This window comes from Aphelocoma coerulescens, chromosome 2, assembly GCF_041296385.1.
Source record: "Aphelocoma coerulescens isolate FSJ_1873_10779 chromosome 2, UR_Acoe_1.0, whole genome shotgun sequence".
Taxonomy (NCBI): Eukaryota; Metazoa; Chordata; class Aves; order Passeriformes; family Corvidae; genus Aphelocoma; species Aphelocoma coerulescens.
Window position 1 is genome coordinate 47,335,172 of NC_091015.1, and position 112,955 is coordinate 47,448,126.

Consider the following 112,955-nt stretch of genomic DNA (forward strand, 5'->3'; position numbering starts at 1 on the left):
ACTCAAACCTCCGCCCTTGCTAAGGGGCAGGCTCCTCCCGGGGACCAACTTCACAACACCGGTGCCACCGGCGGGCAGGGCGCCGGGTCCCTCAGGAGCCCGAAGGCAGCACCTGGGCACGGCCGCTCGCCGCGGGCAGCGGGGAAGGCTTCCCCGGCCGGACCCGCACCCGCCGCTGGGGCCATGTTGGCAGCCCGGGGACGGGCAGCGCCTGGCAGCGTCAGACGGGAAGCCCGGGCTCCAGGAGGAGCCAGCCTCGGCTGCCCCCGCTCCCCCCCGCGGTCGCTGCGGAGCGGAGATGTCCAGCCTCGGGATGTCCCCCCGCCCCCGTCCCCCGCCGCTCCTGCGGCTTCGGTTTTGTAATTGACCCCTCGGGACTCCCAAGGCGTCATGTCGTAACAGCGCCCTGTCGAGCCAGCAGTCCTGTGTGCCTGCGGATCACCTCGAGGTCCTCCCGTGGGAGGAAGGGTGACATACAAACTCCGATCCATTATCGCGGTGCGTGGTGGTGACAGTCCAGTGTATTTTCGGCCGCTGAAGATACCAAGTAACTGGATAGGCGATCCCTCGATAGGCTGTGGAAACTGGCGGCACCGAGCCAAATGTGCCCCGGGTGAGGTCGGTGGGAATGCTGGTCCCCATTGTCCCTTCACGAGTGGGTCCGGCACCTCCAGGAAGAGCCGTGGCTGCCCACCGGGGCTGCTCCCCGCGCCTGAGCCGGGGGTGGTGGGTCGCTCCAGCCAAATCCCTTTTCTCCGTTGGGTGGACAAGGGAGCGAGAGATGGACAGCAGAGGTTTTGGAGAAATGAGTAAATCGCCTCGCAATTATAACACGCTAGCAAATACAACACGCCTTTTCCCGCAGACGGGCTCCCCATCAGGGGACTGGGGGGGAAAAAAAAATCCCCAATACTTTTACCTTTGGAAAATTGAAGGGTCTGTGTGTGTGTGTGTGTGTGTGTGTGTGTGTGTGTGTGTGTGTGTGTGTGTGTGTGTTAGTGCTGTCGCTGCCAAGCCCAGAATTTTGTTTTCTCTCCCAGCATGCGTTGATGACATCACGAAGTGCCCCTTCTTTGTGTGTCAGTGATGTCACCAAATGCAGTGTGGGGGACAATGGAATCCTGAACTCCGGGCGAGGGCGAGTGGGAAGCGGCTGCTCCTGCTGCTGGTTCAGGGCTGAGCCGGGGGAGGGAAGGCAGGACACAGCTGCTGCTTTAGGGCTGAAACAGGTGAGAGACGGGAAAGCTGCCGAGGATTCCTTTTGCCTGGATTGGTGGGGGCGAGTGGGCTTTGGGCTAGGCTCTTTTTTCTTTTTTTCTTTTTTTTTCCCTTATTGCTTTCAAACTGAGACAGGTGAGAAGTTGCTGCTGCTGCCGGAGGGACAAAGCAGGTGAGGCAGGGGAGAAGCTTTGGGGTTGAAACAGTTGTGAGAATAGGAGGAAAGCAAGCAGCCCCAGCGCCGAGCCTAATACCCCCCTCTGAGCCTTAAAAAAGCAGCCCCGGGAGCTGCCCCTCTCCCAGCCACCTGCTTCCACCGTGTCCCCGCGGGGCTCTCGCACGGAAGCAGCAGCGAAGCCGGGGAGGGAGCCTGTCCCTCTCCCCCGCGACACCCCTGCAGGTTACTTTTCAGAGGGTCTCCATTAAAAACTCACGTCCCCCTCCGTATGCCCCTTTCTTCCCTCCCCGGAGACGAGGGAAAGTCGGGGGGGGGGGGGGGGGCCGTGGCTGCCGGGATCCCCCTCCATCCCCGGAGCGGGGGCTCCGCCGCCCGCCCCCGCCACCCCCCGCTCCGCGCCGGGTGGCGCCCCGGCCCCGCCGCCCCCCAGCCCCGCTCGGCGGTGGGGGAGGCAGCCAGGGAAGCCATTGCCTGTTTAATAGTTGCTGTTGCAGCACTTCCGCTTCTCTCCCAGCGAGAGAGACACGAGTGGCCAGGCCCAGCCGCACCGAGGAGGAGCAGCCAGACACAAAGGGAGAGGTAGGGGGACGGGGCACCCCCCGCCGCCCTCCCCGGGGGCAGGGGCGAGGGGCAGGGCCGGCCGCGGCCCGGCGATGGGGCGGCAGCCGGCGGGGCAGGGGGGTCGCGCCCGGGGCTGTCAAGTACCGCTGTCCCCCGGCCCTGCGGGCCCGCGGCCGGGGCAGCTCGGCCGGGCCCCCTCCGGCTGCCGCCCGGCGGGGGCAGGGGAGCTCCCTGGGGGCCCGTGGCCCTGGGAGGGAGGCGGCCGTGTGCCGCCCCCCCCGGGCCCGCGGCTGCCCCCCTCGCCCTTCCCCCGAACTCTCCCGGGGTGCTCTGCCAGCCCCCCCATCCCTCCCGACGGCTTCTCGCCCCTCTCGGGTGCGGACCTGCCCTCGGTAGCCCGCCGTGCTCGCCCTCCTCCCCCGTGCCCCCGGGGTGCTCGCATGGACCCGGGCTGCCTCCCTCTGGCCCCCGCTGCCCCCCTCCCTGACACCGGCCTCCCCGGGCCCTCCGCTCTCGACCCTCGTAGGCCCTGGCCCTCCTTTCCTCCACGCCCCCCCCCCCCCCCCCCCGGCACAGACCCTCTGCTCCCTTCCCCCTCGGCTGGCATATGCCCCTCGGTGCAGTGGGCCTCGCTCGGTCCCACCAGTGCACCCCACTCCCTCCGTAGCCCTTCCCCTTGGTTTGCTCCCTTCCTGCCCGTGTGCCCTCACGGCTTCCAACACCCGATCCCACAGACAGGGGTTATCCAGCAGGCAGGGGTTTCCCACCACAGGTCGCACATCTGCCAGGGTCTTCCTTGTGTTACCAGTGATGCCCCACTTCCATTTTAGAACTGGCGACGGTCACCCCCCCAGCCCCATCCCTTCCTGCCTCCCCCACGTGCCTCCCGGGAACCCAAGGGACCGGAGCTGTTCCATTTTTATCTCCTACACCCCTAGGCTCGATAGTGGTGGGTGGTGATGGCTCTTCTTGTGTGTGCAGTTTGGGGGAGATTAGAAAGAATTGCTTTGAGCTTCCCTGATCCTCGCAGTCGTCCTCGTTCCAGTCTCCTCTCATTTTGCACTTGCTTTCTGAGAGGAAGCTTTTAAAGTCCCTTTCCCCCTGCTCCTCGGTGTTACTAGTGCAGGGGAAGCTACTGCTCCTCCTGCTATGGCTGTAGGGCCTAGAGAGGAGAGGGAGACACGAGGATTCTTTAAAAGGAGCATGACCCAAACACAGAGCGAGATTGTCAGCAGCCTTTCTCTGTGTGTGTTTGTGTTCACTGTTTGTTCCCCACGCCCCATGGTGTCTCCTCTCCAGGTTGGGGTGTGTGGTGGGGGGGTCGCTATGTCGGATGACGATTCGAGGGCCAGCACCAGCTCCTCCTCATCTTCATCCTCCAACCAACAGACAGAGAAAGAGGCAAGCACGCCTAAGAAGAAGGAAAGCAAAGTCAGCATGAGTAAAAACTCTAAACTGCTATCTACCAGTGCCAAGAGGTGAGGCTGCAGTCAGTTTTCTCACTGATTTGTTGCATCTTCCCTTCTTCCTCTTTTTATTTTGCTCTGTTCCCTTGCTTCTCTCATTCCTCATCTCTAGCCCTTGTGCTCGACCTTTCCACATGAAACTGCTATTGTCTCACTTTTTTCAGTGTCTCGCTGCAGTGAGTGTCTGCCCAACTTCTCTGCTCTCTGGTCCCTCTTCCTGCTTATCCCAAATTTTTTCCTGGGTTTTCTTCTTCTGGGCTGTTATTCTGACTCTCAGTTATTTCTGCCATCTTTTCCTTTTTCCTTACTAGCATTTGTTATGGGAATGGTCTAGGATTGGCATTTAGACCTTATTTTTTTTCTCTCCTACTGGAAGCTATATGGTCCCAAGTAAGGCATTGAATTTCAACACCCATTTCCATCTCTTGTGGGTTGGAGTCTAGAGTGTCTTTTTTTCTTTCCAGGGCTAATTTGGAGATTAATTAATGTTTGTGAAGTTTTGAGTTTGCTTGCTCTGGGGGAGTGCACTCCAGTGCGAGGGGTGTAATATAGCCCCAGATCTTTACCAACAAATACATTACTGTTATTTTTGTCTGTTCATCACCTATATTGAATTTTCTAAGTATGGTTGGATGCTGGTTGGAATAAACAATCCAGAGCAGGTCCACATGTGGACATTCTGCTCTGAAATAGTCTTTGCTCACAGCACAGAGTGGGTTTGGGCTTTTTTTGAGAATAAAGTACTTTTTATTGCAGAATAATGTGTAGGGAGAGACACCTGCATAGAATAGTAATTCCAGAACAGCTATGTCAGTCAGTTTTCTTTACTTGGACAGACTCTTGGAGATACTCATTTAAAAAAAACAAAAATTGTTACCCTTTCTTACTTATTCTGTGTGTCACTTGAATTCAGCACCATCCTGCTCCAGGGAGCTAAGCTGACAAATGGAAGTTTTCAAGCAAACTTGCAATCCTTCAGTAAGAATAATAAACCATCTCACTGAACAGCTTTGCCAAGCAGCAGAGAGGTTGTTTCAGTAGGTGTCAAAAGTGACTGGGGTTTTATGCAAATACCCTGTTGAAGCAACTAAGTTCTCTGTGGCTTTGTAGCATTTAGGCAGTTTGGTTATTTCAGATCTCCACTCAGCAGGTTTCCATGGTAAATGGACATAGATAGTGGCAAGCAGTGTTTACGTGTTGTGCCCTTCACTCTTTTAAGGAGAAGATTTTTAAACTGCCTCCTGTGGAAAGGCTGTGGTTCTTGTGTGTGACAAGTGGCAGGAGAATGCTGGCTGCGTTTAAAGCAGAAGAGAGGCAGGCTGGGTGGGGAAATCTGGAAGGGAAGCCTGAGTGACAGTAATGGGACTCCAGGGAAGAGGATGATAGCTGTTTGGGCGTTTTGTGGCAAAAGCAGTGTAAGCCCAGAATAGTCTGGGCCGGGAGGACAGGGTGTTGGCTTAGCACAGTGGAGAGAGGGAGCGTCTGGAGCCCTAGGGAGGGGACATGGGGATGTTGTATGGCTCTCAAGGGTGAAGAGAAGGAAGAATTGAAGGTAGTAGGAATGTGCAGGAGCCTTGGAAATAGATATTCACCTTCCTTAAAGTGTCCTTGAGAATGGCGCAGTTATCGACTCCCTCAGGGCTGTGTTTTTTTTTTTTCTCAGGATGGTGATGAGAAGCTGGGGGAGAGAGGAGGGAGCCAATTTGGCAATGACTGTTTCTCCCAATCCCCTAAGACAAAATTCCTTTTCAGACTGCAGTTTCCTCTTGGTGCATCACATTTGCAGAGGTTTCCCCTCATTTACAGGCTGGTTGGCAGAGCAAAGCGGACAGTCTTTTTCACTGTGTGGTTGGCATCTTTGTAGGAGCATTGAGCAGTGCACCTGTCTGGGTTCAGTGCATGATGCCTGTCTGCTTTTCTGCCTGTCTCTGTAACAGGACAGGGTGCCTGTCCTGCTTAGGGGTTTGGACTGGTGGGAGGCTGCAGCTGAGAGTGCCTCTCTCTTACGTACTGTGGCAGGCTCACAGTGGCAGTATGTCTCCAAGGTGAATGTGTTAACTGCTATCCCACACAGTGACTTACCTTTGTTCCTTCTTGCTTTATTGCCACAGGATTCAGAAGGAATTGGCTGACATCACCTTAGATCCACCTCCCAACTGCAGGTTGGTGTCGATTCCTTACCTGAGGAGGGTGGGGGAAGGTGAGGGGCTGAAGTGTGCCTGTGTGTTGTAACTCTGTTCAGAGGCTCTGGATGGAGCAGAGGAACGGCTGTTTAGGTGGCCAACTACTTTCATGAATGCTTGCACGACTTTAAATAGTTTCCAGGTGGGATACCTCCAGAGATTGTATGTCTTTTGACCAGTTTTCTATTTGTTTTGGGGGTTGTTTTGTTTTTTTAACAATTGCCTTTCAATATGTTGTACTGTTTTGTGTGTGTACATTTCAGAAACTGGTCTATAAAGAAGAGTGTGAAAACTTTCTCCTTGTTTGTTTTGGTTTTGGTTTATAACTAATGCCTGACTGCACTAATCTTATATAAATAAGAGTCCTGCCAAGGGAGCAGAGAATAGTAGAATGCTATGAGGTTTTTAGCTCAGAGTTCTGTTGTGAACAGCTGCTGACAGTGGAAGAGAAGGCGAATTTGTCACTCAGTGGGTGCCCCACTGGAACATACATCTTAGCTGATGAAACAGAAAGCAGGGATACTCTGTTGCCCTTTATAAGCAGCTTGTTTTTAAGTATGTTTTAGGAACTTGTACTGTTTTTTTAAAACATTACCAGGTTGATTTGTTTCATTGCATGGTGTCCCTGAGCCTCTTTTGCATGTGGAGAGGAGACAGTAGTAGTGTAATATCTTTGGTTATACTTGCTCATCCAAGAGGAAAGAGGCTTTTGGTCTGGTCTGTTTGCCACAGCCTAACTCTGTTCCCATCTTATTGCTGTAGCTGAGGTTTGATGTCTTTTGATGTTGGTAATAGCAGAAATCAGAGAAAATTATGTTTATAAATAACTGTTTAAATTGGTCTTTCTAGTATTGAGTTTCCACCCACAAGTGTACATGAACCTTTTTATTGAAGCTTTTTGCCACTGTTAGTCTGTGGGGAGGCATTAGCACAAGAGTTAGCCTGACAGGTCCAGAACCACCCTTTCAGTACCAGTCCCGAGGATCAAAATTAATTAAAGGAGGGATTGAGTGTGATGTGTGACATCTAGTCTGATACTAAGAAGATTTTTGTGCTGTTGGCATGGTAGCCAATAAGCTCTGAAATCTTTAACTGGGACAATGTTGGTTTAGGGACAGTAATGGCTTACCTGAATATTACAAAATTTCCAGTTCTTGGGCTGGAGATGTCTGTCCTGTGTGCATCCCAGCTCTGTGTCAGGATGAAGTACACATGCTTTTCCCTCCTCCTTCCACATTCACCTGATTTTCATGAGAAGGAAACACAGAAGCACATCTCAGGCACTGTTACTTGCTCTCTAGATAACTGAGTCTGGATGGTCAGGGTGCTGGGACTTCAGTCTGAACTTTGCAAATCTATCCAAAAGTTGTGATAGTGTATGAGTGTGTTAGATTGCATGTTTGTTCTGAAGGTTTGTGAATATAATATTAGAACCCTAATTTGTCCTTGTTTCAATTGGATTCATCCACAGGTAAAGATGAACTAGCAGACTACTATTCAAAATACAGTATAGTTTTGGTTTTTCTTTTTGAAATACATAGACCATTGAGGATAATGCACTTCAAGGCCCACATAGTAAGCTTGTGTTATTTCAGCCCTCAAAAATATTTCTAATGGTAAAAATTAGTTTGTAGTACAAGTAGTGATGATTAATCTTAGTCCACAGTGGAGTTACAAGTATTCTGCATTCCTTTTGACTTTCAAATGAGTGACAGTGAAGGCTGGCAACTCTTGCAAGTAATGCATGTAACTGGTGTAGTTGTTACTGCCTTTTAATATGTTGAGGTACGAAAACGTGAGTGGAAGGGTTTGTTGTGTGTGTATGTGACCAAAGGAGTTTTGGTATTGCTCATCTTGGGATGAAGTCATCCTACTTCTGTAAAGACAGTGCTGAGACTGAAGGAGAGCAGCTCTGCTTATGGCTAGCAAGGCTCCAGTTGTGCAGTCAAGCACTGAGAGTTTGCCTCTGTAGCAGCAGATTTGTAGAAAGGTAGGCAGGTGCCTGTCGCCACAACAGTGAGATGAGTTTCAGCTATTGCAGTTATGGGGAAAGTTCACCTCTTGTGAAAAAAAGAAATAGAAATAGTCAGTTTATGACTGTGGGGAGATTAAGCACATGAGAGGCTCTGGTTGCTGCATGATGTTTAAGGTTGCCAAAATTTGTTCTTGGGAAGCCTGCTAACAGTGTCACTGCTTTCCTTTATTTTTTTTCCTTTCATATGAACATTAGTGGCATGCTGTGAAGGAGATACTAAATACATAGTTCAAGAACTTAGTTTCAATTTCCTGCCTTTATGGCTTTGCTTGTTCTAACCTTTCCTCTGACCTCCTGCCCCTCACATCTCTGCTGCCTTTATGTCTCTACAGATTTTTTTCAGGTGTCACTGGAGGAGAGGCCAGTCCTCTCCTTTTAGGCATCTCACTATTTTAGTTTAATCTTAAAACTTACATATTCAGGGCATTATGTATGATGCCACGTACTACCTGTTGTGCTGTCAATTTTATGGGTTGCCAAAGCCTCAAGTCACATTTGAAAATGTTCATCCAAAACTGTATCCTGTGTTATGTTGGAAACATCATAATCTTCTTTTTTTCTTTTTCCTGGACATCTGTTCTTACACCCCTCACCACCATGTTTGTATTTTCCCGTTTTATACTCAGTGTTTGATAGAAGTTCGTGGTTGGCTGTGCTTTAATTTTTGGCCTCACTGCAAAATACTGTTCTTCTTTCAGTCTTACTGCAGTAATGGGAGTTCAAGATATTTAACACATCCCAGAGCAGCTCTGTATATTGAAAGACAAAGGTTCAGGTTGTGAATGATTTTTAGTAAGAACTTAGTTTTACCACATCTTATATGAGGTATTTTTGTTCTTATAAAATACGACATACAAGATGCAATTACAAATAGTGACAACCATTTGACATTTCAAACAAAATAGCTTAAAATGAAATGTTTCATTTTTATTTTTGTAGCTTGCAGTGACTGTGTTTTCATGTGTGTAACCCACAGATCATCTGTTTAAAAAACAAAAACCAAAAAACCCAAACCCCAAGCACACTCAACACCCTGTGATTGAGCAGCTGTGTGGTTTTTACACATATGTGGGTAATATGAGGGGAATTTTATTCCAGAACTTCCTCTCTCCTCAGTACTTTCCTTGCTTCTGGTTTTTCCATAGCTTGCGTGTGTCCCCCAAAAGCTTACCTGGGCTTATCTCTCACTGACTGCTTCATTTCTCGTAGTCCCTTTGCCCTTCTGTCTCCTTCCTCAGGCTGTGATTTTGATTTTCACAGGCTAGTACAGTTAGTTGTGCAGAGGTGCAGAATATGTGCATGGAAACAGTCTCTGTTTGGCCTGCATTCAAAAAGTAGATTTTTGGACTTGGAAACATTTTCTAAAAAGATATATTTAATATGTACCGCAAATTCGTGGGTTCCTGATGGGAGCAATGCTGTCCTCATAAGTGTCCTAGTGTAGTGTATGTTTGGCATCTACTTCTGGATGGATTTTAGTTCTCTTCATCATTTTCAGAAGAACAGTGCTCTGAAGGTCTTTAATTTCTGAAAGATGATTGGACTCCCAATATTAATACTGAGTTATGAAAGTTAAATGTGGCTTTCAAGTTCAAAAGGTGGTTAGTGGTTAATATGAATTGGAGAATAACTGTTCAGAACCTAAAGTGTTTTAAATCTTTCGGAGTGTATCTGGTGATCTCTCCTCCTACTTTGTATTATATCAGAGTTTAACTCTTGTTTTAGAACTCAAAGAAGGTTACTAGGAACTTCTTATTTTTGGTCTTTTGTATATGTTGGTGACAGAGGAGGTGTCATGCCTTTGCTTTGGGTCTGCAGATGTCAAAATATGGTTCCATCTTGCAATGTAGGTAGTCCTGACTTTTGTTTGCTGGTAACACTTGTGAGCGTTGTGCAAAAGCTTTCCTTGTGTCTCTATGGTGGAGTCTCCAAAGCTTTAAGAGAAGTTAATTAAAGCTTTAAGTACTTTTTATTTGCTGTGTGTCATTTATTCAACCTCTATATCTAAGCATCTCCTGATGGTAAATCTGCTTATTGATGTGAAGTTATGGAACAAGTGGTTTTCCCCGTTTTTAGGAATGGGGAGTTACAGCACAAAAAACAAGGTACTTGCCCAAGGTCATGCAGAAAGTCTCTGGCAGAGTAGAGTAATGAATGTAAATCTCCTTTGTTTCAAGCTAACTTGCAGCTGAGCTGTTCTGTTGAAACTGTGTGCATCAGTTACATTATGAGAAGGGCTTTGAATTTGTGCTTTATTGGGTGTCTGGTATTGACTGTATGTAAGCATGGTAATTTAATGTTATTTTTCCCATCTGTGTAGAGGGGCCAAAATGGATATTAACTAGAATTAATGTTTTTTAGTCTGTCTTAACCAAACTGGAACAAGTTTGTCTCCACATGCCTCATTTAAGTCCATATAGGCAAGACCAGCTGTTATTTAAACAAAAATAATTTTCAAACCTTTGCTGAAGGAGGCATTTACCTGCAGGGCTTACCATTGCTTCAGAGCAAAATGCTATCACAAATTCATTTTTAAAATAATAATAAAATACAGTTGTGATTCTTGGCGCCCTCAGCCAAGTTTTTGTAAATTTGCAAAATAAGGACCAGATCTCCTTGAGAGTCTTGTGAAAGTTAACTGTCAGCACTTAATAAATATGTGTCTCGGTAAAGATGGTGGGGAGAAGTGCTCTCCGTTATAATGTATGGAATATTAATAGTTTTCAAAACTTTGCAGTGTGGAATTAAAGTTTCTTGGCTTGAGAGAAGTCTGCATAAAATGTGTGGCTCAAAGGCAGTTTTGAACTCAACAGCTTCATATTATAATTACTATATTTCATCTACATACCATGGAAGTCTGGCATTTGTCTTGCTTACATTTGTTTTTTATGGTGCTTGTAATTTTTTGCAAATGTATTTTTTTCAATACTTTCAACTCCAATAATGCTTTAAGTGCTTTTGCTTTTAAATCTTGTATAATATCTAAGGATGCATTGTCAGTGTTAAACTCTAATATCAGTGTTGTTTTTGTTATTATCATGTGTAAAATAGCCCTTCCTGAACACAACCATATTCTAGCATAAACTTCTGGTCTTATGTTTTCTAAGTAACAATGTCTAATATTTCTGATATTTTTCTTAGTATGCACAGTCAAATTATTAGATCAGGAAGGACACAAATGCCAGCTTTTGCTCCCTTGCATAAATAAAAAATTAATATCACCTTTAATGAAGGTGAATTATCAGCTTACAAAAGTGGTTTTAGAACTCTTTTTTTCTATTTCCTCTTGTGTTGCATTGAAAATGTGTTTTCTGTGAGAAGTTTCCAGATGTAGGATAGGAAGGACCTTCATAATTAGTGCTGTGTGTAGTTGAAAAATATCTTTTGTCATATAAACTACCAGTGGTTCAGCATTCCCTCCTCGCTTTGTTTGGCATGTGATCCCTGGAGAAATAACTTCTTCCTTTTGAAATGGTGTATTAACTAATTTAGAGATCCTCTGCAGCTGTGTATGTCTAGCTTGCAAACCATAAAAATAATACATTTCTACACAGGGTGAATTTAAGTATGTGGAGGTAGCAGCTCCTGCAGGCAAAGTCCTCAGCCCAATGTACTCAGACAAAGACTGCACAGAAGCAGTTTCTTTGCTGAGGCTCAATTAGTTAATATTACAGGAATTAACTTTCCTGAATCTGCTTCTGTTTTTATTTTTACTGTCAGAAATGTTTTGATGGCCAGGCTGTTTGGACGCTGTGGCAGAAGCTTGCTGATGCTGTGGTAGATTTTGTTTGGCACATCCTGGCTCGGTAATTCCCAAATGAACTGCATTCTGTGCTCTTGCATGCCAAACATGGAAACGATGAATCTTGAGAGCGGCTGTGAAATTGTATCATGGCTAAGAACAAAGAGGATTGAAATCCCTTCTGTGCACACTCCCTTGTATACCACTTAATTTTATTATTTGACTTTCAGTTTTGCTGCCCTTGGAGGGCACTGTACAACTGTGTTTATGCTGCTGCATATATGTTTTATCTGACAAATTCTTATATTTCCTCTCAGTTACTCAGTCTTGTTTGGTTTTTCAGTTGTATTCCAGCACTGCTTGTCTAGATTTTTATACTGGATATGTGTATAGCAGCAGGTTATATATGTGGTTTTGTTTGAAGAAATATACATCATATGTGTATGATACTCCATAGACATAAATGGGAAACACCATAAGTGCGCTGTTCATATTTTAGGGGCTGAATCCATCTTGCCTTTTTATATGAAGACAAAATTACCCATGGATAACTGGCTTGTCTGGGAGATTGAGGAGGATGGGTTCGTGTTTGAGGATTTCAACAAGAGCAGGTTGCCAGTGACTGAGAGCCTTGTGGTTTCTGAAGAATGGGTTGGTTTTGGGAGCCAGTAACGTTGCGTCTGGCAGATGTTTGCTTTGGCCCCACTGTTGGAAGGCGTTATGCTGGGGATGGAAATGGAGTTCACCTGCACTGGTTCATCAGTGGATTCATGTCATCAGTGAGTTTGTGTGTAGTGAAACTTGCAGCCTCTGCCTGCACTCTTCTGTAGTTGTACATGACAGACCAGCCTTCCATGCAGCACCTTTTCAGAAGCATTTAATGTACTAAAAAAAGGATACCATTTTATGGGAATGGGTTAAGAGACTACTGCACACCTGTGCAGACTCACACCACGTTCAAAGTTAAGGACTATGCTTTCTCCACAAAACAAAGTGTTTCAAACTAAGTTAAGTTAATGATGCAATTTAGTCATTATAGGTACAATCTTGCCAATCTGTACATTTATTTGAAGGAAATAAATTTATACTTATTTTTCCCTCTGAGGCTTAACAGTGGAGGTCTAAATACTCACTTCATTATATTACAAAACCAAGGAGAGAACATGTATTGTCAAGTTCTATAAATAAACTACAACTGTCAAAATAAGCACTGTGCACTCAGGAATTCAGAGGGGTTTTCTTGTTTCTCTTGCCAATTTGCAAATTTCAGCAACATGCAGTTGAAATTCCGAGGCATTTGGGGAAAGTGTAATGGTTGCAACCATGCATTTAATACATATTTTCTGTGTGTAAGGGGCTAATTGACATTACAAGGAGATGTTGCAGAGCTGTATGCTTAACTTCAATATCCAATTTGCAGTGTTCTTTATTCGCCTGGACTCTGGGGAAAGGAAGCTGGGGGAGAAAAGGAGCGTGGGGCATGCAGACTGTAGCTCGGGGCAGATGTGGTGTTTGAATCTCCCCACTCACTTCAGTCTCTTCCATGATTTCACAACTGATAATATGGGTCAGATAAGATGAAATTGAGCTGTTTTGAGAACGGGGTTCAGGCCAAGTTTTGGCAGTTCATTTGTTTAAGAGAAAATACAAAGTAATTGGATTAAAGAGGCTGTACGATTAAAGATGTAGAGTCCTGTTAGATTTCTTTGCTTCTCTGTTTCTGTGAAACAGTTTAGAATTTAGGTCTCAATTCCTCCAGGAGTTTCAACTTTTAGAGTCAAAAGTGAGTGTGAACCAAATCAGATCAGCATGTTAGTAGATGTGTTTTGTACTTTTTATCAGTCTAAATGACTGTTTAAAAAGATTGCTCATCTCTCCCTCTGGAGCTGCTGGGCTTGCTGGAAACAGAGAGAATCTTGAACTGGTACTGAGAATTGTAAAGACCAAATGGGGAGGAGCTTTCTGGAGCAGGTGGACTGCTAATATTTAATGTTTTTTCTGCTGTGGGTATCTGAGCAATACATGTTGGCCAGTGTGCTAATTCCAGTGTTTCGCTGGGAGAAATCAGGAGAGGGGTCTTGGTGTGTTTTCTTTTGATGCCTAACATTGTGCAGGGAGTTGCACACAGGAGTAAAAAGGCCCCCAAATATTAAAAATTAATTCTGAAATCAAAAGTGTCTTTTCACAATAAGTGAATTGATGAAAAAAAAATAACTACTTCTGGTATGGTCTGAGAGCTTTGTCAGATTTATTGGAGACAGTGATTGTTTTACAAGGAAACTGCCAGAGGAACTGTCTTAAAGGTTTTAGATGCAGTTGGAATATCTTCACTGACATTTTAAGGTGCTAATTTAGGTGTCGGCTGTTATGGATTGTCCTATGTTTGCAGTTTTCAAGTGGACAACTTCTAGAAAGTTTCAGTGTGTTATTTTGTATTCTGAACAAGTGTAGCTGCTCTGAGAAGTGGCCTATAAATGGTGGAGAAAGTGCAATTTATTTCATTGAAGCAGTGTTTAGCTGCTGCAGACGGTTTTGAAAGATTGCTAAAATGTACACAGTTGTAATAATACAGTTTTAAAGTAATTAGATCAATACGGTAGTATACTACAAAAGGTCATTTTATCAGAAGTTTCTGATCAGTCAGATTGTTGTAATACTGTATTTGCACAGTACTTTCTATATGTCTTAGTAACCTTTTTAATGGAGGTGAATGCATACAAGCCTTTATAGTTGGTGTCCTCCTTGTCTTCCTTGTAAGTTATTTATCAACAAGAATTGTCTAGCTTTCTTTTTGGTGGGGTAATTCTTAATATGAGATTCTCATCATATTTTGTAGTGCTTTGACTTCTGGTTAAAGTATTCATGCCTCCTTACACTTGGGTGACTGTGAGAGAGAGAAAAGACTGAAGGCTTTAAATAGCTATGCTATGTCTCAAAACACCATGAATCTCATTGAGTTCTCCGTTGCATTAAAATTGTGGTGATTCTGTCTTTCCTACCTTAAATTGAATTTCAACAGCACCCTTGTAATCTAGGAAATGAGGCAGGAAGATGTACAGTAGCAACAAGAGTGACCTAGGAGATGTAAGTTTTGGATGCAACTAGTGCCAGGCCTTCAGCTGCCCTGCTGCTTGTCTTTCAGCTGCATCCCAGGGTTGAAATCTCTAGTGAAATCTTAATGTTTTCTTTAGAATAGCATCTTTCCGATTTTTCCATCCCCTCACTCCCCTTGTGAAGTTAATAAGATTGCAGGTATTGGTAAGACTGAGAGATGAGTGAGTTGCAGATGAGGAACAGAAAAGGACATAAAACTACTCAAGGCAGCAAGATTGTACAAGGCATTAACGGAGGCTATAAGGGACAGCAGAGAGAGATGGCCCGTCAGGATGGCTGAGGAAGATTGCACTGGTTGCTGGAACAGTTGCAGCAAAGGTGGAAGTAGAGACAAGACTGATGTTTTTCTGCTCCAGCAATTTAGCTCCACTTTCTGCTCCTTGCACTGTAAGGAGCAGAAGACACAGGGCATCCCCCTCTTGATGGATCGGGAAGACCATCCATGGGCCACCTTCTTCTTGGGCATGAGTAGATTTTTGAAACAGTAAAGCATACAAGCTGCAACAATAGTTTTTCTGTAGTGGTAGTTTTACACCCTCACCTGGGAGATAAAATTTAATTTAGTAATAAAGTGAATTCACTTATATGATCTTATAGTAGGCACAACGTACTATACCTTGAAGAATATATGTAAGAGGTGCCCCACTGTATCTTTGCAGACCTGCTTGAAGTGGTACTTGAGTCACATGTGACTCTTGAGCTACATCCTCCTAGAAGCTCATCAGTGAGATGTGAGGAGGGGGGAAAAAAACTGGGGAAATGATAGAAAGACAAGGAACAGAGGGAGAGAAAGGCAGGCAAAGAAATGGAGAAAGAGGGCAGAAAATGGAGAGAGAAACAAGTAACTCAGTCAATCCCAATCAAACAGACTAGTATTAAAGATGGGAAGTTGCAAATTAATTTTGTTGAAGGCCCTGTGAATCTGAATCTCCCAAAGGAGCACACTTTACTTTTGCAGCAGCTGGAAGAGAAGCATGGCAAAAGCTGTTATTCAGTAAATTCCATAATACTGGAAATGCATACTCGCTGAAACTGTTAAAAGGTCATTTTAGAACAGATTAGGCCCTTCTACCCAGTAAGCAGTGAGGTTCTGGAAGCTCTTCAGCAGGAGGTTGTGGAGGCAGATAGTATGAGCATGTTCAAAGGGGGTTGAACAAATTCATGAGCAACAGGTCCATAAACAGATACAAAGAGAAAAGTCAGGCATGTACCCTTTGGCACCCCTAATCCACTGGCTGTGGATTCCGGGGGAGTACAAAGGGAATAGACTACAGATAGTGTCCACAGTCACCTATTCTGAGGAGTAGTCTCTTACCACTGCCAGGAGCAGGGTGCTGAGTTAAATGACCTCACATGGTCTTTTTACGTTCTATGTAGAATACCCACAAAATTACCTCCTTCCCCCACGCCATCGTCCCTCATTCTGGTCCACTAACTTCAGGCTCTTTTCTATTTCCTTTTCTAATTGACATGGCTCTTAGCCACAGAAGATGTTCAACTTCTGCCCTTCTTGCCTCTCTTCTTTCTATGATTTGCCATTTAAAGCAAGCTCTTGTTTCCTATCACTCAGCCACTTCTCCTTGTTTTTGTGAAGGATTAACCTTCATGCATTTGTGTTGCTGAATTTAAACTAAAGTTTTCAGAGTAAAGCACTTCTTTAGTTTTTGTCAGTGTTGGCAAAGTGATATGTAAATTTCCACCTATGTTTAAATGTTCTTTATTAATAAAGTAGGTTTAGTCTTTGGGCTTGTAGGTGTCACCCTATCCTCCCTTCCCCAAAAAAGTTCTGCTTATGTTGCAAAATTGCTTTTTTTTCCCCCTTATCTGATAGAGGTAAGGAAGTGAGTTGTTTTATTCAGCAGGTGTTATATTATCTTGAGTATGTGATTTAGTTATTTCCCGATTTTGTGCACACCAGGGTTATCACAGCTGTTACTTTGTGATACTACTACATTGTAATAGGATAATGTATTTTGAGATATAGTAGTGTTGGGGCTTTTTTCTTCCTGGATAGTGGCAGAGAAATAATGAAGTCGTCCAACAGCTAATCCCTTTCTTTGGTGTCTTTGTGCTCCTACTTCACCTTCCACCTCAATATCTAGGAGGACTATAACTATTGGTTAAGGAAATATGAGTTAAAATGCATAGCTATTACATGTGTTGAGACATTCCAGCTTCAAGTACTTAGTAGTCACTTTGTGTACTCTTAATGACTATAAATATTATGTTACATACAAGGTTTTGTAATGTATCAGGTATGTCTTGTACATTGCTTTTCCCCTAGAAAAAGCTAATTTTCTAACCCCACAGACTGTGCAATCTGTACTTTCTGCATTGCATTTTATTTCAAGGATTTTGCCTTGTATTTCATAGAAAAGTCTTATTTATGAGGAGATGTGAAGTCTAGACAAATAATTTGGCATTGGGATTGTTCAGGTGCACATTTCACTACATGCTAATTAGCATAGAACTAGCCATTTAGGATGTATTTATTAACTAGTACTGGATTTTGTCAGGAAAGACTGAAAAGTGGGGATTGGATAGCGGAGGCTTTGTGTGGTAACACTTTGCAGTGGGGGTACAACAAGGTGGCAGGGTCCAGCCATCAGTGGTAGCAGCACAGTAAAGGGCTGTGGGTAAGTGGGGATGTGCCGTGACCTCTCTCCTGGCTGGCTGAACAGCTCTGTGAGATTTGTTACTGATTCACAGCTTGACTTAAAGAGAGGTAAGGGTGGAGTGGTGATTTGGGTTTGGATCTGGAAAGGAGAGGTATCTTTTACCTACTGAAGTCTGTTCTGTTTGCAGCAGTCTACATTGATTCAGAACAAATGAAGAAAAAGGATGGAGCTAGAGTTGGTGGCTGAACTATGACATACTAGGAAAGAGTGAAAATACAGGGTGGGATTAGATTTAATCCCTTAAAATCAGGGAACAAGAGAGAAAAAAAAACGTATTTTGCCAGATCCCTTTCCAGTAGTAAATCTTATGGTCTCTTGCAGAGAGTCCGAGCAATCTCTATACTTCTCTTCTAGGTTTTCCTTTCCTTCATCATAATCCAATGTGTCCCAAGTCATCAGTGTGGTGTAAGTTCTGGAAGAAAGAGCTGGAGTGCCTGTTCTGGCTCATGGAGCTGGGCCTCTTTCTGCAAGCCATCTCAGGCATGTAAAGAACAGTGCTAGTGTCTCCTGCCTCCTTATCCTTCTGAGCTGAGCATTTTCTGGTCCCTTCTCTTTCCTGATGGCTGCACTGATCCTTCAGCAGTAAGCCATTACATCTGTCAAAGTCTGCAGCCCATGCCTACAGGGAACCAAAGAGGCAAGTTTGTCCTGTTGACAGAAAGAAAATGTATATTAGGAATTTAAAAATAAGCAGACATAACCATTCTTGTTTTATTAGTTTACTTGCAAATGAAGTAGCAGTGATCAGCTAAACTACTGAATGTGTATGTAGATTTTTTTTTTTTTTTAAATTGCTAAAGTATCTGGGTCATGAATCAGAGTAGCTTGATGAAAGGGAAAGAGGAAAGTGTTTTTAAAGTACTTAAATGAGCAAATGGGATAATCCTGAGTGCAAGGTGACATAGAAATTGAAATTTATGATCTTTCTTTATGTAGTACCCTTTGGTCATTGGAAAAGTATTTTTATTAGCTTGAAAGGTTTCTAGTCAAGAGGACACATCTAAACTTCACTTGGGAGTTATGAGGACATTTGACTGTGCAGAAGGTGAGCCTGTATGAGCATTTACACAGCAGACAGCTGTATGCCAGGCAAACGAAAGATTCTTTGGTCAGTATTTTTACTAATCCTCCTCTCATGTACACATTGAATGTCACAGCTGGAAAGTCATTGCTGTTTTAGCAAATGATTTTCTTTTCAGAGGGAGAATCTCATTTTTTTAGGTATTAAAATAACGGAACTATAATGTTTGCTTAGATTGGCTTTCCTGAAAGATAATGTGTCATATCTTAATGACACACTAGGTCCAGTGTTAAATTTCAGTCTTTGCTGGAGATAGTGAATTAACTGTGTCCAGAAAGTGGGTTTGCATGTCCCTGCTTATATTACTAAAGGTCAAGGTCACTAAAACAGTTCTGTACAGTTTAATGTACAATATGTATTATTTATCCATTTTTTTCTTTAAAGTGCCAGACTGTTTACTGAAGTGGGTGAGCTCTTCACTGTTTTATATATAGGCAATGATTTTCTCAGCTGATTATGCACAGAGGGTAAGCATTTTTATTGTCCTTTTTTATTTATTTATTAATTATGCTGAGACAACCAGATAGAAGAATGCATTCTCGCCTTTGGCTTCTCAAGGAAAGATCTCTATTTTTGTTTAGTGTGCTAAACAGGGTTATTTTCTAGTAAGAGTTATATAGTATGATTGTGCAGTTATCCTCTCTTCCAGAGGGTCATACATGTGATCTCTGGTCAGTATGGGGAAACTCACACTTTTGACCTTTCTGTCTCTTTGGACTCATTACTTGTTGGACATAATGGTCCTGAAATTGCTTAATTGTTCCGAAGAGATCATTTGTGCTTACTCCGTTATTGCCATTTGATGCTGCCTCTCTGTACACTGCCAAAAGTCCATGGTATATTACATTTTTATTGTTATGTAAAGCAGCTGTAAAACAAACTGTGGCTGTGTAAGTGTATTTGAAATCTTTCCTATTGGCTACTTCGTTTTCTCCCTTTATGTCTCTAACTTTTACATTTATAGTTTTGCCACCACAGGGAGCTAATGAAAAGCAAACATATAGACTGTTAAAAAAAAAAAGTAATGCTATGCACAGATTTACATTGCTTCCTCACTCATATTTATTATTCTGTTTCTCTGTATAAGAAAATATAGGAAGGACATGCTGTGCTGGGATGGTTTTTGGTGGGAGGATTGGGGATTTTGTCTTTCCTTTGCATTGCTTTGGCTATTAAAGTCCTCTGATTTTAGGAGACTTCAACAGTTGTAGACCTAGTGGCAGTACAGCAAACGAAGGAAGAAGATAAATGTATGTGCAGTAGGACATTGATCTGGATGAGGGGAGGTCTGTTAAACTGCTTTTTTTTAATACTTGCATTACTGCCTGTGGGTACTCGGGCCCGTGTGCATCCTTATCACTCTCACAGGATTATGAAAGGTGATTTCTTCTATGTGTTCAGGTTTCTCTTTACAAGTAGTACTGAAGAAAATAAGGGCTTAAATTATCCTATATTTTTGATTCTTTCTGTATGCCTCTGAGTATGTAGTAGAACACTATGTATCATAGGAATAAGGTTAAGACATGGATACATTTAAGGATCTGACTTTCCACAAAAGCTGTTTCCAGTAAGAGTACTCATTGAGATGATGAGTCTCTTGATGTTCTTTACCCTAGTGGGAAAAGTGTGTGAAACCAGCACAACAGCCACTGGGCAACCTCTCTTACCATTTCTCATCCATACTGGTCACAGCTGCTAAGATGTTTTTAATAGGTAGACTTTTTCTTAGTTTAAACTGGTTTTCCTGCTTTAATTGGAGCTTGCACAGCTTAGACCTTGCTTTACAGTCTTTTCAGAAATATACTTGAACTCAGTTGACACTGAACCAGAGCTGCCTTCCCTCTGGAACCTGTGCTGGGGAGACATACCTACTTGGTGAGGGTCTATTCTACATGGATTAAAGGAACATAAACTATAAAGATTAAAAGATGCTCAGGAGGGGAATATGTACTTGGATTTTGCCAGCAGTTAAAAGTAAATCCCTTACAGTAAGTAAGACTCTAAATGGTGCCTCTCAATATGTGTTTTGCAGTAGTTGAATTGTGCAGGAAGACTGAACCACTACCAGACTTCAACTTCGAAATAAATTAAGTAGATTTTAGCTTGATTTTTATTTTGCCTGCCATTTCATTTTGCAAATTATGAGATAATTCGTAGTAATTTGCAGGTTTTAAAACTGTTAGATACTATCTGTACAACAGCTCTAGGGGAACAGGGTTGAATCAGATCTGGTTTTTGTCAGCAGTGTGTTTAGACCGTGTATGTGTGTGCAAACACACATTTTGCATTCACTTACCAGAGTGCAGTTGAAGTTCTGAGAAAGTAGAGTTATTTTTTTCTTTACTTTTTCCCTCCTAAATGTGCAGAAGTAGCTGTGTGGAAAAGAATTACTGTCAGATCAAGTTTCCTTTTCTTCAGCAGTTAATTTGACTTGTAGAAGTCGACAGACTATGTGTTTTCATAAACTGCAAACATTGCATCACCCAGGAGAAGCACACGTAGGAAAGTCTCTTAGAGGTGTGCAAAAGACTCCAAGGATAATGCTGATTTGCCAGTTAATCCCAGTGGCATAAAGGGTAAAGTCAAACTTCTTTTCATGACTGAGAGGGGATCAGTGCTGCCATAATGTATGTGCTTGTTGTTACTTTGTAGCAAAAATGTTAATACAATTCTAGATCAGCTGTAATGGAATCCCATATAGGGGTGTGCATGTTCACATGTCCCTGAAGTGATTACAGCTATGGGGGTGTACAGGTTTTGTGTACTCAAACTTTATACATGAAATAGTGTCTGTATGATCAGAGCTAGATATAACAGTACCATTATCACACAAGTTTGTTAAAAGATGGATGACATTTTTTGAAAATTCAATCAGAATGTCATCACAATCAGGACACTTCATTTTGTATTTCACCCACCTGGATTTCCTTTTTGTATCTGATCCTGTCATCAGGTAAGAGCTAATTGTGCTCTTGTGCCCTTGGCTAATCATAGTCTTTGCAGAGTTTTGACTTGCAACAGTGAACTTCCTAACTGTGTGGTAACACTTCATTTATTTATAATCTGTTTCACTGTTGAAAATACACCTTTAAAAAAAAAGAATCTGATCCAAATGATATGTATTGTCAACAAGAGTTTCTCTGTTCCAGAAATTTGTTTTCAAGTCCTCAAAGCTGGGCAATATAACTGATGCCTTTTCATGTGTAGCAAATATATGCTAATGAATCTGGTGTAAAGATCAGGGATCCTATCATCCTGCAGAATGAAGCATTGAAGTGTGTATTTTTCCTCAACTGCAGTGTTTTTTCCATTAAAATAAGATGAGGGAAGTTGGAATTGGGTATAGTAAGATGCAGTGCAGGCTAGTAGTAGATCTGAGGGTAGGCAATCAGGATCAATATTTAGGGATCAGTCCTATAGCTGAAGTAATGTCAGTCCTATAGCTGAAGTAATATAAAAGCTCTGTTGTTGCTCTGAATTTCCTTTTCCTGTCCTGCAATAACTAAACCAAGCAAGGTTTTCGCTGAAATTGTAACACCAATGTCATCAGTCTGCAATCTGGTGAGTTCCCTCTGAAATCTACTTCTACTTGCTTTTACAAATTTAGTGCTTCTACATGGACCTCCCTATTTAATGAAATGTTTTGACTGAAGTTGTGCTTTTGTATGATGCAGTTTACACCCAGATAATGGTAGTTGCACACAAATACAGATGTGCACCCTGCAAGTGCCTAGAAATGTCGTTGCAAAACCGTGGCATCGATCCCTTTTTAAGCTGTTCATCCATGACCCTGATGATGGCACCTGAGAACTTGCTTATGCTCGCAAAAGAAGCTGCAACTGTTGACTGTAATTGCTTTCACAATGAGGATTAAAATAGCATGCTGAGTATGTGGGATATCAGAGGTTTGGGTGACATTACATATAAAGTTCTGTTCTTTTGCTTTTTTAATTGTCCCTCTTCCTCACTAGCATCTTCAGCCGCACACACTATTTCATTTGGTTAGTTTGTGGTTCATTGGAGTGGGTTTTTTGGTTTGGTTTGAGTGTTTTCCAAATATGGAGATACCAGCATTGAATAGGGGAGCATTTTTTAATGCTTTTGGTATTTGTTTTCTCATTTTCTGTCATAAGCCTTATGCTTTAAGTTCATAGGTTTGAATTTCTTTACTTCCTTGCTCATCTGTCTCTGATCCTCCTAGTAGGCAGGTAAGTTTACTCTGTCTGGAAGAACACAATCAGGATGAATTACGTCAGTCATTTAACTGCTAACTTCATGCTGCACTGAATTCTAGTGTAAGAGAAAATAAATTAGAAACATCTGTTTTCTTTTTCTCATAACAGAAGAACAGAGATGTTCTACTGAAATCAGAGATGGCAAATAGAAGAGCAATAAAAGGAAGGTATTATACGTGTACTTCACACAAATAATTAGTCTCTGGAACTTACTGTCATAGGAAATTATTGAGGCCAAGAACTTAACAGAATTTGAAATGGAATTGGGTAGGCATGTGGCTACCATCAATGTTCAAAGTCAGTGTAATTAATTATGGTGATTGGGAGCAATATTAAACTCATGCTCCTAGGTTTAAACAAGATACCTTGAGATGTTGTATCAGAAGAGCATGGTGGAGGGATTTGTTTGGGGTGGGGGGAGTTTGTTTCTTCCAATTAAGTTGCCTATAGACTAAAATCTCCTTTTGCTCTGAGCATTACATTGAAATCTTTGTCCAATCCCAGCTTGCAAAAAAGTGATTTTCTCCCTCCTTCCATATACACATGTGCACACCTGTCTTGTATCTCTTTGGGACCAGAAATCCTCCTCCCTTACTGATTTTATCCCTTTTCATGCTCCTTTTCCACATCCCTTTTCATAACATGTCATCCCAGAAGTGACTTTTTTGCATCATGTCTGATCAGGTTACAAGGGAATGCCTACGGAAATGACCTACAAAGTGAGCAATAGAATCCAAAGACTTATAAATGATTAATACCTACACAGAGCAGAAGCCACAGCGTTGATTAAACTTGAGTGTGCTGTAATGAGTGAAATCACTATATTTCTGTAAAGGAAGTGATGATGGTAGCAAGCTCTTTACCATGTCTTGCCTTTTTAATAAGTGGCACTTCAGGTTATGGAATTAATTCCACAGAGTGGAAAAATATCAGGAGTGAAGAAAGAAATATGTTAAAAGGCTAGACTATTATAGTTGACATTTATGCCTGCAGATCTCAGCAGGACTTTAAACTACACAGTTTCTACATGTTGGGGCTAGGGAGGAGAAATATCTTTATACACTAAAGATAGAAAACAAAACAAAACCAAACCACTCCAAAAAAACCCGAACCTAAAACCACATAACAGAAAAGCTCAAAACAATTCCCCATCTGTAGATTCAGAAAGAAAAGGAAAAGGTAGTTGAGCAAAAGCTTAATAGAAACAGCAATTAGAAATACCTAGGCTTTAGTCAAAATATTCCTGACCTCCAAATTCTCATATTGGGAGTCTAGGAAAGGTAACTTGAATAAATCATGTGGCTTTAAACAGAAGAACCTTAAAATGTCTCCTGTAGAGGAGTTCAGCTCTCTGCAGAGCTCTGTGCTTTCCGTATAAGGTTCTGCTCTTCTGTAATTACCTAAAAACTACTGTCAGTTTAATGACAGAAGCAAAGCTCGGTGCTTGTTTTGAAGATGCTCAGCAGCAGCACTGATTGATAACAAACCTTTAGACTTTACTCTTCCATAAAAAAATACAATATTTTGTCTTTTCATGGGATGCAGATGCAACAAGGATGCTTTCAAAAGTGTTCTTTGCTGTCAGTGGGAATGAGGAATGCCATAACTACTGACTGGGCTAAGTGTGATGAAGCAACCCCCCAATCCAAGTGCTCTGCAGTGATCTGGCTTTTGCAATTGCTGCTGGGTTTGTTGGGGTGGGGGTTGCCAGGTTCCCAAGAGGTTTCTCTGCCCCGCATTGCATGGGAATTAGTTCTGTTGAACTTGATGGAATTTTTGTCGTTGAGTTCAACTAGCCCAGACTGATACAGAAACACTGGCTTTTAGAAAGAGACTTGACAAATGTATGCTTACAGGATAGGTCTTTAACAAAGAGTGGTTTGCTGCAAACTTGGAAGTAGGGAAAGAAACTTACTCTTTACTGGCCTTGTGCTCACTAGGGGCATTATCACCTATGGTGATAAGTCTTCCCATTTTGAAAAAAGGGTCATGTGAATGAGAAAAAGGCTTAATTCAAGCACATACAAAGTAATGGCTCATCTGTCAGCTTCTGTGGAATGCTGTCCACTTTATCTAAAGAGTGTATTGGAGAAGTAGGTGGATTTTGGAGAGGAGAGATGGAATTTATTAAAAAAGAAACTGGAGGACTTTTCATGTAAAGATACAGGGATTGTTTCCTTTAAAAAAATCCAAAAAGATGAAACCAATAAATGTGTCATTTACAAAATCACAGAAAATGCTGAGTTGGAAGGAACCCACAAGGATCATTGAGTCCAACTCCTGGCCCTGCAAAGCGCCATCCTCAAGGATCACACCATGTGCAAGAGTGTTGTCCAAACACTTCTTGAACTCTATCATGCTTGATGCTGTGACCCCTTCTCTGGGGAGCCTGAGCCTTTTTCTTGTTTTTTTAACCTGTAGAAAAAATAGACAGGAAGGTATTTTTTCCTCTTCTAAGACAAGAACAAAGGCATATAGAATGAGATTAAAATATAATGAAATTAAATTTTTTTACTTTTTGCAGAATGAAATGGGGCACAGGGGTTCCATGCTGTATTACATTACTGGAACCAGGAATTAAGCAAGCCTTAGGCTTCTGTGGAGGGCAAAATCAGACAGAATTACTGCAGCTTATTCATAATACTGATTTCAGAAGGAAAACATGGATGCCTGGTGTTGAGGCTCAAGCAGTTACCACTGAGGGTGTTGCTATGGTAGGGGAAAACAGAAGACCTGGCAGAACCCTTCTGATGCCCATCTCTTTCCCATTTGACACTGGAAGCCAGTGAGATACAAGGTGTTAATTTAGGTGGACTTCAGATCAGATCCAGCCTGATGGATCTATATTTCTTTTGATAAGCTAGTAGGTAAAATTTGCACTTGCCCCGTGATCAAAATCTTTGCAGTAATACTATCTCTAGTACACTTACATGTGAACTGAAGTTTATTTTAACATTGTTTTATAGGGGGAAAATTGTGTTTAGAAAAAAATGTCTTTGTAAGTCATGTTGTAAAAAGTTTGTGCTCTGTGAAACACACATTCATATGTGTGTGTATATATATATATATATATAACAAAAGCACTTTTAAGAGTGATTTTTTAAAGTATTTTCTGTTATATTTTTGTCAAATTAATATGTCTCTCAGAGAATCGAGTCTTAAAGCACAAAACAAATACTCACTTTGGTGTCTTACTCCAGTACTTAAGATTAAGGTTGACTTTTCCTGATTGGATTTCAAGTTTGTAGTGTCATTAACTCATGGCTGAAAGTTGCATGAGTTTTCTGTATATTTATATAGAGTGAATTTAAAAATCATATTAGTATTGGTTAGTTTGCTAACCTGTTAATGATACTGTCATTGGGATGATTTTTTGGTGAGTGATGTGTTCTATTCTTCTGACAGGTACAAGCTCAGCAGAGGAGAGTTATTTTCAGCTATTTTACCTTAATTGGAAAAAGAATTGGCTCATCCTAACCTGTAACTACATTTGATTAAAAACCCAATATAAATGAAAAAATAAAAAAAAAAGATAAGTCACTTTTAATGATGGGAGTGTCAGCTAATTTGTTGAGAAGGCTATTTGTGTGTACTCTGAGAGTTTTATTTACTGGCCTTCCTGAACTGAGGTCTTGACATAGAAGCTTAAATGAAGAAATACCTGTTTATAATTTTATTTTGAAAGTTCAGGTAGGATTGTCTAGACTGGATGAGAAATTTTCCAACATAGTGTAAATATATTTACATTGTAAACCTACTGCTGTTTGAACATCTTTATTTCACTTAGAGAAATACTTGAAATGCCTTTTAGTAAGAAAAATCAAAGTGAATGAATTTGGAGTGACTGGAAACACATCACCTTTCTTTGTTCTTAGAGAGCTTTTCCCTGCCTTCATACTCAAAAACCCTGTGATTTGTAGTTAGTGATAGATTTATTTCTCTTGTGTTGTTACATATGTAAAATTGCATCAAACATGGATATTAAGGCTGGCAGTTCTTCCAGGTGTTTTGCCATACCACTGTGTGCTATTATGCTGTTTTCATATTTGTGCCTAATTAGAAGCGACGTGTTCAGTTCGTGTTCAAAAAATTAATGGTGTAATATTAGGTGCAAACTGCTCCTCTGTCTCTGTGTCAGTTTTGCAGTTTCCTAGGCATTTATTTCTGTTGCTGCCTGTATGGTTACAGCATAACAAAAGCAAGGTGCAACTCTCAAAACATAGTTATAATCTTGTCACTCTTGCTTGTAACAATGCTGAGGTTAAAAGGTTAGAAAATGTATGCTGCTCTCTGTCTCTAAGATGCTTGTTTCTGTGAGGTGTGGTCTCCTCCTTCTGCTCTATTTATGAAATACAATAGAAAACCTTGTGCTGGAACTACTACCAATTAGAATGTTACCACCATCCAATGAAGAAATGTATATTTTAGACTTCTTCTTGTGAATTTCTTGGATTGCACCTGAAGTTTGTGAGGAAAATGTCTTTCTTTTCTAATGACTAGAACAGCCTCCATGGCAACATACATGAAGTATTATTTAATATCAGTGGTTTCAGGTACTTAAAGTGTGAATTTAGAGTGGTTTGGTTTTGTGGGTTTGTTGGGTTTGGTTTTTTTTTCATGGCAGCAAAAGTTTAAATTTAATTTAAACTAAGAATGTCAGTGATCAGCTGAAGGAGCAAGTTTCTAAGCCATGTGGGACCAGGAGTGATGTTGAGGAAGATGCCTGGATTTCTTGTGCTCCCTGGCAATTCCCTGTTCCCTGCATGCTGTGGTCCTCTGTCAGCAGAGCTTAACTGCCACACGTGGGAGTTGTCTTTCAGCTTATTAAGTTGTTGCTAAGTCATCTCTCTTTGGTGGAAATTAGGGAGGAGAAGACACCAAGTGTTGGCTTGTGTGAATGTAACGTGTTTTTCATAAAAGGTGTAAGTGATGTAATGCCCTAACTTGAAACTATTATTGCTTGTCACTTCATTGTTTCATTGTCATTAATGTTTCCTTACATTTGGGACATGCTTCCAAGTAAAAGGGTCACGAAGTAAAGGCATTGGGAAGTTCAAAATTCATCCATGTGAGTTCTTTTGCTTTGCACGGGGAAGTTGCTTAATATCAATTGCCAAATAGATTCTGGAGAAAAAAACCAATAATTTGTTAAGGACTATCTGTTCTTCAAGTTAAGGCATGCAAATTGACCACAAAACTATATACTTTAATTAAGAGCACTGCTTAGTCCTCTTGTGGCTCCTAATGTAGATTAAATTTAATGTTCCTAATACTTTGAAAACAAATTAACAAACTTTGGACATTGCAAATGCTTGTTTAGGCTAACCTTATGCATGTGAATCTGCTGTAGAAAAATCAAAGTTCTATTTTTCTTCTTAAATCTCTTGATAGATTTTTGGGGTTTTTTAAAAGTTTTTCCCTCTTATCACCTTCAAAATATTTGTATCTACTACAGTAAATGTTGGCTAGCTACTGTGAGTGGCTCATGTTCTTAATGAGAACAACTTGCAGTGGTATATAAGCCATTTTTAGTGGCTGCTATGTAGTGGGCTGGCAGCTATGCTCTATTACAGTGTAGGTAATCTTGTTTTACTTAAAGCAAACTCTCATCTTAGATTTCTGTTTCTAGTCTGTGCATGCCAGAGTTTCAAAACTCAAAGGCAGTGCTTTCAAGTTACTTTACTTTTCTGCCAGGTAATTTTGATAGTTTAGAACTGTGAAAATCAGGAAAGAGTTGCTGTGGGTAGTACAGCATAACTGAGAATATTTTATTGTTGTTTTGAGTAACCAAATTTTGAGCTGTTAATGGCTAGTTTGTGTAGTTTTGCTGTTAGCACACACAGTGAAATAGGTTAATTCAAATGCAATGATCTTGATTTATTTAGTGAATGGCAAGGAAAGGAGGTTTAATGTAGGTAAAGAAGGGGAAGACATCAAGATCAGACTTTTTTTTCTTTCTACCTTTTATATATCTTTAAGATATGTCCTTCAAGACATACTGTATTTTGTTTAGCAGCATGATGTTATCGGTATCAGCATTGGTATGCTGATAGGAAGCAATATAAAGATGTGAAGCCAAGATACTGGGATGGCCTGTTTCTCTGGTTAAGTGATGTTGACTCTACCTATCTAATGGGGAGGGGACTCTCTTTGTTGGTTGGCTGATGGATTGTTCTAATTTGTAGTGTGTCTTTAGGGGGAGTTGGTTGGCTGGTAGGTAGGTGATGGGACAGGTACATCAGTTTAGGAGCATGTGGTACAGGAGCAGATGTTTTTTTCCCTTAGGTTATGTTATCTTGAAAACTTAAAAGTTGCATATAAACTAGTAATCTTAAAATATTACTTCATCTGTTCTGAGTGCAGACTTTTCACTGAATTCCTACCATTCAGTGCAAGAGAGATGGTAGTGCATCTCAAGTCTGGCAATGTATTGTCTCCTGTCTTTCAAGTAGCCCTTTTCCTCCCCATGGAAGTAAGAAAGTTAGCTCAAGGAGGCAGTTGGGTGAAGCCTCAAGAACCTTGTCCTTATTAGTTTGGGGAAGCTCAAGAGTCTTGATTGCTTTCAATTTTCAGCATAGCAGGGGCATCTTGCCAAGTGTTACACATCATCTTTAACTTTCTGGGGCTGGTTTTTTCAAGCTGGTTTGTAGCTGCTGTTGCCCTTTAATCTAACTTATTTAGGGTGTGCATTTCTTGATCTATAGAATTACAATGAAATCGGTATGGCAAATGGATGATAAAGTCCAAAATAAACAGTCCACTGTGTTAGCTCAGTGCTGGAGAGGTAGACTTATGAAATAGGTGGGATCCTCTATTTTTTTTTTTTCCTTGACAGGGCAAGTGACTTGTGAAGAGACAGAAGCATCCAGATCATGTGGGTTCAAATTTATTACTTCTACAATTGATGTACTACAGGGCTCCTAAATATTTATGATGTACTGGGTGTTTGTATCTGCATAGTGAGATTGGCTTCTGTATTCTCACACTGATGAGAACGAGACAGGAGATGGGCATGATAGACACAAACACAGATGTAGGTCCCAGCTTGATTCTCGAATGGCAGGTTAATTGTAGTAGATTTCCATTTCTTTAATGGATAAAGCACAGTATTTAGGAAAGAGCCCTGTTATCATTCAGTGTAGCACCTCTAGGGCTTATGGAAGGAAAGGGGGTATTATTGAACTGTTTAGTTGTCAGAGGGGGTAGTTTCCTTTCCATGTATGAGGAACCTACTGTATCCCAGTAAGTGCCAGGAGGAAATAGATTTGTTTTCTTTTGAGGAGTATACCACATTTGAGATTGGTGACACAAGAACTTTCATATTTGTAGGTAGTATTGATTGTCTTTTATTTGTCTTTAATTATAGATCTGTCAATTTGATGCTAGGCAACCAGTTTAGTTTGTTTAAAATTACAGAAATAAATATGTTCACTAGTTATATTTCTATACCAATTTCCAATAACCTGTTGGAATATGAAGAGATCGCCAAAAAATGGTGTAGTTGCAGAAATAGTGGATTTGTGAAACTGCCTGGTTTTGCTTACCAATTGTACATTATACATCTGTGCTATAAATACATAAATAATTTGGAAATGAGGTCTGATGATGAGCAGGAATTTCTGTCCCCATGTTGGTAGTTGTTAGTCAGTAGACAAATGGCAGGAAGGAAACCGATTTAAAAATAACATAAGGTTGTGTTGGCAGACCACAGATTCTACCATCACATCTTCTTGTCATTTCAAATAAGACATTGCTAATTGTTAGGTGGGTCAGATTCTCTGTTACTCTTTCCCAATTTGTTTCATTGTTTCTTATGCAGGGTATTATTTAATGGGACATGTAAGGTCACATATAAGCTGTGACGTTTTAATTCATTTAATTTTTGGTCACGGCCTCAAACTAAAACTATGAGGAGAAAAGAAAAAGATTTGCATACAATGAAAATAATTTTATTGATTACTTAGTTTGGCATTTTCTGTATTTCCATACTGTACATACTAAAGTCTCAGACTTACAGAAGCAGCCTCTCTGCAGTCATGCATCTCTGCATCATTTCTGCAGACAGAAATACTGAAAGTATGTAGTGGGACAAACTTCCTGTACCTTGCAGTAGAGAAGGCTAGGAAGAAGCCACTGCAAAGAAAAACTGAAACCCTTGAGACCTGAGCAGGCTGGATTTATTTTCAATTTTGGAACCAATGCTAAATGGATTAATTTCTCTTGACCCTTTTTATAAGGACTTGCTCCTAAATTGAAGTGATTATTGTTGAACTAAATAGAGCTGTAGCACGCTCCTGAGAATGTCATAAATCTCCTCCTGACCTCCCTGAGGTCAAAGCTGAGATTTTATTTTAAATCTTTGAAGCCTGGTTTAAAAATCAAACTCTGCAGTGAAATTGTTTAAGAGGGTTGGCCTTTTCACCAAGTAATTTAGTAGTAACTTCACAGTAATATTTTGCAGAGACTGAAATACTTCAGGTAAAAGTCCTAAATTTGCAAGTACCCCACGGCATTTCTGTTCCTCTTGTAATAGAAAAAGAATGAGATCTTGGCTGTGGTAACTCTTGGTTGTTGTGTGAACTTATTGCCAAGTATTTTTTTTTATAAATTGGAAAACATAGTCTTTTTTTTTTTTTTTCTTCTCACGAAGAAATCCCCCTTATCAGTCTTCCTTGAGGTCCCATAAATCCCTGCATTACACCTTATCAGCTCCATTATCAGAGCTATTTAGTTATTTAGTTCCTTTTTTAACCTAGTAGGAAAGTAATTCACTGCACCGTTTATCCTCCAGTTTAAGCTTTGTGCAATTGTTCAAACCTTCCTAATTTTACCTTAGGCTGATACTTAAGGGAAAAGCTTTCCCAGATGCTAAAACAGAAATTTTGTGTATGAAAATGCAGAGAAGAATGATATTATTTCTAACTCTGTTAGAAATGTGGTGGGATTTGTAAGGGACTTACACTTGTGCAGTAATATTGTGACTACCATTTTAAATTGAAGACAGAAAACACAATACTTTCAATGACTTACAAGAAAAATAATATTTAGAGTTTTGTACTTGAAAACCATATCCCTGAACATGAACTAGAAGGAGAATCAAGTTCTATTTTTGCAATTTTACCTCTACCTCCTTTGCTCCCTTCCTGTCTTTTAACTAAAGATGGCTGCAACTTTTTCTCTTGCTGTCTTTTCCCTTTGTCTCTCATTGAGCCTGCAGGAATTTCACCTGATATCAATCCATCATTTTTGTGTTAACACAGACGAGCAGCTTGGTTGTGTGTAATGAAAGTGGACAAAAATTGCCACTGATACACATAGGCACATAGTAATTCAGTATGTTACCTTTAATTTTCCATGGTTGCCCAGGAGTAGTTGTCTTGTGTTGTGGCTTTTTTTTTTTTTTCCTTTCTTTTGCTTTAATTTCCATTCTTTGACTTAAAAATGGGAGGCATCTCACTTTTAAACTACTTTGCCAAAAAAATAGCAATGAAATGGATGGCCCCAGTATCCTTTTAACTACTTCTGTTTTGTCTATTTGGATTTCTTCCTAATAACTGTGTAATGTTTTAATGCTTATTTTATAATTGAAAAACCTTTGTAAATTGTGTACACAGGTCTTTGGATTGTATTGTAGCAGGCTTGGCATAGTGGGGTCCTGCCTATGAATGGGATGTCTCAGTGATGTAGTAATAATAATAATAATAATAGATTTTGGTAGCTAAAGCATGTACAGAAGGTGACAGTTTATTTCTAAAATTAGAACTGTGCATTAATATGAAGGTTTGGAAGTGATGTTTAGACCAAGGATTAGCTGCATTTTCTTTTGTTGGTTTTCAATCTGTTTGTCAGCACTCCTGTTTTAAGACAGCTTGCTTACAGATCTGTAGAGCAAAATTTCTTTGGGTGGGGGATTTTGGAGGTGTTTGTTTTCAATGGCTAAGATAGATGAGCTGTCCTGCTTCTTTGTAAAGGCGGCACCTGCCTTCCCCAGTGATCCAGTATTTCTGGGGTGCTTTTCCAATCTCTCCACCAGATTCAGCCTAACAATATAAGTGAACAAATTCAGTGTGGACCCACCCGGTGGGCTACAAGAAAAGAAAGTGTATTTACCCTGAGGTCAGGAGTGGGGTGGGTTAGAAGGGAAAATCAAGGTGCAGCAGAACTTCATGTGAGAATGATATGCTGCCTGCCTGGCAGCCAAAACTTCTAATGTGTTTTGGGCTTGCATCTTTGGAGAAAAAGAAAAATGGGGCGGGGGGGGAAGAAGCAAAGGGACCTTCTGACATTTAGCTATTTCCTAAAGCTGCCTAGTAAGTCCATAACTAAGATGCACTTCTATGTTCAGCCATTAAGTGTTTCTTACTAGAAAACAAAGCAACAGCAAAAAATTGATATTGCTGTCAGTTTGTACTGGTGCAGTTTTACTTTAGAGATCATTAGATTCTCTGCCACCCTGAAATTCCCATGTACCGTTAGTATGTTGTTTGTTTTCTGATCTGAGCTATGTCCCTTGGAAAAAGTCATGTCTGCGGTGTTTTTAGAATTTATATTTATTTTCCCCAAGTGTGCAGCTTTGAATCAGCTTAACTACTTTCATCAGACTCTTTGTGTTTAGGGTGAAATAACCTCAAAAATAGCAATAGGGATATGGAGTAGTTGGTGTATGAGTTTGTGGGTTTGTTACTTGCAATTTTAACTGAAACATACTGTAGGTTTTCATTAGGTGTTATTTCCTTCATCATTCCATGGAATCACCTTTCTTCTCGTCACCCTGATGAATAGCAGTCTCTGGCACTTCTAAACTACTCTGCTAAATTAGTTAGCTTTTAAAAGGAATATGTGCTGCTTTGGTACATCAGGGTATTAACCTAGAGTTTGTAGCATCAACTATTTTGATTTATCACTGCAGTGATCTGCTATTGTGTGTCTTCTGTATCTCAAAGAAGAGGAATTAAACTATTTGCCAGTCTGAATTTTCACTGAAGGGAGCACTTACATTATCATTTGGTTCAAATGATAATGGTTCATCAAACTCCTAGAAAGGACCGGGTAGTTTCCAAATGAACTAGCATGTTTACATAAACAATGGACTCTGAGTCATTCTTCTGGAAAGTACCATTGCTGTGTTCCCAGGGATTTTCATACATTAGCAGTATGTGGTGAACACCAAAAAGTCGTCCTGCCTTCCCTCCGTGGCATAGGCATATTTTGAGTGATTTGCCCAGGGTGCCATGGCAGAGGAGGAAGATGAGTTTGTGTGTGCAAAATACTGGGATGGTGTCATGTACTGCAGACCTGTGATGGAGGTTGTCTCCAGCTGGCTTAATACAAAAAAGTCACATGCTGGGTGTTCTTGCAGACTGTCATTTCAGCTTTTTCCATATGTGAAAGTGCATGTGTGTGTGTGTCTTCTCCATGAACACTGAATCTCTGAGATGGAGTTCTGTGTTTACAGTTGCTCAGTACTGCAAGGCATCTGCAGCTAATTTACCTAGGCATCATTCTGCTCCCCAGCCTCTGCTCTAGGTGTTTCTAATTTACCTGTTGGATTTTTAAACTGAGAAAGAATATGACGCCTGCCAGCAAAGAGAGGCAGGGCAAGATCAGGTTTTTCCAAAGCAGCACAAGGCTGGTTGGGACTTGGCCCATGCAGGACTTTGAGCTTGATCTCGCTTGTGCTGAGACTTTATCCCTGCCTTGCGTCTACCAGGAGGTAATGCCTTGCATTTTCCTGCTTCTAGACTTGGAAAATTAGATATTCCTTGAACAATACCTTGCCACTGGGAGGTTTCCCAAGGAGTGTTTCTGTCATAACATCTGTCTGGGGGATAAGCCAGCATCACTGGGAATGATCAGGATAAGTTGTTACAGTGGGTGCAGTGTGTCTTCACTGAGCATATCACTGTTTTTCCAAGAGAGATCTCAGTTGCACTGCAGTATAACACAGGCTGCTTGATAGGATAATAATGGGTTGGGATCTTTTCAGTTTTCTTTTGGATGTCATTTTTCACTCTGAATTGCTGGTCTTTTACTCATTTCTTTCTTTGGAAGTGAAGAGGTTGTGGGCTGCTGAGTTAATACAGAAAGTTGTTGCTCACATACTCTAGTCTTGCAGTGGAAACTATTTCTATGTAATTGGTTAAAATTGCCTTCCCAGTGGTCATATGTTGGACAGCTTCAAAATGCAGTATTAGTAGATCTAGGCACTTAATTTGAGCACTGGTGACACATATCAGGCAAGGTGACAGCTGTGCCAGTGAGCCTTGTGTCCATGCATCAGTGAATTTCTTTTCAAAGCAGATAATTGCAAGGATTTTAAACAAAGAATGTAATCTTTAACCTGTGACAGTTTCCGTATCTCCACCAAAAGTTAATGCCACTGTTCTTACACTGTGGTCAAGTATTGTCACTTTTCTATTATACACTAGGTCTTCATGAGCTGTTTGATATTACTAATCCTAAGCTAAATCTAAGCAGTATCATACTTGAAGCTGACTTGCATCTTCCTCTTTCAGTCTTTCTTTTATAAGAAATCAATGTTAATGTGTAAAAGTTGGACATGCACAGCTATTTTACTCTGTTAATTGAATTATGAAAAGCTTAAAAGGAAAGCTTAGTACATCATTGTTAAAGCCTACTGATGTCTTACAAAGATGTTGCACTCTTAATATGGCAGTATATTACTTGTGTGCAGTGATAGCTCTAATTGGAAACCTAATAGGATACAAGAGATTTCTAAGACTATTACTAATGATAATATATTTTTTAAGTCTGTGGGATTTTTTTATTGACAGTCCTTTGGGCTGAAGCTGGAAATAAAATGAGAAATGTTGAAATATTTCTTGTTGGTTCAGAGGGCTGTATTCAGTGCTAATCGCACATCACATTTCTTGAGTGCTGAAGTGCTCCCCGTTGGCAGTTCTGGTGATATAAATTCCAACACTAAATCGGTGCTAACAAAGCTCAAGTACCTGTTCCCGTTCAGTAGCTCCATCTTTAGGGGAGGGAGGGGAGGATGATTGCCGGTGCAACTTGCAGTAATGACAGTGTGTCAGGAGGTTGCTAATGGGTACATAAAGAGGTGATTCCTTGGAGCAGTGGCTAAGGGTGCCCCAGAGAGTCCTTTTCAGTAAGTTTGCACAGTTAAGTTGGTGTCTTTCCAGAGGTAGAGCTTCCTGTCGAAATACAACACTTTTCCAGTCTAATGCACAAGTGGTAGCTGGAGAGTACTGACTGCCCAAATATATAGACCTACACAGGACAGGGACAAGTCATTAAGGTGGAGTGGGATGCCAGGAGTGTTCAGAACGGAATGGCTTTTACTTTAATTTAATACTGATCTTGAGCTGTGCTGAGTTTTGTGTTCTGTAGAGAAAAATCTTTCCCTTGTGGCTGGTGCATCATTTGCAGAGAATCTGTCTTCCTTTACTGCTTTCTTACGTGCTTTCCTTTCCCTGGAAGCATGCTTTTAGTCATAACTTCATGATTGTTGAATTACCTAGCACCAGCATATTTGTGAAATTTTATTACTAGGTTAATCTGAAAAAAACCCAAAAAATTAGGTTTGATAACAGAATTAATTCCCTTTCTCTCTCTGGATTCCCCTGCTGTCGAGAACATGTTCACCAGTATTGGGAAGAGCAGGGAAAAAAAATGTGTCTCTGATCACTGTTATTATGACAGTTTATGTTCTTGCAATTGTATTTCTATTTGTTACATTGTTATTAACACTTAGTGATTACTATGGTTCCTTGCACATTAATCAAATACATATTGTCACGTGTATATTGAATTTATTGTATTGCCTTCCCTCTCAAGTAATGCTGCTCTGTGATTGTTGTAATATGAAAAGAGCCTGGTTTTTTCCTTCTGTCTTAGAGGAGCCTTGTTAAAAGAAGGGGGAAAGAAGAGCAAGGCTAGTTTTCATTGTATTAGGAATATTAAGATCCATCCCCTTCAGAACAAGGGGAGAAGAGATTTCTGAAACCATGGTACGTCCATGGTGGAAAAAGCTGTGTCAGCACCTCCTGTTATGCAAAGGGTTTTTCCAGCTCTGGCATCTTACAAATAAGGTACTGCCATAGCAGTACAGAAGGGAAGAGGCAGCAATGCAGTCCTACACCATTAATGGCTTTACAGGTTGAGCTGTACTTAGAAATACTCAGTGACGTATGGCACGCTGCAGAGTGCAAGTGTCTAAAGATATAAGTAAAACTAATTTTAACAAGCAGACATTTGATCTTTGCAACACCTTTAGTTTGTACTGCTTGTAGTGAGCTGCTGGCAGGTTAGGCAGAGCCTCAAATTAGGCAGAGCTAATTTGAGAAAGTACTGTTTTAATTTGACACAGTGATTTTAATTTCCCCTAAAAAAGGTATTCCACAATGCAAGCAATATCAACGAGGTAAGATCATGTGGCCTCATCTGTGCAGCAAAATTATAAAAACGTAGAAAATTTTGACATTTAAGAGTCTCATCATTAATTTGGCTTCCTTCAATTATACTATGAGCCTTTGTTTAACAATAGTGCAGGATATATTTTAATTTTAAAGAACAAACAAGATTTTAAAAATGAACAAAAATCCTTAATTTGATTAGTACAGTCTTTGATGTGATACAGTTTTATTAAGACTGAGGTGGAAGAGCCATTTCTGAAATACAGTAGGAAATTGTTCTTTGAAACTTAGCTCTTGTGTTGTATTGATAGTATAGTATGTTTAGGAGTAGTTCTGGGCGATGCTGCTCTTGTAACTGTCGAGAGAGAAGATGGAAACCATACCCCACCTCTAGTTTCTCAGCTTTGCTAAACAGGCTGGAACGCTGATAACTTCAGGTAAGATCTCTGAGTGTTTGAGAGCATTCAATCTTCTTTTAATCCTGGTCTCTACTTCAGGTGGTGTATGAAGAGTAAGACTGAAATATTTCTTCTATATCATACTTGAAGAATGTAAGAAGTCCTGTTTATTTGAGCTGTCGTAGTATTTCTAAATGATTTTGTTTTTTATCTCTTAGCGCTGGCCCCAAAGGTGATAACATCTACGAATGGAGATCGACCATTCTAGGACCTCCAGGTTCAGTCTATGAGGGAGGTGTTTTCTTCCTTGACATCACGTTTACACCAGAATATCCCTTCAAGCCTCCAAAGGTAAGAGATCTGTAGCTACCATCTTAAGTCATGAGTGCTAAACATGAATAGCATGGAGTGTTAATGGAATACAGCCCATTTGAAATCCACTCTTCTTAAGAACAAACTTAAGCTCATTTTAGACATTAAATTAGTTTCTATTAGCTAATGTTAACAGCTTTTCCAGTCCTCTTGATAATTGTTTTAGAGCTTGTTTTCTTTTTTCCTGCTTCTGTTCATAAGAAGTCCTAAGCATTTAGTGCAAGCATTGGGACAGGACTGAGAAACTGAGAAGTAAATAAACTTGAGGAGAAATACTACAAATAATTGTTTCTCAAACCACCTAGGTACTGTAAGCATAAGTTACATGTGTTTTGGCCACTAAAATAGTATTTAATTTTTCAGTTTTGTTGGACACTTGTGTTTTTCACCTATTTGTACAGTAACAAACTTTCTGTAGGTGTGTTATATTTGTGAAGCTCTTACATTCCAGTGTTGTTGTGTTCCAGTGCTCTAAGGCAAATACCAGTGTGAGTAAATGTTATCCCGTGGTTCCAATATGTGACCACAGGAAGAGTTTTGGGTTACAAGAGGTGCTTGTGTATACACTTGGTGTTTGTCTTGTATCTGAAAGCATTTATGTGCATGTTGAACTTTCTACTTAAAAGTTGTTTGATTGATGAGATACATGCCAATGACTGCACCATCTTTCAGGCTTTGGTCTAGTCTGCAGCAGAAAGGACTTCTTCAGGTCATCAGTCCATCTCAGCAGAGCAATGCTAATTGCTTACACAAGACAAATTAATACAAGCTTGCCAAATTAAGGAAACTGTTTGTTCTTGCTCACATAACTTCAGGGTTTCTGGTAATACCAACAGGTCCTTCAATTCTACCCCTAAGATAGGGTTCCAGTTCACAGTGTGGTCTACCTTGGGACATCTCTAGTGCTTTCCTGCTGACATCTGTCCATCTCTTTTTGGAGATTCTCTGGCAACACAGATGGTTCTCTCATGTTAGAATTCAATTCACTTTAGAGTAGGGTTGTTGTTGTTTAATTTGCTGAATAATTTGTTGTCCAACCAACTGTACACAATTTTTTATGTTGTGAGCCCAGTAAGCATTTAAAGAGAGATCTTTTGCTTTCCCATGTATGCTTTGTTACACCTTTGCTTTTTGTGCTACAGGTCAGGCTTGTTCAGACTTATCATAGAATCATGGAATGGTTTGGGTTGGAAGGGGCCTTAAAGATCATCTGTTCCAAACTAGCTGTGGGAAAGTATGCCTTCCACTAGACCATGTTGTTCAAAGCTCTATCCAGCATGGCCTTGAACATTTCCAGGGATGGAGCATCCACAACTTTTCTGGGCAGCCTGTTCCAGTGCCTCACCACCCTTACAATAAAGGATTTACTCCTCATATCTCCTCTAAATTAACCCTTTGTCATTTTAAGGCTATGATTCCTTGTCCATGCCCTTGTAAAAAGTCTCTCTCCAGCTCTCCTGTAGTCCCCATTCGGTACTGGAAGGCTGCTCTAAGGTCTCTCTAGAACCTTCTCTTTTCCAGGCTGAGCAAGCCCAACTCTCTCAACCTCTCTTCATGCGAGAGGTGCTCCAGCCCTTTGATTGTCTTGGTGGCCCTCCTCTGGACTCACTCCAACAGGTCCACATCCTTCTCATGTTGGGGGCCCCAGAGCTGGATGCAGTGCTCCAGGTGGGGTCTCACAAGTGATTTTGATTGCCCAGATACAGGTGCAAGGACCTTACACGTGGCCTTGCTGAACTTCATGAGTTCACAGGCCCACCTCTCTCTGTTCCTCCTAGGCTACCTGTCCTTGCTTCCACTTTCTGTACAGTTCCTTTGTGTGTTTGAGTTTGTCCAGGAGCTCCTTGTTCATCCATGCAGGCCCCCTCCCCTCCTCTGACAGATGGATCCCATCAGTGCCCAGCAGACCAGGTTTCCCAAAGCAAGTCCCATGGTCTAAGTAGCCAAACCCCCAGCTTTGGCACCAGTCCCATAACCATTTGTCGGTTTGCTAGATTTGACTAGCCCTTTTGAACCCTTTCCCTTTGACCAGGAGGATTGATGAAAAAAATACCCATGCTCCAGAGTCCTTTCCTTAACTCTCAGGACTGCCTTATTTAGCTTCAGTGTCTTTTCTGTTATTGTGGGTCTTTCCAATCTCAGAGCAGCAAAGTGGTTCTGCAGGGACACCTCAGGCTTTGGGGGCAAGTCTCTTCCTGCAGGTCCTTGCTGTGGCAAGCTTCCATTCTTTTGCATTTTTGGCCCCCATCCCTTCCGTGTGTTCCAGCGGGAGTTTCTGGCTGTTTGGCCATGGGCTGTGGGTCCAGTGCAGCTGTGCTTGGGACCACTGTCTGACTCTTCCTCAGCAGCCCTGATGCCACGCAGGCTTCTCACTGCATCCTATAGCTCAGCCAGCTGCTGCAGGAGGTCCTCTACCTCGGCAACACCTTTTGCAGGCAGGTCTGCTGCCTGTCCTGCCTAGGAGAAAGGTCTTGGCACTGCCTGCAGTCTGAGGTCCACTCTGCAGCCTCTCCCTTCAGCAGCTCCATCTGAGTAGAAGTATCTACCACTGGCAGGGTAGATGGTACAAACTCCCCAGCCAGAGTTGCAGCCCTTGCTCTCAGATGTGTTCCCACCATGCTGCTTCAACAGTCAAGTAGGATGCCTTGCAAGGCCATACTGTAACTACCAGTGCTACTGAGACAGCCAAGTTTCCCAATGCAGAACCAAATAAAACAGTTGTGTCATTCCAGCTCAGTCCTGCTTTCTGCTCAGTGCTTCTGACTAGGATACCTTTGTCTTTATCTTCAGATCTAAACCCTCACCCAGATGAAAAGAAGGGTGGGATTAAAAAACCAAACAAATAGGCAACACTTATTGAGGCCTTAAAAGATGAGTTTAATGGTGATTCACTGTATTGTAGCAGTTTCATTTAAATGGAGTCTTTCATCTAGTGAAGTCCGAGTTGGTTTACAAACCACAGTCTGTGTACAGAAGTAAAATACATACAGCTTCAATCTCATTGAGATGGGATTTAGGAGAAAGCATGGTGGTGCTATAATAGAACATACTTGTTCTACTTAAGCACTTGAGGTTGAAATGAAGAACCTTCCTTCAAGAACCAAAGCTGCTCATGTATTAAAATTTACACTAGTGTTAATGGTAATGTGGAAAATATGATTATCATATTGCTCCTGCTTTATTCCTGCTATTTTGTTGATTTCAGATTGTCTAACTGCTTGCAGTAGTGAGTAAATACTGTCTGTGGATCGTGTTTAAGTGGTAGGCTAATGTAATTACAGTAGCCTTCCTGTAAGTGCCTTTTAGGGCAAGAAATAAAGAAACAGCTAGTTGAAACAAAACCCAGTGTATATCACTTTGATGATAAGGACTCACAGAACAGTAGTCATTTTAGAATAGAGTAGAATGTCATTTTAAAAGCCTTGATCTCTGAAAATATTAAGCTCTGTAAGGAAAAAGGACTTGAATCTTCCTTGGTAAGATCAGTAGAAGAAAACCTCTATGGCCTCTTTAAGTCTTTGGTAACTCCTGTGGGGGCAGTTGCTGCTGTGGTGGCCTGCCTGATGGTGAAGGGCCTGTAGCTGAACACATTTCATAACCTGAAAATGAAATGTCATTAAAGGATTTACTTTCTTAAATAAAATGAGGTGAAAATGGTCATCCTGGCAAGCTTCCAAGCCCTTAGGAATATGTATGAGAGAAGGTGTTGAGGCATAAACACTGACAAATACTGTGTGGTTGATGAACATCCTAGAGGCGTGTGATGAAGGATATACAGGTGCAGCCTTTGAGGACTGGGTCTGGCTCTAGCTGAGGGTTCAATTCAGTATGTTGGAGCAAATGTTTTTGGAGAGGATGTTGCTGTAGGAGAGCCAGAAGACTGTGCTAGAAGTGATACTTAGATTCCTGTGAGGATATTAAGAGGGACTGCACTACTGTGCTTGAGGTTGGAGAAATGAAGGATCTTAAAATTTGACTTGGAAATGCATTGCATGGTACAAGGAACTTCAGTGGGAGAAATCTGATACAGGGACAGTACTCTCTTTCATGTCCTAAATACGTATAATGAAGTTCTTTTGCATTTAACCAAGCATTCTATACAACACCTTGAAAATGTTAATCTGTTCTCTGCTTTTTATGTTTTCTCATTTTGTGTTGTATTCTGGTTTTGCATGTGTTTCAGATAGCAAATGAATCAGGCACGTGCTGGGTGAGCCTGGATTTAGGAGAATCTGATAAACACGTATAATTAGAATTTAAGAATTCAGTATTTGTACTATTACAATGGGCATTTTCCCAAGAGTTACATTATAGTTGGGTTATATTTCATTTACTGAGGTGAAAACAGTAACTTGTGTTGATCTGGTGTGTGTGCTGTGATCATTTGTATTAATAACCTCTAACCACTTCCTTCCACCCACTCCTATTCTGCTGCTTGTGTAAATTAACCTCTACTATCACTTCAGGGTAAGGTCGAGATTAGCTTCTTTTATGTCTTTTCAAAAGCTGTGCTTAACTCTGTATAGTTACTGCATTAATGTAATCTCAGGTGGGACATTTCCAAAGGATTGTTCAGTTACACTATATTTTTCTGTTATTCCACATGCTGTTCGCTTCACTGCCTTCTAAGTAACTCAGTTTCTTTTGATTTTGGTCTGAATGTACTAGGTTTATGTGAGAATTTTTTTTTCGTCTTTAGGGTGTAATGAACATTTACTTTAAATATTTTTGCTTGTTTTCAAGTGGGCCTCCAATTTCTCCCTATTCCAGTTCCATTTGGGTTCCCTGCACTGCTGGCTTTTGTGCTGTCAGCAAAAATTGTGAATGGCAAACAGATGGACTACATGTGTCTAACACCATCCCAGTTCTGAGCTGCTGCTAAAGTGAAAACAAATTTAGATTTTTTCCCACAGTGCTTGGTCTAATTCCTCTAACTGGAGAAAACTGCTTTTAGTTCCATAAGGATTATATCTTAAGGTGTGTTAAGGAACCAGGATGTTCTGCAAGTATAAGGCAGTCTTCTTTCATTTTCGCTTTCCCCTCATTCATGAAAAATAATTAAAAACTCTTACTCTTAAAGGCAAACAGCATTCATGCTTTGTTATCAGTTATTAGTCAACTGGACTGAGAGACTGTCTACACAGTATTTAGCTTTTGTGCTGAGAATCAGGATTAACAACTTTGTCTTTACAAATTAGACCTGTTGACCTCTGTTTATTTGGTCCTTATTGTATTAACTTGGAAATACTCCACGCTTCCCCTTCTGGAAGTGTTTAATCTGTCAAAATTGTTACCTTGCTTACAGTTAGAAACCTTCTTGGAAGGAGACCAAAGGTGCAGGTCAAACACAGAAACACTGAGCAAGCAGCAGGGCTGGGCTGAGGGCTGCTCAGGAACCCAAGGCAGAGCCATTGCCAGCAACCGCAAATGCCACGAACGTGCCCTGAACAGTGTGGGTTGGGGCAGGTGCGGCAGAGGCAGATCCGCCCGCTGCTCAGGCTGCTGCACGTGGACTTCCATGTGACTGCAGGGAGTAATTGCTGCCTTTCCTCTGAAGATTAGATGACCTGGGAAACAAAGGTCATTTAGGTTTCTTGTCTGCTATACCTCTGAGGCTCCCTAGGTAGAAAGCATCAGGAGTTCTTGGTTTTGGAGTGATAGCTTGTTGCAGAAGGTGTGGGAGGGTGACACATCTCTGCTCTCTTGCAGTCATTTTGCTGTTTTCCCCATAATGTGCAAACATGCAGGGATTTGGGGTTTCCTTTGTTTGCTTCCTGTTTTAACCCAAAATCCAAGCAGCTCACAAGAAACAAAGCACAAAATCTCCTCAAGCGTGCAGTGTGGGTGTCTCCTGTGTGACAAGTAACCGCTTTTGCAAGTTCAAAAATAGCCCGTGTGCCCTGTGCATTGGGAGCGTTCTTGGAAACACTGCATGGATTCAGTGCACAGGGACATGCCAGTCACCAGGGTTCTGTAGCTGTGTCACCCCACACTTGGGTGTCACTTGGGCCTGCTGCCCAAGCCTGTGAGAGCGAGAGTTGCAGGCAAATTCTTTGCATCAGAAAGGCAGTAGAAAAAATGAGGATTGACTGGCAAGTTCTATGTGTAGGCTGGTCCCACCTTGAGAGAAAGAACTAGTTTTCTTCTTGTCATACTGTATGCTTACCGAGTGTGTTCTGCAAATACTCCTGTGACCTATGAACAGACAATAAAATTTCTAGGTATGGATAGTTGACAAATTATGAGGATTTAGCATGTGAACCCCCCAGCCTTTATTCATGTGCATAATCTTAACACATGCAAACTGCACCAAATTTGTTGTCACTGTTCACTGAGTGAGTCAGGGTAAGGCTTCTCTGCAGGTCACGTTGTGTTCTGAGAATGGCTCCTGGTGCTTGTGTTTCCCTTTCGGATAACTTCTGTGGCAAGCTGCCTAGCCCAGTCACATCACGAAAATAAGTAAATCTAACTAACATTCCCCTTGATCGCTGAGCCTCTTAGAAGTGATGGAAGCTGTCATTCCAAGTGCCTTGGCCTGTCTGGAGGATTTTAGAAATCCGTGGAAGCCCAGAAAGAGAAAAATGCAGGTGTTAAGGCCCCGGTCCCTTTTTTCACTGGGAACAAAAAGGCAAAAATTAATTTAAGAAAAAAAAAATAAGTGGGGGAAAAAAAATTAAACCCACCAGAGCCTGGGTTTTGCATTGACCGTGGAAGTTGGCTCCTGAGACTGTTACTCGTTTTTGTTCTGAATCCGGCTCTTTCTTATTTCCGCCGCGAGAGGGCGGCGGCGGCCCGGGGAGCCCGGCGTGGGTCAGCGCGGGACCCGGCTCGGCCGGCGCGCCCGGGCGCTGCTTCACTCCCTGGCTTGGTGCTCCTGTCCTGTCCCTCCCCACAGCCTGTGGCACGCCGGCACCCCTGCTCACACCCCTCTCTTGCAGGTAACGTTCCGGACAAGGATCTACCACTGTAACATTAACAGCCAAGGCGTCATCTGCCTGGACATTTTAAAAGACAACTGGAGTCCAGCATTAACCATTTCTAAAGTACTCCTCTCCATCTGCTCCCTCCTCACAGACTGTAACCCCGGTAAGTCCACCTGCCGCCTTGCACTCCTCCCAGCACCTAAAAAACGTGGCCCTCCTCATCCCATTGGTATGGCCAGCTTGGCTCCAGCCTCCAGCACATTTCCCTCTCCCGGGCAGTCAGAGAGGGGCTGGAGGGGGATATACACTACCAGCCTGCTGTTTGCTGCTTCTCAGGCCATGGGGAAACAAGCACATGAAAACTCCTTCCCCTTCCAAACCCAGTCTCCACTGGTCTGTAGGGCTACAGTAATTCAGTAAGGGAGCTTGAAGACCCATGACCACAGTTCCAAAAACAGGGGGGTTGGCCTTTTACTTTCCATCATCCATATAAAACCAGTGACCAACTATGCCACAAGTGGTCATCACTGCTGCTCTAACCCACCTGCTGTCCACACTGGTTAAGAGGAATATGTCTTAATTTCCAAAGTCATTTTACAGGTTGCATTTTTATATGTGTAAAGATGAGAGAAAGGCCAGATTTCACACTGTAGTAAACTTGTTGGGAAAATTAAACCCCTTCTTGAGATGTGATCTTTCCTTGAAGGCAGCTTTATATTGTTACAAGTACACTTAGCATGAGTATCTCAGGCACTCTTAGAAGGAATAAAACAAACCTGAAATGCATGAACTGGTGAAAACCCTCAGTGCTGTGTCTTAAACATCTTAAAACTTTATTGGCATTTCACTCTATTAAGTTACAGATTAGTACATCACCATAAAAACACAAAAGTAGAGAAGATACAGATTATTAATTCAGTATGTTTAGATTGTTACAGTGTACCTTACCTGTGTGTTTGCCACGTATTAAATTCACAGTTTATTTAAAAGGTTTTATTCGGTAACTTGTCTGAATAAGCGGTGTGTTTCCTTTTCAGCTGACCCCCTGGTTGGAAGCATTGCCACTCAATATATGACTAACAGAGCAGAGCATGACAGAATGGCCAGACAATGGACCAAAAGATACGCTACATAAATTGGATTTTTGTCAAACTCTTACATTATTTGTCTGTGATGGAAAGAGCTGCTTATGATTTTGAAGGGGTGGGGGGAGGGAGGGTGCTGGTAAAGAGTAGGGTATTTCTATAACAGATTTTATTCAGTCTTTTATTTCCTAAGATTTTGTTGTTGTAACTTAAGGTATCTTGCTACAGTAGACAGCTAGGATTTGGAATAGCATACTTTAAGACTGTAATTAGTTCAGCAATATTAGCTCACATATAGTACCGAGAAGAATGTAAACTTCTTAGACTTCTTTGGTTTTCCGTTTGCTTGCAATATGTAAAAGATTAAAACAGCTTAATTTTGTACAGGTACATAGGTTGACGTTTATGTAAAAGTCCTTTCAAGACTCTACACACTGTTTTTGCTTTTTGTTTGGGTTTGAGGGATTTATTTTGTTCTGGGTTGAGTTTCTTTTTTTTGTTGGTTTTTTTTTTTGGGGGGGGTTTGTTGTTTTTTTTTTTTTGTAAAAAGATGTTTGGATTGTTTTTCCCTATGGAGGGCACATTGGTATTTAACAAATCCTTTTTAAAGATTGTCATCTCATGATCTGTGATATGGAGAGGTGGATATATGGCCTCATATATGAAATGAGAAGTAGTTAATGTATTATTTTATAAGCCAATCTATCTTTGTGAAAAGAATAAAGGGTTTAATCAGGACTTACGGTAACCTGTAGTGAAATACCTTAAGCTGTTTAACTGTAAGGTGTGGAATAGGAGTCACTCAGTGGATTGGTTGTATGTTGTGGGCTACTTAAGTCTGCATTTGTTACTGTGCTAATAAAAAGATGTTTAAAAAAAAAAAAAAGGAAGAAGAAAAGATTTCTGCTTAGTCCCTTGCTTTGTCATTGTCCCTTGCCAGAACCGTGTCTATGTACGCTTTGGAGAATTTCTGCTATGGTTAAGGACAAGGGAGACCTGCAAGTGAGTGCTCTGACTGCTGCTATTTTAGGAAGACAGTTCTAGACAACCGTACAATGAATGACAGCGTAAGACCTTCACAACTGTTCACTAAGTGTTGTGCAGGGACCTGGCCATGAGGAGGTAACTTGCCACAGAGTCCATGATAGTTACTTTATAGCTTAAGTTTTCACAGCATTGCCTCTGCAGGACTGGCATGTTGTTTGAAAGTACAACCAGAAAAGTGTAAGCCATCTGGAAGGGAAAGAAGCGGAAGAAAAGAATGTCTTGGTGCTTTTCTGATGGAGTGGTCTATTCACACTTGGAAGAGAAGGAATCGTGTCCTGGTAAGCAAACAGACACCACCATAAAAGAGTATAAAGGAGACTTAAATCTGTAGATCCTTTAACTACCTATAAAGATTATCTCCTAGAGACATAGTGTTTACATTGAGGTATGTAGCAACAGGGCAGTTAGTTGTGGATATGGCATTTCTGACCACTCCCCTAAGGTAAAGGCCGGAAGCACAGATTCATTTTCACATGGCAAGTGCTTCACCTTGCAACATTCTTGTGAGTGCTGTGTGGTCATCTACGCTCTTGGATTTGGTTTGGTACTTTAAAATAAATTCTGTATGTATTTCATTTACATACTTCTCCTCCTTTCTAGATACAGAGCAAATCTAACTTGGTCCAAAGTAATCTGTTAATTAGAGGTGTCCTTTCCTTTGCTGGGTGGCTGTGGGTAGTAGCACCTTACCCTGATCATCTGAACTGCTGGCTTTCGACACAGCACATGTTTTGGTGTATGAGCTCCCTCAGCTGTTTGCCCATTTGGTGTATAGCTACATCACACCAGGAGTATCTCTGGTAGTCTTTACTCTACTGAGTAAAAAGGTAAATGGCTTAATCTCGTAGGTTTTTGCCAGCTTCTCGCTTTGTGCCACCAGGACATGTCAAATTAACTGTTGTACCTGGTGGGGGTGACTGATTTGTACAGTGTTGATTCAGCAGGGTAATGGCTTAAGAGGAACAGAGAAAGATGGTTTAGTTTAGTAATTTGTTTTTCTTCTTTATAATAATTTTTCTCCATTATCTTGTGAAGGGACTCCAGTTTTGCAGAAGGTAAGTGATCCCAGTGACCTAGAACAGCATTTGAGTCAGTGGAGCAGTAAGAACAAAATAGGTGTTCTGCCCGTTAGCTACTACATTATACTCTGTACTTTGCTTATTAACCCTATGTAAAACTACTACAGCCAGTTTCATTTTTACTCAGTACCAGCCATTGTGTGCACATTGTTGGCAGAGGAGACACTACATTTTCCATCACTTGTCAGTAAAACACTACGGTATTTAGAAAAACATCAGAATAAGTTTATGAAAGAGAACAGTGGGTGGTGATTTTTTTAATCTGAATGCCTCAAATTATCTAAACTCTAAATTTAGCCAAATCAAAGAAAATGTGTTTGCCTTTATGTAACCTATTTGGAAAAATGGCTGTAGTCATTTAGAAGATCCTTTTTCTCTTGTCTGTCTTAAAACACTGCTGAGTCCTGGGAGGCCAGGGGAGTGAGCAAGCTACACTTGCTCTGCACAGCTCTGGCAGCCTAGAGGTGATATCAGTCTTGGCAGTAGAATGGGCACCGAGTCTACAGCATGCAGAGCTGGACAGGAACCAGTCATCCCCATTTGTTCCATCTCCAGGCATTTTAAGTTCATTCTGACTTGTCAACCTGCACTCCCTTGGCTCAAGGGTCAGCTTTAGTAATGTGCTGTTAGTAAACGTTTTCACTTATTTTTATTGATCCAAGGCTGATTCAAGTCCCTTCCAGAAGCAGGGTTCTGCAGAGCTGAAGAAGAGGAACATGACCCATTCCTTGGTAAGGGGTTGCAGCAAGGAGGTGAACCACTGCTGCTCTGAAGTCACCTCCACTTCCCAAGCATACAGATACGGAGTCTTCTGGGTAGGGAGAAGCCTGGAGTACACGTGTGTTCGTAGGAAATGAGTGAGGAGGGAGTGTCATCCTGCAGCATCCCCGAGGACAGTGACTATTACTGGCCAGGTGGGGGGAGGTCGTGCTATAGTGCTTACTCAGCTGCAGTGTTGCAATGGAAACAATTGTTATGTTCCTAGCAGGGCAGTACAAGAGCTTGCTCATTCATAATTGCTCTCTTATCTTACTCCTTGGCCACAGCAATTCAAACTATATTGAGCAAAGCACATAAACAGTTTCGTCTACCTTCATTGTAATGGTAGGGATTCCTGCTTAATTTTTAGTGAAGTGTACTGCTGCTCTGACATTAATAATGCTGACAGACTTCAGTAATGCTGACAGACTTTATTAATCAGTATTCAGGAAGAGCAATACTATAAGCTTAATTGTGATCATTAAGCACATTATTTAGCAGTTATGGTATGACAGTGCAAATAGTGCTTGTGGTTTTGCTGATTCACAGTGAAATTCCCAGTATTTGTTCAAAACAGCATTAATTTAGTGGAAAACACAGAAACTGCGTACTTCACTCTCTCTCTCCCTGCTCTTGCCTTCAAATATAAAGAAAAGCTAGTATCAATTAGTACAGGAGGTTGTTAGGTGCCAAAACCTGGCCGCTGTCTCTGGGAAAAGTTGTTAATTCTGTCAGTATATATCGCCTTTTGTTCAGTTTACTGACAAGCTGACCTGGGACAGCAGATTCCTGCAGCACAGGTTGGCCAGTGTTGGGTCAAATAGAGCACGTACAGTTGGGCTCCTGCAGCTGGACCATGTGCAGCACATTAAGACCGGGGCCATTTGTCCAGGTATTTCTGGATATTTGCCACAGGGATGTCTGCGAAAAAGGCAGCCTCCTACCCTCCTTAGCCCCCACGTGCAGAGTAGTACAGCACTTTGTACCAGTTGTTATCTGGCCTAGGGAGGGTGGATTGCTGCAGTTTGGCTGAGCAGCCAGGTAAGTGTGCCCTAAGCAGAGCCCAGCAAGACCCCCTGCATACAAAATCGATCCATATAATTCTCAGTAAAATTACCACCTATGGGTATGTGACTGATTGGTAGTGGACATGCTGGAACAAACCCACAGCTGGGTTGTCCTTAGGTTGTTGTTCAATCAATGAGTGCTCTGAGGGCATTTCTGGTTTCTACACATGAATTCCAGACCTGAAAGCACTGCTTACTAGACTTTGTTGACAAGGTCTGTGTTGGGGTAGATCTCTTCTAGTATTTCCCAGAATATGTGGCGGGCGGTTTTGTATAATTTTGTTGGGGTCTTTTTCTTCCAGACACTAGCAGAACATCAGAGGCTAAATCTGGTAATTGTTCCTCCTGCCCCATACCCTTCTATGGGAAACATTGATCTCAGCCTCTTGAGGCATCAAAAAGCCCTGCATCCCTGTTTTAGGTCAAGGTAAAAGAACTGTTGCCATTTCAAACGTATCACCTTTCCAAATTGAATGCTTTATTGCAGCTAATACTTTTTGTGACTACAGGCCATAGATCTGCAGGGGGATTATATACTGGTAAGCTTGTTGATTTGTCCCTCAACATAGCTATACCCAGGCATACTAAAAGCCCCTGCTAGAGAGGTATCCATCTATCCCTTCCTCCTCCATAGCCCTGGATGCAAAATAACTGCTCTCATAAAGCACTTTTTGACACTTTTACCACCAGCGGCTTTTTCAAGCCAAGTCTATGAGAAGGAAGGATACCTCTTAGCTATAAGCTTGCTGATTTTATTGCTGAATGATATTATTGCTTTAAGTGAAACTGCAAGAAGCAAATGGCACAAAAAGGACTTAGACTGTGACCTGGCAGCAGGAGACAATGCTAAGCTAGTCTAGTTATCACAGTTATTCCCTTTGTTCTTCCTTCCAGGCAAGGGAAATGTTGATTTGTTCTGGGACTGGGACAGTTTGCTAGCTAAGAAGGTGAAGGGTTCAAGCAGTGTTTTCCGATCTGTCACAGTCACTTCCCACAGTCTCACTTTCTCAGCCCTTGCCCATTGCTGTGCTGCTTCTGTTTCCACTTGCCTTTGGTCCAGGAGGTCAGTTTTGTTTCCCAAGACAATAAGTGTAACCTACAAACCAAACAAGAGGGTGAGCTTTATACCAAAACCATCCACCACTCACAATCCTTTTAAACAGCAGGCAAGTAGCAACACAGTTCAGACTTGTTCTGTAACTTAGCACTGGCACAAGGTAAGTTGCATGTAGTTTGGAAGATCAGGGTCTAGGATATGAATTAGCCTCATCTACTTATGGGTTGAAAGCTTGTTTTCATCATAGGATATTCAGGACTTCCCCTTCTCACCTCCCCACTCCCACTCCCCGATGATTGCTTGAAGGGAAACAATACCCAAGAGATCCAAAGTTAAACAGCCCTATTCTCCACTTACTTGGCAATTGAGCTGCCCTAGACAAATGATAAGAGCATGACATCCGAGTAGGTCAGAGCAGTGGATGCTTGAGAGATGACAAAATGCACAGCAGCAGAGAGCCTGGACCCCACAGTGGTGGATTTTGCCGTTTGTTTCTTTCCCAAGCCCCATCCCGCAACATAAATAAAGCCAACCGTGCCAGCAGCCCAGGCAGGCTGGGCTGTGGGGCCCCTCTCCCAGCCCAGCCCCACTGGCTTCCCAGCCCCAGGCAGCAAGAGCCACCCGAAGGACTGAAGGGGACTGTCTGCTGAAAGGGGCAGATAAGCACCAGGAGCGTCCTCTGGGGAGCAGTTTCAAGAGCAGCTGGTTAGCTAAGGAGAGCAGCACAGCGGTATCAACTCAGATCTGCAGTTGTAAGGATCCATCAAGTGACTTGTATATTACCCAGACAGCCCAGGGTGGCTGAACTCAGTAAGTACATGAAGCCTTCCCAGTACTTCAGCTCTTAGAAGTGCCAAAGGCAGTGCTGGCTATGTGAAGCTACTGCTCCTCCCTATTTTAAGTTCACTGTTTTCTAAAAATGTTTTACCAGCACCAGCTCTTAGGGGAAACCATGCCTACATTTTTAGTTCAAGGTCCTTAGTCAAACTGTTTTCATCTCTACACTAGTGGTTTGACAAAGATCAAGTGATAAAAGTCCTCTCTTGCTGATCTGTGGGGTTTGCTGTGGCCACACCTGCTTGCTCTTTCCTGTTCATCAGGCTAACTCCAGGATGCCTTCTACTTCTTTCCAGCTAGAGATGTTTGTCCTGTTCCTGTGAGGTCTGAGGCTTCCTTTCTTTTCTACAGCAGTCCAGGGTGTTTGGAAAAATGCTGTTTAGGGGTTTTTTTTTCCTCTCTGTGAGGGCTTTGAAAGAAGCTATAATCTTCATGTGTATTTACTGCATGCTCCAGCTGAATTTTAGCTGTGGCAAAGCTCTGTCAGTATAACAGAACAAAACCTCTATTTAGTGTAAAATTTGGCCAGGCTTTAAGGTGCGTGCTGGAGAGCCCCCACAGCCAGCAGAGGCAAGGAACCAGCCATCAGTGCTTTCTGTCATCTGCCACACAACAGGGGACTGTGCCACTCAACAAGTTGAAGTTCTGCCAGCTCAGAAGCACCCTGTGTGGAGGCACATCCCCAGTTCAGTAAAGAATTCATTCTAGTAGAGCCCAGGCTTTAAGTCATAGAATCATTAATCTGCTGATTAAGTTACCTTAGGGTAGGACTCCCAGTCTCACCTCGTATACCTCAAAGCCTATTTTTCATGGAAATCACAGGAATGAAAACTATTTTATCCATCTTATTGTGGCCACCACTTTAACTATGTTAGCCTCAGTCGAAATCACAATTTTAAGCTCCCCAAAAGGATGAGCAAACTGGCTCTTTTCTAAAGCACCTTCATGCAATGAGAGAGGAGAGTTCTGCTGGGTAACACAGAAGAGCGGGACACAGATCCTGCTGGGGCTGTGACTCCCTCTCTGCATTACAACATGCTGTATAGTAACAAATCAGGGCCCTTGCAAAACACAGCGCCTGGGAAAAATTCCCTGCGTGTCCACCTTTCCTTGCCCTGCAGGGCAGTTATGCTTGACTCCTGTATCCCTGATATACGTGACAGTCTGCAGCTCACACCAGCCCTACCACCTAACATACCTCTCCTGTGACTGCACATTCATCTGCCGTCACTCTCGAGCCTGCCTTCCTCCACCCTTGTGCTGTCAGTACAAAACAAGTTACATTTTTGCAAAGTCTCTCCCTACCATTATCCAATTAATTCTTCATGCTTTTTTTTTTTCTTTTAAACAGCATAAAACAGGCATTTGGAAAGCTGTAGGCTGAAGACATTTAACAGGGAAAACGACTCGAGAATATAAAGATACTGTAGGAAAAGCCATAATGCTAATGCTACATGCAAGTTATATTTGTTTAGCTAAGCTGGAACACTGTCAGCTGAAAACACTAGCTGCTTTCTAAGGGAAAATAGAGCCGTCATTTCACACAATTGAATTGATTCAATATGGTTGTTAAAATACATTAAAGCTGCTTTGCCAATTGACTAATGTCTGGGAGACCCATTGTCAATTACACTAGTTTGTAAGCCATCAAGTACATGAATACAAAACAAACAAAGATAATGCCCTTCGTTATATTATTCTATGCACTTGACTTCCCCTGTACAATATCTAAAAAAACATATGAGCTGCACTGCTGTAGACCATATGTTTTATTAGTCATAAGTGTCCTGGCTGGTGCATTCAGCTGACTGAATTTTAGCTGTAGTAGAGGAAATAAGGACAAGGAAAAAAAAAAGCATTCTTTTGCATGACCTGCATGGCATGTGAATTAGGCTTCCCTGGCATGAGAAGGCCTCCTTTTTGTTGGGTTGCCCAAGGCTCTGGGTGCATCCATTTTCCTTTGTACACAACGTTTACAGAAACAAAAGCTGGGCTTTGTGACCTTAACTTCCTATCACTGACACAGCATTTAGCCAACCATGCATTTACCTCCTTTTTGTCTCTGAAGACATCGATCTCCTTTTTGAGCAGTTCAACTCTTTGGAAGGCTTCGAGGCTGGTCACGGCATATACCAGAACGAAGCCATCAGCCACAGAGAAATAGTGCTTGGGCAACTCCACACCCTCCTGCAGACCCCTGGTGTCATAAAGCCGCAGCTGTTCCTTCACACCTCGGTCTGTCTCCACCGATGCCAAATACACATCTTCCATTGTGGCACCTTCTTCTAAGCCTGTTTGAAAACAAGCAGGAACGTTCCACTGCTGTAAGAACAGCCCCACTATAGGAATTCTTTGCAGTGCAGCAGAATTGTGCCCCACAGTAGCTTTCAGTGAGTGTTTTACAGAGTGATTTGACCAGGCCTTGACCTTGCCTGGCATCTCCATGGAGGGCTATATTCATAGATGACTGCACTAGCTCTTTCCAATAGGGACGCTGTAAATACACTAACATGTAAGCACATGATTATGCCTGTAAAATTAATCTATACAACATGTACATTCAGAATAGGATAAGATATATGCTCTCCTCCCAAGTTTCCCAAACTCCAACCACCCAGTTGTACCAGTTCTGTGCCAAACATGCTGCAAAACAAGCCTGCCCAAACATACCCTTTTGGAACAACAGCCAGGTAACACCAGACAGTCAAGTACTAACATCTTAAGCCTACTTCTTTGCCTCATAATGAGCTGGATCATACTGCAGAAGCAGGAGCCAAAGGAACAATTCTGTAAACAAATGTGTATTGGTGGTACAGCTAACCAATAAGTGAAAATAAGCCAGAAAAGGAAGGGATGCTTGCAGGCAAACAAAGTTGCATACTCTATTTACTCAAATACACAGTGAGCTTTTTCAATCCCCTAGGGATCTAAAATGACTCAGATTTGCTAATAGGAGCAAGATCATTTACTGCAAGGCAAGAGCATGCACAAGGTAACAAGCTTTCATATATGTATCACCTGTTCCACCTTATCTGCATACTGGCCCTCCTTCCCTCCACTTCTCCCCAAGGTAAATGTGAGGTAATTCAAGGCAGCTTGCTTTGAACTGATTAAAATTATGTTTTCTAAGCCAAACCTGAGAACACATAAATCACATTAGCTTTGTGTTCCTCCTGGATGCAGGTGCATAAGGTTACAGGTCGAAATAACCTATGTATAGTGTAGCTGGGCCACTTCCGGAGCTGGTTTTAAGTATTCATATAAACTTTCTGCAACCCACGTTTTTGCCTCCACTGCACTCCTATATACAATTGTTTGCTGTTGCAGGACTACAATAATCAGTCCTGCTTTATTCTCTTTGTCTGCCAAAAAGGGACCATTTTAGTGCATTGTTTAAGAAAACACGAGGGATTATCTGGCCTATGAAAATAAGGATTTTGCTATATTCAATGACACTATTCAAAACACTTCACATTGACAAACAAGCTAAAGCATTCCACCCACGCTGATGGTTTCCCATGATGTATGCAGCATTCCTGTGCAGGAAAGTGGCACAAGCTGTTCTTTTTGCCCCTCTCTGTGCAGTCTTCATTGATCAAACTCTTACTAGGTTTCCAATGATTTAATTTATCTTGCCTCCAAATATAGCCACAGTAATGTGTGGGAGCAAAACTAAGAACAGAAGGACAAAGCAAAGGTTAATAAAAAGAGGAAGAACAAATGCATTCTGTGTGATTGTAGAATGTGTTAAAGGGGCATTTTTAAAGACTGAGGTAGTAACAGAGCCGTTTCTGGATACAGCACTGTTGTTTAAACACAGCACTGTCTTCTTGCTCTGCCTTGTTGCATTGTACAAACAGGTCAAGGAAATATCTAGCATCAGTAAGTACAGCTTTGGCAAGAAGGAAGGAACCATAAGTACTTAAGTTTTCTTTTTAAAAAGCAGCACATAATATTATACAGTTTTTCATCCTCTAAATGCTACACTATAATTCAACAGCCTCTAATATATCCACATTATCCTGAGACAATCTCTTCCTAATGGCATTAAAAGCAGCAGTGAAAAGTATGTCTTTTAACATGCTATTTAAAAATGAAGAGGAAAATTTAAGACCTGGGACTTAACTTAGCAGAATAGAGCAACAAATTTTGATGTCAAATAGGAGGGGCACTTAGGAGGGAGTTGAAATTTATCCACCAGTATCAGATTCCAGAGGTGAAATTTCACCTGCGTGCACTGGGGGAGGGAGTATATGCAAGTAGTTTCCCAAGTAAACACAGATCATTTTTAAAAATACCTGTCTCACCTTATTCTAGGCCCTGCTCCTAAAGCACAGACCATGAACCAGCCACATCTTGCCGACAATGACGTTTGCACTTCTTGTTAGTACCATCCCATTCAAACACTTCCTAGGTCTCCATTCAAACATGGGTCAGGCAAGTTGCTGTAAGAGTAGCAACACTAGTCAGTGTCCTAGAAAGGTGCTGGCACCATCCCATCCTCCCTGCCACAAAGATCCTGGTTCTCCTTTCCTACACTGGCATCCCCAGGCATCCTTCCACCTTCTCTACCTGGGTGGGCAAGGGCAGCTTGTGCTGGGAAGTCACTTACCTGCAGACTGCTGCCAACTTGAGTAGGTTTTCTGTGGAGCAGAGCACTACAGTGGGCCAGCTTTCAGGTTCAGAAGTTACAGGGGTGAAGGGGAACTAACAGGATTGTGCACAATGTCATGCTTCCCTTGAAAACTAAAGAGTAAAAAAGTTGGAGAGGGAAAGGAGGAATAGACAGAAGTGATGCCACTCTAGCACCTACTTAGTTGGTGCAAATCTTAGGAGAGGCAGGAAGGTCTTTGTTTGTTACCAACTGCTGCCACAGAGGAACTGCAACGGGAAGCCTCAGTCATAAATTGGGTTTTGTTCCAACCCCTTGTGGCTTCCCAGTGAGGTAAAGAAAAGTCTCAATATACTAATGAATACTGCATACTCAGGCTAGGCAGAGCAGATAGATTGCAAATACCCAAGTAAATCAAAATTTCAAGAGGGATGGAATTTCAAAAGTTCCCAGTTGGATCTTAAACATTAATGCAGTACAAATTTGATGTCTTCTTGAGTACTTTTGATAATCTCCTGTGTTATCTCTTTTTGTCTTTTTCCAGAGGAATTCAGCAAAGAGCTCCTAAAGCCTGCTATTCCTTATGTTTGTGAAGTGCAGAATAACAGGCTTTGCTTACTTATATCTCAAATGACAGTGTATCAGAGGATCCCTGACTTGGGAAAGAGCTGGACAGACCTCAAAAGGAGCTGATCTGTTTAGATTTAGCTGCTAGGGATGTACTGGTCCCACCAACAAATAGCCAAGTTGTGACCCTCAGTTACAAATATTCAGTTCCATTTACATCTGTTTCTAAAATGCAAGGCTGACTGCACCTCTATCACGAGGTAGTTTTAATTTAAAAGGCGAAGATGTAAAAGGTGTCTCTGCCCATGGCAAGGGGGTTGGAAGGAGATGATCTTTAAGGTCCCTTCCAACACAAACCATTCTATGATTCTATGAACGCATAATTAGGTTAATTAGCCTGCACGTCCAAAGTGTGTAAGCCAAAATCCCAAATCCCTCCAGCTGGACCAAGTGAGGCAAATTCTCTCATTATGGCTTCTGCCACACTAATATACGGTGTTTTCATTCCTAGCTAGTAAGAGGATCTGAAGTAGCTGCTTATGAATAACCTGACCATACTAGCTATTTACACAGCCAGGAGGCAGAGGTAAGTTTTCTGCAACGGAGAGTTCTCATCTCTTCCTGTTGATTTGATAAGCTTTAGCATAGGCTGAGAGGCCAGAAATATTTTAAAGGCAGAAGGAAGACTCCTGTCTGCACCATCACTGAACAGGAACACTGTTTAAGGAAAAATACCCATCCTCTTTACAGATGTCCTGTGCCAAAGCTAAGCCAGTAAGTCTCCTACTAGCCTGGTCAAGAGAGGTTGGGCCAAGCAGTGCCAGGTACCACAGGTATGTAGTGGGACAATCTTCTGCTGCCAGTCAAGGACCCTTTTCATGACTGAGGAGATAAGACTGGCTCCTCTTTCTTCAGGACAGCAAGAGAAGGTGAGGATTTGTACAAACACAACACTTAAGTCACAAAAAGAGAGATCATCCCACGTACGAGGCAATCACAGAATCATAGAACAGTTAAGGCTGAAAACGACTTCTAAGATCATCGAGCCAAACTGTTAAACCAGCACTGCCAAGCCCACCACTCAACCATGTCCTCAAGCGCCACATCTACATGGTTTTTGAACACTTCCAGGAATGGTGATTCCACCACTTCCCTGGGCAGCCTGCTCCAATGGCTGAACACCCTTTCCGTGAAGAAATTTTTCCTAATATCCAATCTAAACCTCCCCTGGCATAACTTGAGGCCATTTCCTCTTGTCCTGTTGTTTGTTACTTGGGAGAAGAGACCGACGCCCACCTGGCTACACCCTCCTGTCAGGTATCTGCAGAGAGCAATAAGGTCCCCCTTTGGAGCCTCCTTTCCTCTGGGCTGAACACCCCCAGCTCCCTCAGCTGCTCCTCATCAGAGTAGTGCACCAGGCCCTTCCCTTCACCAGCTTAATTTTCCTTCTCTGGACACACTCCAGCACCTCAATGTCTTTCTTGTAGAGAGGAGCCCAAAACTGAACACAGGATTCAAGGTGCTGCCTCACCAGTGCTGAGCACAGGGGGACAATCACTGCCTTGGTCCTGCTGGTCACACCATTCCTGATACAGGCCAGGATGCCACTGGCCTTCTTGGCCACCTGGGCACACTGCTGTCTTGTATATGTACTACATACATATGTGCAACTTAACAACTATTTGTCCTGACCTCTGGCAATATAGTCCCTATAAAGCTAAATCTGCATCCATTTCAAACATTTCCTTTTGGGTTTTTTTTCTAATTCCTTGTATTAGTTTAGCAAGAGTGTCTGCCATGCAATAGCTATATTATTTTACGTGGCTCTGAGAGTGTCTCTCATCTATTTATCCTCTCTTTTCCCATTTTGGGACACAAGGCAAACTCTGTTGCAGTTTAAAGCCTAGCACAAAATCCAATACCAGACATTGTTGCTCACATGCTACAGGGACACATACTCCTTTTTTGGGGTATGCCTCCTCCCTGAATACTTCTTCCTCTTTGACCTCAAGCAATCTTAGTGCCTTTGCAAGAGTGCTAGCTGCTGACCATGTAAGCAACACTGGCACTTAGGGACTTCATCCATGACAAGCCAGGGAGACCTGAAGGTGCATGTTTTTCTAGGAAAAGAAACACAGTGCAACTGGCTTTACAGCACCATCACCAAACACACAGCCAGGAGCATGGGCTCAAAGCCAAGGGCTTTACATAGCAGCATAAAACCTCTAAGGACTCTAATCACTTCCCTGACACCAGCTGTGCCACCACTCCTTTTTACAGGAAAGTCAACAGGCGGCACGTGAGCACTGACAGACTCATGGCTGATTTACGGCCAGGAGGAGACCCCCGTGACAGTGGCTGCAACACCTCAGTGTGGTAGCAGATCTTGTGCTCTGAGCCTCCAACCAAGCTCTAGCATGCCTCTTGTCACTGAGAGGAGGATGTGCCTGCCATCAGAACGGAAAGACTCCCTGTGTTGGCTCGGCTGTCCTCCCCATGGCTCCCGGGCCCTTGGAGCGGCTGCAGAGCTGCTCCTGACGTCAGACAGGAAGCACAGGTTTTGAAACAGCTTGTGTCCGTGTTGCCATGCCCGGTGAGCTGCCTTGCTGGTTGGCTCTGAACAGACAGGCTTTCAGCAAACACACTAGTCCTTTCCTGCCTCCAGCCAAAAAGGCCAGCAGCCAAGATGTACATGTCAGCTTTCTGGAGCTCGCAAGCTTTAGGAAACGAGGATCAAGGTCCTGTAATCATGTTTTAGGTGTGGAAGGGCCACCCCTGCAATGGTAGCACCGTTGTGCAGTTTATAGCAGCTCAGCTGAGGAGCAGTCAAAGACTCGCCATTCCCCAAACTCAGTCCTTGCGTGGCGAGATCCTCACAATGGCATCCTGCCTCTGCAATTCGGGAGTTAATACAGAGTGGAACAGTAGCTGAAGGTCTTCTGGGAACCATTTCCAGCAGCCCATACTCCAGGCACCCTCTGCCACAGCTGCCTACGTGCTGAGGAAGAGGAAGGGAGGATGGTGACCACTCAGAGCAGGACTGCAAAAAGCACCAGCTTATCAGTACATCCCCCCAAATGTGCCTGATGGCCTATGTAGGGGATATCAAAATTGCTGGGCCATGGGCACTCATCTCTTGGGGCTGCAGCAGCTCCCTAATGACACTCTCAATTATTAATCTTGACTCTGCTACTTGCTCTCTTTCTCTGAATGTCTTAGGAATAAGATTTGACCAAAATCACAGAAAACAGGAAACTACCTCTTCCTTCTCCCCTTGCACTCTCCATCCGGTATCAGCTGCTCCTTCCCTTACCAGTAACTCAAAAAAATAAGAGCAGAGCTCCAGGCCAGGAAAACTGATCTTTTTAAGGGTGGGAGCTGGGGGAGGGGGTCCACATTGCTCAATGGCCAAGCTGGAGCAGAGCATTTGGGAGTGACAGAGGGACACCCACGGCTAAACCCCAGGCACGAGGCCTCCCTCCGGTTATGTCAGCCAGTGTCCATGACGCTGTATAATCATGTACATGGCTGGCTCCATAAATAGCTCCTCTGATCAGCAACACCCAAATATCCTTCCTGCCTGGCTTGCTAATAGGAGGCAGGAATTAATGCAAGGCAATACGATTTAAGTAACGTGGCCTTGCTCATGCTGCTGGGGTGTCTCTGACAGTCAGCCAGCCTGGCACAGAGGAGAGGCAGGTCGGTAGCAGAGGGAAAAACCTTCAGCCTGCAGGTTTTGCAACCTTCACGTTGAAAGCTACGCGGGGCTACGTGCTTAGCTCTCGGTAGAATGCTAGAAACAGATGTTGCTGCAACATTAGAGGAAATCCTCCTTTTAAACACGGGTATTAGCACACAGTTCTGTATCACGCTTTGCCAGCAAATTCCTCCCATCCACACATTTTAAAGGTGCAGTGCTGCAAAGCACCATCCTAGAAATCCTCATGTTTATCCAACAACTTAATCCACACATCTAATTTACCGGCTCAAGAAAAAAATGCAAAGTGACTAAACATCAGTCAAAGCCCTGGTGCCACCCCTTGCTTCTAGGTGAGGCAGGAATAATTTGTCAGCCTGATGATCACTGCACTTTGTTTCAAAGCCAAATGTGGAAACAGAGGGAAACATGCCGGCTTTGCCTTTGTTCCCTTTCTTTTGTGCACAGCAAATATCAGGCATCCTCTGTTCCTCTGTCAAGTCTGTTTTCCACAGGAGAATATCTTAGAGAGCGGAGACACTTGGCCTTCGAAGTTCAGCACAGAATGTGGAACCTAAAGCTGAGCTGTTTTTCTTTCCAGAGCTTTGATTAAATGTTAGCCAAAACCAAGCAAAATAAAGCTTTAAGAAGATGAAACAGAAGTCTAAACAGTCTACACTCATCATGTGACAGCTATTTATTTTTCAGGCATCTACGGCATCTTTTATGGAATGAGATATTTCTTTTGTAAATAGGCAGGAGGCATATCACCTACTTTCAGTGTTTGTTTCTTTTTAAACATTCTTGTGTTTTATTACTGGGAACATCACGGAACAGGTTCTTCTCCAAGGCTCTTTTAAAAATCCTTAAGTAAGGGACTGTGAATTTTAAGAACAGCCCAGAGATGCCACAAAACCACATTAATTTCCTCCTTCACCTCAGTGCAGTTCACAGTCCTCGATTATTGGTGTTAGGGGGCCCACACAGAACAAGATGCTAGAAAAGGAAACAACCTCCCCCCAAAAGTAAAAATGTCTCACCAACAGTATGCTTTCCATAAAGAAGCTGCTCCAAAATCGCAGTCTTTCCCACTGAGGCCATTCCACAGACCACCACCTTGTAGCCCTTCCCCATCTTTGCCGAGGGCCAGTTCCGCAGCGGAGCCCTGTGCAGACACGGGAGGCTGTTAGCCGGGCATGGCGCAGGGATGGGCACCCGGCAGGAGCGAAGCCCACGGAAGGCGCAAGGCAAAGCGCAAAGCAGCGGGGGCACAGCTCCCTCCCAGCGACTGATATTTTTAGGACTAGAGTTTCCTCCCACACCATTTTTTCAGGTTTTAGGCTGCTGCCAGTGGTGCTGATGCTCGGCTGCAGCCTCGACACTTGTCCTGTCAGGCTCTGGGAGACTGGGAGCGCTGGAGCATGCACACCCTGGGGCAGGGGCTGTGTTTGTTGGCGTGTGTGTGTACAGTGTTATCTGGTTTCCTGGGTTTGCAGTGGTCTTGATGGAATCTCATGGTACCAGGATGGCTTCTGGAAATGCAAGAAAGTGGTGGTTCCTTCCTCTTTATTTCACTCACAGAAAGTTTCTAGCTTTTACAGCCTAGGAACTACAAAACAGGAGCATTAAAGGCAGAAGCAGAGGAAAGCAAATGGAGAAGCAGGTTTTTTCAGTCTGCTTTAAATCAGTTTGGGTGGGTGGGGGTTGGTTCTAGCAGGAGGCATCCAGCAGCCAGGGGCACTTCCCTCTGCCAGTGAGCCATGGCAGGGCTGCAGGCCCTGACTCAGTTGGCTCTTTGGAGCCATTTCCCATAAAGAGAGCTGAAGAATACCTTTTCTGGACCAGGAGGGGCTGACACTGTCCTGCTTCAATTCCAGTTTAACCAGGTAATGTTTCACAAGCCAGGGTGCTCTGAAAAGCATACACTGAAAAACAGAAAGGTCATCCTGCAGCCGCAGGTAGGGAGGCAGAAAGGACTTGCAGGCTGGGAAAGCCTAACTCACAGGATCATAGAATGGCTTGGGTTGGAATGTAGTTTAAAGATCCTCTCCTTCCAGCCCCCTGCCATGGGTAGGGATGCCACCAATGAGACCAGGTTGCTCAACACCCCATCCAACCTGTGCCATGCCATATACAGGAGGGATGGGAGCAGGGACAGGAGCAGATCAGTGCATAAAGCCTGCAGAACCAGGGACTCCATGGTGCCCTCTCCCTATCCTCCACTGAAAAGGTTTTAGGATTGTTTTTAGGGTTTTGTTTTTGCCCTTAGGGTTTATTATTTAGAATAGAATTTAGAATAGAATAGAATTTAAGATCATCCAGTCCAAACATCAACCCAGAACTACCACTGCAACCACTAAACCACATCATCCAGCACCAGATCCAGATGCCTTTTAAACCCCTCCAGGGATGGTGACCCCACAATCTCCCTGGGCAACCTATTCCAATGCCTGATTGTGGTAACAGTGAAAATTTTTCTTCTAATACCTAATCTGAGTCTCCCCTGGCTCAGCTGAAGGCCATTTCCTCTGGTCCTCTCACTGCAGTCACAGTAGAAGAGACTGATTCCCACCTCACTACAGCCTCCTTTCAGAGAGTTGTAGAGAGGGATGAGGTTCCCTCTGAGCCTCCTCCAGGCTAAACAAACCCAGCTCCCTCCGCCGTTCTTCATAATCTTACGATTTTAAAAATTATTATTATTTTAGAGCCTTTTTTTTTAAGGCTTCTTTTCAGGGTTTTAAGCAAAGTCCCCACCCCAATCCCTAACCTGGGGCGCTTACGGGGGTTGGGGGGAGGGGGTGTCTCAGGGGATGCCTCATCGCGCCAAGCCCCTGCCCCAGGTCCAGCCCCCGGGCGTGCCGCGCCCCAATGCCCTGGCCCCAGAGCGCGCCCCCGGCCCCAGAGCGCGCCCCCGAGGCCGCCCCCCCCCGCCGCGAGCGCGCACCTGGACAGAGCGTCCCGCCCGGCCCCATTGACCCGCGCGGGCCCCGCCCCCGGCTCCCATTGGCGGGCGCGGGGGGGCCGGGCCGCGCCGGGCCGAGCGGGGAGGGACGCGCGGCCGCGGCCCCGCCGGACTACATTACCCATGAGGCACCGCTGCCGCCGCCAGAAGTGCGGTGTGGCCCCGAGGGGTTGTGGGTAGCAGGGTTCTTCCTTTCCGGTGCTGGGCGCCATCAGGTGAGGGCCGGTCCGCGCGCGGCCTTTCCCTCAATCCGTGCCCATCCCGGGACCCGAGCGTCCATCCGCCCGTCCCGCCGCCGCGCCCGCCCGGCTCCGGGTGGGATGGGGCTGCTCCTGCGGCGCGGCGCCTCTGGGAGGCCGGTGGAGGAGGGTCCGCGGGCTGCGCCTCGGTGGGCCGGGGCGGGGAGGGGAGCGGGCCACCCAGGGTGGCCCTGGCGTGGCAGAGCGGGCGCAGGTCGGTGACAGACGGCGCGCCCTGGTTTGCGGTTTGCTCCTGGGGGTTTTGTGCCATTATGCAGTGAAAAGATGGGGTGGCTGGGAGTAGGAATGGATGAACCATAGCTGGGCACGTTCAAACAAGAGGGGTGTCCAAAGTCACACACGAACTATTTTTGGCGTGTTTTTAAATGTAAATAAAGTGAGCTGCTTGTATCTGATGGTGAGTTGGGTGGGGGCTTGATGGAGTTCAGGTACACGTGCTGATTGCTGCACATGTGTAAGGCCTCAGAGGTTTTCAGGAAGACAGCAGTAAGCATGATTAAAAAATAAAGTAATATTTGATTTTTTTAAATGTCTTCAGCTTTTAAGACAATTTCAGCTCAGAAGAGGGACTTTGTAATAGTCATTATTTTCTTAAGGGCAAAATTTGATCTGTAAGAACTTTGTGTTGAGTCCTTGCTCTGCTGAAGTCAATACAAACTGACCCCGACGGTGTTCAGCAGAAACAATTTAAAAAACCCACAGGGCATCTGTGGAGCAAAACACAAATGTCAGCAGCAGTAGGATACTAAGTTATGACACTTCTTGCTTAGTATTGCGTGATCAGTACATCCCATTCTACTTAAAGCCCAGTTTCAGTGGATGTGGAGGAAGGCCTTGTCTCTCCTGAGATGCGGGAGACACCAAGTGAATAGCTCTAAGGAAGCAAAAGGCCCAATCTAGTTTATTTCTTAAGCAACTGTTAAATTTGCACTTACTGATGAAACTGTTCAGCTTTCACTTAGAAGTAAAACCTTACTAAAGTAAGAGTTAACAACAAAGGCCACACTTCTTGCAGACCTGTGGTTCTTTATAGATTGATATTTACAACTTGTTTCAGGTATTAATCGTTGGGTTTGGTAGTATCAGACATAACACATCTGAAAATTTCTCAGTTGAGGAGTTTAACACTTCAGAACATTCAAAAAGGAAGAAAATTGCTGGGAATGGTGACTGCAGCATGTTGTGCTGAAGGCTGCCAGGTGTGATCCATGTTCTCAGGTGTCAGTGGTACAAAGACGCTTCAGAGGTCCCTGTCTTTCAGTGCTGTTCCATGTGTGGTTTTGTGCAGTGCCACCCTTGGAAGATGTTCAAACTGGGAATTGCTTTTGGTGCATTGTTTTCACTGAGCTCTCTGTCCAGCAGGTAGACAGCTATGGGTGCCTACAAGTACATCCAGGAGCTATGGAGGAAGAAGCAGTCGGACGTGATGCGGTTCCTGCTGCGCGTGCGCTGCTGGCAGTACCGCCAGCTGTCGGCCTTGCACCGGGCCCCGCGCCCTACACGACCCGATAAAGCCCGCAGGCTGGGATACAAGGCCAAGCAAGGTAATGGCACGGAGAGGCGGAGTCCGTGTGCCTCACGATGGAGTGACATTGGCTTCCTTCAGTGACAGCAGAAAATCAAAATCTGGAACTGAAGTATCCCCCAATAAACGGCAGTGTCCTGCGTGAAATGAAAAGAATATCATAAATGTTCTCAGTCGGTAGCAGTGCCCACAGCCTTAAACTTAAACCTAAACTTTTAAAAGCCTTAAAACCTTAACTTCACTTAATTTTGCGTCTGTGCCTTCTGTGGCTGTTCTGGCAGGTGAAGATCAAATGGGCTTTGGCCTCAGTTTTTGTTCTTGTGCAACGTTAGTTCCACAGAATTGAGCAGTGTTTTTAGTATCCTAGGGTTGGGGGGTGTCCTTTCTCTGCCCAAGTTTTGTCATGTGTTACTCTGACTTTTTTCAGGGTGACTGAATTGTGACCTAGCACCTGAAAAGAGCTACAAGGGATCTGGATGGAGACTTGCACAAGAGCATGTAGTGACAGGACAAGGGGGAATGGCTTCAAACTGAAAGAGTAGGTTTAGATTAGATATTAGGAAGATATTCTTTACTGTGAGGGTGGTGAGGCACTGGAACAGGTTGCCCAGAGAAGTTGAATACCTCATCCCTGGCAGTGTCCAAGCACAGGCTGGATGGAGCTCTGAGCAGACTGGTCTGGTGGAAGGTGTCCCTGTCCATGGCAGGGGGGTTGGAATTTAGTGGTCTTTAAGGCTCCTTCCAACACAAGCTGTACTATGACTGTTACAGCTGCATGTACTTGGGCAAGGTGATGGAGTTTGTATTGTCATTGGAAAACAGTTACTCGTTGGGGAAAGAAATGGGAAAAGTGGCCATCCATGAGTAACTTGAGGAAATCCAGTTAAAAACCAGTATTTTTATTCACAAGAAAATAAAAAGCTAAGACTTGGCATTTCTGTCACTGTTCATCTAGTTTCCTCATTTCTCAGTGACCAGATTTCAGCAGGGTTTGTGGATGGCTTGTGCTTCAGTGCTTTGTGAGTGCTGCCATCTGAATTGTGGGGTTTGGGTAGTGGTTTTGGTGGGGTTTTATTTTATGATTGTATTACAATATAGCTGTAGCTGATTTTAGTCTGTTTGGGACTAAAACAGACTAAACAGGTGCCATAAGCTCTGGTTTGGAACCAAGAAATGGTTGTGACAGGATATCACTCTCCTTAGTCAGTTGTAATGAAAATGACAAAAACATCTTGTACTATCCACCTCGAATTGTAAATTTTGGTAAAAATTGGTATAATGACTTCGTGTTGCAGCATTTCGTGTAAATTTTTGGGTACAGGGATGAAAATTGCTACTCGAATTGTTCTTGTTCCTAAGGCACTGTTTGTTTTAGGTTACGTCATCTACCGTGTCCGTGTTCGCCGTGGTGGTCGCAAACGCCCGGTCCCGAAAGGTGCAACCTATGGTAAACCTGTACATCATGGTGTTAACCAGCTCAAGTTTGCCCGGAGTCTTCAGTCTGTAGCAGAGGTGAGTATTTTGGTTACTGCTCACAAGTTTGGGTTGGAAAGTTTTAGTCTGTAAAAGCTGAAAATACTCAGAGACAAAAAATATAAAACCAAACCAGCTGCTTTGTTAGTAAGTTGGGTAAAAGATTTTGAATAATGGTGGCAGGAAAGCAGGAGAATGTCTTTAAAAGCTTTATTGAGACAATAAAAAACTATTCAGACTTTAAAAATGGGGTCTGTGGGAACCACTTAGCTGGTTTAATGAAGTTCATAGTGTATACTTCTAAAGTATGCCACAATATTTGTTATGAAAAACACATAACTAGTCCAAGCCACAGTGAAATAAAGAGCTAGGCATGAGACATAAGAATTTGTGTGTGCTAAGGTGTCTTAACTTGTCAGTAAATCCCACTCCTGTGTTCCCTGCCACGTGGTGTGGATCACCAGCTGTAGGTGATGGTCCTTTCACAAAGTACACGTGATTTTCTGACTTAAAGCCTGTAGCACCTGTTTGTGTAGTAGTACTGTTGCACAGCATACTTAGCTGTATTGCAGGAGCTGAAGGCAGCATGCCAGAGACCACCTGCTTCTTTATAAAAAGCTTTGGTATCTCATAAGCACACAGGTTGGGGGTTAATTTATTTTTAGGTGAGATATTGTTACTGAAATACTCAAAATATAAGCTTTGATTCGATGAGATCTTGAAAACTTTACTGCTGTCACAGCAGTAGTCTGGAAGAGATACAGTTCTCACCTTTACAAAAAGAACTTTTTCAGTGGGTTAGTTAATACCAGTCTGCATTCTCAAATGAGACATTGTGGAAGAGGGGAGAGTATTGCTGCCTTTCCGTCTTGAAGCAGAAGACTTTTCTGTTCTCAGGACTTAAAAAATATTTCTGAGTGACTTCTGAAAGTTGAATATGGTGGGATTTTTTTTGTTCCCCAATGAAAAAATGTAAATGGGATATGCTTATTTAAAAGAAACAAAGGTGATGAGTTTGAATTAAAAATGCAATTCTGTTTTCAGTGCTCATGGCATTCTCTTCATATATGTTACTCCCAGATACCTGATGGCTAATCACATGCTCACTTATGACAACTATGGAAGAAGTTATTTGCCCTCAGTTTTAGCTTGAATTTTTCTGAATCTGACAACAGTCTTTCCTGAAGACTTACATTTTTCAGATTATAGAAACGTGGAGCCTCAGTTGGAGCTCCCATCCTTGAATAGAAGCTGGTCGAGGGTGGTTGATGTTCTAATGTTTCATACAGGTGTTGCTCTCACACTGGAAGAAAATGAAGACTTGAAAAAATGTTACTCTGTGTGCAGGAAATAGTCAAGTGCTGTTTAGGGAGGCCTGTAGCAATAGGTTAGGATTACATTGGGGAAGAAGATGAATGGGGTCCATTGGTCATGCTTCCCCATGATGAAGATAAAGTCCTACAACTGAGCACACATAGGGTGTTTTAAGTACGGAGCATTCTTGATGGGAGAAGCAGATGGCATAATAGCTATAATTGCTATTTTCTGCTTTGTTTTGTTTTCTAAACTAAGATTGCATCTTTACAACCACAAGTGAGGATAGGAATAGCAAGCACTAATATGCTAGCAGTAGTACAAAGAGGTGTTACATCAGCTATTCCTTTACTCCTACCAGTACAGGCTTACTCTCTGCAGAAATGCCTTTCTTCCCTGTAGCTTTGGATGCGCAAATTAATCAGTCTTTCATAACTTCCCACAAAAGATTGTTCCATGAGCTCAAGTGCAGCTCATGCTCTTCATCTTCACGTTGAAGTTATTTTTAACATTGTATATTTACTGACTGGGTGCTTCTGTGTACAGAGAGTTCTTTCTTTTGTCAACCAAGCACCTTCCTGCTCATGGTCTTTAAAACCTGTTTCATGCAGGAATCCGAACGGCCTTTTTTTTTTTTGTAACACAGCATTCTTTTCAGCTATTACTTTTCTTGTACCTTTGCAACTGGAAGGGGATGAGTTTTTGTAGGAAAAGAGGTTCTCTTGGGGAAAATTGAAATTTTATGTTTGAGTGAGTCATCTTTCTGCATGAAGAGTGTGCTGCATCCATGGTTTTACAGCCTTTTGCATTCATTTTTTCCTCTAGGAACGTGCTGGCCGTCACTGTGGCGCTCTGAGAGTCTTGAACTCGTATTGGGTGGGTGAAGATTCCACTTACAAGTTTTTTGAAGTGATCCTGATTGATCCCTTCCATAAGACCATCAGGCGGAACCCTGACACCCAATGGATCACCAAGCCCGTCCACAAGCACAGAGAGATGCGTGGGCTGACGTCAGCTGGGCGCAAGAGCCGCGGGCTTGGCAAGGGCCACAAGTTCCACCACACCATCGGTGGCTCACGCCGTGCGGCCTGGAGAAGGCGCAACACCCTGCAGCTGCACCGCTACCGCTAATTCTTGTAAACGTGGCCATCTAATAAAGCTCATGCAGGTTGTTAAATTTAACAGTGCTTCTGCTGCTTCTTGAGTTACGTGGATAAGTGTAGAATTCTCCAGGAGTTCAGATGTTTCCATATTTTGACAGGCTTTTGAAAATGTAATTTGATACTTGTGAAGATTGTGGGCCCTGAGTATAGAGGTCTGTGGTGGGTTTCACTTTCAACATGGAAGGGCGTGTGCTGTGTGTATCGAAAGCCCAAGGGCTGGTCCGTGATCTTTTTTCTCTTGGTGGGCATATATCTAGTCACTGTCTGTAGGTTGGGGTCTCTGCGTCCTGTGCTTAGACTGAAGGCCAGCTTTGATCTTGTGCAATGAGATGTAAACTGAAAGTGCTCATTTATTTTTTATAGGTGATTAAATACTAATGGCAATTTTATTTTTCAAGTTCTGGGTTTTTTTACATCTTCAGTGTCAAACCAGCTCTCAGGCCTCTCAGCTACATTGTCTGAATCAACTAAGCACAGAATGGAAAGGTAAAGCTTGCTCTGGTCATTGAAGTGCACAGTATTAAAAATGTGGACACATCACAAAGAATGATAAGGTTTTAGGCTGAATAGTAAAATACTGACTGTAGAGTAGGTATTATTTCATTTGTCAAGGTTGAGGGGGGACAGTTTCTTAAACCTTCCTTTTGCTCCCAGAGCAGAAAACATGTCTCTCTGTTAAAGAGCTGCATTCTGATTTCTCTGCATGGTTAGGTGGTAGAAATAACCACATTTGGATAACAGTTATAGATGAATGTATTTTTGACTACTTTTTGTGAAATTACAGTGTGACCTTTCAGCATGAAGCCAGCTTTCACATAAAAGCCAAGAGATGAAATGCAGTTCCTGGTAAATTAGGTGGATGGCTGTCCTAGCTTCCACAGATTGTGTACTGTGTCCGTTGGGTAGTGATAGGAAAAGACATTGATAGAAAGCCCAAAAAGTAGCTGTGTCTTCCAGCAGCTTGGGATGTGGATTGATTTTTTCTCTTTTTTTTCTCCTGAGACTTAAAACATGTCAAGATTTTCCCTTCAACTGAGAAATTCACTTAATACTCCTCTTTAGTTAAAGTTCATACAGGAGGGTGGTAGTCTGAAGAAGAGACATTTTGGCAGTGTGTTCTTAAAGCCAGGAAGAACAGCTCAAGGTGGCAATTCTTTAATGATGTGTTTTGTTTGGTTCAAACAAGAAAAAGGCAAAGTAATCTTCTGTTAAAAATTGTTAAAGCTGTCTGCTTTAAAGAAGGGAGATATTTTTAGCCTCTCCTTTGAAGTATCTCTGGTGTTCTTGAAAGCAGCTCCTGTGATGGTGTAGAACAGGAAGTTTCTCAGAGCAAATTTGATGAGTGAAGTCTCTCCTGAGCATGGATGAGGTTATTGCAGAGAGGGGGCTGATCTGTCTGGTTTGTAGATTTAAGGGTTTAAGGTAGTGCCAGTATGGCCAGTGTGTCCATTCCTCTGGAATTTCTTTTGTCTGTTTGAGCAACATGGTCTAGAAAAAGGCGTCCCTGCCCATGGCAGGAGATTTGGAACTGGCTTTAAGGTCCCTTCAACCCGAATCTATGATTTTTTTTTGTTGTTGTTGTTGTTGTTTGGTTGGGTTTTTTTTAAGGCAACAACTTCAAGACTGATGATACTGTACTAGGGGTTGTTAAGCTGTTTGGACCCTTGCCACGATGGGGAAGGTGACAGTAGGTGATGGGGCAGTCAGCACTAATGCTGTATCCTTTGCCAGCCTTCAAACCGTGCAGCACGTGGCAGGTGTCTTCAGTGACCTGCCTGAGGCTGGCCCTTGGTACTGTAACTCTTTGAGCTTTAAAATAAGGGGAAAAGCACTGTCCCCTCCAAAGTTTATTGAAAACTGCTGATGACAGTGTACCATGGTGTCTGTCAGACCAGTGAAGGAATTTGAAACAGATGGTAGTGCCTTCAAAGGATGCTCTGAGTATGTACAGCTCATTCCAAGTCTTTGAGAAATCGGATTTCCTTAGTGTTTTTCCACACTGGAAGTGTCTTACGCTCTTAAAAATGATTTTGAGTTTGAAGGGACATTGCCATGCAAAATTTATGTGAAGTGGTAAGACACATTATCTTTTATTAAAATCTTTATTTAAAGAAGGCAAAACATTGAGGAAAAACTTCCTTTGTTTGGGGTTGTTGGCTTGAGAAGTCAGGGTTAGAGAGAGGTTATGTGATCTCTGCCTTTCCTGCTTGATTCTTGAACCTGTTTTGCAAGTTCAAGAGATTGCTAGTAGCCTGTGTTCCTTAAGATTGTGGTAGAAACCAGTCATCTGAGACTGTCCTAGTGAGAGGCTGTAACTTGAGTTCAACCCTCCCCAGACACCAAGGGTCTGCCTGAAACAGGGACACTAAGCTGTAGCTGAAGGAGGGCAGGGGGAGGGAAGAGGAAGCTTCAGGAATTTCACTAGGCAAATCTATTAAGACTAATCTATTAAGACATAGAGGAATCCAGTAATCTGTTTCCAAGCCATCTACTTGGCTCTGTGTGCAGGACTGATCATTTCTCAGTCTGAGCAGGCACGTTTTGGATGTAATTAAAAGAGCTGTCTGGTTTCTAAGCAAGACAAAATGAATACCACAGTTACACTGCAGAGAAATGGGGCTGTACAGTACCAGCCTGGTTCAGCCTGGTTTTAGGTGCTGTTGGAAATAGTTGACTGTTAGCTTTTATTAGGCTGGATTTCACTTTTGTGTCAGCTGCCTAGATTAGCTAATCACTCAGCTTTTGGTACAAGGTGAGGGCCTGGCAAGGGCACTATTTCTGTCCTGAAGGGTGGGATGTGTAAAAACAGATTGTGTGATTTAGGATGTTCTTTAAATAAACAAGTAGTACTCCCTTCCACATACTTAATAGAAGTGCTCATTACTTGGCAACACTAGCTAGGTTGAAAAGTAGGGACTCACTAATCAACAGTGAGTGTAATTGTTTCCTTGCTTTGTCTCCAAAGCATTGGGAATCTCTGTGGGGCAGCTGTGTGCTGCTGGGAGAGGGACACTGGCGTGATGCCTGCGGAAGGCACAGATGCTGGTGGAGGAGGCAGTTGGCTCCTTCCTTGCAGCAGAAGGTCATGGAATTTCACTGGTGATTTTTGTGGGGGCCTTAGAATGAAGTAATTAGTGATGGAGGAGAGTTATAGCTTGACTTTCTCACTTATCTCTGTCCTTGTAATGCAGCAGTTGTTCACTAGCCTTGACCCAGTAGAGAAAAGTGACTGCCTGTGAAGAGTTCTGTGCAGCTAATGAATTAAAAAGTGAGGCTCTAAAAATAGAGCCTGATTCCTACTCTATTATCTACTCACTCTGCAAGCTGGGAAAAAACAGTGTATTTTTGTACATTTCTTTTCTTTTCCAGCAGACACAAGTCTGGTTCGGAGAATATCAAGCCAAAATACTCAGAGTGATGGAAACACTGCTACAGCCACAAAAATACCCAATTTGGATTTGAATTGGATGCTCTTTTCTGGGGCTTTGAGCAAGCACCAACTTTTTGATCCAATCCTTTTAAAGTAATTGTTTGAAATGTAAAGCTGTATGAAAGGATGGAGAGCCTGTAGGTCGTTCTCTTCATGTGTCAGGGTTCTGAATCAGCTTCAATTTAATAATTACACACAGAGTGTTTAGGTTGCAGAGTCTCGCTCCCTACAGTTAGGAAGTGTCTGAGCTACACTGCTTACACAACCTTTAATTCAGTGCCTATCCTGCTCTTACCTAATGGGCCAGAAGAGGCCTCTGGCAAAGCCAGGACTGCAGCCCAGTTCTTCTGGACCCCTTGTTACTGCCTGAAATTTAGGAGAGCATGCTTTTCTTTGGTATCAAATGATGTTCAGTGATGTAATTAAAGGCTCTTATTGTAATGAAGATGACATTCAATCTCATTAAATACTGTCATCCATCCATCATTCAGGGGTATCCTGGGGATCAGGGAGCAGATGAGTGATTAAATTAAGCCTGGCTCTGATAAGACCAATGCTGGCTGACCCTGCTCTCTCAGATGGCAGGTACCCCTCTTCCAAGCCTTCTCAGGTCTCCCTGCATTTCTAGTGCCTGGCTTTGGGAAAACCCTCGCTAGTTAATATGCTGGACCCTAGCTGACTCCATAGGGGTTTTGCAGTCTGTATCTCCTTGCACAAGAGCAGCAGAAGAATGCCTCTGGACCCAAGCTGGCTGTCCATGTGCAAGTTGAGGAGTTCTCTTGGAAACACAAGAGTGGAGAGGCACATAGAAGAGAAAAAAGAATAAATAAAGGAGGAGAACAAAGAAGACAAGCTGGCTTTCAGTGGGGCTTGTTAGTACCTTGGTGCAGGTGCCTGGTGACAGGAACACCTGATAGAGGAGGCTATAGCTAGCCAGGGTCTCACAGGGCTCATCAGCCAGGTCTGTGTGGGGCAGTCCCCACGGTACAAACCTGGCTGAACAAACCTACAGCTCCACGTGCCTGTGTCTCTGGTATCATTCTGCTTCCCTGAAACACCAGGCAGCGGCTGCACTTCACCAAATCCAGAGTGGGAGGACAGTTCTCATTTGGTGCTGTGAAATAAATGTACTGTGTCCAGTGCTCAAGCCCTCCATGTCCCAGGCTTTGTCACCAGGCTATGTGTCAACAGAGCAGCAGGCAGAAACCAAGACCCTGTTAACTCTGCATAGTGTTCACACATGTAATGAAAATGAGTCGTCATCCCCTGAGAGCTCATCCACCAAACAGAGGAAGTAGCTCATTAGTTCAGTGTTCACTTGTTCATTTATTCATACAGTTTTCTTGCAGCATTGTTTTTCTATGACTAACAAGCAATTATTTGAACCCTTTCCTTGTACGAGAATCGTGGCCCTTCAACTCATCTGCTGTTACAATCCACCTGCCTCTCTCACGGGTTTCATGATTAGTCAGATAAGTTTAGATGGCAAGTTACACAACCTTTATAAATTCTGTGTTTTGAGCTTTGTGTTCTTAGTTCTTTCAGAGCCATATATAAAAATAATGTTTTATAAGTTGCTTTGTTTGCAACTATTTGGAAAGTGGTTTTGCCAAGGCACAGTTAAACAAAGCCGCAGTGAACCTTTTAAGCAAAACAGAAAATTTTGTATTGTTTTCACTTTGCAAGTTACTGCTACAGGTGTTGGTGGAGAATATCTGTTTAAGATCTTTTTTACAGAAAAAGACACAAAGTAGGATTCAGCTACGCAGGAAAAGTCTGTGCAAGTAAAAGGAACTTTCTTGAGTTTTGGGGTTTTTTAAAATAGAATTATAGAAAATACTTGATTCAATTGGTCATGTTGAATCTGTAGAATCTAGTCCCCAATCTTAACCTAAGTAGTTTTATTTCTGATAGATGCCTGGTAGTCCATTCTTAAGAGGGAGAGACTAAAAACCCATATGAGCTAATGGTAAGATACTAAGTTTTTCATGTTAGCACCAATGATTTGTGCTGGGAAGGTGATTGCTGTCCATTATAAACATCAATTTTAAAGCAATAGTTATATCATATCAATGGGAAACACAAAATAAGTTGATTACTGTAAGTTACACTGAAAACCCAATTCTTAGATTTATGATTTATGTTGCTGAGAAAGTAAAAAGAGAACACCGTGGACAACTGAATCACTGTTCTGACTCCTGAGGCTAAATGAAAATCTCCAGGATGGTTATTACTTTCATTGGCTAGTTTAATAAAAAATACGAGAATCATAAAACTATGTAAAGCATATGGCATAGATGAGTTCTGTTTTCTCCAGTGATGGCCCCATCTGTTTAGAACTGAAAACTTCAAAATGCCTCTGTAGCAAATCTCGCCTTCTAGTAGGTGCTATTCTGACTACATTCTGAATTTTAACCTATTTTAAGAACAAATAATTTTAAAATAAGAAAAGTTTTGAGCATGAATAATTATGTTAGCCAAATTATGACAGTGTGGAAATGAATCACAGATATGAAACTTGATGATTTTCACAGATTCTGCAAGTTGCCCTAAAATGACCTTAATTGCATTACAGTTTGAATATTGAATTGTATGGTAGTTTCACAGGAAGTTTGTAATAGCAGTAAAGGCTGAAGCAATTTTGTCCTATTCAGGGTGTGAGACAGAGAACCAGGGAAGTGACTGCCTTCCATCTTTCCCCACTTTGGCCCACCCTGAAGTGGTAACACTGGACCAGCACCCCCAGCCAACCCAAGCTGACCCATCTCGTTTCTCCTGGGTTTATTTACAGCTCTGTGCAACGCGCTACTGCTTGCTGCTGACTCGGTTCTTTTTGTTGTTGTTGCTGTTGTTCAACAGGAGTGAGATTGCCAAAGTTGTAGTTGTTTGGTTTGTAAAAGATGAGCTGCTCAGCTTTGTGTGCCAACGCTGTTGTCACAAGAGCTGATTCTGATGGTCTGTCAGGCACGGCGGGGAGGAGCAGAGGTGGGAGAGCAGTGGGTCTGAGCTGGCCAGCTCTGAGGTGGGAGACTCTGTAATGTGTCCTGCTGGGATCTGTGACTCGGCACTGGATTAAGACTTGGCATTGCCTCAAAGGGAAATAAAACAAGAAAAAATGTGAATGGCCATGCAGGGCCAGCCCAGAGGTCTAATGGACACAGCGCCTGCTTTTGACAGGGACCAGTGTTGGGCGTTTGGAAAAAGGCTGGTGAGCACAGAGCAAGTCCAGCCCCACAGGTAGCATCTCCAGTTCTCTGAAGAGCCAGGTAAGGATGTCCTCACAGTGTGGTTGCCCTCGTGCCAGCAGCCACCCAGGACAGCTGCACGCTGTGACATCCAGCACTGGCTGGGAACTCCCACAGGGCTTCTGGCTCAGCAGGCTGGATCCGTATGCAGGATGGCATCTGAAGGTAGATAAAGAGAAAATTATTGCCTTGACTCATAAGTGCCTCCTGTAATTTGAAATGGGAAGTGGAAATATAACCTGTTTTTATGGTCTGCTCCTGGAAGCTCACTGAACCAGAGACTTTCCAGATGACTCAGAGCAAGATGGTTGTTTGCTGAGAACTGCTGTATCAAGGGTTTGGCAGGATTATATAACAAGCAGTTGTCCTTCACCCCTGATAATGTGTCTTCTCTGCGAGACTCATGCGTACACTTGACCAGTGTTGAGGAACAGCAATAAAACAAAATGGCAAGCGCCTGGAGGCATCTTCAGGATGCAGCTGAGCTCCTGCCTGTAACAGATCTATTATTTGTTTCTAGACATTGCATTCCAGTTCAGGAAAACATGATAAAATTTCACGGCTAGCCTCATGATGCCACCCATTCCTTTGCAGTGGTCCTGTTTAGGTTGTGTTTGGCATGGTGTACCTCACTCTATTTAGCAGAAGCACTAAAACTAGTTGTGGAGAATGTACCTGTTTCTTTGCTAAGGCTCAGAGAGTGAACTCCCTGGGAACTGGAGCAAGGCTGACTGATTATGTGTGCTTAAATTTTTCGATGTCTCTTTAAATGCCCCTCCTGGAAAAGATGGCACTGGATTGAGCTTTGGTGAAAATTGTCAGTGTTTGCAGATGAAGGTTAAGAAGATCCTTTCTAGGATGCATTTTCCCAATTCAGGAAAAAAAAACAATAAACACCCACACACAAGAAAACTCCACAAAACAAACAAAAAAAACCCAAACAAACCAAACAAAAAAATGAAAACCCAGAAAAAACAGGAATGGTCCTTTTTGTCAATGTCTTATACCAACTTTTGAAGAAGATAATTGATTTTGTTGGGGAATTCCAAGAGTATTTTCAGTCCTTGGAACTGTGTTTGAAACTAATTAACTCTATTCCAGCCAAAACCAGCACAAGACCCAAGCTGGGAATTGCATTTATTTGCTGATGTTCACGTAACAAGAGATGCAATGACCATGATGATTTTATTAAAACTGCAAGTGCCTCACCAGGAGGTTTTGTTGGTTTGCCTGTGATCACTAGAAGGAATGAGAGAATTGGCTTCTTTCCCTCTTTTGTAATGGTTTAGAGAAGAAAGTTCTTACTCTGACAATGCAGAGAGCCAGTTTTGCTGCATGTGAAGCTGGTAGCTGAATCTGACTAAATGCAAGTCTGCCTTTATTCACAAGGCTGATAATATCCAGCTCTGTTTCCATCCCATCAAATACGAATGGTCCCTTCGTAGGAATATTGTTGTGTCAGGAGTAATCCAGACAAGTCGCTGAGGCATAACACAGTCAGACCCAAGATTCAGGACAGCCAGAGAGGTCAGCATTTCCACTGCTTGTACAAGTGCCAAAACTGCAAGTGCAAATTAGTTTGGACACCCAGCAATGTTTGTACCCAGAGATATCCCACCAACATATTTCTAGGGCCCTACAAATATCATTTGGATCTCATGCTGGTGTTTTGGGATTACACCCTTCTGCTTTCAATAGAGTTATTCCAGATTTATCTGGAATCTGAGTTATTTTAAGAAGCGTTGTGCACTTGCAAAATAGTTCGAATACCTCAGGTTTGTTTCTAGTGAGCTTTCACTCTTGCTACCAATGCCTTGCAAAGGGTTTTATGAGAGAAACTCCATTTGTTTTAACAGTTAAGTTTTTATAGCTGGAAGCAATTTTCTTTAGTGTAACATTTCAGGAGCCCTTTATGGCTAGCGATATTTCATTGAATGCCTGAAGATTGAGACCAACTGCATGACTTTATCATGTATAAAGCTTATTATCTGACATAATTTGGTGCATAGCAGGCTTATTTATTTAAAAGGTCACACAATCATATTTCACCCCTGGTAATGGCATTTTTATCCATTTAATAGGTTTATCCTAAAGCATATTTATTCCTAATGCATTTTATTCAGAAGCCAGTTAATAACTTTAACTCTTTAGGCTCTTTACAGAAGCCAGCTTTTCAGAACAAGAATTTGACCAGTTGGGCCTAATCCAGCAGCACACAAGGTCCAATACAGTGTCCCAGGCATCATGTCTTGATTTAACTCAGCACCTCAAAACTGTAAGTCATCTTTTGGCCTCCAAGTTAGCCAGGGTGAGACAACAATCAGGGGAAAGAACACTGTGCTGGATAGAGTCTGAACCTGTCTTGGCCCTTGAGCTGCCAGCTATAGTTCAGGTAGTTACAGGTAGTAAGTCTCAGGGCCAAAATGTGTTTTGGTTTATTTCCCAGAGAATTTTTTCAGATTTGACTATAGTTGTTTCGCCTGGATGTAAAAAGGCAGTTCTCACTCTCTGGGCTAGGGATCAATGGCACCTGTAATGAAAGCTGTTAATTTTCTACAAACTTGTGCTATTTAAGGCCCAGATGCAAGTTGTATTTGCCTCTGTTCATAACTGAGCTGAGTTTTCTCTGGAATTTTCCTTGTAAAATACACCAGTAATCACAGTAAGCTTGTGCTGCTGCAGAGGAGAGAAGCAAGGGTGATACACAAAACCTTGCAGGAGCTGGATCTATTGTTTCTGTGTGTCCCCTTCATACAACCTGCAGAATTTCCCCAAAACAAGGAGAAGGCATCATTTGCATCTCTGCTCTGCCCAGGATGAGCTTTATGTTTGTGTAACACTACATCTCCCCAAGAATGAACATAGCTTACAAAGAGAAAAAGCAAACTGGGTTTATGTTTTGGTGGCCTGAAGGGTTCAGAAGGTGGAACTGAGCTATAAGAAGACTTCTGAAGCAATGGTTTTGATCTGGCGTCAGCAGTGACACCACACCAGGGATGTCCTGGCCAGCACCATGTCAACGCAGTGCCAATGTGATCGTTGGCAGCCTGCAGCTTAGCTAACTTCCTAGAGACCATTGGTGCTTTGAAATAAGGTGCTCTTCAGGACACTGTGATATAAAAGAGTTTGAAAAAGGCAGAGGAAAATACAAAAATCCAGACTTAGAAGGGCATTTATTACAAAAGACACCAGAGTGGGAAATGCAGTTGCCCCTGGAGAGATTTGGGTGGTGGGGAGAAGGGACTGGCAGCTGTCAGAGCACAAAGCAGCAGTCATGAGCTGACTGTGCCTTGAATACAACACTGCTGATGCCTTCTCTGAGACAGCACAATGTGTCAGAAATCACCTGTAGCTAAGTTGTGTGAGTCTTGGTTTTTCAGTGAAGGTAAAGGGTAGCTTCTTGTACATCCTTTGCACTGCCCATTCTGCTTCTCGCCGAAAAATCACATTTTGCCCAATCAAGCAGTATATATTCTCATTGTTGTCTCATTAGCTGATGATTTTGTTTCTGGATAAATAGATGATACATTGACAGATTAAGGAAAAAGGAAAAGGTGGGCAGTGATATAAGATAGGTTTAATTAATGAAGAGTTAATGCTTTGTCTTTCTAGACTAAAAGTCCAAGCCATCACCTTCCATTTAAATCTACAGGGGCAGCTGAGTCTAGTTGTAGTACATCACTATTGCATGAGGTTATTTCCCATCAATTTGACCAGTCCAGGCAACCAATTGTATTACCAAATTATGTGAAGAAAAAGCACACTTGCAATAAGAGTGGGTAAGACAAAAAAGTGGCAGGGTTATGTGCTTCAGGCTACAAACTGACTGCTGAGGATCTTAATCAGGAAGAGAGTTACCCTATGGGCAAGTTAGTATATGACTGTCTATTAGGAGCTTTTATTTCTTCCTCTAAGGCTCTGATACCGAGAGACAGGATGTGAGTGCAAGGAGATGGTTTGTGAGCCACATCCTCTGCTTGGTTATACTTAGCTCTGTGACTGCACCACTCCCAGTACCTAAGCTAGCTGCATTTGTGTCATGTAGGCATGCCCTTAATGGGCAGCTTTAAATTATTCTATATTTAGCTTTTGCTTCTTCCTAAAGCATTCTGCACACATTCAGCCTATGAAGGGATGTGATGACAAGCTAAAGACCTCTGGGACCTCCTTGTCAGGATTTCTCTTCAACAGAGAGAAAAAAGTGCACCAGCTGAAAGAGTTAGAGATATGTATGTTAAACAGGAATGGAGAAAAAGTAGGGCAGGGGGTCAGAAAACACTGTGTAGGGCTTGACCCAAGCTGACTCTAATCAATAGAAAAATTTCCACTGCCTTCCAGAGGCTAAGATTAGTTAGATGAGTTATGGCTATTTATATCATTTAATGTACGAAAGAAGTCACAGTTACAGCTATCTTTATAAAGACTTTTAGAGGGCAGTATTTAAGGTAGTAACTGTAGATAGCAAGTGAATCTTTGCTTTAAAGATACTGGAAATGCAAGGATGGATTTGGTATCAGTTGCCTCACCTAAGTGTACTTGTATGAACTAGTTCCATCTGCAGTTGTGGAGCTCAAATTATTCAGGACAGACACATTACTGAGGGTGAATTTCAGGAGGCTATCACACAGACCGACCAGAGAGGAAAAGAGTGACAAAGGATTTTTATATGGGGGAAAATAACTTTTATTATATGTAAACCATTGTATGCTGTAAACAACCAGGGAAGAGAACTGGGACTTAGCATAGATCTATGCAAATGTCAGCACTGTTCTGAGCATCAGTCAAAAAGACAAATAACAGGTTAGGAATTTTTTCCTGAGGTAATAAGGGGAAAAAGAAATGGAAAACTTCAGGAGCTGTTGCAGCATGAAAAAATGCTGCTCCTTGGCACTCTTCAAGTAAACAATTTTTGTCTCTTTGCAAAGTTTATGTTTTGGGATCAAACTAATATTATTGTAAATGTGCCAGGCACTGAAGAAATCCACCTCATCCACAAGCACAAATGCCTGCTGATGGAAACTCATGTGTTCCTGGGTGATGTGTGGATGTTTACCAGGATTAGGAGGGCCTCTCCATGGGGACAGAAAGGTGCAGGCCTTTCAGTTCCAACCTGAGGAACCACCAGCATTTCAGGTGTGAGGAAAAAGAGTCATCAGCCTCTACATACCTGTGCTGAGGTGGCCAAAATGCATCCTGTCCCACCATCCAGCTATCAGCTGCACTTAAGTCAGCATTATTTGGCGCAACACCATTGTGCCATCTCCCATCCAGAGGTAGGAGAATCTGTAGCACAGACGGGAATCACTCTGCAACCTCTGGAATCTAAATATGCAGCTTGATCTGCTCCATGTGTGTGGGCTGGGAGGAAAGAGGGATAAATGTTTGTGTTCCTTCCCAGGGGTGGGAAGGGGTTTGAAGAAGCTTTCTGTCCCACCTTCTGTGCTTTTTCCCTTCTTCTGCCCCTTCATGTTTCAATGCCTCACTTCAGTCTCTTCCCAGAACCACAAGTCTTCTGCAGACAGCAGCAGTAAACAGAGGCTGAAGGATTCTAAGGACTGACCACACGGCTTCCCAATCACTCTTCCACTGATCATTCAAGTGCCTTCCCAGCCTTCAGGCTGGAGACGTGCCATGCCACTGTGAATGCCAGCAGTACACTGCCTCTCCATAATGCTAGGATTTGTTTTGCCCTTCATGGAAAGCTGAATCACAGTCCCTTGTGGGGACCAGGGAATGTCCACTGTGCATCACATCTTTTAGGGAATGTTATTTGCAGCTCAGCAAGTAACACTAGAGCTTTAGCAGCCAAGCTAGAGTCAAAGAAAAACCCCTCAAGAAGAAGCCCAGGCACCATGACTTGGCCAGTACCCAGAGCCACAAGGTATTATGCCAGGTGTTGGCTTGTGTGGCTTTGGAAGAGGTAGGCAGAAAGAGGCTCCGAGAAAAATTTCACCCTCTTATTACATTGGCAGAGTAGAGTCTTCTTCCAGGTTACAGGGCAGAATAAAAACCTTGAGGCTCTCTGAGACAGTTTTCTTGTCCAAACATTGAAGTGCCTCTCGTGGTCTACTGTGGCAGTCCACAGCTTTGTGCTGAACAGCAGAAATAGAGCACAGGAGTGGACAGGGCCATTTCTGAGACCTCCTTTAGAAACTCCAGGACAGGGGTCACACTGTTTGCATCATCCCATGGCTACCCACAGCCAGCTCTACCTGCTGGACCATCTCAGGAAACACACCTTTTGGTGTCCTTGATGTGGACAAGGATCCTGTGTGAGGCTGGGTGGTGGGCCCATTATTTACTTTTTGCCATACTCCATCCCTAAGAGGAGTGCTTGGCTCTTGCAAACCGTATGTGTGTGTGTGGAGCCACCTCAGGGAAAGGAACATGAAAGGATGTATTATGGGAACATAGAGAGCCATCCTAGGTTTGGATGGGTTGTTCTGAGATAGGAGAAGGAAAAGAAATACATTCTTGAAGATAGATGGGGGTTGGCTTCAGGACTGCCAACTGCAGTACCAGAGGTAAGAGCAGGCTGAAATTGCTATAATGATCCCCGAGAGTCTCAAAAGTAGATGGTAAAAGATATTAGAGGCTGGAATCTCTCTGGGAGTGACAAAATCATGTCCTGGCAGTAAATAGGATAGACTGAGATTAGGAGCAACAATGTGATGGCCTCTCCTTACGGCATCCTACGAACCTGCGTACATTGCCTTTCCCATTTGTCCCGCCAGGCAGGAGCAGCAGCATTTATCCTTGCCCACAAAGGAAGTGAACAAGCAGTCCTTCCCCTTATTGACCACTCTCAGGAATGGAGTCCATGCACTTGAAAAACCTGGAGCCTCCCTTGAACACCACAAACGGCCTGCAGGCCAGGTGGACCTTTGGTCTGAGTGCCAGTGCCTCCATACCAAAGATGACTTTGGGTGCTGCCACCACCACCTGCAAATTGAAGCCTTATCCAAAAGCAAGAGTTCTGCAGTGTCTTTTAGCAGACCCAGTGAACATCTGAGGTCGATGACCCACCAGTTAATAAACATTATTCAAGCATCTGTTTTGCTAAAATCCAAATGTAACATTAAAAATCCCAGAGACACAGAGTACACAGATGGAGAGGACTTGCTCTGCTGTTGTTCCCCATGTCCAAGCTAGTTTTCTAATAGCATTTGATTTATTCACTATCTTCTCCTTTGAGTCTGTAGGCCAATTTCATCTGTTGAGAGGTTTGAGATGCCCTGATAGGCTAATATCAAATACATCTTACTTGTGCTCTGTCCACAAAGACCAGCAGCCAGGCAGAGGAGTGAGACAGAGCCCTGAGCACGGGAAGGGAGGGTGGGCCATTGTCCCCTGTACCTGACCATGCCCAGGGGCAGGCAGCACTGCTCGGCAGCCAGTAATGCAGACAGGGACTATACAAGAGCCAGAGGGCAGCACGGCAGGGCTCAGGAAATGTAGTTTGGAGTAGGTATGAGGAGGAGAACTGGGAATATAAGAAGCTGTTTCTGCAGGAAATCAGGGCTGCGGGATGAAGGGTCTGGAGACAGTGACAGATATTGAGTGTGGACCACTGGAAAGCTGTATGCCTCCCAACTGCTGACCATGCACAGAAAAATGGGAAAACTCACCCTCTTACCTTATTCGAGAAGTGATGAAGTTCACACAAACTGACCTGTTTACCTCATTTGAGCGGAGAGGAAACTCACCCAAATTAGAAGGCGGTAAACTACATTTAGCTGCGTTTAACCTCCACTTGTTAACCTCATTTAACCCCACTGCCTCACTCAGTCTGGAGGTCAGTACAGTCCATGAAACCACACATCTGCCTCTGACTCCCGGGGTCTGGGAGGGACAGAGCTTCATTCTGGTCTCTGTATTCGCTTAAATGGAGAGTATTCTCCAAGTTTACGTTCCCTTTTTTGTTGTGGTGCGTTTTTCTTCGTGGGTTTCCTTCTGAGAGCGGGAGATGGGGACCCCAGCGGGGACACCCCTGCTTTAGGTCCTCTGGGGGCGCATCCCTCCCCCGTTGCGGGGGGTCTGAGCCCAGAGACATCACCGCATGGCAGAAGGTATTAGAGGCTGGAGCCGCTCTGGGAGTGACAAAATCACGTCCTGGCAGAAAAGGGGAGACTGAGATTGGGATCAGCTGTGTGACGGCCTCTCCCTATGGCTGCAGAGGGAGAGACTATGGCCGCAGCGGTGTGTGTGCGCTGCCGAGAAGGGTCTTTCCCGGATATTCCCTTTTCCCGGCAGTGTGAAAACACGCGGCTAGGAGGGCACGGAGCGCTGACAGTTGGAACTGGGAGCTGTCAGATGCTCGCGTCGGGATAGGAGAGCGCTCGTCAGCTGCGGCAGTCACAGCGGTGGCATTTCCTGCCGGTGCTCGGCGGCGGAGCAGCTGACACACACCGCCGCCCCTCACCGTGCCCCGCGGTGCCGCGGCTGCGGCGGCGGCGGTGACCTCGGCGGGGCTCCCCAGCCGCACCGCCCGGCGAGGGGCGGGGGGACCCCGCTCCGTGCGCTGCCCCCGCCGCCGCAGTGCCCCCGCACTCCCGCACGCTCCCGCCGCACGTGAGCGCTGCCGCCGGCGCGGAAAGTGTGTCACTGGGTGAGGGGGGCGGCCGGGGGCGGGGCGGGGCGGCCGCCGGGGCGGGGCGGGGTAGGGGCGGGGCGGGGCGGGCGGCGGTGCCGCACTCGCTCTGCGCGGCTCCCCGAGAGCGCTTTTGTTGTAAAGGGGAGGGCGCCGCGGCGGGGACGCGCACCCGCTGCTCTGACAGGAGACAGCGCGGCCGCCCCCCTCCCTCTCTGCCTGCGGGCTGCCTCCCGCCGACTGCATGTAGGGCTGCGGCGGGGACACGGAGCTGGGAAGACAGCGACCGAGCGGAGCCGCGCCGCGCCGACCGGAGCCGAACCGGGCCCGGCGGAACCCAGCGCGGCGCCGCTCGTGCCCCTGCGGGAGGAGGCCGCCATGGAAGTCAGCGCGGGTAAGCGGGGGTCGGCCGCTGCGGGAGGCGGGGGGGGGGGGGGAACTGCGCAGGATGGTCCCGCGGGGCCGGGCGGGCGCGGGGGTGCGGGCGGGGATCGGCCGGGGCGCGGCGGGGCGGGGGGAGCGCGGCGAGCGGCGGCGCTGCCCGGCCCCGGCCCCGCTGGTGGCCGGGACGGCCCCGCGCCGCCTCACATGGACCCGCCGGGCGAGCCATGTGCGCGCTGTGTTTACGTTCCGCGCGGCGCGCCCGCTCATTGGCCGCGCGGGGCGGTGACGCGCGCATTGCATAATAGCGGCGGGGCGGCGGCGCGGGGCGGCGGGCGGCGCGGACACGTGAGGCGCGCGGGCGGGCGGGCGGCCGCTGTTTTGGTGACCTACATTCGGGGCGGCGGCGGCGGCGGGGGCGCGCCGGGGACACGTGGGGCCGCGCCGCCGCTGCGGCGCCGGGCGGCCCCGCCCCCGCGGCTCCGCCCCCGCCGCGGTGGAGCGCGGGGGGAAGGGGGGGGGGGGCGGGCGGCCGCCGGCGCGGCGCGGTGCGGGGGAGTGCGCGGGGTCGTGGGGGGACACGCGGTGCGGCCGTGTGCGGCGGCGGCGGCACGCGGCCCGTCCCGGTGCGCGGGGGCGGCGTTGTGTAACGGGGAGGGGGCGGCCCGGGGGCAGCGCAGGGCGGGCCCGGCTCTTCCAGCCCCGGCGCCGCGTGACCGCGGCAGGGAAAAGCCGCAGCCCCGGTGCGGTGGAATGGGGTGAGGCGAGAGGGCGGCTGCGGACACGGCGACCGCGCTCCCCGCTCCCTCTCCGCCTTGTTAGCGAGGGAGATCGGCGGAGTCGGGGGTGCCGGCTGGGGCCCCCCTGCTACCGCAGCGTCCCGGGGTCCGGTTTGATCGCTCGGCCAGCTCGCCGCCTGCTCCGCGCCCCTGCGGCGTTACCTCTTCCCAGATCTCTGTGTTAATGAAATAGCAGCGCGTTGCGGTGCCCCCCGCCCCATCCCTTAAGTGAATCCCACCAGGTAGAGCCCAAGGGGTTCTTGTCACTCAGCCGACGGTGCCTCCGCAGCAGCAGTAGCGCGGCTCCGCGTAGCCCAAAGGACTCATTTCACCACCCTCCGGCGGGTTCCCTAAGAAAATCCCCGGTAGTTCACAGAACCGGGCTGCCTTTCTCCACCGGGCGCCCCGGTACCCCCGTTCTGCGGAGTGCCAGCAGCCGTGTGCACGTGTACGTGCTCCGTGTCTGTGCTCTTTGTTCTGAGATGTCACCCTGTGCTGTGTGCGAGAGTCAACTTTTGACTGCTGACCAAACAAAAACAGGGTTCACAGGGAAGTGTAACTTCTAAAATAACAAAAAATACAAGAAATCGTGACCGTGACGCTGGCAAGACTGCCAAGCTCTCTAGGGTGCCAGAGCAGCCCAGCTATCTGGGGCTTCTCCTGCTCTCAGGAGAAGAGGGGCGAAACTCCCCCATAGGCACACACTTTCTGTGCTCCTCTGTGACATTGGCCTTACCCTTGAGGGAAAAGAGCATCTCTTTTATGAGCAGGGTTTAAAGATAATGGGGCGCGGTGGCAGCCTGGAGAAACGTGGAGTTCCCTGCAGGGGCTGTGCTTGCGTGTCCCGATCTGCTTCTTGCAGATAAGGATGGCGCCTGCTGAGAAGCCTGGTGCCTCCCTTGGACCAGGTGAACTGTGAGCTTTGACCTGGCACCTGGCAGAGGCGCGTGCGACACTGGGGGGTGGCACAGACCTTTGTCAAACAGGTGGTGTCTTAGCCCAGCACGGGTGTCTGATGATGCCTTGTTTCTCATGCCGTGGCTGAACCTGTGACCCCCTTGCCAATCCTCCTTTGTCCGAAAACCTGATCCGGAATGCCAGTTTTGTTGCCGCAGAGGTGCTAAGAGGACCGTTATGTCTAATAAAAGTATTGAAAATTTGTAAGTCAGAATTGTTCCCTGCAAGCAGTAGTGTTTCCAGGGTTGTATAATACTGCTGCTTTCATCTCTGAGTAGGTGATGGCTGATGTTAGATGCTACAGCCCCTGCCTGCCGTGCCAATTCAGTTCATCAAGGACTCTACAGACACTAGTGCTTTTTTCCTCCAAAGGAAGGCAGTGCATAGCCTTTTTAAAGTTTTGAATTCTTACTAGTGTGTGGAGTTCCTTGCTGCAATGTCCTGAGTCATCAGTGAAGAGTCTATTGAACAATAGAGGCATAAAATGTAGAACATACTGAGTGTAATTTATCTAAACAGTTTCATGGCTATGGGTTTTGAAATTCTTGTGTGAAATATCAAATGTTTTTATACTGACTTTTGAAATGCTGAGTCTTGGAGACAAACTTGTATGAAGTGCAGACAATTTCTCTTGCTTACGAGCAAGAAGAAGGAGACTGTAAAAAGCCAGAACTACTCCCAGGTCTGCCTGAGGACAAAAAGCTGTTTCATCTCAGGGATTCTCAAGTGTGTCAGATTGCAAGACGCGGTAGGACAGAGACTGTTTGCAAATAGCAGCCTGGCAGTTGGAGTTTAGCTGCTGCTAGAAACGCTACAAAGGCTTGCAGTTGGACAAATGGCGTTCAGTAGGCTAACCAGACTGCAGTGCTATTTCCTTCCCTTGCCCCCTTCCCCTCTGCATTGTGAGCACCTCCCAGCCCTTCCTTTCTGTGCCTCTGGCGCGTAGCCTGCATGAAGTCTTTTTCTCTGCCCTATTTCTGTCCCTAACCTAGCTTGTTTGCATTCTGGCTCCACAGTGCTGTAAGATCCTGTCTTTGCTGTGGCTCCAGATGAGCTCTGCACAGAGGGTGGCCAGGGAGACTCTCTCTGGGTCACTCCATGCCCTGTCCCTGCTGCCCCATCCTTCCAACACCATGGCTTGTTGCTCCATCTTTTGGTTAAGCCGTTTCATCTTGGCCTGGACCAGAGGAGGCTGATAAGATGGGAGAAGGGGATGGGGCAGACTGGGAGGTCAGCCGTAGAAAACAAATGGAGACAAACAAGCTTGAGGGAGAGAGGGAGGGAAAGGAGCGCTCCCAGGAGCGTGTAATGGCTGATGTGGTGGTGCTGGGTCACGGCGTGGCTCACATGGCAGCGGTGCATGTCTGCTGGTTATGTCACTACGTGCTGCCTTTTTTTTCTTGCCTTAGGGGGTGTGATAGCTTACATCAGCTCTTCGAGCTCGGCATCTAGCCCAGCCTCATGTCACAGCGAGAGCTCAGACAGCGGTTTCCAGTCGTCCTCTTCGCCTGTGCCATCTCCTCCAAACAGCTCCTCCTCGGAAAGTGGATGCAATGGCCGGAGCAGTGAAGGCTCTGACGGGGCACCGAAGAGCGATCGGCTGGAGGAGACTATTAAAACAAACCAGTCAAGTGTTGCTGGTTTGACAAAAGGCCATAATGGAGTCACAAGTATGTTTGGTGCCAGTTCCTGAAAACACCGTTTTCCCCTTACGTATCACAACCGGGTCCCCCTTTGGCTTGTGGTGCAGGCGCACAGCAAAGCCTCCATTTTTTCTTTTGGCAGTGTGTGTGTGGTAATACATACAGTGTTGCCACACAAATGCTGATACGATGGGGGTCCCATTGCTGCCAACTTCAAACAGTCCATAAATACAGTCCAGCTTTGCTTCAAATTTTCATCAGTGAAAACTGATCTTAGTAAAATCAAACACTTGGTTAGAAAGAAGTGATGAAGTAAAGGTAACGTAATCAGAAATTGTCTTCAAGAGTATTTATGGAACTGTCTTGGAAATCTAGTTTCTCTACTCTTTCATGCTCTGTCCCCTGCCCCTTCACCTTCCCTCCTCCCCAGTTGTGAGGAACAAAATAAATAAATTACCCAAGCATCATACTGACATAGCTGTGGGTGGAACAGTTATCTTTTTGATTCCAAGTCACAGTTTGTGAATGTGAAAAATAAAATACTTGTAAACCAGAACTAAGGGATGGCCTTTTAAAATACAACAGTCTATCTCCACCTGTTTACTTCACACTTCTTTTGGTAATCAGAAAAGATCAATGGTAGAGAAGTATATTTGAACAGTTTGGAAGGGCAGGATTCAAAATAAGTACTGGAATGAGTGATTAAGCAAACAGCTGGAATTTAGTCCTTTGGAGGCTGAATTTTTATTGGCAGAATTGTTTTGTCATTTTGGATTGTTACGAAGCTAGAATAAGTGTCTAATAGTTCTACCTCAAATAGGGGTTTTTTGTCGGTTTGGCTTTTTTTTTAAAGTCTTCCTACCTTAAGTTCTTAGTAAGAACCTTTACTTAAAAATTCTCTAGTAACTAGATTTTTGGTATCAGGGTAGAGGTTCCTGAAATGAAAGCTGTTGGAAATTGTTCAGATAGATAGACAACTTTTTTAGCTCAGTACTAACTGTGTTAAAAAAAAGAGAAAAAAATAAAAACTTGTGGTTTGGTTCTTTTTCTTTTTGAAAACCTTAAAAAAATGTTTTAGTTTCTCTTTATAAATGAAACCCAAATGTCAAATAAGTTACTTTTCTGGTAGAATATGTTTCTGTGGGAGTATTTCCAGCTGTCTCTGTTGGATTAAGGTAACTTTGTGGTTACTGAACTCACTGGTAAAATTCCCATTGGCTTCAGTGAAACCAATGTTAGACCAGCACTTAGGACTTGCAAAAAAATTTTATTGACAAGCTGAAATAAAATAGGTGGGGGAAAAACTTAAAAAACGCAAGCCATGAGCATTTTTACAGGATTGAGAAGGTATTTTCAAGTCCAAGTGTGCAAGCCATTCTGGATATGCACTCAAATGAGTGGTCTCTACATGTGTAGATATGGCTGAGTTACCAGTCCTAAATTGTTATCAAATAGGTACAGTGTATGGCTGGTGTTGAATATATTATAGAGTGTCCTTTAGTGTTTCTGGTTTTTAAGAAAAAGTGTTTATTCTCTGTTGGGGAAACTGTAGCCTTTCATAGGCTTTCTTGTCCTGATGGAAAAAACAGATTGAGCCTGAACTTTGGTGGCCTAGTTAACTGAATGGTCCTTTTAAAAGTGCTTAAATGTAAGCAGACTTTCTTTTTCTACTGCTGAGTGCAGTGCTGCTGTGTTTGAAAGCCCAGTGAATATGTGCTTTCTCCCTATTCGGTTGAGTGCTTCGTGTTTGTCCTCTTTTTCCCCCACCCTTGCACTGGTACCTTCTGAACTGTTCAGGGGGTTTGTACATTCATGTTGTCTGTTCTTCTGCTGTATTTTTTTGTGTGTTGAACTGACCTGACATATTTCGATTTAAGTCCAGGTTTTAAAAGCTGGAAACATGTTCCTGCAGTTGTCATTGGTTTCTATATCCTTGACTTTTTTGTTTGATTCTAGAATTTAATGGCATGGTCCTTCTTTGCAAAGTCTGTGGAGATGTCGCTTCAGGATTTCATTATGGTGTTCATGCCTGTGAGGGCTGCAAGGTGAGCTATATTTCTGCTCACCTTTCTGCTGGTGAAATGCTCAAGTTTTCCCCATAGGGGAAAAGGGGTGTTACTGCCAAAAAAAATTTCAGTATAGTTCTCTGTTTAAATATGAGAAATTTTGGAAGCTGTAGGGAACAGGCAAACCGCTTAGGAATATACAGCATTTTCCAAACTCTGCAGTACTTTCTGTTCCCACCCCTTGTCCAATCCTGCCTGACTTGGAGCACACAGCAGAGAACAAGAACTGGAAGCTGAGGTGGTAAGGACCATGTCACGCAAGACATGTGCATGTTAATTGCATTAAGATAGTGGGTGTGAGTTGTCACCTGGGCTGGGACACAGAACAAAACAGCTTTGGAAAAGCAATTCTTTACCACAGGGAGAGCCAGAAGTAGATACATATTTTCTTAACCTGTAACATTGCAAATGTTATGTTCTGTGAAGGAGCTTATCAACATAAAGGGTTATGTGAAAGAAACACCTTTGAAAGTCATGTGGTGCAGCAGAATGGTTTTGTTGCCAAACTGCAGAGATGGAAGTCAAAAGATGTTATTTTGACTCCCATCTTTGCACTTGATGTCATAGGTATTTGAGAGCACATCTTAGGAATTGTTAGTGCAGTGATAGAGGTAATACTGGAGATACGTTGCTCTTAGGTGCTGACTATGCAGGGAACAACTTAGCGTCTTCTGTAATTAGAAATCATAACTAGTTCACATTACATACAGATCACACACAAAGGGGAAGTAAGTCATGAGGAGTACCAAGTTCTTTAAAGTCTCTTGGGGCTGATGGCTCTGAAGCAGCTGATGTTATGCAGTGAGGTTTTCTGTGCTTACAGATAGGTGAATCTTGGCAGAAGGATTTGACATGTGCTGTAATGATAGTTGTGGGATTTTTTTTGCTTGTTTACAGGGTTTTTTCAGAAGAAGCATTCAGCAAAACATCCAGTATAAGAAGTGCTTGAAGAATAACAACTGCTCTATAATGAGAATGAATAGAAACAGATGCCAGCAGTGTCGTTTCAAAAAATGCCTGTCTGTTGGGATGTCAAGAGATGGTACGTTCCTGTACTGAGCAGGGAACCTCTGAGAGGGAATCTACTGCCCACCTCAAAACCAGTTGCTGAGGGTCTTAATGGCAGATAATGCAGCCAAGCCCTATTGTGGAGGACAGGTTCCCTGTCTGAGAGCATTCAGTTCCGCTTGCCCTCTTGCTCCATGAGTGTCCTGGGCTGGTAAGGTAACACTGTGGGCAGCCTTCTGCAGCACTGTCCTCCCGCCTGTGGAGGCTGATGCAGTGGGACGTGCTGCAGTGGCCTGCTAGGGGGATGGTTGTAATGAGTGTCTCGATTTTGGTTTAATGAGTTAAGACTTAGAGCTGTATCCTACCTGAATCTGAACAAGACTCATATTTTTCTTTTTTTTTTTTTCTTTTTTTTTCTGTTTTCTTTTGTTGCTATTGCTTTTTCAATGAAAGGGAATTCTGCCCAACCTGATAGCCTTAGAGTAGTCACTATAGAGCCTAAAGAGTTAGCTTTGGGTGCATAGGATGAGTATGTATCTGCTCCTTTTTTTTTTTTTCTTTCTTTCTTTTCTTAGAGGGAGAGGAAAGGCAGGGAGGAAATAGTGGTATTGGTCTGTGTCTCTGACCACCTTGCTGGCTGTCCCCTCCTTGTGACATTTTATTAAATAATGCTGAAAGCATAGTTCATTTGTCTGCTACAACTTACTGTCACAAACCAGAACGCTTCATTCTGTTTCACTTTTTAATTTTCTCTGGGTGCATATTTCACAAGAACTAGGAATCTTGGGCTGTTAATAATTTAGTGGGTGGAGTGTTAGAACTTCCTTTAAATAATTGTTCCGAGTTCATGTCGTGCCTAGGAGTTATTTCATCCCCTAGGCGCTTGTTTGCGCACAAGGCTGCACCTGCTTTAATGAAAGAGACTTAGTTACATTAATGATGGACTACTGCATGAGCATAATTACATCAGTCGAAACTGGTTATAAGCCCTTGTGCGGCTGCGGTTGGACAGGGTGGTAGAGGCAGTTGTAGATTCCCTAGGACAGGGTCAAAAGTGCTGCAGCCACAATGATGCCCATCCCCTTGCCAGCAGAAAATGTCCTTGTCAAGGCAAAGTTGTCAAGAAAATTTGCCAAGGTAAGCTTCGTTCAGCATTGATTCTCTTGTTTTGGTAAGTTATGTAATTGGTCCATGAGGACCTGTCTTGTAGGACTTTTATGCAAAGATGATATGAACTGTGTTTACATTCAGCTAATTGTCAGCTCACAGAGTTGTGCTGATTTAGTAGATCCAACTTTAAAGCCTGACACTTAGTCAGTCAGCACAACTGTGTGTATACTCCACAGCCAGGTTTGAGGCAAAAGGGGAAAAGGCCTTACAGACTGTGTGCTTTAGAGCTGCCTTCTGCCTGTATGCAAACAACAGCATACATTAGGACTCATGCCAGTCCTATGCCCCAGAAGCTCTTTGACTTCACTGGTAATACCCCTGCTGTAGTATTGGTGAGAGCCGTTACAATCTTGCCTTAAAAGGCAGGACTTTTTGTTGGGGTGTGTTATTTTGTGTGTGCATGCTAACACTTTCAGGAGTGACTTTTTTTTTTTTCTTTTTTTTTTTTTCCCTTTCCACCACTATCCATTTCTCCACCTTGGTAGCTGTTCGATTTGGCCGTATTCCCAAACGTGAAAAACAGAGGATGCTGATTGAAATGCAGAGTGCCATGAAAACCATGATGAACAGTCAGTTCAGCAGTCACTTGCCCAACGAAGCATTAACAGAACATCAAGACCAAGCACCTCAAGAAGATCTTTCCTCCAAGCCCAAACAAGAGCAAGAAACCATCAAAAGCCCTTCTCCCCCTCCTAGTGCTGACATGGCTAAGGAGGAAGTGATTGGTATGGTCACTAGGGCCCACAAAGACACTTTCATGTACAACCAAGAACAGTCCCAAAACCCAGCAGAGATGATGCAGCCCCAGAGTGGGGAGAGAGTGTCAAAGAGCACCGAGCAGTACATCTTGAGCAGTGAGCACTGTGTTGGTGGCCTCGGTGGCCCTCAGTACCCTGAAAGGGAGCAGCACCTTGGTGGACAGTACAAAGGGAGGAGCACAATGCATTATCCAAGCGGGCACACCATGTGCTTCACAAACAGCCACTGCATGAACTTCACCAGTGGTTACACTCAGCGAATGTGTGAGAGGATCCCAGAAGATGGCTTTTCTCCAAACAAGAATACCACTTACTCTTGCAGCACTGGAGGAAGAATGCATCTGGTATATTGATATCAATTGTTTGATTTGACTTAGTTATTGGTGGGTGTGATCCAGCTATGCCTGAGTGGTCAGTGAAGCTGCATGCAGTTGGCACAATTGCTGAAACTTTAAAGGGTGACACAAGTTTGATAGTGCAAATTAGGATGAAGGACAAAAACGGCTCAATTTGTGAAGGATTTGAAATCATATAAGTGATGGAGCTTCTTGACTTGGCTTTTAGCTAACTGAAAGTAAAATAACATCAAAGAGTATTGGTTGGAAAAAAAGTCACGGGTTTTTTATGTGACTTGACTTTAAAATGAAAATAGGAGTTTATAAATACCGCTTTTCACTCAGTCCTTTTGAAGACTTTACTTTTTTCAAATAATCTATACAGTCAGATGTACTGTATTTTCATTAAGGGTATTCAGAGAAAATTTCTGGGGTCAAACCCCAGGGCTAGAATTTTAAGCCAGTCTACAGGCCTTGCTGTGGGTTCCAAAATCTCTGTTGCAGGGTGAGCTGCTTTTTTGGTGGTGGAGATTTTTTGGTTTGTTTTGTTTTAATGAGGCCCACAGGCTATGCATCCTTTTCAGTGTAGAACATCTTCAGATCTGAACAGAGGCAGGAGGAAGATGCAGAGCTAAACTATTAGAGAGAAGTTCAGGGTCTTTTCTGTAGTACTTACGCAAGTGAGGCTATGGACACACTTCTGGGTGCCTCAGATGACTTTGCTAGAGCATTTTCTCACTGAATTCTTAACAAGGATGCTTCCTGGTTTTTTGCATATGGTTGTTGGTTTGGTTTGGTTGGGATTTTTTTTGCCTTTCCTTAACAGGTCCCTCTCATTTGCCTTGCACCTGCTGTTTCTCTGCCATTCAGGCAACCAGTTCTGTAAGCCCCTTAAAATAGATTTTCCTTCTCTTTATCACTGGAGCCGCCTGGGATGAGAGAACATAACATCCTCATTCTCATCCTGCGCTCCTGGTGTGAGGCGTGAGCCCCTGACCTTTCTGAAGTACTTGAGCTGCCAGTGTTTTTCTTCCTTCTACTTTATAAAGATCCTTCACAGGTTCTTGGAGACCCCCCAAAGGTCTCCACAGTGAAGGTGTTTATTTTGATGCTGTATTTCCATGGGGACTTTTTGGCTGTTGTTTTTTTTTTTTTACCCTTCTTTGTCTACTGCATCTATAGACCATGCCATCCGTAGCAGGGTCTGACCTTAATTGCAGACTCCAGGCACTACAACATGGCAAATAATAATACCCAGCCTTTCTTCCTTGCAGGGAAAGTATGTGGTGTCACTACAACGGCATTCTTGGCGCTCCTGGGAGGCAGAGGTCAAACCTGTCAGTATGGGCAGGCAGGGAGTGGTGCTGCCTTGCAGAGGCTCAACCAGTCAGTTTGACCTGTGCATGGCAGCTGCAAGGAGGATTTACTCAGTCAGTGATGAGAAGACAAAACCAAGTCCAACAGAGTACTGCAGCTCCCGCTCCCCGCCCCACATCCCTGATATGGATGAGGGTTTTGCCCAAGAACTCAATGAGTTCAGGATCTGACCAAAATGAGTCAGCAGCAATAAGGGCAAGTAATTAGGCTCTGAACCAGTGTGCAGACAGATGTTCAGGGGTTTGGTCATTTTTACTCAATACCCCTGCAACCAGAAAAGCAGAACAGGTCATTCCTGAAGAAGTTCCTCTGAAGAAGAACTGTACAAGCTGACAACTGCTTCCATAGGAAGCCTGTCAAGAGTTCAGGGAGTGCCTGGGCACTCTTAGGCATATGGTTTAGTTTTAGGTGGTTGGAGTTTTGGTGGTTTTAGGAGTTGGACTCAATCCTTACGGGTCTCTTCTAACTTGAGATACTCTGACTCTTGGGCAGAGGTCTATCAAGAGACACAATGCACAGGATGTGGAAGTGGTAGTTTCCCCTTGGGACTGGGTGCCTGTGGGTAAGGGTAGTAAGGGTATACTGTCATAGAATGAGAAGTGAAGGTGATTTTTGTGTCCAGTGCAGAGCAGGGTACTGAACCAGAGATCCCTTATTTTCAGAGAGTGCTGTAGTTTCAGCAGTACCAATGTGAACCATTGCAGTATCACAGGCAGAGCAGTGGTTGGCATCTGCTGTCCTGGTTCTGTGCCTAGACCTTTCCTTTTGCCAAAATACTATATTCTTCTAATCTTAGGACCTCCCACACAAAGAATTGCTAGGCAATTACCATATTGAAGATGCCCTGAAAAAACAGCACAGCTCTGAGGAATTGCTAATCTATTTCACTGCTTTCTCTTTGTTTTGCTGACATTATGTAAGACTACATATACCATTTAGTACACTTGTGAGGAATACTTAAAAGGAATTTTTGTCCTTGATGATGACAGGTGAAATGAATATTAAAAGATTTAAACTTCATTAAAAGATGTAAATTTTACAAGCTAGAACTGAAAATATCTCAGAGCTTCTGGTTGGCTCTTGCAGAGGGAATTTATTGGCAGTCAGCCTTGACTTACACATCTGATCTCATAATGGATTTAGACTTTCCTACAAAAAAAATTGCCGTATGTTTGTATAAAAGAAAGAGAATTTTGTCATCTTGTGACTGAGAAATACTGGAATACCAGTTCCTTGGTGTTCCTCCTTCAGTGATACAAGTAAAAGCAAACTTGCAGAAGAAGGTTATCCTTGTAATGAGGGTGTAAACCTGTGACTCAGGAAAGCAAAGCTTGCTTGTCATCTTGACTGAAGCACTTCAGTTGCCTGCAGAACAAGAAAGATAAGAGAATGAACGTCGTAGCAACTGTGAGATTGCAACTGATTGATTGTGAAATCACAATTTACTGTGAAATTACAGGGATAATACAAGTAAGAGAAATTCAGATGTCAGACCAGATTAGTTGAGATCAGGGAACAATAGCATAACCTTGTTTCTGTCAGGTATTTTGCAGTACACGGTGTTGTAGGCTCCAAAGTTAACAAATTCAAAAATAGATTGCTAACAATCCCATGGATTTTTTTCTTGTTTGTTTTAAAGGAAGGGGAAGAAGTCCAGTTCCTTTGGGAATTGACTGAAGAATACTGATCTTTTTTTCTCTGTGTCATTATTGCAAAGCTTTGTTGAGTAATAAACCTGTTTCTTTTAAATATTTGTCAGTATTTGGAATAATACCCTAAAAAGTTGTTTTCTGTCTGTGTTTTGTAAACATCAGGTCTGCCCGATGAGTAAGACTCCCCACGTGGACCCAAACAAGTCTGGCCATGAAATCTGGGAAGAGTTTTCCCTGAGTTTTACTCCTGCAGTGAAGGAAGTGGTGGAGTTTGCCAAGCGCATCCCAGGTTTCCGAGATCTCTCCCAGCATGACCAGGTCAATCTTCTGAAGGCTGGGACCTTTGAGGTGAGGCTACTGTGTGTATAGTGTGAACCTGACAAGCTGTGCATCTGTCTCACCCTGTAAGAGCAGAACCAAGTAGAACTGGGTGTCATCAGGTGAAACCAGCTTGTTCATGGATGCTCTGAGCGCTCTTTGGGGTGATGGTGTCCAAGGGATCTGTTTGGTCAGACCTTGGTGACCTGTCCCTCTTCCAATGAGCTCAAAACTGCTCAGCCCTTCTACCCTTCCCTCTTCCCTGGGTGTTAATAAATGGATAATTAGGGGTTTCTAGCTACCTTTGCTTACTCTGTGGAACTGTACTGCATCTGGAAGGGTGGATGGGGTAGAAAGCTGTCCACTGACTTGCAAGTTTTGTTGAGGAATTTGTTTACCACTCTGCATGTCCTTGCTTGTGCCATTCTGCTTCCTGCCAAGGCCAGAGTATCCATCCTGTTCTCTCCAGTAGCCTTTGGTGGCAGCTTGGGAGTGTCTGAAGCTTCCACATACAGCACAGTAACAATGGTAACTGGCTGTACTGCTGCATCTCTGTAGATACTGTGTGCCAGCTGCAGCCTGACTTACTCTAGACTAATCCTACTAGGTCCTCGTGGTTAATTGCATCCACTTGTGATCATGACGTATATGTGAATTAGTGGTATTAATTTGGAAATGATACCACAGAGCTTGGTGCTGTTTTATAATTAGTGACCTTCACTAGATGACCTTTATTTCATGTTTTAGTTGCCCTTCCAGACCCTTGTGTCTATTGGAGACTGTACAATTTTATAAATATTCAGATGTGAAATTTGAATAGAGAGGGCCAGAGGAGCCAAAGTCCCAAGTGTTTGATGTTACTGTGCTTTTCTGGGGAGCATAGCATTGCTGATGCCTTTGCTCTTGTTTACATGATTTATTCTTTCAAAGAGAGATGCTGGATGTTTACCTGAAATGAAGACATTTCTTGTGTGATGTGTTGGGTCTTCTGTCTATGCTTATACAGCCCAGTTCTAAAATGGATAATTGTTGGGTTGGAAGGTACAAGTTCTACTAGAAGACTTGGTGCCTGGAGTCTGTTGGTTTTGCTGTTTATTTCATTTTGCTGTTATGTATTTTTTTCTGTTGTACTTACTCTTGGCCTTTTAATATTCATGTAGAACTCCTGTAGCAAAGGGGCTGTATTTTTACTTTTTCACCACTTTCACCTTGCACAAAAATGTTGATTCCTTCCTCTGCAAAGTCCAGCACCCTCAAGGAGGGTGAAAAATTTGGCTTGAACAGTCCCTATAATGTAAAGCCAAACCTTATGTTTTGTCTTGGCCTTGCTTCACCTGAAGCTTTTCTCAAGTCTCACTCAGATGCCTTTTTGCCAGTTACAAGCACTGCTGATAAGGAGGTTTCTGTATCCAGGGGAATTAATAATGATGTAGGGCTGCATGCTTGTCACTATTCACTTATTTATAAGAAGCATTAACGATTCCTGTTAGTGGGCTGCTACTTGTAGTTAAAGGCCTGTGTGGCATCTTAGCAACAGGGGAAAAAAAAAAAAGTTATGCTGCAGAACAGTGGAAAAAAATCCACAACAGGATTAGGGAAACCATTGCGATAGAGGCAAAAGCGTCTTGAAAGCCTGGTTCATCCAAGGTCATTTCTGGGAAACTGAACTAGGATATTCCAATGTCTGCCTGTTAATAGAAGAACCCGAGTGAAAGTGCTGCCTCCAAGTCTGGTGTGGCTGGCTTGGCACTGTGCTTCTTAGCAGTTCGTATTTGAGGAGTGCTTGTTCCTTTGAGGGTAAGAGGACACATGGAGACAATGTTGGTGCAGAAGCTGCACAGCTATATATATTCACACACACATAAGCTAGAAAGGTCTCTAAGAACTGGGAGTACTGGGGAGCTCAGTGTATCATGGTGGCATTTGCATGGCTTCTATGAGAGCCAGCTCAGAAACAGCAGTGAGCCTAAAATAAGGAACTCGACTGGTTTTGAGTGTGCCCTCCTCCACCTCCCCTCCAAATGCAGTTGATGGTAGAGCTAACAAGGCCCTTAGTTCCATTTGAGTACTGACTCAGTTTGACTACAGGTAGTAGGGAAGTGATCAAGCAACCTCCAAGAGTGGAGGTTTTTATGTGCCTGTGTTGCTATGGTCAAGTGATAGGATTGATCAGGTGTATCCTCAGCATGCACAAGTACGTGTCTGGTTTGAAGTGAAATGGGATGAATCAATCCTGTGCTATGCCATAGTCCAAACTGTTCTTCCTTGTTTAGAATGGTGACATTGAAATAGGTGAGGTCTTTGCTTTAGTATAAGTCAGCACAACTTTATGGGCTTCAGTTTTGAATACCAGCATTAATCCTGGTTGCTTGTTATTTAAAGATGTTTCTAAAACCCAGTTCTATAGGGAGAATACCATTTTGAACTGAAAGGTTGCTGGATAACCTGGTGGGTCTGTGCTAATGCACAAGTTCAGCTTTGTCTGCCTGCCCTTTGCCTGTTTTTGTTGTATTCTGATGGCTTCTGCATCTAGGTCTCTGCACTCTGTAGTTAATGTCATCAAAGGACAGATAGCTTAGCTAACAAAGGTGAATAGTATGTAGTGCTCCTGTGTCCATCAAGGTTGCTGCATGTTGTTTGGCCCTTAAAATTTAGGAGCAGGTCATGTAATGTGCATGAACAGTGTTTGAATTCTCAAACATTTTCATTTGTTTTGAACACAAATTTTTTTAGCTTGTCAAAGGCACTGGTCTTTGAAAACGTGGTTCTCCTCTCACCTGTAGTAAACATTTAAATTAATGCAGTTAATAGGGTAAATGAGAAGAGACAACTGTCACTCCAAGAGATTACAGCTAGTTTGAAGTTTTAACCAATGCCAGTTACTTCATTTTCTTCAAATAAGAAGGCTGTTCTGTGCAACTTAAACCTTGAAAATGTAAATAAGATTGTTGAACATGAGCAAATGAAACTTTACAAGCCATTCCAGAGGGAAATATTTCACAGTACAACTGAGAAACCACAAGAGAAATTTCAGCCCAAAGGGGTAAGTTTAGCACATGTCAACTGCTCCAGCCCAGGTGCTTGTACCAAAGGGGTATTCCCAGCTGCTACAGACCAGGTGCCATCTCAAGCTGTGCTTCCCTAGCCTTTTGAAAGCTCTACATGTGGCTCCTTTCTACCAGGGCTCATTAACATTCCTGTGGGCACAGTGATGTGGAGTGGTACTTTTCCAAAGAATGCCTAGGGGGCCCGATCATCAGGTGGTGTAAATCAGCATTGTTTCCATAGAGCTGCTCCAGTTTATGCCAAGTGAGAATCTGGTTCAGTACCTTCATTTTGCTCCTCATAAGTGTGGCCAAGAAAACATTTCTTTTAATGCTCTGTATGCCTTTGGCTGTTGTTTGGCTTAAGCAAGTTGTCCTACTGGCATATTTATGAATGACATGGTCTGTGTGGCTCAGGCTGTCTGAGGCTTAAATTTTAATTTTCCTGCCTTTCATATGCTGTAGCCCCTCCCCTGCATCCACTCCCTAATTTTGTCACTTGTTTGTTTCTCTCAGATTACTGGGCCAGAGCTCGCACTGTGTTGTGCAGCTCAATAGCATGCTGACAATTTCTGTATAGAATGCCTCTAGAACGGTTAATGAGACACTTTGAATGATGTTAAAAGTTTTAATTTTTTCTTTGGCTTTTCTAGAAATGCACCTACATTTATCTGGTTTTGTTGTTAATTTTTTTCTTCCTTTTTCTTTCACCAGGTTTTAATGGTACGATTTGCATCTTTGTTTGATGCAAAGGAACGTACTGTCACCTTCCTGAGTGGCAAGAAGTACAGTGTGGATGACTTGCATTCAATGGGAGCTGGTGATCTGCTCAACTCAATGTTTGAATTTAGTGAGAAACTAAATGCGCTGCAACTTAGCGATGAGGAAATGAGTTTGTTTACAGCGGTTGTCCTGGTATCTGCTGGTAAGGAGAGAAGGTTAACTTGCACCTTTGCCAAAAATTGAATGTTGCTCTCCAGAAAAAGCTTTCTGTAAAATGTGTACCCTATTATTTCACATCTAAGTGCAGTTGAGTAGGTTTTAAGCTACTAGCAGCCTGTAATCTACTTTTTAACATACCTAGTCTTTCTAATACTGCCTTTTAAAAAAAAGTGAAAATGGGCTTATGTTTTCCTCCTGCTTTCTATATAATGCAAAAACACATAGCTGCCCTGTGGCCATTTAGATGCTATTTGTCTGACTCCTCTAAGTTTCACAGGACAGCATCACTGAAATTACTCCTGACTTGCACAGCATAAGTCTTTGGATAAGGTGGTATTTTTGCTTCCAAGTATTGTCATTTAAGTCTATTGTGTATTTTACCTAAGTCTAAATCCAACAGTTTGATCTCTACCTATGTCAGCAAGAAAGCCCTATCATCTGCATCGTGACTTCTTAGCACTGAAGGCCTGCCAATCCACTAACATCTTTACCAGCCTCCTATCTTGTTTCAGTCCCTGGATAGACAGAACACCCTGGCCCAGATTCAAAGAAGGATTAAGCACCTACTTCTGTAGTATTATCTCAAGCCTCAAATTAGGCACATTAGCTCTGCATATAATGCCTGGAATACAAGATGCAGAATCCCTGCTTGCTGGGTAAGAAGCTCTCTAGAGGTAGGTAGCAGGAATGTTCACAGCGCCCACTTAGACAACGAGCCAGCAGCTGGGGAGCACTGAACTCCTTGAACAGGTGCACCCCTTTCACATGAGCAATTGAGACCCATGTCTTATGAGGGAGGGGTGCCCAGGCATGGTGCTGTAGGCACGTGAGGCCTCTGTAAACAAGGTAGGACAGTTCAGTCTAATAGCTTTGTGCATGGCCAAACAGAAATGTCACAGCACAGGAGGGGCAGCTGTCGCCCCTTCAGTTTGTAGGCCATGATAGTGAGAAGAGGGTGGCACAGAGTTAGTGAGCTTCAAGAGCCTGAAGAAATGGCAGTGTGAAGGAAGCATGGCACTATAATCTGAAGGAAGCATGGAATCCGTTAATGAAAACGTTCAGGTAGCAGAGAAACCTGAAGACTTAGTTGCTTTTCCAGACTCTGGAAATTCCTGACAAGAACCACAGGCAGCCTTTAAAATAAGGACTGACAACCAGGTCTCTTCCCTTCTTGTGCACTGTAACTAGGCTTACAGCCACTCTTCTTGCTTGCTCAGCTCCTGGGTCCTAGAATATTTCATGCCACCTGTTTTCAGTCTAAGTGGCTGTATCTGTTCTGTTAAATGTGCTTCTAGCATAGTGCCATCTCCCCAGCCTTTAAAGTACTGTGCTGATTGCTAGCTCCCAGCAGGGATTAGCTTAGGGCTGGCATATAACATGTACAGCATGTAGTGTCAGCCATGCAACAGGACAGAAAGAGAAGGTGTTTGGTATTCAGGCTTCTTGCAGCTGCTGAGGATTTTTCAGATCATAGTTTGGACATTATTGCTGCCTATCTTAGCTACCGCATGATCTGATCTTCAGTGTGATCACAGCCTTCCTGGACACCTTCACAAAATTTTGTAGGGTTTTATAAAGTGCAGTTTTATTTAGTCAATGTTGGGGCTGTATTCCAGACACAAGGCTAACCCTGATGGTCACTGTGAGTTCAAAAGTTTTCAGAGCAACTTCATTCTGTTATTTGAGACTGGATTGAAATGCTGCAGTTGTTACTTCGCACAAGTGAGTAAGTGAGCAGACTTCATGCTCAGGCAGGTACTGAAGAACAGAAGTGGCCTCAGCAGAGTTCCTGGGGAAGATGCTTACAGCATGAGGGATTGCTAGGAGGAGAAGGTGTCCGTAGAACTGAAGGATTGTGGGCATGTGTTGATTAAACAGATCTTGAAAGACAGATCCCTGCATCCCACTCTTAGAGAAGAGTAGTGTAACCAAAAGAGTCACTTTCTATGAGAGGAGGTGGAGCTTCGTTACAGATGAAGGAAGAGTTGAAGAACAGGATCAGAGAGAATGACATGGAGATGCAGGCAGAGGAAAAAATGCTGTAAGAAGAGCTGAAGGTGGGAGAAAAAGGCCATTAAGACTTCTTCATCTCAGAATGAAAGTTATTCAAGAGAAGACTGAAAGGGTGATAGTAGTCAAGATTTACATCAGTTCCAAAAGCAGAAAGGAGTGTGACTGTTGAATGCTGATTAAGTGATCCACAATATAAAGTAGCATGCTGCACTAATTAAAGATCTTTTTAAAGACTTTTAGTTGATTAAAATGAAGAAAAACCCAAACCCATCAATGCAAAAAAGAATTAAGTCTCTAAATACCACTAGTGGGGAGAATGCTTGTCAGAAACATCTCCACTTATCACTGGATGGATAACCACTCTTAGGAGGGATATTTGGAACGTGCAGAAGAAGCAGGGGTAGTAGCAAGGGCTGCGTGTAACTCTGTACATCCTCTCCTTTTCATGTGTGGCAAAGAAAGAAGCAGCAGGATCACGCTTGCGTGGTGCTGAGGAATTACCTTGGTACCATTCCAGAATTAAAAGAATGCTTCGCCTCTGGCTTCAGTTAGCTGGATGTGTTGAAGATGGAGGAGAGGTAGCAAGGTGGATCACGGGCACTGAAGGAGGAAAAAGCAAGGTGGATCATGGGCACTGAAGGAGGAAGAAGCAAGGTGGAAGTAAAGCTGAAAGAATGTGGTTCTTGCAGATCTAGAGACCAGATAATCCCTTAACTAAGTGTCTTGCTTTGTGGTAGAAGACTATAAATTACACACCCTCTATTATTCTCTTACTGGCACAATACTAAGAAAATCTTCTGCTGGCCACTGGGAGCAACTGGAAGTAGACTGAGAGGGAGAAGAAAGACTTGGACTAATTGAAGAGAGGAGGTTACAGTAACTCTCCCAAGGCAGCCAGGAAGGGCTGGGCTGCATTCTTCCACCTTCAGAGGCAAGGCAGTACTATTCTCACTGTACAGAGCTCTTGTGAAACTCCATTGGGCATGTTCTGTGCAAATGTCATCGTACCTGCTCGGAATAGAGCAAAGCTTTGCAGAGCAGGGGGCAAGCAGGAGAGATCATTTAATAAATAAAGACAGAGGTGTCTCCTCACTCGTGTTCTCTTGGACAGCAGCTGTCAAATCTAATGGACAGTCTTCACAGAAAAGTGGAATGTGTGCTAATAAAAACTGTTTAATAGTAATCAGAGCTCCTTATTGTAGAAGATTCTGGAACAGTCTTCCTGAAGGAACAAAACACATGTAATTGCTCCAAGATGCATCCTTAAGTGGATTATGTAATAATTTTTCCTATAGCAGTAGGGAACTGCACTGAGTAGTCCAGGAGGACTTCCTAGATGGTTCACCTGAGTTATCTGATTGGATTGACAGTGACAGCATAAGGAAGGGATTCCCACTCTGACTGTACAAACTGACTCAGTGTTACTCCAGAAAGCTGTTGTCGTTCCATGTCCCAGTTCTGGAGAGTGCTTAAGTACATGTACACATCAAAGCACATTTCTGTTTGTGCCAGTCACTTGGGTATGTATGTGCCCTGCTGAATTTACATAGTGTTTAAGAAAAGAAGCTACAGCTTGGAAAAAAACCAGCTACTGTGCATGGTTATGAGGTGAGATGTTTTACTTAAAAATTCATTCTTTTAAGCCTCTTGCTTAGGTTCCACCTAAGGATAACCAGGTGTGTTCTTAAATACAGCTCTCTTGAAAGAGATGCTTCAGGCGTGGTGGGAGTGCAGTATGTGAGAACATAATACTTGTCTTGATGTTGACATTCTTCTTTTCCCCAGCTGGGAGTTTTTGGGTGCATTGTGTTTCATTTTGTAAGTGCTTCAGAACACGCTCAGAAATAGTGCCCAGTCATATGAAGACTTGTACTCCCTTTGCCCCTCAGGGTACCATTGTGCAGATAAAAGTGTGGCTTGTCCTGAGTGGGATTTCCTCCTCAAACCTTCAGTTTAAGTTTAGGGTTCTATATCTAGCCTTAAGAAACGTTTTAAATTTTTACTTCCATGTGCCCTGTCTTTCCCCTTGGGTTGAAAATTGTGATTCAGCAACACATTTAAACATTTGCTTCAATCTGTCCTTCTCTGGAAACATGGGTTAGGGATCACAGAAATAGTGATTGAATGCTGCCAGTTTGGCATGAACTTAGTACTCTGAAAAGTTAATGCTAAATAACATTTGAAAGACTTTTGCTGTGTGATTTAAAACTTCTGGCATAAGAATCTGATTTTTCTTGTGCTTGTTAATTTAGTAAGGGATTCTTGCCGTGGTTTTATGTTGCACGCTACATCTGTTCCATCAATTTTTTTTTTCCTCCCCTACCCTCCTGTTTTTTAATTTCTCTCTCTCCCTCTCACCTTGCCCTTTTGTTTAGATCGCTCCGGAATAGAAAATGTCAATTCTGTGGAGGCACTTCAGGAAACACTAATCCGTGCATTAAGGACCTTAATTATGAAAAATCACCCAAACGAAGCCTCTATTTTCACAAAACTTCTTTTGAAATTACCCGACTTGCGTTCCTTAAACAACATGCACTCTGAAGAACTGCTGGCCTTTAAAGTTCACCCATAGGCCTTTAGGTCTCATTTGTACTTGGACTTGCCTCGTGTTAAGCTGTTTTGTGCTAAAATGTGTATTTATACAGTTGTACCACTTGTTGGAAAGAGTTCACAGACTGTGAACAGTTGATAGCTGTCCCATAACCATGCAATAAAGCTTTGGCAGGTGCTTTCAGCTGACGGCGGCTCAGCCTTCGGAGCCCTCCAAGGCGTCCAGGCCCAGCTGTGCCGCACTCCTGCAGAAGAGGCTGCGATGAGCCCGAGTAAATATGGACTCTTCTTTCATTTAGGAAAAAGAACCACCACTGCCCTCTCACATAAACTGAATGCAAAGTAGCTGTGTATGTGCATATGGAGCATGGAATGGGGTGGGAACAATCCTGTGCTAATAGGAAAATGGAAGAGCTGATTTAATTGGTCTTTCACTTATCTAATAGATGTATGTCTGTGTCTCTTGATAACTCACTCATGGTTTCACTATTGTTATTCCATTAAACCCGATGGAATGATTTCAGCCTGCACCAACTCTTCACTGAGCGTGTGTTCATGCCATGTGTATATAATATAAATAGTTAAGTAGTGAGTGTTTATGGCTATATAAAGTACAGAGTTGTGTGTATATATGTGTATGTATATAAATAGTTCTATACATAAAGTATACATATAATTTCTTCACAATATTTTAAACTGTGAAGGAATTTAAACTTAAAACAGAAGGTGATCTATGGAAAGAACCAAATAGATGCACTTTGCATATTGCTGAACTAATTATCTGAGCATTTTTTAGAAAACATCAAATTTGCATTAATATGCTGTGTTCGTTAATTTAAAAAAAAGAAACCAACCAACAACCAAGAGTGGCACTAAAGAGGCAGAGTCAGATTCAACTTCCAAAAGGGTTTTGTAGAGAATCTCAAGCAGAGAGGGTTGGTTGTGGCACTAATGGTATGGGTTGTCCATTGCCATTGAGGTTCTTGTGTTCTGATCAAGGTTAAATAAGCACCAGATGCTCTTCAAAAACTTCAGCTCAGCCAGAAAGAAACTATCAGATGAATAACAACGTATATCAGAAAAAGAAAAAATGGGAAAAACGTATCCATGGTTGCGTTTGGGTGTATGTGTGTTCTGTGACTGTTTATTTCTTGCAATCCATCATTTTGCTGCTTCATTGCTAAATGAGAATTGAAAACAGAAATGTGAGATGCCCCATGTCTTCACCATTTGGGCTTTGTGGTTCCCATGCCTGTTCTGGAGCTCTCCATTGGTGCGTGTGCATGTGAGTGTGTGTGTGATGTGCAGAGAAGGTGCATTAGATGGTCTGGATTTTTTTTTTTTTTCTTAAAAAACACCACAAAAACCAGCCAAACAAATGGGACTTTTTTGTTGTTTATGCCAGTAGCAAATTACAAAGCAGATCCACAAGGCTTAAGATTCTGCCGCTTTTCCATCTAAGAAAGCAGCTCTCTATGGGGTTTTTTCCATTTGTAGCAGGACCTGGCACCAGAAAAGAGAGATTAGAAGAAGTCAAAGCAGTTGTGTTAATTAGTTACATTTATGTTTTGCTAATGTGGGAAGAAGATGCTCCATCACCCTCGTTTAGTTAACTTACCTTAGAGGTAGCCCTCTGGGTCTCTAGTGTTTGGTAACGCTACTCTTGGGAGGGAGTCAGCTCCTGGTAGTCAGGGCCAGGCCCCAGGAAGCCTCCAGCCTGCAGAGCTCCTGCCCACACCACTGTGGACTGAGAGGAGCGCTCCTGCCTGTGGTGGAGCTGAAGCAGAAGCAGACCTTTGCCTGCTGCTCAGCATCAGGATCTGGGATGGGAAGAGGGAAGGCTTGCACCCTGCCACGCCCCTCTGGCCTTTGGGCTGGGGATTCCATCTCTGACAAGAGGAAGGGGCTGAGGGTGGGGCAGGCAAGTGCTTGGTAAGAGGTGGGGAAAATTCAGCTGTAGCCATGGCTAAGGAGCAGAAGAGCCCACCCTTTCCCCTGCTCTGCAGCTGCTGTCCTGCCTCAAGCTGCTTTAACCATTGGGTAATGGCCCCTCCGTACATACAGTTTTGCTACCCAAATGTGCTATCAGGGCATATTGTCCTAATTTCTATTAACAGTCTGCATCCTACCAGTATTATTTGCTTGAGAGCTTCACTGAATTACGCATCGAACCATTCAGACTTTAGAGAGGACACAGTCACACAGGTTTTTTTATTTAGTTGCTGAAGTGACTTCTTTGTAGACCCCATTTCAAGCATGGGCAGTACAGTTAGCCCTTGGTTGTTTCCAGAGGGAAGAAGGCTTCTTACAGAGATTGCCACCCTACAGCTGTGTTTTGTTGTGTTTTATTTTTTTTTTCTCCTTAAAACTGTATTATTAAGCCTTTAGGAATGTATAACCAGGACTGAGTAATTACTGCTTATTAAATTTTTTTAGTTAGATTGACCATGTATGCATATAGATAGATATTCTAACTTGTGCAATTTCATTTGAAATAATCTTCCTGTACATAATGGAAAAACTCACATAACAGGAAAAAAAGCCCCCAAACAGATTGACTGAACAAAAAGCTGATTAAAGTACGGTTCAAAAGTGACCCATGTATTACAAACCCTAGCTGGACTCTTAGAAGAAAATCTAAACTCATTGTGTTAGCTGTGTATTGTGAGCTCTTCTTTTACTGTGTCACTGGTTATACACTTGTTAAATGCTGAGATAATAGACTTCATGCCAGGCATTTGAGTACTGTAGATTGGGTCATTGCTGAAAGATTAATGTACTGTATGACTTAAATGAAATTTTTATTCTTGATTTTATTCTTGATTTTGTTCTTGTTTTAAAAGATTAAATATGGGCATTATGTCAGCAAGCTAAACTTGTGTGTCTGTGTTCTTTGTATTTCTCTGTACGAAATCTGGCAGGGAGGACAGCATGCTGGGATGAACAAAGCAGAAGAGATTCTCTTCTGGATGAGAACATCAGCTGCTGTAAGGTCACGGGGCTGTGCTAGGGCACAGGGGCAGGGAGAGCCGGCATCTCCCTCTGTCTGCTCTGTCTTCCTGGGTGCTTGGATGGGGTTTTTTGGTGCGCTTCATTTGCTACACTTACAGGGCTTTTTTTGGGTAAGTCATTAAACGTTATTTTAAACATGGCATTAATTTGGAGAATATAACTTTGTAACTGAGAAAAGGATACACTAAAGGATTAAACTGAAAAAGATACTGTTTGGTTAAGACAAGTCTTTGCTATAAGAGAGGTAGAGAAAAAACAATAGGAGGGGCAAAGATCTGTTTTTCCAGTTTAGAGTGTGCACTCTTTTTGGAGATACGTGAAGCTTCTCCAGGAAATGTTATATCTACTGGTATTTTTAAAAAAGGCATGCACCAAAAAAAGTTGAACAAAATTATGGCTGCCAGCATTGGAAAAAATAGCAGCACAAAAATGCTTTTTTTGGTGGCGTGTTTTCTCTGGTGCCATGTTTGCACATGGCTTTCCTTGTTGCCACGAAGTCTGAGCCCCTCTGAATAGTGCCACAAGGCACAGAGGTTCCAGGGCCTGGGAGCTCCTTGGGAAGAGCTCTTTTCAACTTTTTGCTGAATTGCTCCGGATGGGCCACAAGTAATTCTTCACTGTTTGGCTGCAAGAGCCTTACCCCACAGCAAATGGAGGGGGAGGGGGGCAGGAAAGACGCTTCCCAGCAACAACATGATTCTGTTCCACTCACTCTCCCAACCTCCCAGTCTAGCAAGATGCTCTGGGGATGGGAGCATGAAGCATTTGGGCTTGTTCGTGGGAAACTTGCTGGGCTCTGAGTCTGCAGTGCCGGCCTGAATGTGAACGTGCCCACAGCAGCAGGCTGGCCTGTCCTCACTCCAGCAGGAAATGGTGAGTGTCACAAGGGAGACAGAGGTATGAGTGTTCTGTGTGAAAGTGTAAACTGATGAGGGTGTGGGCAGCCAGCTACCTCCTGTTCTGGCTCATGACCCGCGGGCTGTGCTGCGCGGGAGGGAATCGGCATTTGCAGCTCAACCGCAGAGTACTTTGATTACAGAAACAGTTCCTACAAGGAAGTAATTGGCACTTCCTCTTCTTTGATGAGTACAGCGAGAAGCTCCAAGAGCCTTCATCAGTGAATGCCGCCTTTTCCGCCCCCTTTTAATTTACTTTTTTTTATTTAAAGTTGAAGTTCGGAGTGGGGAGGGAGGAACATCCAGGTATGAGGAGAGCCTGGAGGCAGCTGCCCCTGGCAGCTGACTGAGCTGCAATGGGCAGCTTGTTAAAAGCACTGTAGAGCCTGTGCTTGCTGGGCTGGAAAATTGGTCAAGGACACAGACTCATCACCAGCAAAAGAGGAGCTGAACAGGTGCCCATGGAGGCTGAGAGGCTGCACATTCCTGGTTATTTGGAACAAAAATGGCCATTCACACCAAAAAACCTTCCTCTTTGTAGACACTGCTCTGCCACACGGGGTCCCTTCACAGAACAGTTCATACCTGCTGTAAATGCACACCCTAGTTGTTTGTGAAGGCAGAGCTTGCACTGACAGGGGGCTGAACCGTTCTGTCTCCTGCCTGGCCTGAACTCCCTCAGCAGGGGTTGCTTCCCTGCATTGTGCTCCAGGACTGCCTTTGCCTCTGGCTGGAGGAGTACCCTCGGGATTACTTGTAAAGTTACATGCTAAAAACTTGATGTCTGGGTTACCTTCTCTCTGCCCTTCTCTCTGCCCCCCCACCCCCTCAGGTTAAGATTGTAACTCAAATTATTCCATGCAACAGCACTGAGTGCTGCTTGTAAGATGGTACAAAGGCAGAGGAAAACAACGATGTGTCAAAAGCCCATCTGGCCCACAAGCTGCAGCTCTAAATGAAGCAAATCTAGAGAGGCCTGCTGCTGGACTGCTGCTGTACAAGAGCTCTTCTCCATCATGTGTGATGCTCCATAGGCCTCATGCAACCCTGGATTAGCTGCAGTGGTAATGCTGTGTAAAATGGGGCTGGTGCTAATGCCCTCTTGTATGCCAGTTTGGCAGGTTCAGTCGCCAGCAGACAGCTGAAGGCTGGAGACTGACTTGGTTCTTGCATAGTCCCAGAATATGGGAGGATCTCAAGGAGAACCTTGAGTATCCTTTGGTCACCTTCCCTCTGCTCATGCAGAAGCCCCAGGAAGCAGCCCAGATCTGTGCACATCCTGATAGCTGACTTCTCTTCTGCACAACATGTTGGGATAGAGAAAACACAGGGGTGTATGGTCAACCTAACATGCACCTGGTTTCCCAGTGGCAGATGACAAAAATTATGTAACAATTTAACAGTGTTGCATTCCCATGATGTCTAAACAAACACCCCTCAGGCTGGCTTGTGGTGGAGAGCTCAGTCCATGCTGCATGAAGGATTTTTTCTTTTCACCTTCTTATCCTTGCCCAATAGGAACCTCTCCAGCCTTGTCTCATGCTGCTTAGCATGTGTGTGGCTTGGCAGCCCTATTTCCTACTGTGCAGTGTGCCTTTGCCCTCTTGTGTGCCCATGCACAGGCTTCCCCTTGTTGAGAGTTTGACACGGGGCCAAACTGACCCCCCGCACACACACCTGCAGGGGAACATCTGTCCTGTTAGTGCCTTTATAGGAGTATAAGCAAAACTGCCAAGTTAATGCATCACAAAATGAATGCTCGTTCTTACAATTCATAAGGAGAATTCTGTCATGTTTTCTGTAACTTGTGGAATTCATGGAAAGCTGCCAGGTGGAAAATGTCCAGGGGGAGGGTGGGTTGGTTGACAGCCATCTGAACACAAGATAGCAGTGTGCCCAGGTGGCCAAGAAGGCCCATGGCATCCTGGCCTGTATCAGGAATGGTGTGACCAGCAGGACCAAGGCAGTGATTGTCCCCCTGTGCTCAGCACTGGTGAGGCAGCACCTTGAATCCTGTGTTCAGTTTTGGGCTCCTCTCTACAAGAAAGACATTGAGGTGCTGGAGTGTGTCCAGAGAAGGAAAATTAAGCTGGTGAAGGGAAGGGCCTGGTGCACTACTCTGATGAGGAGCAGCTGAGGGAGCTGGGGGTGTTCAGCCCAGAGGAAAGGAGGCTCCAAAGGGGGACCTTATTGCTCTCTGCAGATACCTGACAGGAGGGTGTAGCCAGGTGGGCGTCGGTCTCTTCTCCCAAGTAACAAACAACAGGACAAGAGGAAATGGCCTCAAGTTATGCCAGAGGCAGTTTAGATTGGATATTACGAAAAATTTCTTCACTGAAAGGTTGTTCAGGCTGCCCAGGGAAGTGGTGGAGTCATCATTCCTGGAAGTGTTCAAAAACCATGTAGATGTGGCACCTGAGGACATGGTTTAGTGGTGGGCTTGGCAATGTTGGACTTGGTGACCTTTTCCAACAAAAATAATTCTTTGATTCTATAATTATTTACACTCATTTGTCCTGTGCCTCAGAGAAGAGCTGCTCTACAATGACAACATGTCAGGAAGCACAGTACTGTCACTTGATGGCTGCTTGCTTTTAATACATCTGCACACAGCAAATGCTGTGATAATCCTGGGCATAAAGCACCATTTTACATACAGGTGCTTCACCAATGGAGAGGTCCTTCCATTGTTTTCTGAGGCAAAGTGGGGTGTCACTTTTTAACTTCACATGTCACTTTTTAATGTCATCATAAAAAAAACCTTTTTGGTAGCTAAACTCATGTAAGCTCTGCACAGGGTTGTCCTTGCACAGGAGCCTCACTTGAGCATAGGTGGGCTGAATTAAAGCTCTGCTGTGAATAGCTAGGGGGATTGCCTGCCAGCAGTACCAGGAATTAACTCACACCTGCAGCCAAAATTCCTTGGCATAAATGAGCAGGCTGTGGGCTCAGCCTTTGCTGCTTTGTAGGGGTGTCAGCCCTTCCTAGCTGCCCCAGGCACCACAGCTTCTGATCCATGCTCAGACTGAAAATCTGGCCCTGAAAAACCTCCTTATGCACTGAAGCCAAGAGTGTCACGTTTGGGGACCTGGAGGAGAGGAGGAGACAACAAACATGGAATGGGCCAGGACAATAAGGCTTGGTGACTACATTCACAGCTCATAATTATTTTCAAATCATGGAGAAGGTCTCTGTGTTTGCTCCTTCCCACCCGTCAGGTGTCTGCAAGTCTGTAACCAGGTCAGGATCTTTAAAAGTAGTTCTGGGCCTGAAGAGCAAAGTGCTTGCAGGCTCTGATGTCCACACTGCTTGTCTGTGGTGAGGCTCTCCAGTTGTGGCTTAGCCTTCAAACACGCTCAGCACAAACCCTGGATGGCTGCTGCGGTATTTGCTTTGCCTCTTCACCCATCTTAGCCCCCAAAATGGCCAGAAACATCTATAACAGGGCTAAGTTTGCCTTAATGCCACAAGTGTCCTTGTTTAGTCCTATCATTTCATCAGAAATAGAGAAATAAAATGGTAAGGCCCGCAGAAGCAGGACACAGCTTTGTGTGCCTATTCACATATGTCTGCAGGCATGCATACCCTCGCTGTCATGCAGTTACTGACCATAGAACCATAGAGTGGTTTGGGTTGGAAGGGACCTTAAAGATCAGCTCAATGCATGGGCAGAGGCACCTTCCACTAGAATATGTTACTCAAAGC

General features: G+C 43.7%; 4 protein-coding genes across 13 annotated transcripts; 3 read left to right on the forward strand and 1 right to left on the reverse strand.

The window, feature by feature from the left end:
* Positions 1-385: 385 nt before the first annotated feature.
* LOC138106538 (ubiquitin-conjugating enzyme E2 E1) lies at positions 386-46,095 on the forward strand. 7 transcript variants are annotated; one of them, XM_069007283.1, is made up of 8 exons: positions 386-1,229; positions 1,354-1,390; positions 1,911-1,975; positions 3,257-3,435; positions 5,535-5,585; positions 37,504-37,636; positions 44,596-44,743; positions 45,618-46,095. In XM_069007283.1, the coding sequence occupies exons 1-8, from the start codon at positions 1,050-1,052 to the stop codon at positions 45,713-45,715; spliced, it is 891 nt and encodes a 296-aa protein (XP_068863384.1). In that variant the 5' UTR covers positions 386-1,049; the 3' UTR covers positions 45,716-46,095. The 7 variants fall into 7 exon arrangements, with proteins under 7 accessions (XP_068863384.1, XP_068863377.1, XP_068863379.1 ...); XM_069007276.1 differs by lacking the exons at positions 1,354-1,390; positions 1,911-1,975 and having other exon boundaries at positions 389-1,229; XM_069007278.1 differs by lacking the exons at positions 1,354-1,390; positions 1,911-1,975 and having other exon boundaries at positions 390-1,229; positions 3,347-3,435.
* Positions 46,096-48,966: 2,871 nt separating this feature from the next.
* On the reverse strand, positions 48,967-63,401 carry NKIRAS1 (NFKB inhibitor interacting Ras like 1). Of its 3 annotated transcripts, XM_069007284.1 has the most exons (5): positions 63,332-63,401; positions 62,219-62,312; positions 61,428-61,552; positions 53,561-53,802; positions 48,967-50,713 (listed from the first exon to the last, which is right to left on the reverse strand). In XM_069007284.1, the coding sequence occupies exons 3-5, from the start codon at positions 61,519-61,521 to the stop codon at positions 50,474-50,476; spliced, it is 576 nt and encodes a 191-aa protein (XP_068863385.1). In that variant the 5' UTR covers positions 61,522-61,552; positions 62,219-62,312; positions 63,332-63,401; the 3' UTR covers positions 48,967-50,473. The 3 variants fall into 3 exon arrangements, with proteins under 3 accessions (XP_068863385.1, XP_068863387.1, XP_068863386.1); XM_069007286.1 differs by lacking the exons at positions 61,428-61,552; positions 62,219-62,312; positions 63,332-63,401 and adding an exon at positions 55,819-56,674; XM_069007285.1 differs by lacking the exons at positions 61,428-61,552; positions 62,219-62,312; positions 63,332-63,401 and adding an exon at positions 54,182-54,425.
* Positions 63,402-63,476: 75 nt separating this feature from the next.
* RPL15 (ribosomal protein L15) lies at positions 63,477-69,103 on the forward strand. Of its 2 annotated transcripts, none has more exons than XM_069007289.1 (4): positions 63,477-63,564; positions 64,972-65,153; positions 66,510-66,646; positions 68,747-69,103. In XM_069007289.1, the coding sequence occupies exons 2-4, from the start codon at positions 64,982-64,984 to the stop codon at positions 69,050-69,052; spliced, it is 615 nt and encodes a 204-aa protein (XP_068863390.1). In that variant the 5' UTR covers positions 63,477-63,564; positions 64,972-64,981; the 3' UTR covers positions 69,053-69,103. The 2 variants fall into 2 exon arrangements, with proteins under 2 accessions (XP_068863390.1, XP_068863389.1); XM_069007288.1 differs by having other exon boundaries at positions 63,487-63,564; positions 64,969-65,153.
* Positions 69,104-84,452: 15,349 nt separating this feature from the next.
* On the forward strand, positions 84,453-108,217 carry NR1D2 (nuclear receptor subfamily 1 group D member 2). Its single transcript, XM_069007290.1, has 8 exons — positions 84,453-84,743; positions 87,876-88,136; positions 90,066-90,154; positions 91,073-91,217; positions 92,839-93,455; positions 96,638-96,823; positions 100,552-100,762; positions 105,168-108,217. The coding sequence occupies exons 1-8, from the start codon at positions 84,728-84,730 to the stop codon at positions 105,362-105,364; spliced, it is 1,722 nt and encodes a 573-aa protein (XP_068863391.1). The 5' UTR covers positions 84,453-84,727; the 3' UTR covers positions 105,365-108,217.
* Positions 108,218-112,955: the final 4,738 nt, after the last annotated feature.

Coding starts and splice junctions, on each gene's coding strand:
- NR1D2 (XM_069007290.1), top strand. Junction 93,456..96,637: donor CTGGAGGAAGAATGCATCTG/GTATATTGATAT, acceptor TGTAAACATCAG/GTCTGCCCGATGAGTAAGAC. Junction 96,824..100,551: donor TGAAGGCTGGGACCTTTGAG/GTGAGGCTACTG, acceptor TTCTTTCACCAG/GTTTTAATGGTACGATTTGC.
- RPL15 (XM_069007289.1), top strand. CDS start 64,982: ATGGGTGCCTACAAGTACATCCAGGAGCTATGGAGGAAGAAGCAGTCG. Junction 65,154..66,509: donor GGGATACAAGGCCAAGCAAG/GTAATGGCACGG, acceptor TGTTTGTTTTAG/GTTACGTCATCTACCGTGTC. Junction 66,647..68,746: donor GTCTTCAGTCTGTAGCAGAG/GTGAGTATTTTG, acceptor TTTTTCCTCTAG/GAACGTGCTGGCCGTCACTG.
- NKIRAS1 (XM_069007284.1), bottom strand. CDS start 61,521: ATGGGGAAGGGCTACAAGGTGGTGGTCTGTGGAATGGCCTCAGTGGGA. Junction 53,803..61,427: donor TTATGGAAAGCATACTGTTG/GTGAGACATTTT, acceptor GTTTTCAAACAG/GCTTAGAAGAAGGTGCCACA. Junction 50,714..53,560: donor TCTTCAGAGACAAAAAGGAG/GTAAATGCATGG, acceptor TTTGGTTTGTAG/GTTACACTTATTGTCTTGGG.
- LOC138106538 (XM_069007283.1), top strand. CDS start 1,050: ATGACATCACGAAGTGCCCCTTCTTTGTGTGTCAGTGATGTCACCAAA. Junction 1,391..1,910: donor CTGCCGGAGGGACAAAGCAG/GTGAGGCAGGGG, acceptor CTTCTCTCCCAG/CGAGAGAGACACGAGTGGCC. Junction 44,744..45,617: donor CCTCACAGACTGTAACCCCG/GTAAGTCCACCT, acceptor TTTCCTTTTCAG/CTGACCCCCTGGTTGGAAGC.